Here is a 144,179-nt window from a genome sequence, read left to right as displayed (position 1 = left end):
TAGCCAGAGTAACCATAATACGCCACGTATTGCTTTAGATAGATGTTACCATAGCAATTTCTTTATGCACATTATGTAGAAGTCTACACTAAAGTAAACGAAGCCTATCCACATGCATGGATCCATCAATTTACCTTCAATATACTGGGTGCCGGTTTTGTGTTTTGTTCCGTGTTCTCCATGTCTGAGATGTTTCATACCAGCACCAACGTTATTCATCCAACACATCTTCATTTCCCATTAAGGTGAAGGGAGTTTCAGCAGAGGTTAAAAACCCTGCAGTGTTCTTTCCCCATTCAGAGTAAATAGAAGTCAACGGGCAATAATGGGATGACAAACCATATATTTTATTTGGGTGGCAGTCCATTTGCCCTGCGGGGATTTGCTGGTGTTATTTACTGTAGAGGATTCAAAATTCATCTTTATTGCCAGGAGTGACAGAGGTGTTTGTGTTACTGCCAAAATAAAAGGGGGAGTGGGGGTGTTCTCTGTGTGCGTAGGATTAAAAGGAGCAAAATAAAGAGTTTATGTGTGTGATCAGCTTGCATAGTCGCCGACTTTGAGTTAGTTAACAGAGCCGCAGAGCTTTATTTACACTCTAACATGGCAAAAATAGATTTCCTACTTGTGTAAGGCTTCATTACCCTATGGCAGCATTGTAATCCTGACAAAACACATTGGGAATCACTCATGAAAAAACTAAATAAAAAGGTCACACACTCTAATATTTCGTTGGACCGCCTTTGGCTTTGATTACAGCACTCATTCTCTGTGGCATTGTTTCGTTAAGCTTCTGCAATGTCACAAGATTTATTTCCATCCAGTGTTGAATTCATTTTTCACCAAGATCTTGTAATGATGATGGGAGAGTCTGACCACTGCACAAAGCCTTCTCCAGCACATCCCAAAGATTCTCAATGGGGTTAAGGTCTGGACTCTGTGGTGGACAATCCATGCGTGAAAATGATGTCTCATGCTCCCTGAACCACTCTTTCACAACTTGAGCCCGATGAATCCTGGCATTGTCATATTGGAATATGCCCGTGCCATCAGGGAAGAAAAAATCCATTGATGGAATAAGCTGGTCATTCAGTATATTCAGGTAGTCAGCTGATCTCATTCTTTGGGCACAAAATCGTGCTGAACTTAGACCTGAGCAACTGCAGCAACCCCAGATCGTAGCACTGCCCCCACAGGCTTGTACAGCAGACACTAGGCATGATGGGTTGGACAGTTCTTAACCCAGTTTTAGTAGTTTCTTCAATCTCCTTAGATGTTTTCTCTGCTTGATGCATGCCAAATGATTTGACCCTTCTCAAACAGACTAACATCTTTACCACGACCACAGGATGTGTCTTTCAACATGATTGTTTAAGAAATGAGAAGCTACTCATTGCATCAGTTGGTGTTAAATAACTTTTTGCTAGCTGAAAGATAATCACCCATGCAGTAATTATCCAATAGGAGGCTCGTACTTATTTGCTTAGTTAAATCCAGGTAGCGACTTTTTTTTGGCCAGGCAGTGTATTATACGTGTGCTGTGGCACGCATGCAGTGACGCAGACTACAAACAGACGGAGTAGCTCCCAGAACAAACTGAATTCAATTCCCATTGGGAGGTAAACAAACCCTCACCATCCTCTTTAACCCACCACTAGTGGTCAAGCTGCGCAGTCCTTGTGTATCCGGCAAACTGGAGGTTGTTTTAAGTATGATTTGATGTTTACTTGGATGAAGAGAAATGTAACTACAGCACTGACAGTCTGTGCTGCGTTGCAGGAGAAAGAGCATGCAAGGACTTTTTCTTCTTTACATCACTTCGCAACAAAATAACTGAACCATGAGGGGAAAGTACCACTAAAAGCTTTCAGTCAACTACAGGCAGCGAGTACATTTATAAAGCTTCATCCGCTGCAACTTTACTCATAACATCAACGGGTTTTCACTGCAGGACGAAAGTGATCTCTGTCTCTAACTGAATATCACACAGCAGCAGCAACGGGCATAAAAGAGGGTTTTTGAACACAGAGCCTCTAAAGACATGAACACAGAGAACAGGCTGAGCAGAGAGCCGTATCACAACAGTATCAGATTAAGGGTGTGAAAACCAGAGGTGATGGAAATGGGCTGAGGCTCTACGCAGCAATAGACAGTGGGTAGATATAAAGCCCAAGAGGCTGTCTGAGTGACCTGATGCACACAGTCCTGCTCAGAGTATGAGAAAACAATCAGTGGGGGGGGGGGGGGGGGGGGCTTATTCATAGTTCATAGTCAGTATAGTACCTCTAGTACATGCTATATTTAGAATGTTATCACAGCTTTACTTTGTTATTATGCAGCCTTTCTCAACAGGGAACCAGGGAACTGAAGCAGATATACACTGATTGGGCTGATTCGTTAGAGAATGGACATGGGCCTTCTGAGGGTGTCCTGAGGTGTCTGGTAACAGAATGTTGTTAGTGGGGGTCTTTGGGTCCTATGGGTTGAGGGGATTGCCCTCTGTGGATCAGGCTTGTTCCAGTGCATCCCACAGATACTTGATCAGTTTTTTTTAGATCTAGTGTATTTGGAGGCCAGGTCAACACCTTGAGCAGTTCTTCGTGTTTTCTGACTTGCTCCTCAACCATTTTTGTGTGTGTGTCTGTGTCAGGCTGCATCCTGCTGGGGATGGTTGCTGCCATCGCTATGGGGTGGGGGTGCCTGGTCTGGTCTAGGTGGGTGGTACATGTCTAAGTAACATCCACATGAATGCCAGGCCCAGATGTTTCCCAACAGAACATAAGATGGTCAGTTTTATTTACTTCTCCTGTCAGTGGTTTTAATGTTGTGGCTGATCAGTGTATATCTCTCTCTTTGAAGCTACCAGACTCCATTGACAAAAACTTTAATTTCTCCTTGCAAAACACACGAGTTGTTGGTCTAATTAAGTGCGAGTTCGAGGTTTCAACACATTCATCTGGATCCAAATTCACATGGTAACGCAAAGGCAGACAATATCAAACAGACTAAACAACCTTTATTGATTTTCTTTAGGCGAGCCACGATGCAGGTGGTTAAAATGTATTTATGCTTCTGACCCTGAACACAGCAGTTCATGGCTTGGCTTCTGTGAGTGTGCTAGCTGCCGTCTGGTCATAAATACATACATATCCCTAACGTTACCCCACAACCCCATTTCAAAGAATCCAAACTATCATTTTAATCCTAACTCTTGATCCTGGAATCAAAGACTTAGTGACGGGATTTTCAGCAGTAATCGAGTCTGGAGGCACATTAGCCGAGCAAAGTCCTCTGAGCGTCTAAAAGAGCTGCCAAATCCGCATCGAGCTGGACTCTAGACATGTTTTGGACCAGCCTACGATACCTCCCCACATCCACCAGAGGGCTCAGCCTTGCCCTACTCCTCTCCATGTCCCGTTGCCACACCTCTCTACACCTCTGGCGCCCCTCTACAGACCCTGGATCGGGAGAGTCCTCGATGTTCCCCTTCTTTGCCTCGTTTTCATCTTCTTTGCAGAGTAACAGTGATACACACTCTCTGATTGACAACACCTCTTTTTCCAAAGCTAAAGCAAATATTTGAGTTGCACCCTGTCCTCTTGTACCTCTGACAGGCAGGATGGAGCAGGATGCAGGGAGGTACTCCAACAGTGAGTTCAAGAACTGGAGCATCTGGACTTGGCTGCAAAGGAACAGTAGACACACATTTTGTTATTCCATTATGCTTTCTGCAATAAAAAAAAAGTTTCTTGAAGTCTTCATAGCATTTCTGTCGCTGTCAGCTGATTCATAACCACCGACCCAGATCAGAGTTGATTTGCCAGATTTATATTTTTAAGTGCTCCGCTCGCCAGAGAGTCCTAATCTATTTGATATTCAGCAGAATATCGTGCTGACATTAATCTTAGCCAACTTCAAAGCATTGTCAACTTTAAAACCATTAATACGAACTGAGCCGTGCCCACCTCTACATGTAGATATATACATTTTTTTTCCAAAATAAAACCGAACAATCCCCTTGCAGGAGTGTTTCAGCCAATATACTGAAAATGACAGATAACCGAAAGAAAAGGTCAAATATAATGTACCCAGTGAAGTATTTTCTAATAGGTCAGAGCAATTTTTTTCTGGTTAAATCACCATTTTCATTGTTCCACAATAAGATTGCAACCTTTCCGTGAATAAAACATGATGTACCTGGAATGGACAGACAGTTCTCCATGGAAAGGAGTTATCTGATGCCAACGCAGCAGCATGAGAGCAGATGGTCCCGCAGAATTTAATAGTAGATACCCAGGGCTCACTTCAATCTTCTCACAACCCTCTCTTTTCTGAATCCAGCCATTTATATCACCTAAGCTGTTATCTGGAGAGTCGATGTGGAAGACACGGCGATCCAGCACTGCCAACAGACTCAGGAAATCCTCTCTAGCCTCATCTGGGCGAAAAAAGAAGACCGTAATAAACATCCAAGTGTCAGGATTAAAACCTCACGTCAAGTCAAGGCTTTTGTGATTTTTACCTGTTTTGAGTTGCGGGTTTTTTAGCAGCTGCGTTTGGAAATCACTATGAATGTCTAAGGCGACTTGACCGCAGTGCAGGACGACCGGTGTTTGGTTGCTCACAAGGCCAAAAGCATCTGGTCTCTGGACGTAATGGAGCATGACATGGCACTTGACACAGCCAGAGTTCAGGAGAAGTGCCAGCTTGGTCACCGCAGTCACAGCCAGTCTGCATGTGTTGAGATCATTGATTGCGCTGGCGTTGTGCTGCTTGCTTCTTTTGGCTATGGGCTCCAGGAAGGTGGAGGCAGATGAGGAGGAGGAGGAGGAGGAGGATGGCGAGGGGCAGGGCACAGGGAGCAAGAACACTTGGCTCTGGGTCTGGATGACTGCAGGCGTTGAGCTCTGGCCTGCCTCTGTCAGGATGGATAAGCTCACACTGCTCACAGGTCTGGAACAAAAATAACACATCACTAACAATCAGATATCACATAGATGGTGGAAAATCTGACTGGAAATGTGATACGAAACTCCAGACTGTGTGTGCGTGCGTTTTAATAGGTATACTTGTGAATGCCGGCACACTGATTAACGCCCAATATTTCCAGGTGGCAATGTTTCATCAGTTGTACATGTGAACCAATCAAAATAGAAACGCATGATGCAGTCATCCCAGAAGTTTTTTTTTTTTTTTTTTATCTCGCCATGTTCTCAAATGAAAAAGCAAGAACAGGTAGATGGAGGAATCTGATATCTTCTTGTTCCCATAAAAGGAGCTTGAAGAGTTATTAAAAACTTGTTGCCATGGTGACCACCTAGTCACCCTGTGTCTGCCTTGAAGTTGGTGGGGGCAATCAAAGAGGCAAAAAAAATAAAAAGAGATTCCTTTAAAAGAAAGCCTCGTTGATTTAATCATGTGTTTTCTGTGATCTACTCAACGTGATCTATCAGCTGCAGCGAACGGCAGATACATCTAATCAGGGCGGATGGTCCGACAGCTGGACAGCAGTACTTCTCACTTGATTAAAATATGGAGTGCCGCATTAATAATTCCTGTTTCTTTACCATGCACACATGGTCCCACTCAACCGTATGAACTCATTATGTGTCACAAGACGTTGCGCAACGAGCATTTTAGAAGAATCCCTGCTAAATGTTTGGATATTTTCATGTTAGGTGGGCCGTGTTCAGCCACACACAACAAAAAGTAAATAATATTTACAAAGAGCCGTCGGTATTTGGTATCACTCCCACAACCACTCGGTCCTCGGTGACGCGATGCCACAGCTTGTCAATTTGAGGTCTGGAAGACACTGCTGGCACGACTTGCATCTTGTCATCCGAGGCCTCATCCTTTGACTCATCATCATCATCATCATCATCACAGTCCCACAGAGCAATAAGGCCTTCCTAGACAGAAAGTGCAAAGACTATAATCAGCCGCGACAGGTGTGTGACAGCAATAGCAGTTTATGTCAGACATTTCAGTTTGAACAGCCGTTTAGGCGCAAACGGAGTGGGCTTTTAAAACGTTATTTAAAATCACGCTGCTGAATTGTACTGGTGGGAGTTTATTGTATTCAAGTTTCTAATTGAATATAACACGTTCCAGTGTAGAGATGTCTCAAATGGTATTGGGAGACTGGTATTGGGGCCAACTGAGGCATTTTTAAAAAGATTAACTGTTTTAAATTAAAAGGAATATCTAGGAATTGCTTGGAGGATGGCATTTTTTGTCTTAATGCATTGCAGAGCTACTTAATACAGTTAAGATCAGAAAAGCCTTTATGAATAACCGGAGGGAGGAAATTTAGTTTATTTACAAAACATGCAAAAAATGTAAATAAAGAAAAAACGAATTGGGACTCGGATCAGCCAATACACTCTTAAAGAGTGAGAAAAAAATGGGGTCACCACTATGACATATGCTAACAGCTAACATCCAGATTATAAATACAGAATCTCTTGTACTAATTTTACATCTTGTATGGTTATTACCACATCCTAAACTTGTCTCAGCGCTACAGGCAAGAAAAATAAGCTTATAAAATAGTTGCTGATTCCCAGGCCAGTAAAGAAACAGAACATCAAGTTTCTTTATGCCATCACTGTAAATGCGTGTTTCCCCCACATGAACCGTACCTGCTCATGCCGGGTGAGAACGGTCTCTCTTTCCGAGACCACGTCGGTGAGGGCTTGCACCGACTGCCGTAAAACTCTGTCCTTCACTCTCACTTCTCGCTGAAGCTCTTGAACCACGGTCAGTCCGCTCTAAATTACAAATCACGTTTGATTGACAGCACATATTATAAAATGAACACATGTTGAGAGACAGAAATCAAGTTGAGATCTCACAAAAACACCATCAGGTCACTGAGTACGTAGAATAATATGACTGGACGGTAGTTTAAATCGAATGATAATTGCAATACATACCAGTTTGTATATACATCACAACATGGCACATAAATGCAGAACCGTAAATTGATGTTGCAATCTATTTTATGTCTACTTCTTACACATTGCATCTAATACAACTCTTCTTGCCAGTTAATTGGCTACACTAGGGAATATGAATTAATTTGTTCAAAACAACCGAGAGAGCTGTTTTCATTTTGGAGGCTGTGGTTTGTCGTACTATTAGCGACCTTGTGGATACTGTCTACAAACCCACATTTCTATTTTTAAATATTTATATGGAATTGCTCCACATACTCGGCGTCTATTATTCAAATTTGTTCTATTTCGTACACAACTTGCGATGTGAAGGTTTACTGAACTCCTCCGATGCTGCCATGCCTTTTTAAATTTCCTTTATGAGCAACCAAAGGTACGTCTTATCTTGACATAATGATTGACAAGTCCTCCATCATAAGGTGAGGTATTTACACCCAGTACTGTTATAAAATCTCACCTGTAGTCTGGATTCTAAAGCTTGAACAGTGAGGAGATAGTTCTCCGGTGGAGGAGGGGGTATCGTTGGTGCTTCGTTGTCCCGGCCACGCTGAAACATGTATTTTCAATTAGCCACTGTGCTGCTCGTTATGAATGGAATTTGAAGCAACTCTCAAATACCAGTTAAAAATAAATAAATAAATGTGCCTTACAGAACATGAAATACCACAGAGGTCGGTTAGGAGGAATCTTTCCAGAGGCTGCTCTGCTGCACCTCGATCCTTAAATACCAGCAGCATCTGGTCTGTTCCACATGCCAGGAAGTCATCCACATGGACGGAGCTGACACCTGACCAGAGGGAGGCTATCTGGAGAAGAGTGTTTAGCATTTAAAAAACAATGAGAGTGTATCTATAAAAAAAAAATAAAGAATCCACCGATAATGAGATCATAGTTTCACATACCTGAAATGTTTCCTTCCACACAGCGCAAACATGCCCCTGGCGAGAGGATATGACAAACAGGTGTCCATTTCTTCCTGTGTAAACCACCTGAATACTCTCAGGTTGCTCAAAGGGTAGTTGGCATATGTCTTTTACTACACCGTTCTCAAAATAAACAAGTTGCTGGTTAGAAGTTGCTGCAGCCACGGCACATTTAAGCACGCCGTCTGCTCTGTCGGCCGAGAGAACCAAGATGCACTCTGTGATGCTTAAATAGGGATGGGGTAAAATCATGGCACCATCGAACATGTCTCCGTCCTCGACAAAATACCCAAGTGTTTTGGACTTGAAGCATATTTCTTTGGTGTTTTGCAGCCCCAGAACAAATGCCTGTCTTTTATGGAAGGGGAGTTCTCCAACAACACAGTGGGACAGCTGGGTGGCTACCTGTCTAACCCCTCCTGCCTGCACAGATGTGTAAAAGACACTTTGTTCATGAGTCCACAGCACTGTGGGTCCCTGCAGGATGTCCACATTCTCTTTAATTTCATAGGGCAGTTTAAAGTCAAGGCAGATCTCAAGTCTGTTTGAGCTGCTCAGTGAGAGGAGACTGTACTTGAAGCTTTTTCCTTTCTCACTCTTCTTTGTCAGCAGGACACACGGTGCTGTGACCCTCTTCTGGACGTGCACGGCACATTTACATTTCACAATGTCCACGCGGGTTGATCGTTTCGTGCCGATGACAGCGGCTCCGTCTGCTGCATTCACGAACCCGCTGTCCTCCCGTTCAAATGAGAGCCTGCGGAACAGTAGCTCGGTTGTGTCGGTGTCGTTCGCGTTTGAAGCCCGTTCGCAGTTAAACAAGATTATATTTCCACACAGCGAAAGCCGGTGGGGATTTTGACGCAAATCTTCCGAGAACAATCTCTCCATTATGTGGTAGAAAGTCTCTGGGTTGCTTCCAGGTTCGACTGCTCCTTATTTACGTCTTAAGCAAACGGTATTGCAAATTAGTAGAGTACCGCGTGCATGTCACAAGTGTTAAAGTGTATATAAATACAGACAATTGCTAAATTTACTTGTGTTCAGCGTGTCATACCGACCAAACTGTAAACACTCGGAGTAGCGCGCCAAAGGAAACTGAACGCTTCCTGTCAGCCCCGGTGCATTGTGGGTGAAGATTGGTAAACAACAGTGAGTTGACGAGATTAAGCTAAAGCGTGCGGTCAGCCGGCTCTGTGTTTAAACGAGTCCACTGTGTGGATGATTAGGCGACTGCTTTTTGTCGGGTGTCTTGAACACAGTTGAACACTTCCTGCAACTCGCTCAAACGAACAGCAAAGCCGGAGAGGTGGGGCCAGTGGTCACGACCGGAGCCAAAATGGCAACGAGTGAGCGTCAGCTTCACACACCGCACTGATTCATCCGCGCGACATCAGCTAGCTAACTAGCTGCAGTCTGAACACGGAACTGCCACAGACCCGGGCACAGCTGAATATGGCTGAAGTTGATCCACACGAAGGGGAGCAGGTAACGACCGCTTTTAACACATTTGTTGTCCGAGCTGTTCTTACAGTTAATACCAAAAAAAAAACGTATCTAACATGAACTTTGTTTTTGACAGGACCTCGAAAAGAAAATTGAGGAGACAAGGCAGAGATTCAACAATGAGTTGCTCCAAGGTAACACAAGCTGCGGATATTAACTCCCTACAAGGCACCTGCTCTCGGGCTAACTTTTTTTTTGTGTTGCTGTCAACATATTTACATATTTAAATATGAAAGTTAAGCGTCCACTAGTTGCTGTCACTTTCCTTCATGTTGGCAGCATGTTGACCTCAATGCTCAGATAAGCTTCAACAGTTGTTAACATTAGCTGCCACAAGTAGCAGCAGTTTTGATCAATAGAGAGTGGCCTTGATCAGTGCTCATTATGGGCAGTGTGGGTTTAAACATGAAAGCCATCGTGGTGGAAAGTGAAACCTTGACCCTTCTGAGTGTCATGTGATTGAGTTTCTATTATGTTTTTGTGCTTGTAGGTTCAACAGAGAAGTATGACTCCAGGGATGTGGAAAGGCTCCAAAAAGAAGATGCCCTGGTGGAGGCATATCTGACGTGGAGGGTTTACGTGGTTGACGATGCCTTGAAAATGATCGACGAGAGTCTCCAGTGGAGAAAAGAATTTGGCGTGAATGGTAAGACGTCGTGGCATAGTTTTAACATCTCATCTGTGCAACTGTGGATCAGTTTTAATACCGTGCTGGTACTGTTGCAAATCACGCTGCGCCTCTTTTTAATTAAATGCCAATCTCCTCTTGTCCAAATAAACGAGTCCCGAATTAGAAGTAAGGTTAGGAATCGGACCGCTCTCGTGCCATTTTGTTTGTAGTGGCGAAATTAAATCCACACCAGTCAAACTACTGAAGTTCAGTATCAAGCCCTGCCTAAAAGAAGTGGCATGGCGTGTTTACATTGTCATGTTGAGACGTTTCCAAGCTTGCAGCACAGATCGGTGTTTGTCTTTGTGCGCGCTTGGGATGAATCCAAACAGAGTTGTCATTGTGCGTTAAACACCCATATTTCCATACATAGGCTAACCCTGAGAACAAACCCCATTGTTTCTTCTGAGAGTTTCTCAGAATTGTTGTTTGTTGTTCCCGAATCCAGTAAATTGAATTTGTCAAACTGTTGTCTTTTGGGAAACTTAATTTATTAGAGTAATTATCCACAGGGTGTCATATGACTTTGTCCGTGTGCTGTCAGTTCTTTATTTCAATCTTTTGAAGAGGGCTGATGACAAGAGTGCTTCTTTCTCTCCCTCTTTATGGCCCCCTTTAGGGAAACTGGGGTTCCACACGGTTGAACTTTCAGTAGCATGATAACTGAGAGACTTCCTCCTGGTTAACCGACCTTGAACACACTTCAAATTTTTTCTGATTTGGTTTGGTTATGAGACTCACAGAAAGAAAAAAAAAATCATCTAAAATTTATATTGTGTGTTTCAAAACATGGCAATAAAAGATTCAAGTAACCTCTAGACTTTCCCTTCAATGTCATGTTGTGTGTAGTTTTGAACGCTTTGAATGAGAACAAAAAAACACTAACCGCTGCAATCTGTTCCTTCCTGTGTGTTTCAGATATTCAAGAGAGCACGATTCCCAAATGGATGTTCGAGACTGGCGCCGTCTTCCTCCATGGCTATGACAAAGAGGGCAACAAGCTCTGTACGCACACATTCTGTTAAACTACCAACTACGTGCAGGGAATTTTAATGTTATACACTTTTAAGGCAGCCTTTGTGATTTGTCTTTTCCGTTAAAAAGGTGTAAAAATGTTGATATCTCATAAAAACACCATCATCAGCTCATTGATTATGTATCACACACCATAACCAAAAAATAAATAAATTCTGTTTCCTGTTTTTAGTCTGGTTTAAGGTAAAGCTACACCTCAAGGATGCAAAGACGATCATGGACAAGAAGAAGTATGTCGCTTTCTGGTTGGAGCGCTATGCGAAGAAAGAACCCGGGATGCCGCTCACTGTTGTGTTTGATATGGCCGAATCCGGCCTCAGCAACATAGTAAGTCCTTTGTAATTTTACGACTGAGCTCTTTTTGAATTTGTGTCCGTAATCTGAAGTCTTATTTTTTTCTGAACTCATGTTGCGTTTTCTTGGGTTGGACTGACTGTGGCTGCAGTGCTGTCGAGCATCCTCGCGTTTATCGTCGTCTGAGCTGTGTTCTCGCAGGGACTGATGCTCTTCGCTGGTTTTACACTTTGGAGATTAAAGTAACCTTTAAATCCTGATGGTCAATTCGAGTGGGCTGTCTAATCCTTAGACTCGCTGTGTTGTTAGCTCGTCGACGCGGCCGGCGTATTCCATTGGCTCGGCTCCTTTCTGAAGAAATTGCTCAATTAAATGCAAAACACTTACACGAGCAAGGCAAAAAGAATAAATAGATTTTCAACTCGAATGTAAAATGAGTAGATTATAGGATCAGTTGGTAAAGCAGCCTTATCGAGGCCTGTTGAACCACAGTGTGAGCCAGAGCAAGGTTAGCCCATATGATCTCATTAAGGTTTGGGAGTGAGTCTCCTGCATAGCAATGAGGCTTCTAGCCAATTATGGAGCCTGGCTGGGGTATAAGGGCTGCTTCTATTGACATATCGGCTTTTTGTCTGATGATTTTCAGTTAACGTAAACCTGTACGGTGAACATTTATCAGGAAATTACTTCAAGCGTAGAAGAAAATTTCACCCAGCTATGTTAGATTCACAATATTAATGTTATATATCGTATCCAAGATGCTTCAGTCAGAAGCCCTTTATTATATGTGTAGAGAAAATGCAACCATTTGCTCTTTCCCTACTTAGATTGTCTTGATAAATGCAAGTGCAAGATGGATAATTGTCTACGTTTGCGAATTTTTCACACAAAAATAAATAAAAATGTCACGTATCTCACAGAATTAGCGGAATAACATCCTCAAGACTTTTCTCAGACAGAACGTCGGAGAGATTGTGCCGGGGATCATTAAGAGGAGCCTGTAATGAATTTTCATTTAATGTTAAGTGGGTCACTTCAGATCTAGAGGCGGTTTGGAGAGAACAAACATTCTCCCCAGTGAAAATTGTTTGTTAAAGCATACTTTGTACTTGAAGCCTTTTATGAGATTCTGCTTTCTAAATCACTGTGTTTTTTTTTTTTTTTTTTTCTTCCCCCCCCTTTTCAATTTGTGTTTCAGGACATGGACTTTGTCAAGTACATTATTAACTGCTTCAAAGTGTATTATCCAAAGTTTTTATGTAAGTAACAAAAGTTCTTGTAAAAGCATGAATGATAACGATCCACATTCACATGCTATTCTTACACCTCTAACCTGCTGTTCTTTTTCTCTCATTCCAGCCAAAATGATCATAGTGGAAATGCCTTGGATCATGAACGGTCAGTCTTACTATTTTTCTGGTTAATCAGTGACTTATATAATAATAATAATGATAAATATTGTGATTCTGACATCTCAAGCATAAAATATATGTCTTCTTTACAGCTGCGTGGAAGATCGTGAAGACGTGGTTGGGTCCAGAAGCAATCAGCAAGCTCAAGTTTGCATCCAAAAGTGAACTCCTGACTTACATAGGCCCAGAGTACCTGCCACCTCACATGGGTGGAACGGTAGGTTCTTATCTCTCCAATATAAGAAAAAAAAAAACACATTTCTCACCTGTTGGATTGTTAGACATGTTTAGATTATTATTAATTATACAATTCTGTTGTGTAATGATGTGAAATGATTCCTTTTAAAATGAGCATGCTAAGAACATACATATTATATTGTTCTGTGTCTTATTAATGACATTTGTATTGGCGAAACAAACCTAAATGCAGCTTTATGAGTAGTAAAACAATGAAAACAGCGCATCATCAGCTTCCACCTGTCCGTTTACCTTGGATGGAGAAATTGCGCTTCGCCGTTTCATGAATTAGCAATGATCAGCTTTATTATTTAACATTTTCCTCTCATTAAGTCCCTTAATTTAGAATGACAATGCATGCAATGTTTCAGACCCGTGCTCGCAGTGACATAAATTGTCTGGCTGTATTCCAGGACACGTTCAAGTATAGCTACCCGCCTCTTCCTGACGATGACTTCCAAACGCCCATCGGTGACAACGGACCTATTGTTAGCGAGGATGAGACGGAGAACAAAGAGGGTGAAGCGAAGGGCACAGCTGCCCTTGAGTCCAGCTTCAACTCTGATGTTGTGGCAAAGCCCAAAAAGGTACGGTTTATATCCAGTTGTTATTGAGTCGTGTAGGAAGGAGCTGATAAACACTTGGAACAAAACTGTTGTCATCCCTGGACTCAACCACAACAATAGACATGGCTTTGTGGGTTCTTTGGTCTGACTCTCTGTCTGAATACAGATGAGTTGTTGCTGATATTGATACTAACATAGTTAGTTAGTACGACTAATGTGCTAACAGCTGCTTTCACATATGCTAAGAGCTGAGCATGATTATTTTCTGATTCCAGCATTTCAGACTAGATATTATTGATATTCTTTCATTCTCTCTTTCTCTCTTTTTTTTCCCAAGTTGAGCGTGATTACAGCATGTCCAGCTTTCTGGCGAGTGCTCCTCTAACATGGTAGCCATAAAGCTCTGTGAAGGTGACTCTGTGAATCTGTTCGGCTGCTCTCGCATCGCAGAAACCACGCTGCGTCTCTCAGTTTCTCGCGTGGCCCGCCGAGGTTATCTGTTACTTAAACCCCTCCGCGCCGTAGCTGGATTCCTGTTCCCCAGCGGCACGCAGCATTATCGCTGAAACGCCCCGCGGGCCGAATATGCTGCGGTGTCGCCAAAGTCCACACTGGTTGCTGTCGGGAGCGCAGCTTATGTCACAGATTCTACTCGCTCCCCGCAAGAATATCCCCCACCTCATAATCTATTTAGCCTCCTTTCTAGCTGACTGCATGTGGAGAAAGCCTGCATGAAAATGGATGGGAGGGTATTTAGTGGGTCATTTCAGGAAGTTCTCAGTATCAGGACAGCCTGTTGAAGAAAAGTTGTCCCTTTACATTAAGGGGTGCATGTGTTTTTTTCCAGTTTGTTTGTTTGTTGTTGGTTTGTTAGTGTCGTGGCTGTTATTCACAGACGCTGATTTGCCGGAGAGCATAAACTATATTTTAGCCCGCTGCCTATAGGGAAAAAAACGTATCTGCTCAAGAGACCCAGCGTTGCTATGTCACCCAAAGCTACTCCCATGAGCCTCCTAAGCCGCACCGAGCAAACTGTGCTCCCATTGTTCATAAATACCACATCGGTTATGCACAACAGATTTAGATTTGCAAAACGGAGATATGCAAATCAGTCATTTGTTAGTCTGAACAGTAATCTGCTGGCACAAGGCTGAAGTTTGTTAATGCTCTTACCCCACTCTTACTGGCATGTTTTCGGCGAGAGTGGCATGAACTTGATCCCCGTAACACCAGAGCAAAGGAGTATATCTCCCTTTGACACCGTTTTTTGCTTTGGTTATTTTCCACAGCTGTATTATTGCAGGGACTACGGTGTTTGTTGAGGTGTCGGACTACATATCAAAACATTTGAATCAGCTCCGTGGGAAAGAGGAAGCTTTCAGGCTCCGCCAAATGAAAGTTACACAATCACTCTATGGTGACACAGACACAGAGGAGAAGTTACTGTATTTAATATAAAGACATGTCTGGATATACCTGCCAAATGGTCTTGTGAATATTAATGTTGCAGGTTTTTTTGAAACCCAACTCTGAAGGAAGAATTGTAATTGTAGTGATTAAAATGCACTTTAATGATGTTTCATGTAACTTCTAACATCAGATTAAGATCTCATACTTATTATAACTGCAGTCTGGAAATTTGAACTCCACTATATGTCCAGAAACATCTTCAGTTCAAGGCTTTGGCGTTGGCCGGTAGACAACCAGCTATATTGTAACTACCTATGAAACTACCTCAGTTGAAGCCCGTCTGAGCACATTCCTCAGTACTTGTGTAAAGCTTTCTGCTTGTAACCCATCATATCTTCCCGTCACCACCACCACCGTCCATCCTGACCTGAATTCTTCTGGCTTCCAGGAAGCTCTGTACCAACAACTCAGTGGCTTCGGGAAGCTAATTGCCTTTCTCTCTGTTTTGAAACAAGGGCTGGATGTGGTAAGACAGTGTAGGATCACAGCCACACAAGGATCTCAGAGTCCAGAAGATTTCTGCGGGCTGGAAAGGCAGGCGTGCTCGCGTGGCTCAAATTATCGCGAGCGCCTCACCTTCGCAGCCGACTGACATCATCGACAACCCCCCACCCCCCAGACACGTTCATCCCTTGACCTGTCCTGGACCCTTACATTTCAATTTGACCCTCTGTTTAAAAACCACGAAGTTTCTGACCTTGTTATCAAGGGATGCGGATTTAATAATGGAAGCTTTTCATTTGCACTGTGTCGTGTTGACGCTGAACTTGGCAGGACACTTATTTCACACTTTAATTAGCTCTGAGAGAAGGAGTAGCGCTGTCACTGCTGCTCATAACATTTGTACATTATTTGTGTCTTCTAACCTCGGATTAAAAAAATACTAAGATGATTACTGTTATATTACAGTAGGCGAGTTATTAACCTATAGCACTAAATCTGTAGTCGTGCCTCCTTCTGAAGGCAACTTTTTAACTGAAGCCACCTGTGCCTTGACCTCTAACACTATCTTTTACCAAGTCTGCGACTTCAGAGTGCTAATCAAGTAGACAATCATGTGTTGTGCCTTTTCATTATGTACTGTAAGATCCAAAAATACACTCCTCATTATGAGCATTTCAAGTCATTGCTAATTTCTTTGCCTTTACATTTCATATTTTACAAAATGAGTGGGAGGAATCATGAAGTTCTGTAATTTTAGATCTTTTTTTTTTCATGTGGTCTTTTATTTCTGTGTTCATGGTAACTGAAGTTGTTTTGTTGTTTTTTTTCGGACTGGTTCTGAAAATACATCACCAAAAGATTGTATGTTTAATTCTTAAACTGTTTAAGTCACTAAATTGTGTCTCAAAGTGTAATCTTGACATATGAGCATGTTTTACCTTTTTCTGCTCGCATCATTTCAAAATTGTGATAAGTTTGCGCTTTAAAATGACGAATAAATAGACATTTCATCAGCAACTGATAATCTCTTGATGTCTTCATTGTGGCAGTTGACATTAAGTTAAGATGACGTTTGTTGCTCATCGCGGCAAATTGCTCACTTCCCCTTTTGAGTCACAAATCGCATGCGGCGTCTGCTCACCTTTGCCCCTCCCGCTATTCCTCACCTGAGGAGGTCATTGACCCGTCTATTTTACACGCCACGTGCTGCCAGCGACACTGAAAGCATCCGTTTCCCAAACTGACCTACTTTATCCAAGATAGCTGACTTTAATGCTGTGGTTTCCCCTATTTCGTGTCAGCTGTTACTTGGACATGGTCTTGTGGTTTGTCTGTGGATAATTTGTGCCAAAGTGTATGCCTGTTTTGCTGAAGTCGGGGAGTCCGCGTATGCGTAATATCATGACCTCTATCTTTGTTAAAGTACTTTTCGTTCAAAGCTTTTTGTTTTTTATCTAAAAGTCATGAGTTTGTGGGTTGTTTTTGTTCCGCGTTTCCGTTTGGTTCCGGACATGCTGCTTGTTCTTGTGTGCTCCCTCTGGAGGCTACTGGGAACAAGGGTCGGGAGTCATCTCTGCTGAGAATAAAAAAAAAAACTTTCTATTTCAGTGACATAGCGTTTCACCATCATTTCATCATTTCAGGCTAATTTATTAATCAAGTCTTTCATTAACTGATAGCTTTCTCTGTGTTGAAGGGCAAGGGTCAAACGTTTTCATTTTCAGAAGAGGAACCAGATAAGGGTCGCGTCGCATCGGTATTCTCTGCGTGTGTTACTAATTAAGTGGTCTTTGTTGTTTCAGGTGAACTTTCTGGAAGACAGCTTGAGGTCAGAGGACAATGACAGAGGAGACACATGTGCCAGGACCAAAGGAGCCAGGAAGCCGGTGACCACCTTCAAGGGCCCCCTGCTAGATGTGAGGTAGGCCATGCGCGTCAAGCTCTTCACAGTTGTGTCCTGTGACCTTTCGCTCAGAGTTCATCGTTGCTGTGCTTCATGTTAGACGTTAGAGAAGTTGTTTCGACACTGAAATTTGTTTCCAAACCCTTTCTGATGCAATGTTTCTTAATTGGGGAGATACATCTCCTTTTTTTGGCTGCTTCACCCGTGCTACTGATATGGATTGTTGTTCTGTCTGTTGATGGACCACTGTGGTCCAAACTGTAACATCTAAGAATACTACTAAATGGATTGCATGGGACTTACCGGCCTTACAGATGGTTATGGTCTCCCAGAAGATGAATCGTAATGACTCGGCCTCAGGCTGACATTGTTGGCTTTTATTGGACTATTGGATAGTTGACTATGAGATTGCCATGAAATTTTGTACAGACATCCATGTTGCTTCAGCGTAAATTGTCCAAGTCATGACTGTTGGCTATCTAGGTTGCTTTCCCATTTGTGTTTGTAGTTCTGGGTTATTTCATGTTTTGTTTTGTTTTTTTACAAACAATGCCAGAGGAGTAGCCATGAAGCAATTCAGTCTGACGAGTAACTGGTGCTTTGGACAGCTTTGGCGCCAGCTGTTCCTGTTTCACTAGAGCTACTGACCCACATGGGGATATGATGTTCTAGTTCCTAGAGGCAGGTCATGCGCTTGTGTAGAAATATTATTTCTTGGAGGGGGTTACTACTGTGGAATTGCTCCGTCAGCCTCTTTCAAATGCACTTAATGAACTGCTAAATTGCGCTCAGTGGGACGCGTTCTCACCACGTTGCAGCGTAACCTTCCTCCTCTGACATGGGAATATCCCCGCGCTCACATGCTGGCATGCATGCCCGTTTCCATGGTTACCAAATTACCAAATTATTTGCTTAAATGAATACATTGATTGCTTTCTTTCACAATCACCAGATGGATTTTATAGCTGTTTAGCCAAAATCTCATATCTAACTTCTAATATCACGAAAAACCTGACTCACGCCAGAGTATGCTATGAACTAGCTTCAATCTGGTTGTTTGGTTTGCACAAGCAGCTTTCTCATCGGCTAATATAAAAGTGCATTAACTGGGAAAACAGACTAGACCTCCTTTAATCAAACCGAACAGGTTAGATGTAAAACAAAAGAAACACCCTAAAAACCTGCTCAACTGCAACAGAGGTTGTTTAGGCTGCGTCACAATTAGCTTGGCATCTTTCACTGAATTAACTGCATTACTTGGACAAACACACTGGATTTAGGTCAAATTGAACCAAACAAAAGGTGAGACGTGTCCTGCACTTGTACCCAACTGGGGCTGAACAAACCGGCTTCTTTGTACTGCAATTAGAGCTCAGTTGTGTTCGTGGGACCTGAACCAAGAGAGGTCAACTGGTCTTTAAAGGATTTACTGGTTTCATGCCCAGAACTGGGCCGTCCTCTGTTGTTCCCAGCGTGTCCGCCTATTCCGAAAGTTAGTTCAGAAGTTTTAATTTCTTATAATTGTACACTTAGCAGTTAAAAAGATTATGATCTTCATGGTGGTAAAATTCTTGTACATAATTTTCAGAATATTACTTTTAATCAGGTGCAACTAATAAATGTACACCTCAGAGCATAGACTGTATAAGTATGGACGGTTGAACTGCTCCTCAAAAGTGAAGCCAAAGCAAGTAGAGCTCCCCCTGGTGGCTGGCTGCAGTACAGGTCATAAGCTCCACCCCCTCCATGATAGCGGATGGGACTTGGGCCGAAGTAAAACACTAAAATACACATCAAATAATTTTCTTTCAATTATTGTTTCTGTCATTTTAGGTAGTTAATATAACATTGATGCATGAGTCAATTTTTTTTGGATAAGTTTCGTTTTAGTTTATTTGATGTTATGGAAACAGGATGTGACATAATGGCGATTACCAGTTGCAATGCCAGCTGCTCCGTACAGTGGTCCTGTGGGACCATGGGAGTTGTGAAAAAAAAAATAAAAAATTTTAAAATAAGTACAGTGTATAATTTAACATTTCCTTGTAACTGGTGGAGGCAGAGCAGTAGCGCAGTATTAATTAAACAAAAACACGAGTGAGTCTGCTGGAAGTGTGGTCTCCGCGTGTCTCCACTCTCGGACCGTACTGATCAGACTCTGGCTCCAAACTCGCAAGATGGCACTGCCCGTATCCCCTGGAAAATTGCATCAGATTGGCCAATGCAAGGAAGTGCCAACGCATTGTCCATATTTATATACAGTCTGTGCCTCGGAGTATGTGTATTGACGAGCCTCATGCATGATGAGATATCTTAATTGCCCTGTACATATTGGGGGGGAAAAAAATGTTGTTTTTCACATATTGATTCAAAGCCTAAAGTCATTATTGATGTGTTTGTACCTGTATATCCCAATTGATCGGGTCACACATGGGCAGGAAAAGGATGCCTCCAGTCAATTGTTCATTGAGCAGAAATGAGTTGGTGGTGTTAAATATTACCTGTGCCGCACTAATTAGTGAGAACCACCGGCTAATGATCAATTACCTTGAAGGACGGAGCTCTCCTTGCCTCTTACACATGTCGTTGAATACATCATGTATTTTAATTGAACCTTCCCTGAATTTCAAATGGATGCTGACTTCAGTGCATCACTTAATGATCTGGCCGTTTCTTGGGTAAATACGTAGCAGTGCTTTTACCTCATAGGGTGTGTGTGTGTGTGATATTATCCCGTGCTTTCATGAATAATATCAGTTGAGTTTTGTTTTTACAGGAAAGCATCTTTGATGTGAGGATTTTGACGGCTCTGGGCTATGAATTATAGTGATAAACAGATTTAAATGAGCCTTAAATGCAATTATGTGTCAAAGCTGCGGTAGCCTCAATTCGAGGCTGGGGGCTTTATAAGGGAGTAGGGGTCTTTGATCTAGCGTTTGCTAAAGGTTTCTAGAGCCCGAAGACTCACTGTGAGCTCAAGCGAGTGCCTGACTGTACAGCTGTTTTACTGGGGAAAAGAACGCACAAGGACATGAAAGAGGGGAGAAAAAAAAAAAAAGAAACAACGTCTATGAAACATAGCCAAGCTGCATCAATGAGAAGCTTTATACGTGCGGAGCAGATAAAGTAATCCTTTTTCTATTTTCTTCTTGGCAAAGTTTAAGTTCCCAGTGTGAAAATGGTTCCCTGTGCGCACCCTGGCCAAATTTAACAAATCACAAGTTAGTCTGTTGCAAACTTTGTTAGAAGAGAAATTGGGTGCTCATCAAAAACAACAAAGGAAGCAAATCGCCTCACGCTGCCTAGACTTTAAACGTTTGCTTTAGCTCTAGATTTCATTGCTCTGTGCTCACGTTACCTTAACTGAAGTCTCCTGCGTATCGCCAAACATTCACAGGGTCGTAGTGCGGTCTTATGTTAGGAAGCTAGTGGCCCGCAGCGCAGTAAATATCTAAATCTACCTTCAGATGTCAATTTTCATCCTTTTAAATTTTGGTGTGGTTGTTAAGCGCTACTGTAAAACCCAGCTGTCTTCTAAGCTGCAGTCCAAGTTTCCCCTTCACAAAGCTCAGCCTGCAAGCTGCTGACTTTCTTCCAAATTCTTCAATTTTGCAATAATAAAATACTTTTTAAATTACTGACGTTGAAGCAACTGACTTGGGAGAGACCTTTTTGCATAGGAGATTGTTCTCGAAGCCTTGTGGCGTGTTCTGGTGGTGACCAATAGAAATCCTGTTTTTGAAATTAAACTTGGCTAGATGCATTTTGGGTCGCCCGTACTTTTGTAGATTAAGCCCGAAGGCTTCAAAACTATGAATCAAACACAAACGGCATTATGCGGTTAAGTAAATGTGTCACCTGGAATGGGTTTCAGTTAACAGGTGTGTCTTGCAAGAGTGAATTTGCCTGGTATTGTGTGTATTGTACACTCTGTGAGTCCCATTCTTGCCAACACGGTGTGTCAGGAATATCTTACGGACGTTGCTTCAAAGTTAACGCAACACAAAACAAAAGAACTGATTACAAATTGGCAGCCAAAGGTTACTCTGACCTAAAAAAATAATATGTTTTTGGATGTAACTCAAGAATTCATGTGCTATTTATGGCACAATTTCACAAAACATTTATATCCAAAAAGGCTAAAAACAGTTTCTAAATCACTTAGTAGATTCAAATATACATTAATAAACTGCAGCCTGTCTCGTCTTTGACTAGGTTTCAGCTGCAACAAGACATTCATTTAATAACAAATCAGTTGTGTGATTTACAGTACCATAATGATTAGTTAACATACTTTATTTCATCCAAGGCTCAGGCATTCTTGTTCACACGTGTCTTGCCGAAGTCCAGGGAAGACTTCCAGTGTTTTGTTTGGTTTTGGGCGAGAGCAAGAACATGATCCGGAAACACGGGCCAGAGACCGGGAGTGGGAGTGTTGTTGTGCGTGGCTCCTTACCAAAGGTTATGAGAGAGAGCTCCGTTGTCTGCATCTTCTTCAAGAGTGCACTCCAATACACCCACGACGCTTACACTACTAACAGTATTGTACTTCAGGGAAGTCGTGATGTGTAGCATCAAAAGCTTCAAGTCCTGGGGTGATCCCAACACGCGGACTGCACAGCGCAGGAAATGTAGCGGCCCGGTCTGTTTTCATAAGATGCGTACGAGCGAAATGACAAAACGTGTTGTGAGGCAAATAGAAACCCTCAGCTGATTAATGCGTTTTTAAGACCTGAGCCTTCGGGTTTCTAACGTGGTTCCTGTTGCTCTCTTTCTGCCTCCCTGTTTAGCCCCTCGGAGGAGCTCAGCTTCGGTTCTGGTGAAACGGAGAGGAAATGCCTCATTATCTTGGGCAATGTGACCAAAAATCACGTGGCGTTCAAAGTGAGTCTGAAGACAGTCAAATGTGTGCTCTGATGTGATTAATTTAATATCCACAGTATGAGATGGCAGAAAAAATACCAGTATTACCAACATGGTCCAGTATTTACTGATTTCAGCGATTTGAAATATCGTCTAACATTTCATACATTCATTTTCCCTCTGCCGTCTCCACAGGTACGGACCACGGCACCTGAGAAGTACAGAGTGAAGCCCAGCAGCAGCTGCTGCGAACCAAGCGCTTCGGTAGAAATCGTCGTGTCTTTACACGGAGGTACTGCACTTAAGCGCCGCGCTCCACTCTCGGCAGATGTTTCCGAACGCTGCGCCTCAGAATAATCAAACGGTTCCGTCTATTACCATCCCAAAGTGCGGGCGGCCACTTTTCTTCGCCTGACATGCATATTTGAAGAGCGATAAAAGAATCATCCCCCCCCCCCCAAAAAAACAAACCCATCAGACGGCTGACAGTGCCGCGCGAGCTGAAACGTTTTGTGTCCTTGAAGCGCTGAAATGTCAGCCGTAGGTTATGATGTGCTGAAGATAGCGCGGAAGAATCACGCGCGGCCTATTTTGGGTTTGCATTTTCCCCCAGCTTTTATGCTGCGTCCCGACACGAACATATACCCCACTGTTTCTGCGGCTAAACCAAGTCAGGCGTGGTTGTTTGTCATTGATTTAAACAGCAATTTAAATTTATATTTTCACATTTACTGGTGAAAAATGGAGTCATTACCTTTTTTTAAATCTAAAATGTGAAGTTCTTTCCAGGACTTAATAGCAGCGACTTCTGTCCTAATTGCGATTCATTGCGTTGATCCCCTGGATGGTTTCGTGCAGGTTCCCAGGCTTCTCCGCAGGACAGGTTTCTGGTCATGGCCGCAGAGATGGACAACAACGGATCACAAGACCTTGCGCAGTTCTGGAAGGAAGTACCGAAAACCAAAATCATGGAACACAGGTGGGCGTCTGCGCGCCTCATTAAACGCGTAATGAAAGAATTAGTGCGCTCTTGGTAACGGCCTCTTGCTGCACAGTTCAGTTCTCATTAAGGCTGCACATTCCCCTCTCCAGGTACTCCCTGCTTATTAGGCTGTGTCTTTTCACAGATTGCACTGCCATGTCCTGGAGGGCTCCAAACCGCCGGTGTGCCCTCTCAGGGACAGCCCTGTGGAGACGGGGACCAACGGGCAGCAGGAAATAAACACATCGGTGAGTCCTGGTCGAAGAGGAGCCTTGAACTGGGCGCTACGTGTTATCCTTAAGTTGCAGGATGCGTGTTCATTCACAATCACAGTTATCCAGTTCGTACCATTGTTTTATTGACGGCTTAAGAGATAATTGGAAAAACAAACTAATATAGATTTTAATGATTTTCATTGGATACTCAAAATGAAAAACATTCACCCAGGATTTTTACTTACAAGTAATGACAGTAAGCTTCTAATATAACGATTGTTGGAGCAATCAATACAACTCTTGGGTGTGTTCGTTAGCTGTGGAGCCTAAACAGGGAGATTAGTTTAACCTAAGGACTCAAAACAGGTTCTGTCAATGTTAAAAGAAATATACTATTGTGTGTATTACACAATCAGAGTGTTTTTGAAGGGTGGTGAAATCCAGGCTAGCAGTTTCCCCTTGCTTCCAGCCTTTACGCTAAGCTAAACTAATTCTCTCCAAGCTCTAGCTACGGATAATTCACATGATCATTTGTCATTAGCCCGACATGTTTCCATTACACGCGCTGTAAGGGTGTTGGTGGATAAACCAGCTCGCTCAACCAGACCGGTCTTTCTCTCCCCAGCTCATGCGAGTGATGAACTACAGCCTGCGACTGGAGCAGAAGCTGAACACGTGTCTGTGGATGCAGAAGGTTCTGACCGGGCTGGTGTTGGTCCTCGTGGCGCTGAACCTGCTGTGTCTGTACCTGCTGGGTACGTCCCAGCGGCCGTCTTGACCTGCCGCCGCATCTTCCTCCCCGCGCCTGTCAGTCAGCCATGAACACACACACACACACACACACACACACACAGGGTTCCGGCAGGGCCGCTGTTGACCGCCTGAGGGACGGTCACTCTGCGCCCGCCACCACCCTCCCTTCCCACAGACCGCTGTGGCAGAGAGGAGCCGGGCTGACTTTTGAGGACGTGCGAGTCCTTGAGAAGGCAACACATGAAAGGAGATCGTACTCGTCTCTTTTCCAGCACTTTTCCAGACAGTTTTATTAGCGCGACATCAAATCAGTGATGTATTTTTTAAGACTGGTCATGAAAAAATAATTAATAATGTGTATTTATTGTCACAATATGTAGGAAAGAATAGTTATTTTTGTGAAAATATTGTATAATTTTTTTTTAATTATATGAATCTATACGATATGAAATAAACAATTTTTGTCAACTAATGTTATTGTGTTGAGAATTTAATGATTCTTGTAGTCGGGTCAGGCAAAGATAGAAGGAAACTTGTGTCACAAAAAATGTTAGTAGTCCTGCTCTGCATAAATATTCACACTCTTTAAGAAAAACCTCATTAGTGCAGAGGCACCTAATTGAAAACATCCCAACATACGACCTCACTAAACTTCTCCACCATCAGACCAAGGAGCCACATGAGATTCCCGTCTCCGCTATCTCCACCGTTTGTTTTAATTACCCCAACGCTGAACTAAACCAAATACGGAAGCAATTACTGGCGAGGACACGGCGCGACCCACTTGTAGTTTAGCGGGAAGCGCCGGTATCTATAACAAGATCCAGCTCGGAGCAATAGGGAGCGGTTTGCTTATTAGACGTGTGCACGGGAAGGGGTTTGCCTGGCATTAGCGCTCACGATTTGTTCACAGTAGGTGGTGGCTGCTCACATTTGAGGCACGATTAGAAGGATTTGTGCATTAATGACCAAACTAATCCTGCTTTGTTGATAAACACGGGGCCTTTTTGGGGTGCTGCGACATTCCTATAAGGCTGAAGTCGCTTTTATTCTGGTGGAAATGCTTCATATGGGGCCTTCTTCAAGGTAAAACCTCTCCATTAATATCAGTTTGTGGAAGGAAAGTTTTAATAAAACCCCGTGCACTGGATGTAAAACTTGTTTTTCACTCAAATCTTCTCAGAGAAAATGCATTTTGCACTATTTTGGTAGTGCCAATGCACTAAAAAAAAAAAAAAAAAAGGATGGGGGTTAATGGAGTGCCTGTCTCCAGAGAATAAAAGTAAAAGCTTTGGTATCACACATACGTGGGTTCATTTTGAGTGCATCTTAGTGCCGCGCAGTTCCTAACTGAACGCTGGAAATTGTTCGGAGAGACTGCACAGGGCAAAACAACATCACCATCAGAAAATGGCGCGATGACTGAAGTGGAAAAGTATCTAAGTGGTCACGTGATTCCCAGACAGGCTCGCCTCACCCGGTCGTCTAGATGTCGCCAATTACAGGCAGTGGATACTGTACGTCTTTCTTGGCAGCTGCAGAAGTCAGAAGCTCCCTCCGCGGTATTGATTTAACATTAAACAGCAGTTAAATCGAAGGCCGGTTCAGTGTGTGTGTGCCTGGCCCCGGGCGCCCGCGCAGTGTTTTGAGGGGGACGATGATTTAGTCCGCGTGGCATATTGGGACAGAGGGATCAATGGAAAGTTAATGAGTGCTGCATTTAACAAGGAGGGTGAGAGGGAGAGAGCAGGGGAACTGTTGCTTTTGCTGGCGTGGGGAGGAGGCTGGTGTCCACAGGTTAATCAGGACCACACGCTGCCTTTGTAATCGTCTATCTGGATGATCTGTTGAAATCAATGCTCATAATACACCGATCAGGCACAACATTATGACCACTGACAGGAGACGTACAGTTCTGCTGTGAAACTTTTGGACCTGGCATTCGTTCATGTGGATGTTGCTTAGACATATAGCACCCACCTAGACCAGAACAGGCACCCCCACCCCATAGCAATGACGCCACTTGACAAAAACGGTTTAGGAACAACTCAAAAAAACACGAAAAACAGCACAAGGTGTTGACCTGGCCTCCAAATTCACTAGATCCCAAACTGATCAATCATCTGTGGGATGCACTGATCCACAGAGGCCCCTCTCTTCAACCCATAGGACCCATAGGCCCCCACTAACAACATTCTGTTGCCAGACACCACAGGACACCCTCTGAAGGCCCATGTCCATTCTCTCGTGAGGCACAAGGGAGACCTACACAATATTAGGAAGGTGGTCATAATGTTACGCCTGATCAGTGCATGTAACCAGTATCCGTATTCCAGTTACAGCCCCACTGATTGGATGTATGAGGTCAGGGAGTCCTTAAAGCGTTTTACTCAGACACGGAGAACAATGATAATGATGATGATGAGCTCAGGACTTGCTCGCTCTTACTATTTGTGGGAACTGTGGGAATACAACTATTGAGAGAATCAGGAAGAACAGGAAGGTCTGCTTTGAATTTCGCGTGTCAGCTCGAGACGACGGATAAACGAATGGTTACCATGAAGTCGGCCGGCACATCGTAAACACTGGCTTTGCGCGACGAGGAGGCGGCTACGGCCTAAATAAAACATCCACGTTGTTTGGTCCTTTCATCAGAGTTCACAAATATTGTAGACTGTTGCTGCATCTTGGTCCCGGCACCCTCTGTCCTCCTCATGTTTTTCTAAGTGAAAGGGCACCGCGACAAAATTAGAAAGCCCACATCCTTCCTTTTTATGATTCACAAAGCCCCCGCTTCTCAGACAGATACGGGGAGGGAGTGAAACAGAATCCTTTGTAGGTGTAACTTAAAATATGTTCAAATATTGAATACACACAAGTGTCAATTTTTAATGCCACCATGTTTTGTCATCGTTTTTTCTGCATTCAGCTTGTGTTCATGGATTCTTTGATTTTGCAGTGAGTGAGTTTTACAAACACAGGTCAAATGTTCTTTTGTCTTAAACAGATTATTACACACTGTGCGCAAAGCCAGATAGGAATAATTGCAAGTGTGTATTTAATAAGGCACTGGTATTTTTACAAAAACAACACATTTGAAACCAAAAAGTAATAAAAAACTGGACAAAACAACAAAAAAAGCAGCTAAAACTATTGTGGCTTGAACGGAAAAGGAAATGCCATTAACACTGAAGTGAATCAAGACATTGCAGGTCAGTTGTGTGACTTAAATATGATAATCCCTTACAGTAAATAACATTTGTGTAATCTATCATTACATTAATGTGTGTAATCCATTTTTTTTCTTAAATTATATTAATAGGATTGAGATGATAAAAAGATTCAGTAGTGTCAATGCATAAACCGAACCTATCGGTCTATTACTCTCAATATAAAACAGGTGTATTTGTTTACAGGCCTGTCAGAAATGGGAGTCACATTTAAATATTTTCACAGATTATACAAGTCTGCCCCCTGTTGACCGAAAACTATACTGCACAGAATCTGAGGTTGAAAAGGTTGCATTAATAAATCTCCCCTCGGCTCTTATTTGTAGAGAAGATACTGTATCAGCTCTGAGGGGAAGTGAAGGTCACGTATCCCCCCCAGCCTCTGCTTGCCCACAGTTTTCCTGATGCACAGCCGGCACAGCTGCATTAGGGGAGACACTCCTAGGGAGAAGCGGGAGCCAGTGTTTGGATCATTAGCTTGTGGCACCGGTCCAATGTAAAGGCCTTGATAAAAAAAAAAACAAAAAAAAAGAATTCGCCCCCCAAAACAGTGAGGTCACTTGTTTAGTTTAGTTTGAATACCTCCCGCTCGTCTCAGCAGTCCTTCAGCCGGGCTGCCGGGAGGCGCCAGGTCCAGTGGCCGTCTGCCCTCCAAGTTCTTGAGGAGGCGGTCGGCCCCGTGGTCGAGCAGGACGGACACCAGCTCGGGGCTGGACAGACGGGCGGCGATGTGCAGGGGCGAGTCGCCGGACTCGCTCTTGTTCACGCAAGCACCTGAAGCAGAGGAGAGGCTGTGATTTAAAGCCTTGAGGAAATCAGTTTTGAGTGTTGATGCAGCTTTCTGTTGTACCGCAAAGGAAAATATTGCACATTTTATTTCACTACATACCAGTGCAAGCACATTATACATCATTACATGTACAAGTCTTACTAAAAAATGTCACTTTTCTCTCTGTGAGTGTCCTTCTTTTCTGTTTTTTCTGGGTACCGTGTGTCCCTCTACCCGACAGGCCTCAGGGTCGAGGTTTTCTTCCTGTTAAAAGGAAGTTTTTCTTTGCCATCACCACCACGGTGCTTGCTCTTGTGGTCTTGGGCTTGGGGTAACTGTGAAGCATCTTGAGATGTTTTTTTTTTTCTACTACATAAATAAAATTGGGCAGCTATGTAACCATCAAGAAGTTGTCTGATCAGTCCCAGATTCATTCTTCACCATGAGAACTGCCCTCAACATGCAGCCAGAGGAACAAGAGACTGCGGTATCTTCATTTACAAGAAGGACAAGGAGTCCTGCAGCAGATTCTGCACCTCCCAAGAGACACTGAAGTTCTTCAAGAAATGCTTGAAACATCCAGCTGGCATGGTACTTTGAAAAACGATGTGCAGATGTTAAAGGGGAACTACTATTTTTTACATCCTGGACCTTATTTCTGGCATAAAATACGAGCATTTACTCACCCACATAACTTTTGTGCAATTTGCAGTTGTTCGGGAGATAATTAGATCAGCGTATATCCATATCGTGGGAGTAACTGGGGCACCGAAATGCAGCCTCTAAATAACACATTATCTGCTGTGAAATTAATTTCACCAATATTTTGTTATCGTACGCTAGTGCTATTCCCCGTTGAATCCAGAGTTACCTGTTATCATCATCCGGGGTCTGTAGATTGACCTGCATTGACCCCGGAAGATGTCTTCTGACCTGGATGATGTCGTATTTGAGCGTCACGCGCACCCGCGTCGGTCAGCTTGTTTACCTGTAATTTGCTACTGCTATTTTTTTGCAACATGGCTGAATATTTTTCTGATTCTGAGGTTGTGGACGAACCGTGGCACTAGTGTACGATAACAAAATATTGGTGAAATGAACGAGTTTCGTAGCAGATAATGCGTTATTTATGGCTGCGTTTCGGTGCCCCAGTCACTCCCACTATATGGATATACACTGATCTAAATATCTCCCGACTGACTACAAATGACAAAAAAGTTATATGGGTGAGTAAACGATCGTATTTTATGCCAGAAATGTAAAAAACAGTAGTTCCCCTTTAAGTCGTTATGTGAAATACTGGCTCGATTCAGTTCAGTTAACTTTGCATGAAGGCGACTTAAACAGTTGTTAATAGAAATCAAAATTCTTTAGTGACTAAAACTTTTGCGCTGTATTTTAAATCCTTTACCTATATTACCCACAATGCCGTGCTGTGCTCTAACATAGGCCTGAGCTGCTGATAAAATTTGTGACGAGCTCCTTTAAGCACATTTTGCTAATTATTCTTTTGTGTGCTTGTACTTACATGACTATACAACATGGTGGTGTCACAAAGAACACAGTTGTCCCGACTTTTCAGTAGCGGCTCTTTAATCTGTCTGATGTTTATCACTCTATATAATTTAGAGAACTTATTCTAAAGCTTCAACCTAAAAGGCCAAGTGAGAAGCTTCCTCACCAAGCTGAAGCAGTTTTCTCACAGTGCTTAGATGCTGGTTGGAGCAGGCAACGTGGAGAGGGGCTCCTAATCCGTCGATATGTTGATCCACGTCTGCACCGTGCTGAACGAGAGGTTCGATGCACTCAGGGTGACCTGAGGAGAGGCGCGATAATCATCACAATGAGGACTGATGAGCGGGATCCACTGTTTGGCGTCGGAGGCAATTGCTTTCGGTTTAGTTTACAATCGAAGCAAATTTTTCTACATTTCCCCGAGGTGTAGTGCGTGCATATGCTGCGGAATGTGACCTCTGACCTTTGGCTGCCGCCTTGTGGATTGGAGAGCTGTTCCGGCTGGTCCCCAGGGAAGCGGCTCCGTGTTCAAGAAGCAGAGATACACAAGTCACGTGGCCCCGGGCACAGGCTTCTGTCAAGGCGGTCTGTCCATCCACGGTTGAACTGTTCACCTGACACGAGGAAGTGTATTTTCTGACACAGTCCAGTGAGAAATCTCAACACATGTGGTTCAAATGAGAGTTATAATAAGAGACAAAAGTGATTCTATTTTATTGATGATATGGATGGATAACTGTTGATTGGCCATGAAACCTGCAGTGCACGGTGTTGGGTTCACAAGCCGGACTTTACGCCTGAAGATTTCTGTTCGTTAATGAGTTATTGTGCATGCACACGCACGCCTGCTAGCGTGTGTTAATCTCTTACTAAAATGCAACGTCAGTAAGTTACTAATAGCTGATGTGGCTGTTAAGGGCGGGGACTGAGAATTTCAAGAGACTTTAAAGTTAAATTCACTCAATGAATCGCAATTAGAGGAGAACGTCTTACTCACATTGGCCCCGTTTTCCACGAGGAGTTTGGCACAAGCCGTGTGGCCCTGTGTGCACGCTCCATGGAGGGGAGACACCTTATCCAGAGTGCTCAGATTTACACGTACACCCTGTGAGCAAAGAGTCAGTCAAATAATACAGACGCACATTAGGATCTTGGAAAATGAAATGGCTCATCTCTTTACTTATTTACTAAAAGTCAATTAAAATGTGACCTACAGAACTCCATGCAACTTCACCTGAGCAATGAGCCTCTGCAGAGTGAGGACCCGTCCATTGAAAGCTGCATCATGAATCGGAGACCAGTCTGATTCAACATCTTAGTGCAGACATAAACAACAGTCACTTGACTTCCTGGCTGTTGAACTTTCACATGTTCTAAATATGCATTACAGTCAGTTTAAAGCACTAAATAAGCTCCAGCTGCAGTTACAGCTACTACTCACCACTCATCAGAGGGTTTGACAAAAAAACAGCTCCACTCTGACTTGCAGTGGCGCGCTGAGCCTCTTTGTGTCCAGCAGACATAGTGATCACAGTGTCGTCCCAAAAGCCGCCAGCTGTTCGTCTGCCCTCACGTTGCTTTGCAGCAGAGGCCGGAGTGAGTCCGAGCGGCGGTCAGAAATATGCTTGGTCCTCATCTGTTTTCAGTTTTCAGATGCTGTTGCCGTGATGTCACTTCCTCTAATACAAAGCGTTTGCCAATGCAGGAAGCAGGCTGGTTGAGTGCAGCGGTTGGGTTCTCAGCCAATGGAGGTGCAGAGAGAGAGAGAGAGAGAGAGAGGGGGAGAGAGGGGCCTGTTGGGCAGGTTTGTGTTTTGTGTGTAATCTGACACTGTGCATCCACACCCATCCCCTCCAGCAGGAGGGCTGGGCGGTGCTGGGGGAAGGTATTTGGATTGAATGGAAGGAAGTGAATTCATGGTCATGTGTAAAGTTGTGGCCCGCTGTAAACGCACCATGCGGTCCCCAAAGACTTACAGACCTACATTTAAGTAACGCCTCTCAACATTTTTACTGTACATCAGTGACAGAATTTACATGGTAGCCACGGCAACAATGTCACATTTCACTTCCAGAAATTTAAGATATATTGGGATCATGTTTTAACGCTATAATTTTGGATTTTTGTTTGAATGGAACTGCAGTTTTCATTTTTCAACAGTTGGTAATCACATTGAAATATCACAAATCCTTAAGATCATTGTTTTCTGAATCCCATATAGTCAAAACTGACTTTAAGTAATCCCGTGGATTGCTGGTACTAGGCAGATAATCCACCTGTTTTGCAGAACATGCAAAATGGAGACTGGTGGCCTAATGATCGGAGATCTCATCCTTCCATCCTGGAGTTATGGCTTCAGTTTAATTCAGTTCAGTTTTATTTGTGTAGCATCAATAACGATCCGAACTGTCTTAAGATGCTTTACAGAAGGAGACCCCTAGACTAGAGCATGCACTGAGGTGACGATACCAAGTACTAAAACAACTCTTTGAAAGGAAGAAACCTTCAGTGGAACCCATCTCTTACGGGGGGGGGGGGGGGGGGGGGGGGGCCATGTGCTTAAGGCCAGTTAGGTAAGAGACAGCGAAAAAAGTGACACACAGGCAGACCAGGAAGATAAATTCATATATATACACCTATGTAAACAAGAACCTGTTCTGCTTCAGTGTCCAGTCCCTGCCATCTCTAGCGACGAACTAGCGTGACCTCTGACCTCACTCAAAGAAACAACTTCTAATCTGTGTGTAATCTACGTGACCAAACACAATACAGTTATTTGTTATGGTAGTAGGTGAGTAATTTACATAGCTGTTCACATATGTTCCGCAACAGCAGCATCTACTCCATCAGCATCAATCACATCACCCACAGACCAGCAGAGGGCAGTGACGGAGAGCAGATGTTTAAAACAAGTCGATAGTCCAACTGCGTTCCTCAGGGACTTGTTAATCTCAGGCAGCAGGCTACAAGCTCGCCGTACAATTGACTTTGTGCCTTGTCAGGGAAGGTGCGTATGGATTAGAATGCCATTGTACAAACTGCATGAATGCCCTCTCTGTAGTGCTGAATAATGAAGGCCCTTGATGCTTTGTTTCCCCCAAATAAATCTGCTTCAAATGTCTGCCAGTTCCCTCAGATCTCAGGCCAAGAGAGCAGATCCAGCGGCTGCCATGACCTCTCCCATATCTGGGCTTAGTGAACGTCTGCTGCATAACATGCAAGGCTCGGCTAAGCCGCAGAGAGCAAGCAAAGAGCAAGCAAAGAGCAGCGGACGGCATTATTTTTTCATCGTTGAGTGTAGGAGTGAAATGAGCCTAATTACGTCCATGGTTTGTGCGAGGCATTTTAACTCATCGCGGTGCAGATCAGACACTTTAATTAATACCTTAAAGAAAAGTGAACACAGAAATTGCCTGCCACTGTCTGTACAAACCGGTACCATGCTGTTAAACACTTGCTGCTGCATATCTTCTTTTCATCTTTACATTTCTAGTTTGTTCTGCTTGGTTTGGTGACACCTGTGTTTACCGGTTCAAGTCCAGGAGTCTGGTTTAAATGTTTATCAGTCACTGGGTCCAGGAAATGATGCTTGAGTCTGTTTTAGATTAGATTAGATTAGATTAGATTCAACTTTATTGTCATTACACATGTACATGTACAGAGCAACGAAATGCAGTTTAGCATCTAACCAGAAGTGCAATAGGCAGTAAGTGCACGTGGCATAAATATTATGGTAAATAAGTATGGTACAGCATATGGACAATATTTACAGATTAGAACCTATGTACAGATGAGACCATATATACAGGTTAATGATCAAGATATACATAACGATTGTTACTCTGTTATAAATAAAACAGACAAGACTTGTGCATCCTTTACCTGCTGCAACGATCATACGAACAAAAATATGCCAAAAATAGCCAATATGAATGCATGCAGTGTTTCTAGTGAATCCTTTGCATGCCATTTGGATCCAGTGCAGCATTAACAGAACTAACTAATACGTTTTAAATGAATTTCTTATTTTACATTCAGTGTGTGTAGCAGAAAAAAGAAATCCATCCATGAACTGAATCAAAATCTTAATTAAGTAAACAAAACGGTCCACTTGTCACTATTTTAGGCTGTTACCCAGACCCATGGCGTCTTTATTCTTTTATCACGCAAACAGAAAGTCATAAATAGTGTTAGGTGAGGAGAATCATCAGGAAGCACTTATCACAGGTCAGCAATATGTGGTCGATTTCTATATGTCTTCCTAGGCGTCATCTAGTGACTCACATCACCTCAGGAGGCTCATTTTGAAGAGGTAGTTTCTCTGAAGTGGGGTTGTATGAGGTACTAACCAACAGACAGCGTATTTAATACAGTACGTGGTTGTCAGCGCGCTCTCTGTTTGGAGAAGCAGACAGGAGTGCCGGCGTGAAAGCCGAGCAATGAACTGCTTTAAATCCACCAGACTCCACTGACAGATACAGTCCTTGAAGAATACAGGTGGAGCAGGAGGGTGAAACCCACTTTGCCGCTGACCCTGTCCACGTCAGCTTAATGCCTGGCTTCAGCGCCAGCGCTCCCGTCTGCTTCTCCAAACTGGACGTGTGCCGACCACCAGCTACGGTGACTACGCTGAATGTGGACCACCTCAGTACAACCCCACCTCAAAGAAACCAAACCTATCCCTTTCATATCGGAGCAACGCAAGATTGCAAGCAGGCAGATTGAGGCTAATGTGACGGATGGGCGAACCTTCCGCCTTTGACAAGACTACTTATTAGTTCACAGACTGAGTTGTATCTTTAAGCAGTGGAAGAATCCTCTGGCTAGAAAACCTGGAATTAAATGTGCTGTCTGTGATTTCTCCTGGGTGACTATGTCTGGATTCATACAATGTTTAAAACAGGTTGAACTCTGGAAAAAAAAGTGGCTTGAGCACATACTGTATAGTTATACACCAATCTGGCATAACATTATGACCACCTTCCTAATATTGTATAGGTCTCCCTTGTGACTCCAAAACAGTTGTGGCTCATCAGAGAATGGACATGGGCCTTCTGAGGGTGTCCTGTGGTGTCTGGAAACAGAATGTTGTCAGTGGGGGGCCTTTGGGTCCTATGGGTTGAGGGGAGGGGCCTCTGTGGATCATCCCACGGATACTTGATCAGTTTGGGATCTAGTGAATTTGGAGGCCAGGTCAACACCTTGTGCTGTTTGTCATATTTTTTGAGTTGTACCTAAACTGTTTTTGTGTGTGTGTACCTGTGTCTAACTGCATCCTGCTGGGGATGGCTGCTGCCATCAAGGAGTGTTGTTGCTATGAGGTGGGGGTGCCTGGTCTGGTCTAGCTGGGTGGTACATGTCTCAGTACCATCCACAAGAATGAATGCCAGGTCCAAAAGTTTCCCAGCAGAACATTGTATTGTCACAAGATGGTCGATTTTATTTACTTCTCCCGTCAGTGGTCATAATGTTGTGACTGATCGGTGTAATCTGATTTATTTTGAATTCATTGCAAGCCTTTATTCATTAGTATCTCATGGCTGTATTATATTATGTGTTTTCTGTTTTACTAATGTGCAGCCAAACCCTATTTAGAGATAAATATTGAAATTAATTGGTTTATTAATTGATATCTTCCATATTCATTGAGTTGCGTAACTCATTAATTGCTTATATTAGTTTGAATTATCACGGATTTGCAGGCTTCACCTGAGGTTTCAGAGTTTTTGGTTAGTAAATAAAGTGTAATTAGCCCAATTAGAATAAATTAGAATTTCTCTCCTGTTTGTTAATCAACCTAAATAAAATATAGAGTGGCTCGCTAAACTCTCCTAACAACAGGCCTTTGTCGGCTTCTTGTATTGTGCGCCTCAAGTTAAGCTACAACTGCAGGGATTAAACAGAAGCACATGATGATTCAACCCCGTGATTTCTCAGAGAGCTGGGTCATTTCCTCTCTTTTTCTTTTCTTTTTCTTCTTCCTCCTGACACCGTAGCCCAATTCTTTCCTTCTCTCTCCCTCTCCCCCTCTCTCTCTATCTCCCTCTCGGTCCCTCTGTTTTGTTTTTTTTTCTCCCGAGGAAGTCCGCGATGGCTTCCCCACGGCTGGAGACCTTCTGCTGCCCGAACCGAGACGCGGCGACGGAGTTCGTGGTGACCTTCCAGCCCGTCCTGTTCGGCGCCCTGAGCCTGGGGAGCGCGGGGCTGAGCCTCCTCTTCGCCATCATCCAGATCCTGCCAAAACGCAAGGGATACAGGAGGCTGGGGCAGTATCCTCTGCCGAGGCCCGCGTCCTCCTCTCGGATATTGTTCATCGTCAGTATCTGTGACATACTGGGATGTGCAGGTAAAGAAGAAGAAACCGCATGGTGTTGACCTACTTTTTTTTTTATGTTTTTTTTAACCGTGCCAGTTACTTTTCTCAGCGTGGTGTTGCCTTCTGGATACAATTACGCACGCGAAAATCTTTATTTTAACCCCTTTGTTGCGCTGCGCACAGTTTGTGTGCAGCCTTAAAACATAAAGTACGGACAAACGCAAAAAAAAAGCAAAGGTTTTGTTTGTTCCAACGTGGCTCAAGCTGCGTTTAATTCAAACCCAAAGAATTAATCACGATCCTCTCATGTGAGTGGTAAAATGACTCATAACTGAAAAATCTTTGGCTGTCCCAGCTTGACGTGAACGCAGCGTCATTCTCTAATGAAGCAGTTACACACGTGCTACAGAAAAGAAGAAGAAGAAAAAGTGTGTAGATTACTCTCAGATTTGTTGAGCCATGGGAACCAATCTGACATTTGAATTGTTCCTTCATGGCTTGGCTCCTGCTCTCGCTGAAAAGAGGTGGGGGGCACATGGAGTCATGGGTTGGTGTGTACTCAGTGCCCAGTGAGTTTCATTCACCTCAGACTAACAGCTTGAAACAGCCGAACAGCGTGTAGCCTGCATGGCATAAAGATTCTGGGAGAGCTTCCATATTTCCACTCCGCAGAGGAGCTGGAGATTGTCCTGGAGGAAATGGAAACTCCCTTATAAAACACACCTGCTGGAAGTTCATATTTCCATGATGTAAAGCTATTGTTAAATATATAATTACCTAAAGCGCTTAGTAATAAAAGCTGTGGAAAAAAGTGCTTTTTTTTTTTTTTTTTTAAATGAAATCCAGACGGATTACACGTCTCCTGCTCGTGCTTATCCCTCTTCCAGTCGTGTCTAAGTGAAATGATCAGTTTTATTTTCCCTCTTCCAGGTATTATCGTGAGATCATCCGTGTGGCTGGGCCTGCCCAACGTCATAGAAGGCATCTCGGTGGCCAACAACACCGACGTGTGGCCAGAGGTCTACTGCGTCAGCAGTGCAGTATGTACAGTCTGATGCTCTCCAGAACATTGAGCCTCCCGCCGCTACGTTCCACCTTTTCTTGTGAGCCGGTGCTAATCATGCAAAAGCACATCACGTCCCAGGCCTTGCGCTTGACAGATGACGAGAAAGTGACCGTAGTGGTGGGGGAGAGAAAAAAAAAAACCCAAATACTTTGTTGTGTTTTCTTGTAGATCATGCACGACCACACAACATCCTCATTTCACGCGCAGAGCTGGTGATTTGGTTTAATTCGGTCCCAGCATGCGTGTGCACGGCCGGCACAGACGGGAGATCTGGCCCGACAAACGAGGCACAATTACTCCCGATTACGGGCTGTGCAGTCAGCGGGCTGTGCTGAATCGTTTTTCCTTTTGTGTTGCAGATGTGGATCCAGCTGTTTTTCAGCGCCTCTTTTTGGTGGTCGTTTTGCTACGCCGTCGACGTCTTCCTCGTGGTGAAAACATCGGCAGGGATCAGGTTCTGTCAACATCGTCTTCTGTTCGCAGCTCATTATCACCTCAACATTACTTCCTCCTATAGAAAGAAAGAAACATGAAGCACTTTGGTTTCAGTGAAGGTGCACCGAGCGGTCCGATGATAAAAGGCAGAATTTAATTTGAGCTACTTGTGTTTTCCCTTCATAGTCAGTGCAATGTGTTGGTTTCTCTGCTCTCAAAGATAAATCGTCATCCTCAAGAGCTGCAGCGTGGGTGGTGAGCTCAGTCTCATGACTTGTTTCTTCCCCCCTCAGCACCATTGTCCTCTACCACATGATTACATGGGGTCTAGCTGTGCTGTTGTGTGTTGAAGGAGTGGCCATGCTCTACTACCCATCCATTTCCGAGTAAGACACTTTGTTGTTTCAGAGAGCTTGTCAGAAGATTAAACATTTCTTTAAATCACTAAATGCTGAATTTCCAGTGTAGACTTTCTAACTTCTCACGTTTTTCTCCTGTAGTTGCGAGCAGGGCCTCCAGCACGCCATCCCTCACTACGTCACCACGTACGCCCCGATGCTGCTCGTCCTCGTAGCCAACCCCGTCTTCTTCAACCGGACCATATCCGCAGGTCAGCTCCTCGCTCTCTCGGGTTTCCCCGATAAAATCGCTTGCCGGGAGAAATGACCAAACAACTGTCCCGTCTTTCCAACGCAGTGACGTCTTTACTGAAGGGGCGGCAAGGGATCTACACGGAAAATGAGAGACGGCTGGCCAACGACATAAAAATGCGCTTCTTTAAAATAATGCTGGTGTTCTTTATTTGGTATGTTGCCGTCTTTTTAATACGGGCGTGAATTCATGGGGAGTAGGTTCACATTTTGGGAAGTACGCATTGATTTATTGCAAGATTATGACCACTGACAAGTGAAGTGAATACCATTGACCATCTTGTGACTATTCAATGTTCTTCTGGGAAACTTTTGGACCTGGCATTCATGTGGATGTTACTTAGACATGTAGCACCCACCTAGACCAGACCAGGCACCCCCGCCCCATAGCAATGACACTCCTTGATGGCAGCAGCCATCCCCAGCAGGATGCAGCCTGACACAGACACAAAAACGGTTTAGGAACAACTCAAAAAAACACGAAAAACAGCACAAGGTGTTGACCTGGCCTCTAAATTCACTAGATCCCAAACTGATAAAGTGTCTGTGGGATGCACTGGAACAAGCCTGATCCAGAGAGGCCCCTCTCTTTAACCCATAGGACCCAAAGGCCCCCACTAACAACATCCATTCTCTGATGAGCCATAATTGTTTTGGAGGCACAAGAGAGACCTACACAATATTAGGAAGGTGGTCATAATGTTATGGCTGATCGGTGTATAGGATAGTATGAAATACAGCTTGTTTAACATAGGTTTTAATATTGCATGGGAACCATTGAAAGACAAAAGATAATACAACAGAATGTGTATGATGCAGCATTATGGCTGGGTCAAACATGTGAAACCACTGATCCGATTCTTTATGTAGGTGTCTATATGTTTCATATTTTCAGCTGTTGCAAAAAACTATTTGAATGCATCTTTTTAATTGACGTGCCGTTTTTTGCTGTGATGCTACAGCTGGGTTCCCAACATCATCAACGAGAGCCTCCTCTTCTACCTGGAGATGCAGACAGACATCAACGACGGCAGCTTGAGGAACATCAGGAACGCAGCTCTCATCACGTGGTTTATCATGGTGGGTTCAAAATAAAAACGTAGCCGTACGCGAGTCTCACCAGCGAGTAGCGCCTCTCTAAATGGTTACTCTCTCTTTCAGGGCATCCTGAACCCCATGCAGCCTTTCCTCAACACCCTGGCCTTTCACGGCTGGACGGGCTTCGACGTTGACCTCAGCCTGCAGCGGAGGAGGGAGCTGCCCTGGGACTCGGTTTCCACTTCGGTGCCCAACGCGGGCGGCCATAACCCCATCGTGGGCGCCACTCTGCTCTACCAGAGCCACGTCCAGGAGGCTCAGAAAAACATGATGGGAAACGGACAGAACCACTCCGACGCCATCAGTGTCCTCTCAGAAGGTAACTGGCCTTGCACTGATGGTAAAAGCTCACCAGTTTATCAGGGCTGGTGACTTATTGCTCATCAGCATCACATGTATGGACTTCCTCTTCTTAATACTTCCGTTTGGATGATGAATGTATAATGAAATTAGCTATGGAGGCAAAAATCTAGAGACACTGACCAAGACTTTATTTTTATTCCGGTGTCGTAGCTGACTCCTGCTGGAGATAATAATGAAATACTCTGGAGCGTTATGTCTGTTTCGTTCTGTGCTGGAGTCACAGATTTTCTTTATGTAATTATAAAACCATCGCTGCTAGCATTCTGAATTCATCCTCAGTCGACAGGAGACGTGCTCGTCCGCCGTGTAATTTCATCCCGAGTGCAAATCGGGTGCCACCGTCGCACAGATCCTTATTTACAGATAACGAGATGTTGAGCAGATGAAAACTGTTAAATATTCCGATGAACCACACACACACACACACACTAACACTAATGCAGTCTAATACAGTCATCCTCTGAAATTTGCCGTTGAATACTGGGGCAAAAATTCAGAATCCCTTTGCAACATCCTTCAAGTCGTGCAGATCTGTTGCATTAGACTGCATCAGTTTTAGTTTTATGTGCATCATGAACGCATGAAAATGGTATTTATTCCGTCATCCGAGTGACAAGTGATTTTTGTAAATGCTTTTGTTGTTTTGTGCACCACGTCAGTCATGTACAAAGTGCAAGTCGCTGTTTTGTATCACCCCGACCAGTCTTTAGAAATAAAGTGAATCTTTTAAAGGATTTTATGTTTTTCCGTTCATTTACAGTTTTTTTTTTTGGGGTCAAGTTTGGGAAATTTAGGCATGAAACACACAAACAGGATATATATGATTACAAGGATGTGTTATATACTAGAGGGCTCTCTCTTATCAGTCTGATGAGGTGGCATGTGCAGTAATCTTCCCCTTATTTTGTCTTGCTAGGTTCAGAGTCTAGTACAGTTGAAATCCACATTTCCAGCGAGCTACGAGACTATGAGGATGTAGACGCTGACGGAGAATCCTTGGAGAACTCTGTGAGGCACTAGCTGGGCTCGTCTACGAAGCGCCTCCCTCCGCTTCGCCGCAGGACTTTGTTCTTTGTAGTCACTTTTGTTTTAGATTGTCTTAGCCTTTAGATTGTCCTGTGGAGATATTAGAAACCGGCCGTGAGATTTCACTAGCTGGTGTCACAGAGTAATAAGCGTAATTCCAAATTCCAAGACTTTTTTTTTTTTTTTTACATTTCTTTGAGCGTTTCTACATCTACAGACGCATAAACTGTACAGCGAGGCCCAAAGCTACGGTCTCCTGTAGCAGCCAGCAGAACAAACATGACATTTTCTTATTAGTATCTCACAGGCTGACATTTAAAGAGGGCTTTAAGTGCTTGAGGAAACATTTCTTCTTGCAAATTCAGTGAATTGGATGCACTAGTTTTTATGATATGCACACTTAGCGTTAAGCCGCCAAGGCCCAACAACAGAATGTAATAAGCTAGTTAGTTTTGTTTCCTACTGTCCTTGTATTTTTTGCACACATCTGTTTTATTCTATATTAAATATCAAAAATATCTTGTAGTTTTGTTGGGGACACATTCTTTTTTGCAATATCCTGAGCCGTAAGAAGAAGAAGAACAAGACACACACACTTCAGGACATGTTTTCTGATATCAAAATAGAGTAATTTATTTGAGACACTGAATGACTTCAACGTTTTGTCTTGGAAACAGGTGACAGCGCCCTGGACCAGGGCGCAAGAGAGATAGTAGCTGTCACAGCACTTATTCCATACTGGGCTCCTTTAGCATGCCAAGATTGGCCAGCGACCCACAGCCCAATTCTCAGTCTGACACAGACGATAATGGCTCTCAGAAAATTAAAAAAAAAAAAGTCCATTGAAACACCCACTAGCATCCAATTGTGACATTAAAAAGAGAGAGAAAAATAAAACATTGGATCTTCACTTTCAGCAAAATCTGAACGTTCGTCGAACCCACCAATACAAAAAAGTGCACTTCATGTCGCTCCCGCAGAAATTGACTGAAAGTGAAAGAGACCAAGAAGAAAAAAAGAAAAAACAAAGGCAAAAAAAAAATAAAAAAATCAACACGGTGGCAGGTTAAGATTGAAGATACGTTAGATCCCAGTAAGCAGAAACAGGCGAACATAACTGCACACTTTTCATACCCAGCCCACAACACAGGCATTTCACATCTGACCAAACCTGAGCAGCTGGCAACATTAAAACCAATCCATTTATTTTATTTTTAGCAACAGCAGGACTTTCGCACGAACTCCACCCTCTGGTCAAAATGTGATATATACTTTCAGTAGACTGATCGGAGGAAAAGTGCCAAAGAGGAACCATGGTAATGCTAATCGAGCTGTAGTAACTTTCCTCGCTTAGGACTGCAGGACACTCTTACAGGTAGGGGGGTTGTTGGTTTTGTGTTCCACATATAAAACTAATTTAAAGCAGCACGACCAAGCAGGAGATTGGTGACTGCCAACTCCCATATTGGTGACAAGATAATTCCCTGAAGGTAATGAGGTGCAAATTTCCTCCATGGCTTTCAGTGATCAATAGAGGAAAGCGAGGCTTCTCATCTGTCATTTATGACTGAAAAAAAAAAAAAAACAACAAAAAAAAAAAAAAAAAAACAGGTTGATGCAATGAACATGATCGGCCGAGTTTAGAAAGTCTATTAGAAGAAGCTGATGAGACGTGCACTTCTTTTAATAAGTGGTCTTGCGTTAACAGCAAAGATCTAGCCATTAAAGAGCCCCTACAGGATGGCAATAAAGTGTACTGTATATAAACATATATACACAGTATATAAGTCTGTGTAGTAATCTAATTTACATATCTTTACATTCTTTAAATTTACATCCAAAAAAAAGGGAGAAAATTCTCTTTGTAAACCACACGTTTCACATCATGTCCACAAAATTTTCTAATCCCGTGTGAGTTGAGCGGGTCATTCTGGGAGGCTGAGACCATTTCTTGGCAGGTTTTTCCTTTTTAAATGACCCGATGTTATAAAACGAGCTGAGAACTACCTCGTTGCGGCACATTCCAAAGTCCATCTGTGCAGAATGGACAACAAGAAGCAGCAAGAAGTACTCTTGAAACAAACTAGTCTCCACTGAGGAGACATTAAGTCCCCAGTCAGCCGAGGACAGCAGTGCTTCCGTGTTGATGCTACTTTCATCGTGTTGCCAGTTGTTTCTTTTGGACGTGAAGTAACATTTCCTCAGAGGAACTCTAAATCTGCCACCTTTCTTCCACAATTTGCTGCCTCTCTCAGCCATACACCTGTGTCTCATTAACACTCCTCTCTTTATATAACTCGCCTCGTCTTTGTGTTTCCACCCTTACAACCTGATAACAGCTGGACCGGTGGCCTGCGTGGATCACAGCACTTCCTCATTAGAAACCTTATAATACGTGGATGCACCCAGGGAGTTGTGTCCAGTCTCGGGGATCTCTCAGCCAGCCTCCGCCGCGTCTCAAATCGGCGCATCGTAAAACACACATCAACAAACTGTAAGGTGCACTGAATTCAGTTGGTGTCCGAGCTGCTGCAGTCATCTGGTTTTACTCCTGTGAGGGGTTTGTTTCAGTTCACCTTTACAGCCCTTCTTGAGCAATGAGAGCGTGTTTGCCGACGTCAGAAGAAGGCAATTTCTGCACATTCCAGGATTCATCATCATCGAAGTCTCAAGTCAGCTATTTTCTGAGATCAAGAACACATACCTAGACGGTAAAGACAGGCAGCATTAGTGATATATTTCAAGCAACACGTCTGTAGTTCTACTTACAACTCTACAAGTACCAAATTAAAGAACTGAAATGCAGTAGGCATGGCTTACCGAGCCATCTGATGCGCTGGCACCAACTTTGTCCCCCGTGCTGTTCCAGCACACCTCGAAAATCCCACCAGTGCCCCTGTAGCTGTGCACCAAGGCTCCGGTCTGAAAACAGCAGCACAAACAAAAACAATAAATAATAACTCCACGCTCCAGTTTTACTCTGCTGTGCGGTGCTGGAAAATATCCCCGTCCGACTCTTACCGTGGTGTTCCAAATGTGCACACACTTATCAAAGGAGCCGCTGGCTAAGTGTTTGCCGTCGGGGCTGAAGGCCACGCTGTAGACGGGTTCCTGGTGCTTGGTCAGCGTGTGAATGCAAACCCCTCGCTCGACATCCCACAGTCGCACCGTCGAGTCAAAAGACGCGCTGTGAGGGGAAAACACAGAAAGAAAATCAGATCACCAAAGCTTCCTAATCGTGTAATCATATTCTTTTATTTACATTAATTTATGATGCAGTGAATGAAGCCTGACGGAAAGGGAAACAACACACTTTTAGAAGATACCAGTTGTCATTATTTGTGTTTTATATATATATATATATATATATCTCATCCAAAGCAATGAAGCATGAAACATCTACATATTTAATCTGAATATTTAATTACGGTTTCTCCAAGGTGAAAAATCAAAGGTTACACTTTAACACCATGTAAGAAATATGTGTGAGTATCTGTAACCCTTGTGATAAAAAAAAAAAATGGTTGAGGCTGATTTCAATTAGCACGTTTTTCTTCACCAAAGTATAAATAGACAGGGCTGAAAGCGTTCTCAATGTTGCATATAAAAACTAGCTCAAACTGATATTGAGACATGGAGGAAGCATTCGTGCTCTAAATAAGTTAATCGCGTATTGTTCATCTGTGGGATTAATTTTCAATGTGGTTTACTGGCAAGTCCTGTGGCATTTGAACTAGAAAGCTTACACATGCATGCACGTCTGGGTCAGGGAGCAGGGAGCAGGGCAGTGGGCCACTGAAAATTACACACACACACTGGGATTTGGCCTGGAACACAGTTTCCTCTGAATGTCAGGTTATGTCTTTTCAACATGCTCACGTATAGACGCATGTGCAGTGTTGTGGGTGGTCACCCTGTACGGTTCAGAATGTGAGCTACGTGTAAGCACTTTCCTACCTGGCGAGCATGATGTTGGAGTTGGGGTTATTTGTGCTTGGGCCCGTGGGGCTCCACTTGATAGTGTAGATTTCTTTACTGTGAGCCTGGAGGTCATGGACACAGGTTTCCTGCTTCATACTCCAAATCTGTGAGAAAGAAACAGCAATAGCAAAATATGAGTGAATACAAATCACCACTTTTTAATTGTTTTCTTTAATCTTTCATGCTGAGTACAAGTCTTACCTTTAAGGTCATGTCATCTGAGCAGGAGGCAAGCAGCATACCTGATGGATCCCACTTAATGGCATTAACTTCATTCTGCAAAACACAATGCTCATTAGCATGACTGTCAAGGGAGCGGTATTGTGTGAGACGAGGTCAGAGAGAGAGGAAAAAAAAAAAAGTGGAAAAGCTGCTTACCGTGTGGCCCTGGAAGGTCTTGAGGGGGCGGTCGCTGCCAAGGCGACATACGTGGATGCACATGTCTGTGCTGCAGGAGGCAAATGTGGTGTTGTTCTGCCAGTCGACATCCAGTGCTGGGGCTGTGGAATATTTTAATGCACATGTCCACAATCATTAGGAGAGAGGTTGTGAGCACACAATACAAACACAACCAAGCAAGAAACTTGCATTTTCCAGTGTATTTATTATCTACAATGAACTCACTTTACCTGAGTGAAAGGGGAACTGCTGCTTGGCTTCTCCTGTGTGCGCATCCCAAATGATTGTCGTCTGGAAAATGAAATTGCATTTCAACACACGAGTGCAACATTTCTCCAGAAATCAGTATACAGAATGTCATATTATAATGCTGCAGTCCCTAGCTGACTTGATATGTGCATTTTTAACTTTTAATTTCATGCCTCATTATAAGAATGCCTCGTGAGACTTGGGACAATTTCTCTCTTTTTGTGAACCACACTCATCCCAATCCCCGTCGCTAACGGCCCGGATGCACCAAACTGACACCAAATATATACCAGCAACAAAGGCCCGCTGTAATGTTGCCTCAAGTCGCCTGTGTCTGCACCAAAAATTTGCACTTGAACACAACGCAAAGACTACAGCCAATGGTCAGCTAAGCATGCGTTCTGCACCTGACCGAGAAAATAATTCTCCATACCAGCAGGTGGCAGCAGTCTGCATTTGTCATTCAAAAGGGGAAAACTGCTAATTGAGAGGCTTGAAAGAGCTACAAACCATTGAATATTAAAAAAAAACCAATGAGAATTGGTTGTGTCCAATTAGAAGTTAGCTTTTTTTTGTTTTTTAAAACGTTTGTACTACTACTCAATAGGTTGAATAGCGAGATCTGATTTAACATGTTGGTGAAAAGGCTGCTGACAGGCGTCCAGCTAGAGGCATTGGTGCATTGATGCTCACCAGCTATCGGACACCGGCAAATAGTGCGTCATGGTATTTAAAAAGGGCTTGGGGCAAGTGCCACCAAAACAGACAGGGATAAAATAAAAATACCAGTGTGTCGAACATACACCGCACTGCTTATTATTGGGACGAGATATACAGCATGTTCCAAAACAACAGTCCAGGACAAAATAAAAATATCTGCAGTTATTGTGTCTGTAGCACAAAAATAAAGCAGCATTTTGAAATCAATTTTGCTTTGCTCCCTAGATTAATAAAGTTGTGTTTAGTTTGATGTGATTATAAGCCACAATAAGTGCTACGATTTATTAAAAGCCAAAATAAATATTTGAGAAAATATGTGAGACGTGACACCAGGGGAATTCTACACTGCAGATTCGCCCTATTGGCTGGAAATCAAAAAAACATAAGAGATGTAAATAAAACATCAAGAGATTACTACTGACAGACACAAATCGGTGTTTGGGGATCTTTATGAAGTACCTTATCTACGCCAGCGCTGAGAATACTGTTTCCCTTCTTGTTCCACTTGAGTGCAAATATGGGCCCTTTGTGCTGCCCCAAGGTGCTTGCCAGATTCCCTAATGGATAAGAGTCATATCAGTTGTTAGACAAGAGCCCAAAACTGTCACAGAGGTTGTATTTTTTTTCAATAACAATGCCATAAATCTAATGTGTGGAATGTGCAGAAACAACGATGAAGGACATACCATCCTTTGTCCATATTCTTGCAAATCCATCATACGAGCCCGTTGCCAGGAGAGTCCCGTCGCTCTGTTGGATGGAAAGATAGAAGAACTGTTACTTGACTGACTTCAGCTGAACGGACTGTAAATGATGGATGATCTCAAACCTACATTCCAGTCCAGTGAGGTGACGTCTTTGTTGCTCGGGACGTCCTGGCCACCTTCTCGGATACAGTGGCGCAGCACCAGCTGGGTGGAGTTGGAATTATTATTCTCATTCAGGTTCCAGATCCTGGCAGTGGAGTCCCCCGAGCTGAGCAAAACACCAACGCGGCAGGGGGAGGTCAAAAAAAATTGCTGGAATATAAGCTGTCAGCGATGCTTCTTATGAAGCCATATATCTTACAAACACTCGCCGCAGTGTGCATTCAATATAGTATGACTCATCCAGAATGAATTCAGACCTCTTTCAGCACTGACAAGAGACTCACCCAGAGGCCAACAGATCACTGACAGGGTTCCAGGCACAGATGAACACTTCGGACTCGTGGCCTCGGAGCACTGTGGCTTTATTGGCGGGTATCTCAACATCTACATCCACATCCATGGGCTCACTGTGATTATCTGAAACGGAAGAGGGCACAGGTACATATTTATATACATCTCAACACACATTGGCTGCACTTGTCAGAAAGCTGAGCAGCAGTAAAAATAGAGCCCCAATTAATCTACCACTAATTAATTGTAGATAAATGTCACTTAGAAATAACAAAGAAAATCAATGTTACTGCTGTTACATGCCAGTGTTATTATTTACAAACCCATTTGGAGTGAACACAATTATACACAGCATAATTAAAATCGATGAATAATCTAGCTTTGCGAGTATGTGAGTGCTTTTGGATCCCTCTTAAAATACTCCCTGTAACCTCTAACTCACACCCAGCTCTTCCTGTTGTCATCCACACCTTCGAATTAAATTCCTAGGGGATATGCTGACACAAACATCCTCTCCTCTTCCCCTGGTCTAGAGCTACACCTGATCTACAGCTCTCCGGTTTCGCTCAGAACAGAAGCTAATCAACAACTACAATTATCACGCTCTGTGAAAACCCTGAAGGTTGTTTGTGTTTCTCTGCATGAATAAAAGAAACTGATGTGAATTCTTGTTCCTGTTATTATTATTTATTACTAAATATGTCAGCTGGTTATTTGATAAGTGACAAATCCCCATTCAGGAGATTCAACTTACTCATGATGTGAGTACCGTTCTCCTCTCCGTTGACAGTGGCTTCTCCATTCTTTGGTGCATTCGACTGGTTTCCAGAAGTTGACGCCGCCATGGTACAGGCGGTCTGCTGCTGTTGGGCTAGCTTGTCACGGAAGGCCTGCTGCCGCGTCTGCACCACATCTGGCATCACCGCATCGATTAGCGACAGCGACTCAATCGGTCGACCGTCGAAGACTGTGCCATCCTGCCATCGCAAAAGCAGTCGATAACAATCATCAGCCGATGCAGTTTTTAATTAGCAACGTTTACCCAATTACGGAGGTGAAGAGTGTTTCCTAATTGGCTTCTACAAACATACTTCAATGCTTCTTCCAGTACAAAGATGGCTACAATAAGAAAAAGCATTTGGAGTTACCCTGGCGTGTCGACATTGAGATCCAAGTCTGTCTTTGTATCGTTAAGCAACAGACAAGACATCTGTGGGAGTCAGTAACAGCATGTCCCTACCCTCACCTCATTAATGCTGATTTCTGCCTCCACATACTGAAGCCCTTTCTGCAGGATGGAGATGAGGGCTGCAGGGGGCACTAGTGTTCCATTGATGTTAGACTGGCTGATGTGGCTCTCGATGCCAAAGGTGAATGCTGAGTGGGAGAAACCTGAAAACAAAACCCCATTCAGATTCATTAAAAAGAGAGAACGGCAAGTACAAGACACGTACAAACAAAACAAAAAATATGCTCAAAGGAAAGTCGTGTCTGATCCAAACAAAGCTGGCCGTAATTAAATACAACAACCAAATGGAATGACAGTGTGAGTGTATAATAAGGCAATGCCAATGTTGACCTCAGAGTCCTAGTAGATTGGACTCTGCCAGATGGGTTCAGAAGTAGTCTCATTAAAAAGGTAATAAACCAACTCCTAAGGATCCAGATGCCAAGAATGAATAGCATCTCAGGAGCAGGACAATATTCTGTGCAAGGTGTTCACATTCCAGTGGGGGGGAAGGGCTGTTTATTAAATGTCATGGCATATGTGAGCACAGTTATCAACCCTCTGCAATACTAAACAAAAAAAAAAAGTTGCAATAAATCAGGACCAGATTTGTGTATTTTCAGCATGAACAGTTTCTGCGAGACAAACCTGATTCTTGGAGGTATCTGTAGACCAAGAAGTTCACTTCGTCACTGGTAATACTCATCTTAGCCCAATGAAAGGGAGGAGGTAAGTTGGAAGGCTGGGCTCACTCCTAAAAATGAAAAAATGGCAGCCAAGGTTAACATTTCTCTCCATGCTCCACCGTTGACATTAATAAAGGTGTATTTTATTGACTGGCATGGCATTCAGCAAATGATATTTGTATCCGGTTCTAACAAATATGTGCAGTGTCATGTACAGACACACAAACTCACTCGCTCTCTCTCACACACACACACAGGAAAGTCCTGACTTCCAGCTTTGTTTAACTCATGCTCAGTCTGGTCTTGCCCAGTGCTGCATGATTCCTTCCTCTCATGAAGTCAGCGGTTGAGTTACTTACCCTTTAAATCCACATTTAGCACTAAATTTAAGTATTTAAAGACTCAGTTGTCTGGTGTAATGGGAGTGTCTGTATCCATTTGGCTTTCACTATAAACTGATTGGTGCTTCCCCGTGGTGACAGGGCCAACTCTACAAGGAAAGAGCCCTGACAAGGCAGCAAGGATATTAAATGCTAGCCTCTACTGCCTGTCTAGTGAATTACAAACCCAAGCAAGAGGCTAATTAATCTTAGCAGCCAGCCTAACCTTGCCTTCTGAGTTATGTTCAACAAATAGAGGTGTTTAACAGTGCTTATGTTAACATTTCAATTGAGGTTGTCTGGAAACTGGAGGGAGCTGGAGAAACAGAAATGCAATTACGTTTTTAATCACATCAAGTTTTTGTCCTCAGGCTGATGAATGCTGCAAGTATACCGTAGCATTTAGTTTCCCACACATATGCTATATGAGAGTAGGGTAAATGGAGCTGGAATAGCTGTGTATATACACAGCTACAAACATAAAGTAAACACACAAATGTACAGTACACACAGCAAGAAGGAGAACGTCTATAAGAAGACAACAAAGCAAATGAAAAATGAGTCATATTTATAACCACTTCCTGCTCTCCCACTGGGAGGTAAGGCGACAGTCATCTTGCTGAGAATACAAAGAGAAATAAAGGGGTGGTGTCAGGTATGAATCCTGCACGGCTGTCCAACTTTCATACGAAACGCTGTCTAGGCCCACTCAAGATTCCCTTTGGTAGCATAGCAACAAGAGAAATCGAGCAAAATAGAGAATGGTGTTGTCCCAATTACCAGCGGGCATACAGCCAGACGGGTTGAACATGTTACTCAACATGAATTATTCACTCTTTCACCTTGGTATATTCTTTCAAATGGTGTCTACCTTTATTGCACCACGGCAGGCATGCTAAGGGCTGGAATTATAACTCCCTTGTAAGAGGTGCAGCCAGTTTCTTTTACATTTCTCAACACAAACAGAGGTATTGTTGAGTAACACCCAGAATGTAGTCACCGTCTGTCACAGAAATTTTACAAAACCTGAATAGTCATTCTTCTCACCGTGTCACAGATCCGTTTTATCTCAAGTCGGCACAAAAACAAAACAACAAAAAAGTAAAAGCTCCTTTCTCCCGAAGACAAAACAACACCAGGCTTGTCTACCTTAGCCATCGTAACATGTTTTGACCACAGTCAGCGTGTTTCTCTTTAGTTAATTAGCTTACATATGGGACTAGGAAGGGCTGGCCACATCAAAGCAAGGCAGCCACTGCTCCCAGGGCTGCTACAGCTACATACCAAACAACTGGAAACGTAATTAACAGGAGGCCTGGAGGGGCTCAGGTCCCATCAGTGTGGGGCAGCAGCAATAATCCCTCTATCAGATGGGCCCGTGATGCCACCATCCATTACACAACTCCCAGGGCATTCAAGTCTCCCTTGACCAAACAATGGGCCTTTCAGGATATCAGACAATGTGCTAACCTCTGCAATGGCTCTAAGGTTTATCCACTGAAGTGATAAGTGGAGTCAAAGTCTAAAGAGATGATTCCTTCTCGCGCTGCAGCCTCCAAAATGACCACACACACCAATAGAATGACTCCAGCTTAAACAAAAAGTGTAAAAATCTTAAGGTAGAAAGTGGGACTTATTGCAGGCTAACTCAAATGCAACAGAAATCCAGATGCCAAGACGACATGGGTAAGCATCGCAGCAAGATGCAAATAAAATCCTCCCAAGCTCCACACAACTAATTAAAAGGGCTTAGGTTGCTATAGCAATATGAATCAAGTCACACATTGTGAAAGAGAAAACTACAGTCATTAGCGTGTAATATGCTTCAACCACATATGACTACAACTCACATATTCAAAGCAGCTTCACTGCATTCAACCCAACAAGATACCAACTGAACGTGCGCTGAATACTATCAGTGTATCTATGGAATCTATTTTATATTTGGCAGGCACCAAGTTAAGTCAGTTTTATTCGTATTTGGCATCACTCAGTGTTAATTTAAGACAAGCTTCTTAGAACTTGGAGCTCCTTACACTGGAGCAGAAGAAAATTAATCAGCAACTAGATTTATAATAATAATAAAAAAAAATGTTTATGTTTTTAATTATTTGGTTCACAATGTCTATGCTAGCTAAGCCTAGTTCTGGCATTAGATTTGGCTACATTTGTCATAGCACTTATCGTAAAATTAGAGAATGTACATTAAAGTTGAATATCAAGGTTTCAGGGGATGTATTAAGTTTCACAAAATGTCAACAGTGGAGTCTTCTGCACAACATCAAGTTCAGTTAGTTTTTATCTCACTGTCTGTTTTTTGTATGCAGATATGGATGATATTCGCGTTGCATACTATTAAAGATCACACCAAATAAGTATCTCTTTTCGTAGTACTTCTGCTGCTGCAAATATTTTTCTTGGTATGACAAAATACTAAAATTAGTACCAGTGTTTGAACAAATACTATAAAAAAAAGACTTGGATATGACCAATGAAGTATTTTAAGAACAGATTTAGCCAAATTGTATCCAACAACAAAGCTAAAACAAGAGCAACTGGGCTTATTTAAGTTTTCACCACTCATTCAAGTGGCTTTTCAGTTCTGGGGTTTTTTTGATATACAATGACCTGGATAACTGAGTATCTTCACAGACATATAGTCAACTTGAAGTTGTAAATTCATTTATTAAACTACATTACAACCGAGTAAAAACAGACACAATGCCACACCCAATATTATGCATACTGGAACCATTGTGTAGTCACCGTCAAACCACAGTAACACTTTTCTTCACTGGACAGCCTTTATGAATTCATAATGGTGACACCATTACCAAAGACAAAGACATAACTGCAGAAAATAAAGACAAAAATTAGCCATTGATAAATAAAACATCTACTGGGTCAACGATGAGAATGCTGCTGGGAACATCAGGCTGATTAAGGTTAAGTGTAGGACATTTACTGCACTCTTGTGGCAGTTACTTAACAACGTAAACAACTCCACCAGCTCCACAAGGCAGCTGCCACACTTGCACCCAAGCGCATTATGGCCTAAGGCTGTGGTCAAAGCCAAATAATGAAAGGTCTTCACTCGGTAAAACCCTGGAAACCCAGATGAATTTCAACTGTCTTTTTGTACATCGCACAAATCAATACATTTCATTTTAAAGCAAATCTGTCTTCATACACTATGTAACAACTCACACAATTTCAACCCAAGGCATACAGTTGTGCAACTATGTGAACTATTTACTGTCAGTTCAAAGGGCGAAGCAGTACTGTAACTGAATGACTGTAGCGTATAAACTGACACAAGACTTCAGCTCTTGACAACATGCCAAATTTCACTACGTGCTTCATTAATTCAGGGCTTACTACTAATTTCAATTCATTGTAATGCTCCACGTGAACGTGCAAATAGTTATGATCAATCTGCCCATGAATCAAAACAGCTATCTAAGAGCAGTTTGTGCCGTATCATATAACAGGAACCCTAACCAAATATTTTAGTCTCTCAATCATTCTGAAAGCCTTAATATAAATAGGTATGAGCGTCATAACTCGCTTCAGAGAAAAACCAGACTTTCTTGGTAAAAGTGGCATGGATGGGGGGTTGAAATTGTGACACGAAAGTAGAGACGCTCTGAAAGAAAAAACAAAGAATTGGGAACTGAAATTTATCAGAAATTATGTAATGTCACAGATGGCCACCCTGAACCACGGCTCACTCTCTTTCTCTCTCTCAAAAAAAAAAAAAAAAAAATGTTGCTTTTTAATGAATAAACTGAAAATGCATCAAGCCATTCATGCTGTTGCAGTGATGTAAGCACTCAGTTCAGGTTCACGACCGTTACGGTGATGCAGGAGAAGGTGCAAATGGACTTTGAACAGCAAGTGTTGTGCAACCTTCTGTACGTGTAGCAGAAGAATAACTGATGGGAAAACGGTTTTAGATACACTCGTGGGGAAAAGTCACCAACATTTTTAAGTAAGGTGTTATTTTTATTTATTCTTTTTTTTTTTTTTTTTTTTATATAATCAGGCGGAATGGTGACTGTATACTTGCAAGTCTTTCAGTTGTGCTTTATAGGACTTTGGCAAAGAATATTGCATAAGTTCTGGGGAAAATTAGTTAATTACAAACGTAGTTTTTACCTTCAATACTAATGTAATCAAACAATAACAGACACCAGTCATTGTTTTACTAAATTCACAGTTGAGACATTTTGGATTTTAAACATTCGTGTAAGTGAAAGTTACTGAAAACTGGTCAAACTGATTCTTATTTAGTCATAATATATTTGAATTTACTGTGTTAAAAAAATGTAGCACACTAGGAAGGGAAGAGTAAACCAGCCTGGAAGTCCTCTTTCCCCCAAAGATTTTCACTGAAGCTAATGTACAGTGAAGGAGAATTTAGCCTAATCTAATCTGTCTGTCTTTAAATAGATCCCAAAGACACAACACTGATACCATCTTAACTGAAACAGAAGAAAAGAAATCATTTGACCTTTGCTTAGCCTAGTTAAAACAACCATGCCACTGCAAATAACTCCTTGCACTGAAAACTGAACTGAAAGGGGCTCGTGTAAAATCATCCGTCCTTCACAAAAATCAAATCAAATGCTTTCTGAACATGAATGTTTGAATGTAAAAATAATAGAGCAAAGAGAAACACACATCCAGTCATTTCCTACACATGCCGGTCTGAAAAGAATGATGTTAAAAACCTGCATACCACGGACCCCATTTTCTCCTGAACAGTCACCTCCTGACAGATGTGCAAACAAGACCTGGAAACAGCAGCCATTTTCTCTTGAACTGCTCTGCTGAGTAAAACCCGCCTTTGAAGCTTCTGGTTGGGCTGCAGTCTTGTGGGGGGAGGGGAGTGAGTGAAAGAGAGTGGAGGAGGGGAATCAAAGACGGCGGATGGTGGAAGGGGAGCGGGGTGATAAATAATGATCCCCACACAGGTAATCACAACAACCATTTGTGCATTGTCCTTTGCCTCCCTCAGTGAGTCACTAAGTGACAGCTAATGTAGGTCGGCAAATGGTGGGGGATGGTAGCCTTCAGTCTCTAGGGGAAACACTTCTCCCACGCTTCCTATGGGCGGCAATACTTTCAATTTTTACTAGGGTTGGCCGACTGTGTGCCAAGTGAGACAACAGTCTGCAGGTTTTTCATTCCACCCAAAGACTCCACCCACAGATTAAGACGCCTTTAGAGGAGAATAACTCAGACATAAAATCACCTACTGAGGAAATCAGTTGGAATGAAAACCCACAGGCTGTCGGCTCTCATGGCACATGATTGGCCAGCCCTATAGCCAGGCCGAGCCTACTGGGTGTTTCAACAGTTAACAATGGAAAAGGTCATCAAGGTAACATAGCGTGGAAATCTAGTGCTACTGCAGCTTCTGAAATCATGCCCTGATCCCATTATCCTCATACATATTTCAATTAGCCAAATCTTTGATATACCCCTTCATAGACTAGACAACAATATGAGTGTGGGGTGCATATGTTCGCCAGCAATACAGATTTACAAGTGCACAGCCACTAACAAGTATGCCTTTCATTTGTTTTCCCTGGGAAATGAGCGGGGGGAGGTGACAGTATGCAAGGATCACGGAAGGTTTCATCATGATCGTTTCCAATTGGGAGTGCCGGGACCTAAGATCCACCCTGAACTCGTTAACATCAGATAAATATGACAACTCCCACTTGCCTACTAGTGCCATTTAATATTCTCCAGAGAAGACAAAGGATAGCAGCAGTCAAGTATTGTTCAAAGGAGGGAACTCCTGGGCTTTCCCCTGTTGATGTGGTTAATACATCACATGCATTAAATGAACAAAAAAAATATATATATATGTATGATTTATATTAATGAGTATCTGATTTAAAAAGAGGAAACCAGCAGATGAGAACAGAGTAAAATAGAGAGACAAAATGAGTGATTTCTACTTCTAGCTTTCTCCTATCCAATACAGATCATCCTGTATCTAACTCACAACAAAATGATTTAGGGTTGTGAGCCTTTTAAGCTTAAAAACGTAAAGGAACAAGGAGAGTAATGCTTGTGACAACATGTTCACACCAATCCGTATTCTTGCAGTGTGTGATGTTTTTTTTATCTCAACACCAGGTAATCTCAATAACAGGTGCTACAGCTTGGAATACAATGGTTATTTTGGCAGGGACAGATGCCACAGTACAACCAATAATCGCCAGCCTTGGTTAAAACATATATATATTGTCCTTCCGTCTACAAGTAAAAGGCAGCTGAGCAGTAAGAAGGTTATTGTATGTCAACACTTGGTCTATTTTTTTTGCCTTTATCTGGTTTCTCCAAATAACCTTGTTTCGCATATGGATGTAAGCACACGGAGAACCAGTCGCTGTGGGGCATGCATGTGTATAGGGCTGTGTGGGGGTGGTTGGCAAATAAGTACTTTGTGTGGAGGAGATCGTGGGACACAGAAGGCTTTATTGATGCCAAGGGCAACACGTGTGTGTGTGTGTGTGTATATATATATATATATGAAATAAAATCTCCATTTTTATTAATGCGACGTCAAAAGATAAGACAGAAAAACAGACTCCCAGACATTCTGCATGCCATATGTAACAAGCCTTCATTTGACACTACGACCTTGCACTCATTTCAGTGAATATATGATTAAAAATTAGTGCAAGATGGTGTATTGCTCCATTTTAACCGTGAACGAACAACAACACATTCTCCGTCAAACAAACGCATTCCCTATACAACAAAGAGAAATATGTAAATATGTCGTATTTTCAAATCTAGGCCAGTGCATGCCAACTATATGTAGCCTGGCAAGATAAAGAACCACAAGTTCCTGTGCATTGCTTCTGAAATTGAGAGTAAATGACTCGTACACTTGATCAAAAACAACTGCATGAATAATGGAGAGAACATTGAGCTGTGTTGACGTACTGTAAATGCAGCTATACTGTGCAACTGACAGGAACTGAAAGTATTACATCTTTGTGGAAATGTACAGTGTGTCTTAACATGCTTTTAAATAAGCATCGATTCACTCTGGAAATTTTTTTTGCCATTTTATTTGATTGAATAAACATATATTTCTACATTTATTCAACAGTGAGATAGAACTGAGTGTCCTTGATACAGTAATGGCCAACACAAAGGCCTCAGCCAGGCATTTCTTTTTTTCATCAAGATGAGGATTGCACAAATAAGCTATAAACACTGAGACACACCAGTGTGCGCAATACAAGTGTTGCTATGGTGACCAGAAGATCTTGCTTCTCTGTCAACAGCTGCTCATGCCACCCTAAATACCCTCCACTCTCCTTGAGCTTTCCTTCCATCTGACATCAGGGTCAAACAAACAAGGCAGAGAAGTGCGCCGAAATGCTGATCTTCCTCCTCAGCTATTCGTTAGCGGTTTCTTTACCAGGCATTTACACAGCACAACCCTAATACTACACACCACACATTTCCCTTCGTAGAGTGGGAGTAAGCTGCAGAGCAGTGATGAGTAACTGACTGCTCATATGGAATGAAACTAATCTGCATGCCTATATGGATGTAGATCGCGGCCGACGGTGTACGCCAACTCCATTGTTTACAATACTTTCAGCACCTCCTTCCACACATGCAACAAAATATATGTATTGCAGCTGAGGACAGAGTGGTACAGAGCCAGGCAGCGTCTTCAATTTAAGTTGCCAGCCGGTGTGAGAAATACATTGCTGGAACGTTAAACAATAAATCTATCGCCTATAACTTACTACTGTCCCTGACAACCGGCAAGTCGCTCACAGATATTCTTACTCCCATTTCAGCCCCTCATAGTATATCATGAATGAATACACACAGTTAAAGGCGATTATAGGATACCATTACCGCATTTTAATTACGTACATTTACATCTTCTGCCTCGTGTCTTTACTTTATACCAAACTATAGAAGTATTCGCCGCTGAAAGGGCCCGTCTGTGATGCAACACTGACTAGTTTCACACTACATGAAGTAGGAAATTACCCAACTATGCCCCACCAATCATGAAACTTTCACTCTCATTTCGCAGATGGTCGTTTCGTTTCCAGAGCAGTGTGCTCAAAGGTGCAATTCACAATTTTCCTCAAGACAACATGCTCCACTGTGTAGAGAAGGGCATAGTGCACAGTGATTTAGATTTCAGACCAGTGCACTCGCTTGTAGTCTTCCCATCAAAATTTGTATTTGAACACGACATGCAATATGATACCATTTCCGCCGTAACCTTTATATCTCTTATCTTGGAATGCCACTATTTTTGTTGGCAAATAATGAGAGCTGGCATTTGTTGTTGTAGCAATGCTCCCCACATAACAGTCACAAAGGCTAGCCATGATATTTAGGCCAATGTAGCAATAGCTCATATGAGTGAGCTGCGTCCTTCTAAGAGCTATTACACTATGTTTTGCCTTCCATTGAGGACTACGCTAGACAGGAATAGTACAAATTCCATGTCTGTGAATTATTTACACCATCATCCACTATACGTCACGTCACGTAGTCTGTGTCTGGGCCTATAAGCTGAACTTGAACACAACACAAGGACGACAGCCAATGCTTCAATTAGTTCATAGGCTAAAAAAAAAAAGTCATAAAGAGAGGGACTTACAGTTGGTTTACAGTTAATTCAGTCTGGATGATGTGAAACCAATCACATGAACAACAATAACTCTGCATTCATTGTATATACCCACTGTACAAACTCCTGGATCATTGTATATATCTGCTCTTATCCAATTTTTTTTATTTTTATGTGTACAGATTGAGATTTATTTTTTGCGCTTATTTAAGTTCTGTGTGTTTTTGTACAAGAGAGCAAAAGTTACCAGAGTCAAATTCCTTGTATGTGCACACATACTTGGCCAATAAAGCTGATTCTGATTCCGATAATCATACTGTTGTGAAAAACATTGTGTATTTGAATGTTCAGATTAGGTTAAATGAGAAAAGCTTTCTGTGTGCAGTTTGAACTACGTCATTTTGCTCACTTCTGGTTTCCTTCTTGTTAACTTAAATCAGAGTGACCTTTCTCATCGTCTCATTTCACCATAGATTGCGTGAGCTGAAAAACCAGCGTCAGGTGTTTGACTAGTACCTATGGTGTGAGACACCAATGGCTTAACACCAGAAAAGAACCAACAGGCTTGGTGTGTCACAACCCCAAATGATATATCAGGTTTACAGAGTTGCTAAGTGGGATAAACTATATTGCTGCGCTGCAGTTGTGAAAGTCTAATCATTGTCATTGTTGGCACAGACAGCAGGAGCATGTTCACAGCTTGCACGGGCATAAAACTCTTCAATCATCAATATCTAGGAATTTGATGAAGTCAAAAACGTATACCAGGTATAAAAAAAAAAAAAAAAAGTATTACAAGAAGCTGATTCACAATTTTGCTTAAAAACCCGCAATCCTAAAAACAGCCGACACGAGCTAAAGCTTACGCAAACGCAATTACGCAAATTTGTATTACAGTAATACTTTCAGGGGCTGTTCTTTGTACAGTTTTTGTGGGTTGTGTGTTTGAAAAGTACATACATTTCTTCACACTTCCTTCACTGCCACACAGAACACAAGATAAGCTCACATGGCTGACTCAGGATGAGGTGAAAAGATTAAGACCAAGTGAGGACACAATATAACCTTAAGTAAAGACGTTTTTCACTCTGGCACGCATGTGCTTGCGCAACTTCCTGAACAGTCATCCTCCACCAGCATCAGTACATCTTCCTTCTGAAAAAAACTATTTAAAAACTCTTGGCAGACACATTTAAAAGATGGCAACAGAGATTATGATTTATTCATTTATTTTGGCCTTATTTGTCAGTTTTAAGAAACTGAGTTATCCGTGTGTACTGAACTTTGGTAAAAAGATATTTTCGTCTAATGACTGAACGTAACCTAACCCAGACCAGCGTGCTACAGTGAATGTTTTTATTAAAAATAAATGTAAAGTAAACAGAAGCATTCACATTAGAAATAGTATCAGACACAACAGAGTGAGGAACTGAAAAGCTGCACAACACTGAAATAGTTGAATGTTTAACACACCCTAAAAAGCATGTGGATTTGTCCCACTTGTTTTAGATTTAAAAACACACAAGAAGAGAATCGAGACCCCACAGATACTAGCTCTCACAATGATAAACAGCGCCGCCCTAATTCCTAAATATATCCAAATAAATAACTATAGCCTCCTACTAGCCAGTACTTGTATGGGCGTTATTTCAGAGTAACCACGAGTCTGCCAGTTGGCTGGTAGCGCATGAACAGAGAATGGCTCACCTCCCCCCATGGCCTATCATAAATAAATACTGCTACAGAAATATTTGGACAGCCCGATAGAGAGATCTGCTGCTCCACAAGGCTGACATGGGCTTTCTCAGGGACTTCCTTGGCCTACTTATGAGGAGGGATGCATTTCTGATTTGAACAGTCTAACACAATGTACCATGGATTTGCTCTTACTACTCTGTGCCTCCGGTCTCAGTGGCTAGTTTGAATAGTCAATATTAAAGCAAAACAAGAATGATGACATCCCATTATATGAATGAATTAGGATGCTTTATATATTTTAGGCCATCATCTTTTTTTATTTGAAAACTGAGACGACACACAGTAGAGATTCCTCTCAATTTCACGCACCAGAATCAGAGAGACAATAACCTTTGTCCTAACAATATTATTTAGTTATGCCATCTGAGGACTCAGTACAATGGTAACTGTTGCCATGGCCTGAAACCCCAGATCAAAAGAAAGACAATAAAATCAGCTAAGAAGGGAAACGTAAAATCATTCAAAGTCAATGAAAAACAGCAAAAACCGACACATTTTTACAAACACAAATTTCAGCTTCCCGGGTTTGCAATGAGATATAGTAAGAACTTGTGATGGCAACAAAAAAAATAGGAATCAATAAACGTAAAATGTCTAAAACAAACTCCTATTGTTCTTTTAGTAGGCAGGCACTAAACCTGTTTTAGTAATGACCGTAATTAGGGTTCACGTGGAGTGCACAGATCTGGTAACAAAACACAAGCCATTTTGGTGAACCAATGTCCAAAGATATATGAAAATAGGATCAATTTAAGGCCGATAATATATACGATTATCAAACTTGTGTTCAGTGTAACCCTCTATTCTGCTTTACTTAGTTAAACTCTATAGATGACTTAGAATTAGAGCTGAACAATTAATCAGAGACACCGAGCTGCAATTTTGGGATAAAATGGGTCACATACATACATTATAAATAAAGCATTGTGTTGCTACACAGATGCCCCGGCCTACAAATTCTGTTTTCAAGAGACAAAGTGTGCTGCTTTGGTATCCGCTACAGCAAATATCCCACCATCATTTTTATGTTAGAAAAAGAAACGCAAACATTCCCACTAAGATTGTGTCTCATACAGCAATGTCTGCCAAATTAATCCCAACGAGACAATGAAAACCAAACTGCCATCCCAACATGGTGATCTTAAGCACATTTTACGACAGAAGACACTTTACAGTTTAAAATACGCATTGTGAAAGTGCAAATGACCGTTCACGCGCAGGAATCCATCTTGCGAGGCTTCAGGCTATGTGATTGTGGTCGGACAATAACCCTAAACCCAACCCACAATCAGTGTCCTATGAAAAACTAAGGGCACGTTTTAGGTGTGATGACAGTCCATGGTGGTGAGAACGAGAACAGACTGTTAGTTCACCAACAACAGTGGCAGAAAGGTGTGCAAACATCCCTTACAAACATGGCAAGAAAGGTCTACGAACATGCTAAGCACATGGCTAGCTACACTGACTGCTTGCTGGCTTGGGAGGCTCCTCGATCAGCAATCTACCTCATAAGGTTCAATTATAAGATTAGTTTAAGTTAGCTCACAAAAGATGATCCATCCAATCGCCCGCCAAGAATTTTTTTTTAATGCTTTCTCTTTTGCAGATACTTTCCACGGACAACTACTCACATGGTTCTAACAAAACATCTGGCGTTTCAGGTTACATTCCTTGTAGTCCACAAGCGATGTGAAAGTAGATAAAGGTAAAGTTGTTTATGGAGTGCATAATAAAGCGTACAGCAAAATTGCGAAGACAACTTAAGTTACCCATTAACATACAATGTATAAAGCAGATTGTTAGTGTATGTTGAGTGAGTAGACTCGTATGTTTTACGGCTGTGTCCTTTAAAAGTGACAGCCCATTACATAATCATGGGTCATGATACAATTTCAGGGAAATGGACTATTCTAGAATTGCTGCTGAACCCATACACACTTGATACACAAATCCAGCGGCATCTCTATGATGATGACATTAGTGAAGAGGAGTAGGTGTCATCCAGCTTATGGCCTATAACTCATTTCCGAAAAACCCCAGAAGGCGGCCAGAGCAACAGAAATATCAAGTTCAGTCAGAGTCTTCTCTCCAATTAAACTTATTTATTTACACTGGATTTCCATAGCTAAACGGCGCTGACATACTTGGTGAGCAAACAACTACAACCCGCCAGTTCAGTAAAGAAAATGGGGGCATTTCTTTGGCAATAATTATTTGGGCCAGCGAAGTAGAACCAGGTTAAGGCAGCATTCAAATGGCAGCATTGTTTTAGCTTCCACTGTCATCTGAATCCCCCTCGTGCCTTAATAGACATAATAAACACTTTGATTCTCGGAGACCAGGCGAGACATCTTAATTGTGGCTGTGCATGCTGGATCCCATTACTCCGCAAACTACAGAGAGCAGCCGGGGAAATGGAAACAAGAAGCATTTATAGGTCACAGGATTTCTCAATCTCTCCTGCGCCTGTCATGTGGACATGGCCCATCACCATTTACCAACTGAATATGCTTTCTCATAATGCATACCTGCGCTTTAAGAGAGGAAAAAGTCAGTAGCTTAACATTGTAGTTATACAGTAACATGAACTGTCCCTCGAAACTGGTGGCAGTGTCTAGTACAGTCTTCCCCTCCCCCCACACATGCGCTTCCTAAGTCTGCATGGCAATATAAATATGTATCATTCATATTTAAGCTTGAATAAAATGACTGAAAGTGCAGCTTAGTGTTTCGTCGTGCTATTGGGGGCGAAGTGTGCGATTTACTGGCCAAAATGTGGCCTCTGAAAAAGTTATTGCATTCAGCGGAGAAGTCCAGAGCTCAGCTACACAACGTGACTACTATGAGAAAATAAAAACACACTATTAGAAAAGTGGCTCTGTTTTAGATAAGTAAGAGCGAAAGAGAGGGGGGGGGGGGGATTAAAAGCAGGAATTTAAACACACGTGCGGAGTCAATGGGTGACTAAGCGGCGTACCGGCAACCTCCTAATCACCAATTTCTCAAAGTCATTATCGTGTTCGCATAAAACCCCACAAATAAACAAACAAACAAACAAGCGAGCAGCCTGAATGCAGTGCAGTCCCCCCCCCAAGCATGCCATTCGACCTTCACTCCACAGCCTTACCTTCTTTTCTTTTCTTTTCTTTTTTTTTTTTTATTGTGAGAGTGAACTCGTGGTGTCCGCCGCCGCCACCTCTTCCTCTTCCACAAGGAGAGCCTCCAACTTCAGCAAGCTAGCAGCGACTTTCCTCCCATTTTGATTATCGTCATATTTCAAGTTCCGACCGCGGGTGTGTGTGCGTGCGAGCGAGCGAGCGAGCGTGTGAGTGTGTGTATGTGTGAGTCACTGTCGGCTAATGCGCCGCGCTAACAAAGCAGACGCGCTCTCACAACTGGTGGCGGTAAAAGTTGGAATTAAAAAAAAAAAAAAAAAAAGAAGCCCGAGTTTGTGCGGCAGAGGCTGCAGGCTACTCTCTCTGTGTGTGTGTGTGTGTGTGTGTGTGGAGTTTCGCCGTTCACTGAGAGCGGGGACGTAAAGAGTCGGCGAGCGGCAGCGGTAGAGAGACGTAGACAGAGAATGGGAGGGAGAGAGAGCGAGGGAGAGATAGAGAGAGAGAGAGAGGAGGCGGGGGTGAAGACTAACTGACCTTAAACCTGAATATTGAAAACACCACCAATAATCATAGTTAACTAATTATCCCAGTGTCCTAATTAGCTGAATTAGAAGCTAAAATGTCAGTTGGTGAAATGCTACTCGCATACATAAAGACCAACTGCCACCACCGCATACCTACTGTATGTTTTGTACCCACCAAAAAAGAGCGCAACGCGTTTCTTTGAACAATTAATTATTAAAAAAAAAAAAAAATAAAAATATGAAAAATATTATCGCTGTGATATACTTTAGTTAAAGCCCAAGTGTGCTGAGACTACAGTAGTAGCGTGTTGCCTCTCCGGCCTCTGAGCTGGTTCCCCTCCCCCACACTCCAGCTCTTTTTCGCCTGCCTGGTCACACAGCGGTTGATTAATTCTCCTTTCGCCTTGCTCAGTCATTCAGATTTGGAAAGTAAATAACAAGTTGACATCAGTGTGACACATTCCTTTGGTTACCGTAAACGCGGTCGTAGTTGCGCACCGCAAATTTGAGTGATAGTCACAAATGCCCGGTTTTTTTTTTTTTTGTTGTTGTTGTTGTTTTGTTTTGTTTTTGTGCTGTATGCTAGTTTAAAGGTATGAATATGAGCATGTAATGTTGAACACCAAAAACTTATTTTTTTTGAATTGGTGGGGAAATTACACCTTAGATGCAAGTGATAAGGAAAGATAGAGCTAATGAATGAGGGGTAAATGAGGTCATGTCTTTTGTTCCTTAAAGGAAGGGAAGGACGCATTTATTGATTCTTGTTTTAAAATTGTCCATTGTTATGTGCAATTTTACATTCAAACATCTGCTTTGGAGTCTTTGCTTTGGTGTGAAAAATAAAACTGAATTGTTAGGAAATGACAGCTCAGATGCAAATGTAAGGAGGGACACAGCTAATGAATGAGGGGTGAATGAGGTCATGTCTTTTGTCCCTTTTTTCTGAAAATGTAGGAGAGCGAGGAAGGATTCATTCATTCATTCATCTTCTCCAAAGGAAGATGTGCAATTTTACAGGCAAACATCTGCTCTGGAGCCTTGGTTTTTGTGTTGGGTTTAAAAAAAATTTAAACTGAAAAACGTCATATTATCAACGCATCACACACATTACCATCACTGTCTTTCGGTTTCACCAAAGGAGATAAAGTTTATTAAAAAATGTGGTAAGATCTCTGAAGTCAAGTCTTTTTAGATTGTAAAGATTTCTTGTGCAAGTATCATCATCTATCAGCTGATAGATTCTGCCTGTGGGCAAAAGAGCTCCCTTTTACATAAACTCGAGGCCACAGTTATATGGCCAGTTATATACCTAAATATTCTTCTGGCTGTTCTGTCGATACAGTTTCGCATGCGCATGACTAAAACACTGTGTGTGGTAGTGATGATATCAAGCAGAAGTAGTCCTTCATACACTGTGCACCCTTGGTTCTGTCCTGCTATCTATAAGTAATCCACTCACTCACAAGGGACAGAGCCAGTCTTTCCACTGTTTGGCCAGTTGATTTATGGTCAAATGCAAAAAGCTCCTGGGCCACTCAGCCAAAACACAGACAGCCAATACCACTACATAATCCTATATCTTGGGTGCCTTGACCTTCTCAATGGGGAGTGACACGAACACTATTTCACCAGATATGAGTTATCACCTATGCACCAATGTCTCTCCTCTGTCTGTGGTAGTTCAAGCTGTTTCATTCCTACTGACAATATAAATCTTTCAAAAGTGCATCATTTACTTTGAATGATTATTGTTGAATCAATCATATAGTTATTTTTAGAGGTGCTTTAGTATTTGGTGTGTTAGTATTCATGGTCTCAGGAGGATGTGCATATAACTGACCAAAAACAAACGAACGTGCCTGCGTTCGGTGTGATGAAAGAATATGTCAGTCAGTGCAACAGTGTGGCTCACTGATGTGCTTTTAATATTTGGGCAGCAATGAGGGTCTATGGCATAGAAAAACAAGCTATATTTGGCAAAAACCAGTGTTGTATTTTGTCACTATGTAAGTGCCCCGCGTGTTTTTTACCCATTGTAAGTTATTATCCTCGTTTTTGGACTACGCTCATCACAGTAGGCGGTTACATTTTCAGCATGCTAGCTTCCTATTAGACTCAGAATGAGAGACACAGTTCACATGCAGATGTCAGTCAGTCGGTATCTGATGTGCAGCTGTAGCAGGATGATATGCTGCAAAGAGAGTCCTGTTAAACTACTCAAGCAATCCACAGAAGCAGATAAGATAAATGTGTTTATAAGATCAATTCATCAGTCTGCCAAATAACAGTTTCAGTGCGCTTTCTTGCCAGTAAGTTAGTAAATTTCAGTAAAGAAACGAGGATTTAGCTTTCTCCTTTTCAGCAAGTGAGAAAGCTGAGTCTTTTTTCTTTAGTACTGCCTTGTAAATTTCCATGAGATGATGTAAATATTTTTGAGTAGTACTATTCCCTGCGCAGCACATTAAAGATTATTTGCTGTGATGTGGTACTCTGTGGGAGTTGCAGTTTCACAGTGGTTGAATTGCAAGATACACATCCTGAATAGGATGCTGAATAATATTTTACTTCAGAAGTCAAATGGAAGAAATACGCTGAAATTCAACACTGTTTGTAACACAATCAGGTGTTTATCTTACCCTGTAATCATGCTTTGCATCTACAACTTTTAAAGAAATTTGCAGTGTTTGCAGTAAGTAATTGGTGGAGTGACTTGCGGCGTCAAACTGCGAGGTAGCAAATAATAAATAGTTGAACAGCAGTTATGTGCTTCCTTTAAAGAATGTCTTGGAAGTGTTGCTGTCCATCAAACACGGTGAAACTGTGTAAGCAAACCTCTGACAAAAACATTTACACGTATTTCATAGTGTTGTGTTTCCATTTGAGTTATCTATAGCATTTAAGCCTTCAGCTATGTGGAGTTTACTAAATGAAATTATGACACAGCTGATTCACTGTTAAACTTTCCATCCCTCAAGAGTAAATCCCCAAGATGCCTGAATTCCTTCACCTAATACGGCCGCTCCACCTCACCTCCGCTGAACATTCCTATCCTTTCTCAAAAAACAACCGTCCAATGGATTTTTAGACGAGCTGATCCTCATACCAGTGCTGTCACACTCTGCTGCAAACTGCCTGAGGTTACCATCTGGGGAAGCCAGAAGGACAACATCGTCTGCAAACACTGGAGCTGTACTGAAGAATTTCTGTGCAGCTTTGTAGTGAGCACCCCCACAAATATCCCTACCCATGCCTATATTTACTGTATCCAGTCCTAAAATTGGTTCACTCTTCTTTTTACATTAGCCTTTAAAACCACTGGAACGGCATTTGACAGGCACGTCTTCACCTTGTGCTATGTGAGCCTTGCCTACTTTCTCTCAGCCGCATGAGCGCTCAAACACTCCCTCAAATCCCTCCACGCTGCCTTGTTGCACTTCTATTACATGACATATGGTAGGAGCGCTTCCTGCCATGGAGCTGGGGCTGACCTCCTAACAAAGAACAGGTTCAATCTGCCTCCCCTCCCCCAAGCCGGGAAGCTGATGAGGGTCACATGACCTTTCTAGACAGCACTGAGGAGCAATGGTAATATGTACGGGTGGGGGAAGGGTGCAGCCAGTCACACGACTCTTGTTGTGTCGTTATTAGGCCGGGGAAGCGTGGGGAAAGCTCAGTCTGCAGCAGGGGACTATCCAGTCGAGTATCTATTTCTCATTGTGCCCTGGTGTCCACTGATATATATTGGATTTACTTCCCTAAACCCTGCTGCTTTATTTGCACCACAAAGAGAATCAGAGCCAGTCCGGAATCAGTCTTTGTGATTTTTGTATTTGTGCTGCATGCCTATATGCACATACAAGCTTGTGGCTTCAGAGCAAGCCTTGCATATGTGAGTACATTGTACAACACCTCCCCCACTATCTTCCTCCCCTCCCCCTCTGTCTCATCGACTACACCAGCTAGAGAGGCAGACGGCTTTCTGTGCTACACTGTTATGTCATAGCCTACAGACCTATTTTTCAGACAAAGCAAAAGACACTACAGGAACACACGCCTCTATTTTCAGCCGCAGATGATTTGATTTCACATAAGCAAAGACGCATAGTCAAAGTGGAGCTCCAGTGCCCTGTGAGCTGCCACAAACATGCTCTTTGTGCTGTACAACACGCTCGCTCACTGAATTGTGATCCTTTCATCGAGAGCATATGTTTAAAAAAAACAAAAAAAACAACAACATTTATGTTACTTCAGGAATTCCTACCCCCGCCATAATCAAATTCCTCTGGCAGGCCAGGGGGAGGCAGAGAAGGCGGGAAAAGCAGACAGATGTCAGAGATTCAAGGGTCGAGGACAGAGGTCAAGGGTTGGTGACCTGGCTGACCAACTGACTCGCCTTTCCTTTCCTCCCCCTCCCGCACAATGGCAGTCAATGACTTTACAATGCTTTCTTCTTACAGTGGCATAAATCTCTTGGTAGCCGTGGTTTGCTCAAATGATACAGCTGTGCCCTTCAGCTTCACTGCAGTTTTACTCTTACACATCACAATCCAAATAAAGCCTAGCAAACTATTCAGAACGATAAAAGATTGGGTTCTTCCTTTTGGAAAAATACTTTGGTTTTCCGCCAAAAGCTAGATGAGATACCACTCTCAGGACTCTATGGAACTATGCTGCTTAGTGTAGCACTGAAAACAAGGGCACCAGCTAGCCTCGACATGTCCAGACATAACTTCAGTTTGATTTGTTTTCATTTTGCTAGAAATTATAAGGAAACAAAATGTTCTTACTATGATTACACAAAACGTGTGTGTCGTTTCCCCCAGACTAGCAAGCAACAGCAACACTACAACAGCAAACCCCCTCAAATCCTTAAAGTGGATATGAAGCAGTGAATTTATTATTTATAGAATTTACTAAATGAGTTCATCTTTCTATCAACTACTATATACTAAATATATAAAAATGTAATCATATAGAGCCCATCTTGCCACACTATGATCTATGACGTCATGTGTCCACTCAGCGCAAACAGTTAACCCCATGACATAGTTGATGATATCACCCCAGAATGGCCGCCCACTGGCTGGCTAGCTAGCTAGCTAGAAATTTCCAAATATAATTTGATCAAATCTGTTGTTATAAAAATTTTTATCCAATAAAGTTTACTCTACCAGTACCAAAACATACACATTTCACGTCAGCTTTAAAAGTGGCCGCATTCCACCAACACGTAGGCCTACAGCAAACTAACTGTATCAAGGCTTTATGCCAAGCTAAAGCCAAGTGTCTTGTGGTTCAAGAAAACATACATGTGAGGGTGATGTCAATCGTCTCGTGTAATAGGCAGTTTAGACTTCTGCATCAATTTGACGCTGTAGCTATGGCGACAGCACAGACCGTACTCAGACCCTAGCGCCGTGGCTGATGTGCACCTCCCCAGAAATGTAACTACCGCAAGAGCTGTGATTTGTCCACTTGGTAGTAGTGTGTTTCCACTACAGTGTGTCCGGCTGCTTCTCCATCTCTGCAAATTGAAAATTGATTGTTTTGGATCAATAAAGATGGAACACATCGTGGGAAGGTTAACCGGGGAGGTTCGGAGATACAAACATTTGTATGACTCATCTTTGGTGAAATTTCGGCGAAAGTTTCAGTTGCTGTTGTGGAAAGTGAAGCAGGAAGTGGAAAAAAAAGAAATAATAACCCAACTGACAGAAAAGACACAGAGCCGACTAGTGCTCGGGTGGCGTTGTTACAGTGCGAGACAGACTGACGAGTGCATAACTATAAATGGCTGGCACCGGTGTTGGCCACATGCGTAGATTACGTCGTCTATGTCTTCGCAGTAGCTTAAATGAGCCTTAACCCTCTGCTCTTACTTACTAAATCCAGACTTCTTTTTCTCTTGGTTATATTAACTGCAATGGACCACGCAAGGCTCATATCAAAAGATGGTTATTATTATTCCACCGATTATTAAGTTTTACCTTATGATATTATGATTTCTGTTTATTAAATCTTCGAAGTTAGTGTTTATAGGCCTATATAACATCCTATAGAAACCAGGCTGTTGTGCTTTGTTCAAAATATAGCTTACAGTGTACAATCTGAGAGCATTTTAAACAATGCCTATTGTCTAATTTGTTCTCAGGAGAATCTCTCTGGAGCTGTGCTCACCCTGTGATGCTGTATTGTCACCTTAGAAGCTTGGTGATTGGCCGGATGGATGTTAGGTGTGTATTACTGGCTTCAGCCTCCCACTTTGTCATAGCAACGTAATGATGTCTAGAGAGCCACTGTTTGGTGAGACACCCAGTACAGTACTGTGACATGTCACGCTGTATAATTACTCTCCTGACCTGCAGGTTTGGGAGATGACGGCTGAATACAGCTATCACAGTTGTTTTTTTTTTGTTTTGTTCCCTCTGGAAGTAAACGATGAGCAGAACGACGAAGCACAGAGATTTACATGTTGGCTGAGGACGATGAGAGCGTATAGCAACCGGGAAAGAGTTATCAAACCTGATAAGAGCTCATTCATTAGGAGATGACAGGCACCTCATGAACTGATATGTAAAATTAAAACGACAGGGTCAGAGAGTACATTGTCATTTGTTAACATTTCCCTGCCAAATGAGGTTACAAAACCCTGATAAGCCCCGCTACACTACGTAATAGCTGTGCATGCATGCATGTGTGTAAAAACACTTGAGTGCGTGAACGCGTGCGTGCGAGAGACACAGAGAAAGAGAGAATACATTGAGTTTCAAAATGTGTTCTATTTTCCTTCATATCTGATAATTGTTTTCCTCAGACAAGGGAACAAAAATCCCCCCTGATAAATTCTCCACTGTTGGATATTAAGGCTGGATCATCTCCTGGAAAATACTGAGAGAAAAAACAAAAGAGAGAGAGAGAGAGAGAGAGAGAGAGAGAAAGGGAGGAAGGGAGGGGGAGCAGGGTCTCAAAGCGCTTGTCTGGCCCCGAAACTTCTCTGTGGACACATTGCCATCTAGTGTTACAAAAACGGTACAATACCCAGTCGTACAAAAGGTGAGACGGTCCACACTTGGAGAGCATGGGTTTAAATAATTTGCTGTTTCATGTCTCTGTTCTTCTGTCCTCTATTCAAAGTCTATTCATTAGATCCAGCCCGAAAACAAACACCGGCCCATTTGGTGCCGTTATGATCACCCGGCCTGCTAATAGCCACCGAGGGATACTCAGCTGTCAGTCAACCATCACTGTCTCAGCTGAGACCAGAATGTAACTTTAGCTCCGAGTGGGTGGTTTGTATGTGAATAACAGCTTGTACCAGACTGTCATCCCCCTCGATTGCACAAAGCTGCATTGTTTAGGGATGTGGTGGAAGGGGGAAAATATTTCATGCAAGCTTGTATTTAGAGGTCCTCCATGCCAAGTAGATTTTTCCAACCTCATACACAAGACAAATATTTTCACAAGGGAATGAATAGACTTGGAATTATGAATAGACAAAAGGGTAGCTGTGCAACTTAAGGGTGGCTTTTTATCAGTGAGATTGAAATTAAAAAACATTTTCCGCATATATTTTATTAGATTCAAGACAGTAGGTAACAGTTTACTGTACAGTGTCAGCAGCAATGTATGGATTCTACCCCCCTAAAATCCAAATTGCGAAGGAAAGTGTTAATCGATATTGGCTGCTTTCTCATTGGGAAGAAATGCATGCAACACTTCTTTAAAATATCAGTACTCAGTGGGGAGATGCGATGCTTTCAGTTCAAATTAACTTGCCTCAGTTACCTCAAATAAAGTGACACATGACAGCCCCCGAATCAATCTACAGAGACGTGCTATTACATGTTAAGTGACTTGTTAAAATAAAAAGAAAAACTACGGCTCGATAACCAAATGAGTTGGTAAAATGGATTCTGTATTTCTTTTGGTCTTGCTTGACTTGGCACGTGATGAGCTGTTTAATCAACGGATATCTGAGTACTGCCTTTCAGTTTTAGGTTTCTGACGCTGCTGATGATTATCTGTAGAGGAATGAAGTCATTGTGTTGGGTTGCTCTTGCAGGTAGACATCGCTCTTTAATAATACATATCTTTATTAGCTTTATTGGCTGCTAATTTGCCTGAAGATGTTTTCTCAGGATTAGACATTTCATTTGTCATGATTTATAGGTTTAACAGGTGCGGCCGAGATAGTACTGAAGATACAGACTCATAGCTTTGACTGTCCTTTATTTATGAGCGTTGACTTGATATGATCTAATGTGGCATAGCCGTAAATATCTATTTGTTCTTCTGAGCATGCCGTGTGTTCTCATGATTAACTTCTAGAAGCCGAGGGAGTGCTTAAATTCACAGGTACGCATGACAAAACAAATACAAATGGGTGCAAACATCTTCAACATTACTTCTGCTTCACGCTGAAATCCCACCTGAGTCTGAACTAATCTCCTTCCCCTTTGTTTTGCCGGCGTTCACCACAAAAGCTGGTGGTCTCCTCTGTTCCGAGTGGCCCCTCATCAAAGGCGAGAACAATGACTCCACCTGCACCTCGGAGCATCAAAGATGCACTGGCGTTTGATCGCCGCGCACCTCCTTCGTCGGGAGTATGCAGGCTGAAAACTGATACTGCTGTGTTATCTTTTGAGAAGGGATCTGTGAGATCATGTGGCAGAAACCTTCTTCCTTTTTTTTTTTTTTTTGTTGTTGTTGTTTTTTTACCAGCTTTGGGGCCCTCGCCACACCAGCACATCTAGTCCTCTGTCAGAAAATATGAAGAGGGGAGCAAAGACGCTACCAAGGGTGATTCTTGAGAGAATCGCATGTGGACTAAAAATATTCTTTCAGCTAGTAGCTTGCAGAGCTGGGGTGTATTGATTGGCTCTCTACCGCTGATATTGCTGATGTTATTTTCTTTGAAAGGACAGATTTGCCCTGAAGGGTATAACACACGGATGAGAGAAATCTTTCATTTAAGGCACTGGCAGATGACTTGAAATGAGAATTTTTAAAAAGCAGATGGTTCGAGTTGAGTTTTATCCTTCAAACCAAGCATGACTTCATAACAACCGTGTTCACCTTGTATCACATTGAATGTTATATTTTATTGACTCATCCAGGCCTATTTATAGAGGTAAACGCACGTTGTTAATGGAGACTCATTGGAAACATAGGTGTGTGATTTGACGCCGCGTGATATGGTGAAATCCGGTCGGACAACCGCGCCGTGCTTTAGATTTACCTCACAGCCTGAGCTCACAGTTGGAAGAGGCTTTTCCCGTCCAGTGGAAGGCATGGCGTCAGAGAGTGTCCCACGGGCTGCAGGAGACATCAGGACCGCACACAGACATAGAGCTTCCTCTGCCGCGCGCTATAAACCCCCCCCTCGCCACACATGGCTGTAATAAGCCAACAAATTAAACCATTATAGTGTTTTTAAGGTACACAGACATCCGCGTTTAAACGTTTTAAGACTGGCAAGGGATCTCTCGCCCCAAGTAACGTTGTATGACCGAGACCACCAGGGAAATGAAGGGCACGTCCGTCTTATCATTACAGAGCTGTGAGGTGATTTGTATGATACGAAGACGTGTTTTTAAGAGAGGCCCGTGCTCTCAAACCTCTGCTCTGCTTAGTTTCACCGAACAGTTTTTGTTTTTATCATTCCAAAGGGAATCTGTGTCTGATGGGTTTTTTTTTTTTTTTTTTAGCTGGATTTCATCTTTGCTAGAGACATTTTCTGCTATTTAGGATGTGTTAATAGGGGTATTGCAGAGGAGAGGTCAAATTATTGGCACAACCCGTGACCGGCCCGAGGCAAGACGGTGACTTAAGCCAAACCTAATGATGGTGTGCGAGTGCGCGCTCGCTCCCACTCTGCGTACGGTTTAAGAGCAGCACCTATAAAACTTCATTATGCTGCTGCTGTAATGGGGTTCAGGAAAGTACTCCAGGAGCTGACAAAAGCAGGAGTGTCTTGTAAACCCTTGGGGGAACTTTCTAATTAAACACTCACTCCTTAACTCCAATAAATAGCAGGGATTTCGAGCTTTTCCTACATGTCATATTTTCTCCATACCTTGGGCAACGGAACGATGCCAGAAGCTGGGAGTCCATCTTGAGGAATTTAGCCGGGGATGGTTTTAATAGTTTTCCATGTAGAAATTGTTTTTCCAAGCTACTGTGAAAATGGGGAGGTGAAGGGGAAAGGGCTTCCCTGGGATGTTGGCAAACATCTCCAAGGCCATATGTGAGAGTTTGATGCTACGCCACGTTTCAGATGAGTTCTGTCATCAGTAGATGGCAGCAGGTCTAACCCTTCTGCCTACGCTAACATTAACAGGTGTGTATACTGGTTATTCTATCAGAGGATCCAGCTGGTACACAGCCAAGGATGATTGAATAACTGCATTTGAAGGAATCAAATAAACAAATTAATATTTCAGTTTGTTTTACTTGTCACTGGGAGCGAACGTGTCAGAATTATGGAGTATTTCTTCCCTGGCTCTGGAGGTAGCTTGTTTAACGTTTGGAAAAATAACCCGAAAGATGTCAATCAAAGCTGTCTCAGCTTGGCCTTGAGAATTTAAACTCATAACAGAAAGCCTGTGTTTCAGACCGGAGGTTAGAGATTGATGAGTGTCAAATCGGGCCTTACGGGGAATGTAGAAGTAGCGTACTGGGGAATAAAAAGTCAGGATGTCTTGTCCCTTTTCGCTTCAGTTTTGACAATCGGTCCTTTAATCTGTCTCTTCTCAGTGCCCAAAAATGGATGGATGGATGCAGTACTACATTAACTGTCTTAATTATTATACTATATATATATGAACTACAGTCATGCACCACATCCCTCCATTGTGTCTGTCATAATGTTCAATTTACACTGACACATAGTAAGAAAGATGGTAATTCAAATGTATGATCATTTTCCAGAGGATGTAGATTGTGGCCCTGTTAAACTGTATTGCATTAAAAGCAAAAGTGTTTCCGTTTTCTAGCCTTGCCCGCTTACTAATATGGGGTTGCCAAAATAATAGAAACATCCGGCAGTAGCACTACGAACCACAGTCAGAGCAAAACGGAAACACAGTTGAATCAACAGTTATTTTGAACACACGCTGAACACCATGATCTTCACGAAACTTTGTGTCACATTAGAACGCATTTGTCTACCTAATGAACTGGCAAGTGAGTGTATACCGATCAGACTTAACACTATGACCACCTTGCTAATATTGTGTAGGTCTCCCTTACGCTTTCAAAACAGTTGTGACTCATCAGAGAACGGACATGGGCCTTCTGAAGGTGTCCTGTGGTGTTTGGTAACAGAATGCTGTCAGTGGGGTGCCTTTGGGTCCTATGGGTTGAGAGGAGGGGCCTCTGTGGATCAGGCTTGTTCCAGTGCATCCTACAGATACTTGATCACTTTGGGATCTAGTGAATTTGGATGTTTTTTTTTTAGTTGTTCCTAAACCGTTTTTGTGTGTGTGTGCCTGCGTCAGGCTGCATCCTGCTGGGGATGGCTGCTGCCATCAAGGAGTGTCATTGCTATGGGGTGGGGGGTGCCTGGTCTGGTCTAGGTGGGTGGCACACGTCTAAGTAACATCCAAAGTTTCCCAGCAGAACACCGCATTGCCACAAGATAATATTTACTTCTCCTGTCAGTGGTTTTAATGTTGTGGCTGATCGTTGTATACAGCGCACGAGTGTGTGTATATAGAGATGGATCTAAGTGCTCAGAGATAAAAACACAGTGTCTAGCCGTGCACTGCTGCACTGAGCCAGAGTAGATTAAAATACAGTGGGTATAATATTGTATATGTTTCCATTTGCGCACATTTTCATATTACACGTTCTTATTGTAAACCACGTTTTCCACAAAGACCATTCTGTCCCTCTCGCCTGTGCTCCTGCTCCCTGATCTGATTTGAGTGCTGTCCAGGAACCGTGCAGCAGTCTACCTGCTTCGACGCTCCCCGCGCCCGTCACTCACCGCGGCGCCCTCCAATCGCAGCGCTCGCCAGCCCGTGACTCCTCCCCGGTGTATAATTGAAGTTTCTTTAGTTTCTTTCCGCGGAGCCTGCGCGCAGTGTTGTCCGACCCGCGGTGGGATTAAATACACAACGGCGGGGACGATGTTTTCCAGGAGCCTGAGCGTGTGCGTGACCCTGTGCTTGTGGATTACGGCGTTAACGAGCCCCGGGAGCGCGTCCGCGAGGAAGCAGGACGACTCTTTCTTCACTGCCAGCATTTACCGAGCGAGATGCGCCTCGAGATGCCTCAGCCTGCACATCACTCGCATCTCCGCTTTCTTCAAGAACTCCCAGGTACGAGCATGTGGTCACTGAAGGTCCCCCCCGCAGGGAAAAATCGGGGGGGAAACAGATCCCCGCGTTGCGTTCACTGGTCGATGCTCCCCACGTTTAGTCAAACCTGCTCCTCCTGAGCCCCATTGTGAGGAGACAGCAGCAGCAGCAGCAGCAGGTCACTTAATGGTGCAGCAGACTTCATTTAGTTTGGCTTCAAGAAATGTCACTGGCTAAGACGCAATCAGTTGCAGGGATCTCAATTTGCTTCGGAGTTGCAGCATCTGGTTGCCTGCACGTGTGTACTGGGACGCTTTAAACCGTTTCAAGCCTAATTATCACATATCAGGACTTGTGAGACTGAGGCATGATGAATGCCTCTCAATTGAGCCAGTTTCCATTCATTACTTGCTAATGATTTGAATAGGAGACATCCCCTGCTTTCAATGCAAATGTGATAGCCGCTGTTGTAGTCTGCAACTTTTCTGTTAATACAGAGAATTAGTGTTGTGATGCAGCCTCTGTAAAATAGCTGTGTGTGTGTGTGTGTGTGTGTGTGTGTGTGCGCTTTGGATGATTTGGTGTCAGAAGTTGTTTTCCACCCTCCACTGGACGCACTGTCCTCCCCTCAAGACTCCAGAGAAAAGAGCCGGGGCCACTGATCCCTCTTCCCCTCTCGCTCCCTTCCACCGGCTATCTGTCTGGTGGTGGTGGCTTGCCTTTTATGCTCGCCTCATTTGCATTTGCAAGGCTTGTCCTCCTCAAGGTGCCTTAATGAATCCCTAATTGTCAGGAAACACCGGTGGGGCAAGGTGAATCTGTAATCGGGGCTAATGAATCAGCAGAGCGTCCCCCCGCTTGTTTCTGTCTCGCCCATTAATTTCACGTTGAAAGCACTCATTGATCCAGTGTGCTAGTGCGGGTCCGTGGGACACAGACCTGCTGCGGTTAATTCCAGCAGTTTTATTAAGGGGTAATATACAACCGGGGCTGGAGGATGAATACACTTTAGCTGCAGCGAATATCCTGTTGGGGTGGAAAACGAGCTGTTTCTTAAAGTGCAACTTGGCGAGCGGTGTCTGGGATTTATTTTGAGCCGGTTCCAAGAGTGTGTTGCAGCCCAGGCTTGCGAAGTTGGGGAATTAAATTAGTCACCAGCTAGGAAGTCAAATAACTGATGGAGTCTCACCTCTAATGAGCAGCTAATAGTCAATATAATTGACTGCAGAGCCTGAGAGTCTGAGACGAGCCCTCAGCGAGGGGAAAACGAGAGGGAGGTATTTGTCTGAAGAGAGGGGGCATTTTTGTGGTTGCCGATAAGCAAGGTTGCTTGAGCAAGCTTGCACGTCTAAGAATAGGCGGCAATTGTTGATAGTGTGCGAGGACTTGTCTTATGCGCAGCCCCTTTCATCATGTGAGGATGGGGGGTCTGGTCAGCTGCAAAAACATATGGCTCCCCCTCCTCCTCCTCCTCCTCCTCCTCCTTCCCCCTCCACTGCCCTCTACCCCCTGGCCCTGCCAATAAATGCCAGCATCACACCTCGCGGGCTTGCACAGGATACGCACCACCGGAGGCTACCGGCGCTGCTCCTGCCGAGGTCACCTTCCTGCTAAACGCCGGCGCCCAATTTGCGCTAAACGTGATAAGCTCTAATGCGATGTTGCCACAACAGCGTAGCACGCTCAGTCAGCACAAACCCACAGGTGGATCTGCTTCCCTCCGCCGCCAGATCCTATTACCGGCAGGCAGCGGCTCGGCAGGCAGCTCCACTCCAGTGATTGAGACGACAGACCTCTTAATTCAGCGCGGACATCCTTCAGGGGTCATTTAATACTCGATAGGGAAACCAAGACACACAACACTTTCCACCTTAATGGAAATGAAACGCCTCAGCTGTATGTCAAAGCGGACACTTTCGCCTAACGTTTCTCAATATTTCACAATATCCAGTAATCTGTACGGGCTGCTTACTTATTTTGGTTGCGGTACAGGAGGCAGTTTGTCTCTCTTAACACGTTTTGCAGCTGAAATCTAAAACACTCTTGGTGAGGTTTAATTTGATCATTCTGCGAACGCTGGAATGGCACTTGGAGAGTTTGGATGTTATTACAGATGTCACGGACACCCACGCGTCTTTTCCCTTTTTATGTGGCTGCATCAGAATCCGAATCAGAGGCTTTTGTTTTAATTTGCCACAGTTTCGAATTAGCGTGAAATGGAAACAAGTGTGGAGTTGGGAAACCCATGGGTAGTCCGTTGGTTGTCAGATTTATAGCAACTCCGGATTTATTGATGTAATAGTATTTCCAAATGCAGATTTATTGACATTTTACTCCACTTTTGGGGAACTTGTCACCCCAGTACAATAGACAGAGGGGAACACCCAGCCATAAATATTAGCCTCGGACACTTTAAAATATTAAGAGCGAGCTGGGAGCCCTGTGCAATAATGTATTCTGAAAGCATCAGGCTCGTAGTGGATTATTTATGTGGGGGACACGTGAAGCCAAAAACAAGGTGTGTCCATGAGGTCTTGTTATTACACTGAAAGCAATAAAAATCCAACATTTTAAATTCAGTCATTCATTTCTAATGTGTAGTAAAGGCTAAGCATCTCGCCTGAGAGATTTGTGTTTGAAGCGGCGGGAAGGGAAAACATTGGAAAGTAGTTTTTCCGTGTCCCCCCGTTCTCGCCTTTGATACCGAATAACCTGCGGTTGGGATCGGACCTCGGCCGGTGCTCGTCTCGTGCGTGCGCGCGCGGAGTTTTTCATTAGTGAAGACAGCGGATGAATAGGGGTCTATGTAGCTTGGCCTCACCTCTCTGTAAACGCTTTTAAAACCATGACAGTCCCTGTCTGTAAATCTCGGCCCGCGGCGCTGCTACACCCTGAGCTACCTCACTTGACAAATAGCCCTCATTCCTAAGTGGAGACAACTTTACACCGGCGTTGTTTGAGATCCCTGAAACACCCTTTTATGTTAACGTTGGATAGCGCGCCGTGCACATTAGCTCACTTTCAGAGCGCCTGTCAAATAATTCATATAGAGTGAATAATTGATGGGCCGAGTGACCACAGCCCTCACGCCCGCTCAAGTCGAAGCCTAAATCTTGAGGCTTTTTTATTTTAGTGCCGCATTTGTGCCCTTAAGCAGGAGTTATTTTGGTGTTGCCTAAAGACCCCTGTGCTGTCAAAGGAGACACAGAGACACCAGTCTGTCCTTTGAAGTCCCGTCTCCTATTAACTCGGTCAGACGTGTACAAGGTCTCGCAGACCAGCGGCGTTTTTTCCACTTGTGGAAATGCTGGAAAGCACACAGGCGGGATTAAAAGCAATTTAAGAACGTGCCATCTGAGTAAACCGAGCTGATCTGTTTAATCCAAAATCAAAGGCACAAAGGAAACAAAGATTTCCATTTTCAAAAGGTGGAATGGTATCCTCGAAGATAAAAGCTTTTTTTTTTTGTTCGTGTTTCTCTCGGTTGTCTAGACAATGCAACACGCCCCTGGCCACCTGCTCCGACTTCTCAGCTGACAACGGGCGTAATGTATCTGCGTGATAAATGCCCTGTTTACATGACTCCTCTAGTCACGACACCGTCGCCGACAAAGCAGAGTTCACCTCATTTGTAGACCACTGTCTGGCCTCCTCTCCTCGACCCCAGTCACACAGGAGGATATCTGGAAAGAATTCATTCACTTGAGTCCTTGACAGTCCTCAGCACTGCATAATGTTCAGGCTGCCGAGGAATGCCACGGTGAGTCAGAGGGATGGAGTCCTGACCTATAATTATTCCCCGTTGGTCCTTGAAATGGTTGGGGTCAGGCCTGGACAGCTGGGGCAACATCCTGCTGAGCTTCTCTGCTACAGGGATGCTGTCACACAGCAAAATTAGCTCCTCTCGCGGATGTGGCCCTGTCTCTGCTGATGGATGGGCAAAGAAAGGTGTCAAAAACAGGATTGATGATTTAGGACGCGGTCTAGAGCCGTGACAATCTGTATAAATTACCCGGAGGCATCGCCTGCCAGTGCAAATGTCAAAGTTTTATTTATAAGTGGTCTCCAGCAGGGTTTGGCTTTGTGGGATTGATCGGGTTGAAGATGTTTGTAGTTGGCAAACTCCGCGAGGATTTTAATCACACGACGCGGGACGAAATGATCCATCAGCGAGGAGGAAGTCGTATTTTTTAATAATAAATGTTTGGCCACAAGGGTGGAAGGTGTTCTATGTCACACACAAAAACAAATAAAACCTGCAGATGCACAATAAACCCTTCAGCCAAATGAGTTCTCATTTCCTCTACCGTTAGCAAGTCTCCTTAGCGCTCAAGCTCATATATTTTGTTCCTTATCTTCCGTTTTTTTTTTTTGTGTGTGTGGAAGAGATTCTCTGAAGACACGACCATCCAACCACGGATTCCTTTGAAGCCGTTCGACCATTATCCTTGACACTAAAAGCGCAGCACTTACTGGTACTGGATGTCAAATTAAACCCTTTAATGATAACTTCTCTCCCAGTGTCTCATGGGAAATTTCTTCTGGATTACATTGCGGGGAAAGACTTTGAACTTGACATTGAACTTAAGCAGACCTTTTGCCTGGAGACCCCTGAAGTTTGGCTGCATCTCACCTCTTGGTTGTTTTTTTTTATGTTTTTACAGGGGGAGCACAGGGAGCATCCAAAACTTAAGCCCCAGGTCATTAACTAGAACGAATTCCATTAGTGTAACTCTAAACTCAAAGCCTCCATTGAGACTGTTTGCTTTTGATTACTTGTCACTTTTTCAGAAGTCTGGAAAAGGATAAAATTGATAGTTTTCCTGCAAGAATGAATCACATTATTGTGTTTAATGTGACGGGTGTTGCTTTTGGAGATGAACCCACTCAACATTGCAGTTCCCCTACAACTGTTAAGCTTCTCCGGCCTATTTATTTTATTTTAAGTCCTTTCTTGCGACTTCATTAGTGAATATTATGCTTACTTTAGGTTCATTAAGCGTCCAAAAACTCAACTCCAAATGAAGGCTTCGCATCTGTGGATGTGGAAATAAGCAGCTGTGTCATCAGCGTAATGTTGCATTTAATGCTTGGTTATTGTGCCTGGAAGTGGGCACAAAAAACAGCCTTTTCAAATTTCAAACACTGACCTAAAGGCCCCTCGCTCTGACAAACGACGCGTTAAAACATTTAGTCTCTTTTGTGGCGGCAAACTGATCATTTATTCCAAAGCTCCAGCCGTGCACTTGCTATCCAAGCACAATTATGTTCGCAGAGAATACTTTTTCATCCTAATGGAACACGGGAAATGACCACTCACACACGCCATTTACCCCCACCGGTCCTTCGCTTGATAATCCTCCGTATTTACACTTTGAGGGCTTTATAAATACACAGCACTATTAGGAGCAAATGTTTGCCTTGTCGGAGTGCAGAAGGTGGCACTTCCACAGCAATTAGAGGAAATTGGCAGTATCTGCAGTCTACACAGGAGTGCTGACATCAGTTCCTGCCTGAGTGACCTCGGGGACGTCTGTTGCGAGATCAAACAAGTCCTCAGAAGAGCTGAGGTCGCCGTGCTCTGCTGAAACTGACCAGAGGTTCGCCCTAGCCTTGGTACCGTGACCCCCACCTTCCTGCTCGAGTTGTTTGCACTCGGCACGCACAGGCTGACTCAAAGGCAGTCTTTCAAATTTCCCTACTGTTGGCATTATTCTTAATCAAAAAGGCAGTGACGCAGTGCTGTAGGTCATATTTATTTGATGAATTGATGAATGTATTTTCAACAGGATGTCTGGTGACTGATGGTGTTTTTTTTTTTTTTTTCCTTCTTCTTCTTCTTCTCTTTCACAGAATAATGGATCCTTGGTTTGGTGCCAGAATCACAAGCAGTGCTCCAAGGTAGTGTGGTTTCATTTCTTTCACGAGTGATGTGCATGCTACATACATGCCTCATTATCAGGGTAATACAACATAAAGTGTACGAGTCACGACAGGACCGGTTTCGTCTTGTCGGCAGGAATCACGAACTGTTGACATAGCCTCTCGTGAGAAAAACCCTTTTCTTTTCAGCCGGCGCTTACTCGGATTGCCTCTGCTTTCATTGACACTCATTTGCTCTTGTAATCGGAATACGCTTAAATAAGACCTGAGGACGTTTAATGCCCGCCGATTTACGAAAAGCAGAGTGTGACATGTTTTTGCCTCTCCGTTGTCACTCGGAATCTCAGTCGGGTGCATTATGGTGAGCCTCCCGCAGGGCTTGTTTGTGTGTTGTGCCCTGTCCCAAAGAAGGTTGATACAAAGCTGGTGTTGACAGCTCCTCTGAAAAGATAGTGCTGACATATTCTATCAGGCTCCCGGAGCTGTTGACAAGGCCCTCTGAGATGTGCTATATAGACTGCAGACATAGAGCACTATGGAGCTGGAATAAGAAGGAGGATGCGCTAGCCGAGCTCTCGTCTCCCGGCGCACACGGCGAAACCAGGATTTAGATTTGTGTGCAACTCAACAGGAATACTCAAACAGGGCAAAGTACCTATTTCTGGGGTTTTACTTCATGCTACTGTAAAGATGATGACAAATTAGATTTAGTCTTTATGACCTTAATCAGCTTTTCCTAAGTCCACAGATTTGATTGTACTATATTGTAGTGGAACGCACACAGAGACACGGTTGCACAACTGAAAACTCATTTAAATATATCTATGCTATCTTAACTCGGCGCCAAATGCGGCCTTCATATTAATCACAATCAGGGTCTGGTGTCGACTGCCTCGTGAAATCACCCTTTGTCTTTGATTATTAAATTCCTTTTGTGAATTTCAAATGGCTTCCAAAGACAATTTGCATTCGCCCTGGATACGGCAGAGCTATTGTGCTCTGTGCTTTCCTATAGGTGATTTCTCTTAAACTTGGTATTTAGCAGCGCACGCCTGAGTTATATGTTTAAACGCGGCGCGGTAATTTAAGAAGCTCAAGGAACTGCACTTGATGCTGCTCGAGTCAAGAAGGGCAAGCCTGCTTCTTCTTCTTCTTCTTTTTTTTTTTAACCTTAATATTGTGAAAGTTGTTTCTCTCCTTTCCACTATGATAGCCAACATCAGCTCCTGGCACCAGCCGTTCCCCAGTCATTCGGCAGGGTTTCATGTTTGAAAAAGGCTTTTGTTGGCTGCGAGTCTCGGGACACCATACTGTTTTCATAATCAACCAGCTAACATTGCAGAATCTGCGCAAACGTCCTGAAACCCTTTAACGGACTTCTTGTTCTCCCTTTCATAACAAGCACGTCAGTAAGCACGTCTTTATCCCACGTGTTGGCTGTAAATGCGCGAGGCCGGATTTGATGTAAGCCCTTAAAAATAACGATACGCTTGCTGTCGAACAGCTGTGAAGCTCTGCTGCTTTGGCGTCCCAGTTTCAAGGGCTCTTTTCGAATCTGATTCGTTTAATTGTATCCCGGGTTTTTGGTTTAGCCGTGCAGGATGCAGGGCCAGCGCGCGGTGCTTCAGCTTAATTTGCAGCGGGAGGTCAATATTTTGGTAGCAAACATCACCACGCTTCACACCGCCATCAATGGCTCGAGTGCACACTCGGGGCCCGTGTGCGGTGTGTGTGAAAACACAGAGCTATTGTGGCCACTCTAACAATTGTATCAAATGGGACCATGCTGTACAGTGGTTCCCTGTGAATAGCTCTACAGCCGCTGATTAGCCTCTTCACTTCATGAACAGCACACAGTCAAACAGAGAGACAAAGGCAGTGGCTCCGGGGGGAGTGCGTTAGGGCAGAAGGCCTGTCCACCCAAGAGCTCTGTCAAAGAGCCACTGAGAGCTCCCTGCCTGTGAAGGAAATGCGAGGAAGGGCTGCCTAATAGTTCGGACAAAGATGCGGTGACCCCGTCCATCTGTCCACATTTTAGGAAATCAAGGCCTCCCGTTTCCATTTGCGACGAGAAAGTCATCCCAGTCGCCTCGCATGCGGCGTCCAGAGTCGGCCCTACTCCCGATTGTCCCCATTGTCATGGTAATTAACCTGCTTGCCCTTCTCTCCAAAGCAGAGCGAGGTGGCATTTGAAGAGCCGGGGAGTCATTATCATGCCGTAAGACCGGACCAGGAGAAAAACTCCATTCAGCGGGGAGACGCCAGGAAAGCAGACAGCAGGCGTTTCTATGAGCTATTGTCATTGTGTCTCCCTACTGTTAGCGCTCCCCACTTGAGAAGTTTGGATGTGTTTGGATGGAAGTTTTAAAAACTCCAGGGTGTTCTCCTTTTCTGCCGGGGCAAAGAAAATAGATTTTTTGTGTGTGTGTGTGTGTGTGTGTGTTTGTGTGTGTGCTTGGGAGACTGGTGTGCAGAAGCAGCCAAGAAGCTTTCCACATTCAGAGCGTAGCTGATATTAGCTGGGTTCGCTTTCCCCATGGGTGCGATCCAGACTCCACATCAAATGCTAGGATTGACTTAAGGCGGCTAAATGCAGGTCTGCAACAAAGTGGTGCGCTTCATTACTCGAACTTCTCCCGGGGAGGGTTGAGGAGAAAGGACATGAGCATTATGCCTGGGTAAGTTGGCCTGTGGTGAGTCAAAGGAAAGTGCCCATCTCCTTTAATTCCTGAGGCAGAATGTGTAATATTTTTCTTCCAAGCAAACTAAATGTTAAAAAAAAACCTCTGCTCTTTTTCCTCTACTCAGAATGATAACTCAATGATTTAGATTGAGTGGTGTTGAAGCTGAAGAGAATGACAGTTTGCAGGATAGCACCTTTTAAGAGGAGATGTTGACCTAGTCAGCCGTGGCCCTGCTTTTACTTACCAAGCATTTCCTAAGGGAAAAGCTTTCAAACGGCAACATTGTCTGGTCCCCATTCGACGGCAACGAGTCGTGCACGTCTCTCTCGGACGTCTCGCGCGTCCCAGGTGGCTCCTTTGAGCGCTCTTTTCTATCCGTCGCACACTAAGCTGCAAATTCCAGCACAAGAATAAGAAGTGTTTACTCTTTTGGATTACGTCGCGGCCTTCGTCCTCGCGCGTCGGAAGCTTTGGAGCGGTTTTCTTGAATAACAATCGCTGGAATGCTACTATGTCACATTCAAAAGTGTCTTTCAAAGCACACTGTCAACCCCCCCCTCCCTCTCTCTCTCCGACCCACACATTTTCTCACGCCAAAAATAAAATGGTCAAACTTCCCCGTCATTTGTTCTTTTATTTTTTCTTCTGGGTCAGTTGAACCTATAAAATTAATTCAAAAGCGCCACCTTAGTCCCCAAAACAAATACTTTGGAGAAGGGTCACTTTCTCTTGAAGCTTTGAGAGCGTGCCAGTGCAGTTTGCAAGTCTTTTGTGTGGTCATCTTTTCTTCGTTTGGGGGGGTTAGGTAGTATATTTTGGACTGAAAAGATGTGATAAAGCGGGTGCTGGTCGGTAGTTTTACAGCTGGGCATGGCTGGGATTATTAGGTGCTTAGACAGACTTCAAAGCACCTTTTGGTCATGTTGAGGCCAGACATTCATTGCACCTCCCCGTGTTAGTCACATTACCAGCACCAACACCTCAAAGCAAGCGAGGCCAGAAATCAATCAGTCGGGTTGGCTGTGTCTGGATTGCCTGGCAGTGTGGGCGTAAGGAGAGTGTAAAATTTTAGGAACAGCCCGAGCCAGACTTAATTTAAATTCCAATTTCATGTCTGTGTATGTGACACGAGTGGTGAATTTTGAGTTGGCGGCGGAGAGCATGCACAGAGGCAGAACTGTTTCTCCGAAGCTGTTTCTTTTTGCACTTTATCTACTTCGAGGCAGCGTGTGTGTTTGTGTGTGTGTGGGTGGCAGAGGAGTGTGAAGCAAGGCTGGTCAGTCCCAGCAGGAAGGACCTGATCTGGACATGGTTGTTAAGTTTCATTGGTTGACGGGGAGGGGGGGTGAGTGAGTGGGGGGGGGTTGCTTCATTGGCTGCTATCTGTGGAGCTCATTATTCACATGGTGGGTGGCAGGGAATGAAAACCCCCACTGCAAAAAAAAAAAGAAACTAAACAAAAAAAAAACAACTAAAGACGTGGCCACAGGAGAGGAGAGGAACCGAAGAGGCTGTGGAAGTGCAGTTTAGGCTTCTTCAGCACTTAAAGCTCGGGTCTAAAGCTCCTCTTTTGCAAGGCCGTCTGTTCAGTGTCTGGGTGACGTGCACTCCAGGAAATCCTCCTTGAAGAAACGCACCTGTGCTTTTCTAACCCCCCGGCAGAGCGCAGCTAGCCCTTTTAGACGGCGGCTATTTATTTTTTAAAGATAATCAACCTTTCACAGATAGCCCCATCTCCTCCGTTCTCCCCGTCAGGAGGGATTTCGTTCTCTTGAAGGATTAATGCAATCAAAGCCGCTGTGAAATCCTCTTGTAGCAATAACCACCAGTCACACTGAGACAATCCGCTGTCATCTGAGTGCTTATTCTCAATCTGAGGATGTATTGGCTGAATAACGCCGGCTGCAACGTACACGTATCGCATTACCTTTGCCACCGTTTCCCCTTCAAAAGCTCACGTGCCCGGGGGGCATTCACTTCTGCGGCTTTCCTCGTCGGCGTCAGCCGTGTTTTGTCAACAAACCGATCGTGCCAGCAGTCGCATCGGCGAAAGGAAGATTAGAATGTAAGAATCTTATGGCTGATGTGCCCGGCAGATCCCGGCTTATCAATTTATTCCGGCTACCAGACTGTCAAAGCTGCTGCATCTCTCGGATAAATCCCAGAGATTGTGTGACAGTTTCGGGACGGCCGCAGAACCCGGAATGTATGTCAAACACTGCGTGATCAACGGCTCTCTTAACCTTTGACTCGACAAGAGGAGTCATTTATACTCCAGAGTTCCTGACTGAACACGCATCAAAGTGCTTCGGGTTCCTTTTGTTTGCCTTCCGCGGCTATATAAATCCAAACGTCTTTATACAACACACGCACAGGTGTGCCCTCGCTTTGTGAAGTGCCGTGTTTTGAAACGGATAAAAGAAAATTCAGTCATCACCTCAAGCAAACAGAACACATTACGTCTCGTTTTAGCGCCGCACGTCATTATTGTTATTCCTCGGCGTGGATGTGTTGTAGCTCTGAAAGGACGCTGATAGGGATGGCTGGTGTGAAGAGCCGTTAGTGGACCCTGGAGGGGGGGCAAGTAGGATTAGTGAATTCCAAGTGTTTTTGAAACTCAAATAAACAAGCGGAGATAGTGTTGGAATGTGACTGCGGCGTGGGATTAGCACGGCTTTCCTCCCCATCAACGGCGTGTTTGTGTTAAACATGTTTTCGCCCTACATTGGAGCTGAAGCGCCAGGTCTCATTTGATCTGAGACGAAGGAGGAGGAGGTGGGTGGGTGGGGGGATTGAGGCAGCTTGAGTGGTCACCGCAGGGCCCGACCCAGAAGAGCCGACATCCTTTATCTTGTTTACTATCGCCTCAGTCTGCGATGACTGATGTTGCCATGGCAGAAATGCATTTTTCATCCCCTGCGTGGAAAATACGAGTTCATTATTGTGGCTGTAAATCAGCCGTATGGACAGATCTATGCATCTGTTACCATAACATTATTCAGCGTGATGGCGTGGGTGTAAATACAGTAAATCACACGGCGGCGGGCAGATCTGACGTGGCTTTCAGGGAGCAGTGGAGAGGGTTTGACTTTCCCATGCCGCGTCACCGTGGAAGGCCCCGTCGGCCCCTTTATCACCGATCTGACCCCACGTGATGGATACATCCTGTTGAGTCTAATTGTCATGAAATGTAAACCGAGCCCAGAGGTGGGTGATAACCGAGGCTCTCGTTACGGCCGCTGTAATTTTGACTCTTGTCACTGCCGAGCATAACAACGTGAGACGGCAGAGGACCTGTAAGAGAGAAGGAGTCCTTGGCCTGAGTGTCTGGGTGAAACTTCAGAGTCATTAAGTATTAAGCGAACTGCTATTGCATTCCGCAGCAGACAAAGCACAATTCCGGGCTAAGCTGTGTGGGCTTCTTGCTCATAAATAAGGCAGGCACCTCTGATTGTGGGGTAAATGTATAATTCATGCATTGCCCCTCCTGCTCCTCCTCTTTTCCTTCTCACTTTCTGCCAAGCTATTCCTTTTCAGCTCTTTGTTGTCTGCGCCCTCAACTGCATTTAAATTAATAATTAAAGTGATGCTCGAAGAATGTCTGTGACACCACCTGCTAGCTTACTCACCGTCTCTGACAAACACAGAAGAAAGCCTCGAAACCTATACGTTTCCCCCTATTCCCCTCCCGCTGGAGATGGAAATCTACTGTGTTTTTGTTGGTTGTAAAGATGAAGGAGTTATGACTCCGGGAACTCTCTCAGCCCGTGTCGCTCTCAGGGCTTGGAAAATATGTTTAAAGCAATCATTCTTAGTTAGCTATCATAACTTTATCTTGTGTGACTTATAATTAGGTAATGATGTTGATGTGTTGCTGTAATGATGCCAAGTGGCAAGCCCTGGGGATGAGAAATGAAGCCTAGGTGAAAGCAGCAAAAACTGCAGTTGAAAAAAAAAGTTTTTCCATTAATGACAACTGTAGATGGGGTAAAGGCTTAATGTTATGCATAATTAAGGGTGGGCCCGCTTTGAGTGGCCTCACAGGTTGCTAGCTGTTTGCCTTGGTGTCACCACCCCAACTCAGCTACGCTCAAGTTCCACTCCTTTGCCCGTTTTCAAATTGAGTAAAGGGGGCGTACATGCAGGAAGAGACTGGCAGATATGCGTCGAGAAGAAAACACGGGATCTACATTGCATTCGGTGACCGATAGGTAGGTGGAGCGGTACCAAGTTGAACTGATCTCAACGAGAGTGACTGATGCAGCTGACCGACACATGATGCAAACAGTTCCTCAAACGCTTGCAGCAAGGACCACGACTTTGGTTCGCATCCACCGGTTCGCCATGCTGACGGCGGGCGTGGAGCTTCGTCGACAGTATTTTCTTTTCAAATAGAGAGCGGTGAAACTCCGTGCAGTCCATGATTTAAGTTTATGTTCTGCTTGTTTAACTATGAAACATTTATGGTGGGAAATATACAAAGGCGGTTACCTCGGCAACCAGAGCCTTGAATGTCCACTAGTGAACAGTTGTCAGCTACTAAGGGATGGGCGATGAGTGAATTGCTTTTCATGTGGACGAGGCTTTAAGCAGAGCGAGGCGCTACAGAAGCTTTAAAGCCTCGCTTCAGAAATCCTGTGGGCGACGCCGCTGAGGGTTTTGGATGAATATGAATGAATGAATAATTCACATGATAATTTTTAGATGTTTATTTATTAGCAGGAATGACAACAAACACAATGATAAATGGTATGTCTCAGGTGCTGCTGGTTGTCACCTGCAGACATCTTGTCCTTCCCTCAAACCAGCTACAGATAAGATGAGGTTTCATTTCATCTGATGCCAGCTTTCCATATGGCGTGGATGCACTGTTGGGATGATTCAGGAGAGGAGACAGCTGCCAATTTGCTCCACTCATATCTGTAATACCTGTTTTCCACATCTACCTCCAAGAATTCGTGGAAGAAATGGAGCACAGCAGCACCAGCGCTGTTTATGTGCTTCCTTTCCCGACTACAAAAATCCTCCACTGACACTATGGGCCCTGTGGGTTTCCTGTTTGCAGAGGCTTATGTAATTGCCGAATTAAACACCCCACAGCCACTGCTGCGGTACAGTTTTATCTGTTTCTCCTTGAAATAACAGACCAAAACTTCACAATCAATATCAAAGACTCCATTTCTCTGTGCGCAGCTTTTATTCTGATGCTGTTGCTCGTGAAACATCAGCGCAGACTGATTACAACCATTTCGGCGCCAATTACTGAGTTAAATTCCCACCTGTCTTCCCTTACCGGAAAGTTGTCTCGGTAAGCAAATGCACGCACACGGGGAAAAACAGCTCTTGTGTGAGCCTGCCGAGCGGAGTAGAGTTGCAGGCTCACACCTCAAGTCATTTATACCGTTAATCTTTTTGATCTACGTGATACACCCACTGTCTGCCGGATACACACCTGCGCTTTACGGCGGGGCAGAAATTAAATCCACGATATCTCATGGACTAAAAGGTCACGCTAGGTTGAGGAAATGGCGTGTCTAGACTTTCTAACAGCTCGGGACGAGGATATCTTCTTCCTGATTTACTCGCTGTATTTTTACAGCGCTTTGAAACTTAATGGCACGTCGGAGACATATTGGACGGCCTTACCAGCATATGATTTTACACTCAATCAGATCTCAGCCCCAGCACCTGATGAAATATGTTTCGGCCTAGTTAACCTGTAATGAGAGTCTCGCTGGGCGCCACCTGTAAGGCAGCTGTGAAGAGTTTAGGCATGCCACAATATTTGTTTGGTCCATAAAATGGATTCTGGATTGAAATCAAGCTGACTTTTAATTCGGGCAAGGCAGCTCGGAAGGAGGGCCCGTGCCATGAATGGGAATGAGGGAGAAAACACTGAAACCATAAAAAGTAATGGTGCTCATTGTGGATTTACTCTGAGAACCAAGGGTTAGAGTAGAGAGGGAAGGGGTAACGCACACGAACAGAGAGTGGAGGCGCTTTCAATGTCAAGCGGATACGTTTTGAGATATTTATTCGCGGAACGTTTGGCAGTGCTTTTCACATTGTGGGAAAAAATGTTAGTCATCCTCATAGAAACTCCACAATGTCCTCTTTGAATTCAACACTGCCGCAGTTCGTAAAGAAATTGTGTTGGCTGCGTGCAGTTGTATAGAACGATGATGGACTCCCTTTATAAACGGAGTTGAATTAATCAAATAATCTGATCTGTAGGTCAGCATCGGATCAGTCGGCAGCAATTTTGAATAGAATTGCAATAACCGAATGGCCGAAAACATTCGACCTCTTCATCATCTCGCATGTGAAGGTTCGCCATTCTTCTTTGTATTTTATAGTCAACTAAATGCCTCTGGTTTGAATTTTACAATCAATTTGAACCCCGTCTAACGATTACGATCATCGCTGGCTCTGATGCGACCATTTCCGCTAAATAGAAAAAATAATAAATGCACAAACTCGTTGCTACCCAACGCTCTGTGTTTGAGCGGCAATTAGCGTACACTGCTTTCTGCGGCGTTGCAGTTGGAGGCTTCAAAGGTTGTGAAACCCTACTGGTGGAATCATCAGCGAGAGATGAGCGGCTGGGCATTTGATAAAATGTCGGCGTTAAATGAGGCGTGATTAGTTACTTGCTGCGAGCCACCGGGCTACGGCTGATTGCTCTGGTCCACCCTTCAACCATTTTGACCAAATTAGTCTTTTTTTAATGCGTTTCAGAGTTTACCGTTTGATGCCAAGACTGTAAACACCAGACTCTAAAATGTCTCTTGAGGTTCTTGCTTTCTTCCACAATCTACCACACTATTAACATAGTTCATTAAACGTACTTGCGCAATTGTGTGCTACCGACACATACTTACATTGTGCTGGTTTGTAGGCTAAGAAAACACACACACACACACCAAAAAAAATTATCACAGAAGAAAATGGCCCAGGCTCCAGAAACATGGCCTCATAACATTGCTGGCAAGCGAAAGCGCGCTGGCCGTGTTTGTGAAAGATATATCACATGATAAAAAGCTAATTCTTTGTCTGCGGTGCAGCGTGGGTCTGGAGTTTTCAAATTTATCTACTTTGGAGAGGGTTTTTGGAAAACATCAATACGAGCGCGGCCAAAACAAAGAGAAAAGGCGAGTTTTAAAATGTATCTGGATTTGAGTGGACATGAAAGAGAGAGAAAAAGCGCGGGGGTGGTTGGAGAAGGTAGGAGAAATTGGGGAAGTCGAACGGAGACGACAGCCAAATAAAAGTGAAATAGGGTGAGAAGTAAGTGTGGAGAGAGCGGAGATGGGTCGATAGATGTGGAGAGCTGCTGGAATTATTGAGCCCGGTCATCGGGAGTGTGAAAAGCGCCGGGGCAGCAGAAAGTAGCCATAACTCAGCGAGATTGGAGGCGAGATTTACAGTGTGCGTGATCAACAGCACGGATTCCTCCACGGCTCTCGGTGGAGTTGCTTCAAAGCCGTGGCTTTGTCCCAAGGGGTCAGCGAAGGCACCTTGTGAAAACTCATTGACACCTCTTGATTATCTGTGCCTGGATCGATATGTCTCCCAGATGTCGTCTCTAAACTTTTGGGATTGCGCCGAGAAAACATACCGGGCTCCATATTTGAGCAGATTGTGTAAAGGGAAAGCACAGGTACCAGTTTTGTGTCTGCTCGATTTCATTTACAAAACAACAGAATCAGTCATAGCCGCCGCCGCCGCCGCACGCACCTCTGTGTGACTGCACTAATGTGTTCAGGCGATATGGGAAAATGCCATCTGCATCAGTTTGAATTATGGCCCGACTTTTATTTTGTATACACGGTGTATTTTTAAGCCCGGGGCAGCTTTCACTGGTAGCAGCTCATGCTTCATTAACTAAAACCAAACACTTGTGTGACATTTTATATATGCACTATTTTCACAGTTTGTTATTCCAGTCAGTCACTCGGGGCAGTAAGCATTTTTACGAGGGGTGGAGATAACCACGCTGCGATGGAGAAAGGCAGTTCTGTGAACGGCAACCGACCCCACCCCCTCCAGTTTCTCTCCCTCCCCTCTGCCCCCCCCACATCGTCCCAGGCATGAAAAAGTGAAGATGGGGCTGTGGCGTTGGCTGCCATTCAGCCCGACTCTCTCATCGGCCCCACAGAAAGCCTTTCAGGGTCCCCCAGAGTAACAACTGCTGCGTTTTATTACAGCGTGAAATGGGGAGTGAAAGAGCGCCATGGATGTTCCTACTTAACCATGCAGAATGTGTCACCATTGGGTTAGGAAGATAAGAGGACAAAGGGGAAATCAGCCGCTCAAATGCTTTTGTCACCGCCGCCGCTCTTGTTTACATCTCGGAGAAAAGCGCTTGTGCTCTTTTTTTGGGGTGAAATTTGTCCTGAAGTATGTTAACATCACAGAGGATAATTACATGCATTCCTTAGGGATCTTTTGGAGTACTGCGGGACGTAGACGCCGCAACCCACGCACGTAACCTACGCCGGTGCAAGCCATTTATACTTGTACGCTTGTTAGTCTGGCTCGCTGTGTAAAAACACCACCCAAACACTAGTTGGCGCTTTTTTTGCAAGTGGGTTAGATTTTTGTTTCTACTTCCTGCTTCACTTTCAACAATGGCGACTGAAACTTTTGCAGAAAGTTCGCAGAAAGACAATGCATACAAACGTTTGCATCTCCGAACCTCCCCAGTTAACCTTTCCTCAATGCTTTATTGATCCGAAACAATCAGTTTGAAAACTGCGGAGATGCAGAAGCAGTTGGCGGAAATATGATAACACCAAGCGGATCAATCGCGGCTCTTGCAGTTACATTTCTGGGGTGGTGCACGTCAGTTGCGGCGCTAGGGTTTTACGTAGGGTTACTTTTTGCGTCAACTTCACGCAGAAGTCTAAACCGCCTATTATGCTTCTCAAGCAGATGGCAGCTGCATTGCCAGCCTTAGAACTTTGCTTGAGACAGACAGACATTGACATCTTCTCAAGTGCCATGGTGCATCTTCCCAGATTACTTCTCAAACGCTAGATATGTGTGCTAATGCTAAACACAGCAGATATTTCCCAATGCAGTCCCTTGAATATGGTGGCAGCGCATATTTGTGCTTAATACGCACATGCAGGAGGAAGTTTGAGGAAGTGATTTAGCAGTTTTCTTTTTGGTTTTGTCGTAATTAACATTTAATGGCAGGATCTTTAAACACATAAAAAGCAGAAGTGCACGTTTCAGGAACACGAGGTTGTGTGTCTGGATGGAGCAGAGGTGGCACACCCCGAATAAAAAAAAAAAAAAAAAAAAAGTTGCACAAGAGCTCCTAGAAAATATGCAATGGCTCCGTCCCAAGCATATTTTCGACGGCATCGGCGACATGGTTTAGACTGAGAACCCGAACTGTGTAAATAAGAATCGGGAATCTTGATTGATGAGAGCACCTTTGTAATTATATCCAGCCGTCCTTATTTGCTTTGGCAAGACATCTGTCGTCGGCCCTCCTCATCCCTACTTCAATGTCAGGTTGTGGGTGTGGCTGGGGGGAAACGCTGACAGATTGTCAGTTTTCAGCACACCTGCAGGGAAGTCTCCGCCTCGACACACACGCTTATCTTTTTTTTTTTTTTTTTGGATGTAATTTACAATATATCCACTCCTTAAGGAAAAAAACAAAACACCGTCCTGGCAAATTTATAAAGTTCCTTGTGTAATTCAACGGTTTTTGTTACTTGGGAACTTTTGCCCTGAAGAGGGGAGAAAAAAAAACTGAGGGTGAGACAACACTGAATACACAGCCAGCATTCTGATCTGTGTTGCAATATCTTCGGTACGCAATGTGCTGTGTTAATTCATGCTGCTTGGCACACAGGCCCGAGCATCTTGAGGTAACGACGATTCTATTCTCACTTGTATAGTTGTGACTGTGGTGAACCAGAAAAGGATTCATCCTCATGAAAAGCCAGAGGAATGCATTGAGTCCGTGCACACACACAATCTTTCAATGAGTAAAATGAGCTTGATCCCCGGGCTTATGGTGTGTATGTTCAGTGATTTGTAGAAGGGATTTGGGGGCTTTAACATGTGCGTCTACTGGCAGAGTGTCCTTTAGACGCTGGTGCGGCGCGCAGTTATTGCCTCAACACCTCATTGTTCCAGTGTGGTGCTTGTATGAGCCAGGGATGCTGAGGTTGCTGCTGCTGCTGCTGAGCCGCAGGCTCCGCTCCCAGAGGACGCGATTGAGAACAGAATTAATGATATAAGGTCACCGTATTATTAATAGCAGATGATTTTTAAGCTGCACGGCCTGATTCATAACTTGGCCAGAGCAGTTGAGCTCGTATGTCATCTTAAATCTCCGAGGTGTTACAGTGGTTACACCTGATCAGCTCTGTAGAAACCACATTAGTTTCTTTTGGAGCTCCCTGCTGTCATAATCCTCCGAGGTGTCCGTTTGTTCCTCTTGGCACTTTTTTGTATTGCCGGGGTGATATCTATATTACTGTGAAGTAATTAAGAAAATATCTTCGCCGTCCAAACGTTCTCCGTTCTCCGCAGCCGGCCGTTTAACACTCAGCGCACTGTCCGCGCAGGGTTTCGTCGGCCGCCTCGGTCAGTGCCGGGCGAGGCGAAGCCCCCCGACGCAGGCGCGAGGGTGTAATCGACTGCTGGCGGACTTGTGCATGGGCCTGATTGCAGCACGTTCCTTCAGAAGCGAGGTTTATGTTTCATCATGCGCCCGTCCACCGCACTCCATAAAAAGCAAATAAACTTTTCACTGGCAATGGCATAATAATGACAGAGCTGGCTAATGAGCGAATTAAAGGGTAATAAATACAACTCTGGCAGCCTGACCGAGATGTGAAATTTCTTACATCAGCTAGCGTCTCTTGCAGTCTCCTCAGTAGGTTCCCCCGTTTACCCATTCCTCTGTACTCTACCTTACATAATTCTGTTTCAAAGAGTCTCTTTTTCAAAAGTGAACCTCCGCTGATGGCAGGTCTTCGTATCATGTCTCCCCCCTCCCACTAACCGACGTATTGGACCGTCCTGGATGAGGAATGCAGAAGAATGTGTTGAAAATTTACAACCTTAGCGCTGTAGCCGGCGAAGGAGTCTAAATTAAATCGAGTTGAATGAGTGACTTTGGCAGGTCGTCGGTTGGTGCGGTTTGGGCTGCTCCCAGTGCAGTACAGAAGCACCCTGGCAGTGTTTTGACTGAGCCCGCTCTCCTCTTTCACACCAGCTCTCGGCGGCCAGCAGCAGGAGCGCACAAGACCCTATCTCCTCTCTCGGTCCCAATCCGAGCACATTCCCTTCCGTGCAGCGGGATCCGCCAGATTCCGTTGGACGTGCGTGGGCCTTTTGCGTTACATTACATTCGCTTTTATTGAGTTTGATTCGTTCGGGGTGAGCTGTTGTATATAAAGCGAGGGGAGCTTGGCGTGATTGGTAAACTTTCATTTTAAATTTTATCATCCCATTATGTTTGGCAAAAATAACTTCGAGCTGCTGAGGTTTTACTTTTATCCCGCGCCGGTTCCAAGCGTTCACTAAATTCGTTCCACGTGTTAAAAAAAAAAAAAAAAAAGGCAATCCCAAGAACATTAAACTAAGTGTATCATTTATTAAACGCTCTCTGTTCGGGATGGTGACGAGAAGGGAGTTTAGTGCCAGGGCCGGAGTGTATCAAGCCCAGACAAGAGCAGGAGAAGTGGCAGGATGAGAATAAGGCTGAGGCAGTAGGAGGCGAGTATTGTTAAGGCGTGAAGAGAGAATCTGTCAGGGCCTACACCAAGCACGACCCAAGTATTTTTCTGCAGACGGCATGTGCGCGTCTCCCTGCAACAGGCAACCCCCTCGCCCCATGTTTGCTTTTGTAGACGACAAAATGTTTAACGCTGGGCGTCCGAAACAAAAAGGGGCGTGGCCGGCAGTTGAGGTAGGGGAAGTGCCTGAGTGAGATGCCTGTCAGGCGGCCAGCGCACGAGGCACCATCTCCTCAGCAGCGCCTCTTTGATGTGGCTGCTTCTTTGAAGAACTGACACCCTTCTCCCTTTTCACAGTGCCTGGAGCCCTGCAAGGAATCCTGGGACCTGAAGGAAAACCAGTGCCAAGATTTATGTGAGGTATGTCACTACCGCAAATGCTGTGGTTACCTCAGATTGGAGCTTTTCAGACCCAGTGGGAAAATTCAGTAAGGGGGAAAGTTTGAAAGGAGTGTGAAGTAACTCTTTCTGCGCGGTAACGGCGGCCTCCGCGAGCCTGAATCAGAGCTGTTTAATGTACTCGCCGCTCCACTGAGTCATGAGCTGAAATGTAAACAGCACAATCACTGCCTGTTTGTAGCCAGGCAGGTTGGTCTTAAAAAAAAACGTAATCTGACATATATTTTTCCTCTCCTTCTATCCCTTTCTTCTTCTTCAGCCCCTCTTTCCCAAGAAGCACTACGAGTGTCTTACAAGCTGTGAGTTCTTAAAGTCCATAGAGGGATTGAAGCAAGGCGACTGCCCTGCCCCGGAGAAGGCCAGCGGCTTCGCGGCGGCCTGCGTGGAGAGCTGCGAGGAGGATGGAGAGTGTTCGGCTGTCAAAAAGTGCTGCTCCAACGGCTGCGGCCACACCTGCCAGCTGCCCAAGAATCTCTACAAAGGTAATGGCCAAAGGCAAATAAACTTGCATCACGTTCTGTTGCGTCACTCTGCAGCAGCAAATTGCTAAGTTGTAACTTGTAAAGGTTCAGTCCTGGTTGACTTGGCGACAGCCCGGTCTTGAGGTTTAATAAATACAAGAGCAAGAGCCCTCCTTGAGCAGATATTTTGTCAGAAGTACAACAGAAAGCGGCGTATCAGTTTACAGTGCAAACACGCAGTATTTTTTCTCAACTTGATTTTCATCATGCACATGGCACAAGTAGTTTTCCATCCTCGGCGGGTCACATTAAAAAAGTGTTACCTTGCAGAGGAATTGGAGGTACATAGACTGTTGGCTGCTCCTTTTTGTTCTATTACTGTAATAATTCTAAAGTGCCTGCAGTTTTGTTATTTGTGTTTTTAGATTCGTTTTTGATCAGTAATACTATTGTGTCGTCAAAAATGTCTTCAACATTCTTATATTACCGTTTTGATTAGGGATGCACCGAAATTTTTCGGCCGAAAATTTATCGCCGAAACAACACGGCCGAAACGGGATGTTGTGATGATACAAGCAACAACCGCAGCAATTTTCAGCCGAAAATGGCCGAAAAGTGCATTTTCGGTTTTCAGCCGAAAATTTTCGGTCCATCCCTAGTTTTGATTTCAGCTTAGAGTAAATCTAATGAAGTGCTGATTGTGTCCAGATATATTTATGCGTTTCCTGTAAGAACAGAGCTGGGGAGGCCGACGCCCCTTCCCAGAAAATTCCACTGTGCTCTGATTGGATGCAAAATTAGTAAACGCCCCCCAGTGCAGGATGAGTCACCAGCATTTCTTTTAAACAGTTTTCCTGGAAATGATGGGAAAACTCTAAAATATCTACAAAACTACTTACTTTGTCAGTGTTGGGCCATGCCAATGCCCAACAGTATATTAACATTGAGTTTCATATTTTTATATCACGAACGTCATCATTTTGCTTTATTAAATTTAAGCTCTTGGCTTTATAAGCAGTCTTTTGAATCGGCTTGTTCCAGCTCCTCCTTGAAAGTAAATCCTGTTTACGCTGAATAAATTGCTAATACCAATGTTTTGCTTCACCATTTAATCCAATTTTGGTGAATATGTTTTTTTTTTTGGCATACTTTTATGTGTATCTTCTTAAACTGTGGTCAGACCTTCATCTAAGTTCATTAACTAAAATGAGAAATCAAGTTTGTTATGTTGCTACAAAGCAATAAAAACAAATTGCAAGATAAAATAGTCTGGAAGAAAAATCTGACTTTATTATATTAAAAACATGATTTATTAGTTGGAGGAAGCCAGGCTGATATGCATAGTGTCTAAACAGACTGTGTTGTTGTCCCTATACATTTCTCTTTATTTAGTAATTGCTCAGCACTGTTTCCAAGAGGAGCCAGATCACAGTAACATGGTTCATCGGATGAATCATCGCCAATATAAATGCTATTTCATATTGACTCCAATGCAAACGTCATGTTTTTAATGTGATTAATCGCTGCAGCTCGCGCGTTTTTTTAATAATTCGCATTCATTCGAAATCCCAGTGACGCAAACGCAGATTATCTTCAGTTTCTGACAACTTGCTCGCAACCATAAATCTTTATTTCATCTCTTTGCATTGTACCTCGCCCACACGTCCCTCATGCTGCCTCTGCCGTAAATTGGAATATATCTTCAGTATTGAATTTGCAGGATAAGCTTGAGGGTTTCACAGTCACAGATGTACCCAGGAATCTTTGCCCCAGTAAAATTGTTTAATAGAGCTGCCCAAGGCGGCTGGATGCTCTGAGGGCGCTGAGTCGTTATGTGAGAGAACCACGGGGCCTCTGAACTTGGAGATGGGAGCTGGAACCGCATTATATACACTGTCAGCGCACAATCTCTGGCAGCCCGAGGCCATAACAAAGTTGAGGAGATGTTGAAGTGAGAGCAGTGGAAGATGAGTCTAAATCAGGCTTTGAACTGCTGCTGCACACACTGTAGCTGCGTATGCTTTGAATCACACTGCAGTATGTCTTAGCATGTGCGTACTGTATTTGGTGGTGAGCCTCAAGAGCATGTGATTTGTGAGTTTGAGCACACAGAACAGCATGCAAGTATTTATATTTGATTTGGGGGGAGAAAAAAAAACCCGAGGGACTTCACGGTGGATGTCATGCTCAGAAGGTGTACAGCACGTTAACCGGGGAAAGAGATGAAAGCAGGCGTGACCTTGAAAATTTCAATACAGGGACCCAGTCAATGGAAACCATTCACCGCGTTGTGAGACCTTCGAATCAGGCGGCCTCCCCGCTGATTTAGTCCAAACAACTGAGCTCACGGCGGGTCGCGAGTCAGCGCTGCACTTACGCCGAATTACGTCTGAGCGTTTTGCTGAAAGTCCGGATGGAATTCCTGTCCCGGTCCTCAGTGTTAAAGGTCTAATTAGATGCTCATGGTTTGAAGAGCGTAATTGTTTCTGTGTGTGCGCAAGTGCGTATGCAGCCCTCGCCATGATGAGCCATGATGCTGGAAGCCATTAGCAAACACAAGCGGTAAGAAATGGAGCGTTTCCCCCACTGAGATCACTCTCAGATGTGTGTGTGTGTCGGTGTGTGTTCAGGTTAAGGTTCCCCAGCTCTTGTGTATGTCCCCGACAGGAAAAAAATGTCAGGATCCCTGAGACACTGGACCCCCACCGAGCTTTTGATGCGTAACAAAGTTTCTTCTGTTCTTTACATCAGTAGCATCAACCGCTGTTCTGCAATGTTGTCTCAAAGTTTAAAGTGTGCTTATTTATTAGTCTCTTCTACTTCTCTAGAAGAAGTAGCGCCACATGTGACGCAAGCCAACTTGTTTGCTTTTTTTTTTCAGATCAAAAGACATTTCACAACACAATGTGGAAAAAAAATGTGGATGTCCACATTAAATAAATACTACAGAGAGACACGTTCACACTGTCGCAACAAGTCGGCGAGTCAATCAAGTCCACGGGCCATCCTCGGGTTTACTGTAAGTCGCTGCGCTACAAGCAGCGTTTTCCCCAGCCCCTGTAATTAGAGGAGTCATTATGACAGTATGTGCGTGAGTATTGAGAATTATATTCCTGCAGTGTAATTGTTGGCGTGATCAAGACATGAATGAACGACGTGCTCTTGATCGCGCTTCAGCGGCGGTTGCATCATGGTTTGGAGTAAGCGTGTGGCCATTGAAAAACGGAATGCTGCGTGATTTGTTTTGGACCAAACCGGACCCAAAAGTTATCTTTGGAAAGGGAAAGCTGAGAGAAAGCGTACTCGTTGTCCTCCCACACGTTGCGGAAGAGAGAGAGGGAGAGAGAGAGAGAGGGGGGTGGTGTGTGTGTGAGTGGTTGTGTTTCGGCGTGCGTGTGTGGTTTGTGCTTCGCAGGAGTGCTTGTGTGACTTTGTGGGGAGATGAGCTAAGGCGGAGGGAGCAGAGGAACGCTGCGGTTACCTTGGTGTTGATTATTGCGCAGGGAACGTGACACGTTTGTCCGTGCGCGCGCACACACACAAACACAAACACACGCGCTCTGCTGTAGAGCTGTGAAACCACAGCACAATGACCCCCAGCTGTTAGTATGCAGAAAGCTGTTATCGGTGCGACAAAGCAAAGTACTGACTCCATATGCATGCGGCTCAAGGACCCTCCTCCATCTTCCTGGATTTCATGTGCATCAATCAATCTCTTACACTCCCTGTATGAAGACTGAATGGAGATATAAGTAGATCAAATGCTCTGCATGCAGAATTCTGTCTTGATTATGCTGTTTACCGTCATGCTGCGCCGTAGCCTTGAGCGCGCGGCGGTGCTGTTTATAAATGCGAAGCAGCAGCGCGCCGTTCAGCAGCAATAGAGGTCCGGCATAATGGTCTGAAGTGCTAGGTGATTTATTGAGAACTGTGGGATGTGTTCAGCCTTCTCCTGTACTTCCAAACTTGCTTTTCCAATCTCCATCTCATTATCACTGTGCCCGGCGCTCAATCAACAACTCACTACGTCTCCGCCGCAATAAATTTTGCCTGAGAGAGTCAGTCTGACTTGGCTGAGTGTTTGGCCCAGTCCCGCACTTAATAAATCTCTAATTTATTGCACATGGCCACATCGACGTCGCGCGGACGGCTGAATGTGAAGTTCAATGATGCAAATTGACTTCGCGTACACGGGTGCATGTTTGTGCTGGAACATCTTGCGTCTCTGAGTGAGAAAGGGAGAGAAGTCGCATGCATCCCTTCTCGCATACCTGCGTGCAAACTACGTGTATCGCCACGAAGAAGAGCAGCCACTAAAACACTCTGGCCTTGAAATATCACAATCTGTCACAGTGGAAAGATGATGCTGCTGACCCACAGCATGTATTAAATCTATTGCAATGAGGTCATGTCTCATTTTCAAATCTGCATCTGCCCAACTGTGATGGTGTCGTCCATCTTTCCAACTTGCAGCGCTTTAGCCCACGGGAGGAAAACATCAGGTTTCACATTGAATCACACCTACAGCGTTCCACACAGTGGTGATATTAACTCATGCTATCAACATGCTTGCTTGTGTTTTCAGGAGTCCCCCTGAAGCCAAGGAAAGAGCTGGTGTTCCTGGAGCAGCCGTCAGGTCAGCTGGAGATCCGCTGGTCCTCCAAGTTCAACATCTCCGTGGAGCCGGCCCTCTACGTGGTGCAGCGCCGCTGGAACTACGGCATCCATCCCAGTGAGGATGACGCCACGGAGTGGCAGACAGTTGCACAGGTACAAGCTAAGCGTCATGCATGCAGAACATAGGCAAATGTTTTTGAGATATTTTTGAAAGCGCTTGTCTTTTGATCTAATTAATCTTGCTGTGCAGGGTTATTCTTTTGATCAGACTGCTGTTAAAATTAAATTCACATGTCCCAGCGTGCCACATGCTACAGCTGTGAAATTGCTAGCGCTGCGCTGACAGACTGTTGCACACGGTTGCACATTCCTCGCAGTCGCAGTGTCTTTGAAAGTTTGGCAAAGAGAAAACACGCAGATGACTGATGTGGCAGCAAGCTCACATGGGGCTGTGACCCTGCGTAAACCCTGACCCCCGTGGTTTGCTTTCCCTCCCATCTGTCCCTCAGACTGCAGAGGAGCGCATCCAACTGGCTGACATCAGAGCCAGCAGATGGTACCAGTTCAGAGTTGCGGCAGTCAACGTCCACGGGACCCGCGGCTTCACTGCACCCAGCAAACACTTCCGCTCTTCCAGAGGTCTGTGTGTGTAACGGACATATGCATGTGTGTGTGTGTGTGTGTGTGTGTGTGTGTGTGTGGCCTTGCTGCATGTGTAAGTTCCTGTTTGACACTCACTGCTCTCCATTTGCTATGGTCAAGACCTTGGAACAGGTGGAAACCTTTGGGAAAGGGCTTAAAGACTTGACTTGACTTCTTATAGGAACATGAATAAACATGTTTGTGGGGTGAATGCTCCCTTTGTGCGTCAGCCAGGCTAAGTTTATCATGACTCAACGGTATATTTTGTTATTTTAATAGATTATGTTTGCGTTCAGCTCCACTTTTCTCTGTTCAACCATTGCTCCATTAAGCGGCAAATTGATTATGACCGAAGCTTAACCGCTACAGACAGACATACATTTATCACATTTGACTAATGGAGCTCACAACGCTTGGATGTGTTTATTTAAAACTGGATTTAAGTGCGAAACCGTTGGATTCTACCTTGTTAACCTGAACTCTAAATAATTGAGTCCCCTCCACAGTTTCCACGCATTTGCTCAGCGAGCTAAATGAAATTCATGCCGATGCCAAGCCGACTGCGAGTAATGAGGAGGGACCGGGTGCGCACAACATTTATTTTCTGCGCTGCAATAAGATCCTCTTCAAAGCAGGGCTTTCCCCTCTTTACAGTCACATAAAATGTAATACGTCTAAATTAGTCAGGATACAGCAGTTTTCAAATGAATGCAAGTGTTGTCTTGCTTCCAAGGCGCGGTGACGTAACGCAGCCCCATTTCAGATCTTTGCCGCAGATTAGTGAACAAACTCTGATGGAATCCGGCTCGACTACTGCGCTCCCTTAATAGCCGCGTTGTGCTGCAGGTGGCATTTGTTACAGTTATGGGCCGTTGTTTTGCGGTTCCCAGGGATTACAGGTCCGCAGTCTAGATTGTATCGGATTCATGTCAGATACCGTGTTTTTGTTTGGCATGTAGAGGCGAAGCCGCGCGCACACTTGTTACGCCTTGAGCAGCATATGTAGATCTAGATCATGTGAAACTGCGTCTGCATTATGAAGATCGCTTGGCTTTACTCGGTGCACAACAGATCAACTTACAGCACATTAAATATTATTTTTTTTTATTCTTTCGCATACATACATAAAGGCTTTTACTGATGGAGTGCCAGCAAATGTCATCACCGTGTTCTGCCAAATACTGGAATTAATACCGAACACAAGATATATTCTCGTGTTTGGCGGTGTGTTGACCTGACGCGTCAATCCTTCGTCATACATTTATTCCCCAGAGCATTCTGGATGGCTGTCAGATGGAGCCAGACACCAGGTGGGAAAATGATTCTGCTGCAGGGATGGAAAGCGATCTCCAATCAGGCCAATCAGTGCCAGAACGTTGATAGATTGATGAGAGCTGTCATGGGTTTGATGAACTCCCGGCCGTTCTCTCGTGCCATTGTTATTTGTGCAGCGCAGCCGTGTCATCTGAATGCAATTTTGCCGTAGTACACTTTGTAAGGGCAATTTGTAAAAACCTGACTGCTTATTTATCTTGCGCGGCCGGCATCAGCTGGTATGGCGAACCGATGTGTCCGGATTAAATGCGTTTCAGGTGGGAGGGGGCAGGAGAGCCAGAAGGGCTGTGGCGTGCATCATTTTCTCATTAGAGAGCCGTTGCCTCTGGTGCGGCCCCTGGCACGCGGACCCGCCTGTCCCGCTGCACCAGGCTGACATCAGCAGCCGACAGCAGGCCGGGTCGCGGCGCATGTGGATGGGTTCAGAGCCGGCTCCTCTCCGAACACGCACACAAACGCTAGTTAGAGCGCAGGAATGTTGAGTGTGGAGCCAAAGTGGACAGCATGTGTTTGTTAACCCTCGACCTGCGCTCGCCGTCCTGCCCAACGCTGTCATGGACATGACATGGCACCTGTCATAACATCTCATGGCAGATTGTCAATGAAGGACTAATTACACAGTGTCATACTTGTCCCGCTGCTCCACTGCAATGCAGACTGCAGTGCTGAAAGGTGTCCTGCCTTGTAATATGTTCTACCTTAAAGGGAAATTACTGTTTTTCACAACCTGGACCTTATTTCTGGCATAAAATACGATCGTTTACTCACCCATATAACTTTGGTGTCATTTGGAGTCGTTCGGCAGCTATTTAGATCCGCGTATATTCATATAGTGGAAGTGAATGGGGCACCGAAACGCAGCCTCTAAATAACGCATTATCTGCCGCGAAACTCGTTTATTTCACCAATATTTTGTTATGATACACCAGTGCTATTGCCCGTTTAGTCCAGAGTTACCTGTGCGGGGTGCACGCGGCGCTCAGAGATGATATCATCCAGGTCAGAGGTTAGTAGGTCAATCTACAGACCCCGGATGAGGCTGCGTTTCGGTGCCCCAGTCACTCCCACTATATGGATATATACGCGGATCTAAATATGTTCCGAACGACTTCAAATGACACCAAAGTTATATGGGTGAGTAAACAATCGTGTTTTATGACAGAAATAAGGTCCAGTTTGTAAAAAAATGCTAATTCCCCTTTAAAACTGAAGAAAAACATCGTGGCCTAAGGTTTGTCACATACAGGAAAACAGAGGCCTCCTTTGTCTCCTTCCATAAATCTCCACAGATGCATAAAAATCAGTACTGACAGTGTTGTTTCCTGTTGTCTTCAGATCCGTCCGCCCCTCCCAGACCGACCAGTCTGCGTGTCACCAACGTGACGCTGGGTGACGAAGGCCTGGTGACGGCTCGTCTCAACTGGACCTTGCCAGAGGAGCCCGACATTCCCATACATCACTACAAAGTGTTCTGGAGCTGGACCGTGCCCTCCAAGTCCATGGTGCCGTCCAAGAAGAAACGGAGAAAGACCACCAATGGGGTAATCGTCATCTCTTATTCCTCTCTTTCCTTTATCCACGCTCTGAGACTGCAAGGTCTCTTCCAAGGCTTTTCTTTTCAGCATCTTTTCGCCCAGTTTCAACACATCTTTATCAGCATCGACGCAGGAAAACCAAGATAAACACGGAACAGGGGATCAGTCAAACACAGATTGATACAATAAGCTCTTCATTGTTTTAATTCCTTGTACTGATGAAAGAACACTTAAACACAGTTAAGTGTGATGGATAGCCCTGTTTATAGCGATTAATCATGATTTCAAGGTCTGTGTTTCTTAAGTATCTCAGCTTGTATTGTTGTTAGCATTTTTCGCTCGGTATCTTGAAGCTTTCCTTCATTTTCAGCGTTTGATTGCATAATTGAGTTATTTCTTAAACGTGGTATGATTTTTTTTTTTTTTTTGCAGTTTTATTTCTGACACAGATTCCAGGAGCTTGAAAATCCAGTGTTTGCTCAACTGTGCTCACAATTATATTTCATAGCTCAAAGCATCCAAGAAACATTCTCTAATAATGACATACATGTCATAAAGTGCCTCTGATTCCTTTTATTAATGCCCTTGTTACTCCTTGGATTAGCTGATTGCCTACTGGAGGCTTCCCAACTATTTGCCCCGGCCAGAAAGAAGAGGTTTTATGGGTTTTTTCTGGGATGTCACAGACAAAAGCCTCACTTTCACATACAGATTAGCTAAAACAAGCAGCGATTACACTATTTTGACAGTATTATAAAAGTTTTATATGCTTTTACATAAAAAGCAAGTATAAATTGAACTGGCCTTATAAATAAATCATATCACCAGATCTCGGAGTGTCCTCAAAAATCAGACTTGTTTGCGCATAACTGAATAAATTTGGTATTTATACATTTTCTTGGGCTGTTTCCAAAGTATTTTCAGTAACGTGTGACCTGATAGCACATCACTGTGTCTCAGTAACTGCGAAGAGCATTTCATTAGAGGCTCGGGAGAAAGACAGATTGTCTAGACGGTCCACGCACACCTCCACGGTGTCTTCTCCTGAATACATTTTTGGAACGCGTAGCAGATGTGGCACGGAGAAGACAGAGGTGGGAGACACAAGACACCTATTGACACATGTACTACTGGTTTCCACTTTGGCACCTCGGGGCTTTGAAAGCAGCCTGCTGGTGGAGGAATGTCAAAACAACGCACAGTCAATAACAAGAACTCATCAAGTTCACGCTGATGGTGGAATGCTGGAAGTCAAACACAGTGAAGAAGCCCTGGGAGGCTCTGATAACATGGCTCTCTTGCGAGGCCCCGAAGGCTATCTCCTCGCCACGATCCCTTCCTCTGCTCCACATGTGTTCTTAATAAGAAGGGTTTTCCCACAGGCCTTGGCGTTGGCTGGGGCCGAGTCGAGTTGGAGCTCTCGACTGGTGCAGTGACAGGGCCTTTGAGCGGAGGCTCAAGTGACACTGCGGTTACATGCAAATGCCAACTTCCAAGTGTTTTCTCTTGTCACAGGCTCAGAGCTGGGTGGATCTGGAGGGGCTGCAACAAAACAGCAGCTACACTGTGGAGCTGCAGGCTGTCACATACTGGGGGCAGGTGCGCCTGAAGAGCTCCAAGGCCTCCCTCCACTTCAGTACCGCCCAGAATAACGAATCAGGTAAACATTATATGCTTTGTTTGTTGTTTTAAGCATCAATAGCAGCATTCTGTAAGGATGCCAAGGTTGGTCCATGGATATTTTCACAGATACAGCTCACCCTGTTGACTTGCAATTTTGGTTTATAACCCAATCTCTGCCAAACACCATTAAATACCCTCATTTGTGCATGTTCTTGCATTCCCGCACATGTTAGTATTATTGTTAGCATGACGGGATGCTGACATTAGCATTTGGCTCAACGTGCCAGAGCTTCACATAGCTGCTAGCGTTGTTTCCATTTTGTCTTGTAACATTATATTTCGCGTACAATGACAGGAGCCCACTTACCCTACATTCAATTTAGAGTCCCATGCGGGGTCATGCACCAGCCAAAATCAAACATGCATGGAGCTGCGGCGTTCTGATTGCAGATCCATATGGAACTGCCTCGACCAGCCTAGCAGAATCCAATTTTCTTTTCTTTTGCTTTGCTTTTTAAACAATTTACCCAAATTACAGAGAGTCTTCGGGCAAACAATGATTTGAAATGCAAAGAGCAGTAAAGGCCAAGGTACGCTCGCAGAACATCTGCATTCATTCGAAGCACATAACAAGCCCCGGTGCTGCGAGTGCGTGCTCGCTTTGTGCACGTGCGGCTCTAGAGGGAATTGAACCTCTAACTTTGGCAGCGTCAGTAACGCGTGCGCCCGGCGACTTACGGCGCATTCGCCCATAAAGAGCGCGTTGTTCTTCGCTTAGTGCGCCGCTGTGATCTTTATAAAGAAATAACTGTGTGTTTCCGTGCTGGAGGATTTCCCACGGCACGGCCACTGTCACGTCTTAGCAACAGCAGCGAACATATTCTGCCTTCTCTTCCCAGCGAAATCACTGCTCAAGTCAAAGAAGGAGGAGATATCGCCTCTTGGCTCGACCCTATCCAAACGTCCTTCTGGCCCTCTGGAGGTAGGCACGCCCTTCTACCAGGATGGCCAGCTGCAGGTCCGTGTCTACTGGAAGAACAGAGGAGGTAGGCACTCTACTTTGCTGATTTATAGCTTTGTTAGAATCTAATTATCACTCCATTATGCCCATCAATCACTCTGACTCACGTACGCCATAATAAAACGTTATGACTGATTCTTACTCACTCAAACAATGGAGGACTCCTTTTATAAATGCGGTATCATATGGTGTAAATGAAACAAATGTGTCTCTGTGAGCGCTGGGTAATGTGAGCGCCGGGCAAATTGGTGTAAACCTGCACATGGTAGAGCTGGTAGAGCGGAGCCACCGTTTAGCAAAGAACAATAAACACACGGGGCCGGAGCCGTGCGATGGGATTTATTGACAGCTGCGTTTAATAGATCTTCGCACTCGGATTAGCGGTGAAGCAGTCCATTTTGTTTTACAAGACCTGATGTCATAGGGAGCAGACGTGGTGGTGGTGGATTGCACCACTTGCAAGGGGTTAAAGCCTGAAGGAATGCCTGTCCCAGCGGCGTCCATTCCCCAAACCTTCTGTTAATACCGGAGTGAAAATATGGAAACCTTGAAAGCCATGCTCTCAGGGTAACCTGTCAAGTCCCATTCACTGGTCTATGTTATGTTACTAATATATGTCATCGCCCAAGCCAAACTCCACATCTTAGAGTCAAGAATGCAAACCCTGGCTGTAGCGGAGGCCTGGTGAGACACCAAGTGCTGAATCAGAAAGCGAGAGAGGGGGAGATGGAGCGGGTCCAGAGCTGTTAGCAAGTTTGGCGCGGCCTCAGATAGCTGAGTGATGCTGACGGGGATCAAGCATGGCTGGGGGATTACAGTGTTGCAGAATCCTGGTCCAGCTTCTTTTTCTGCGTCTTGTTTTGTGGTCCTGCTCTGTAGTGTGTGTGCCACTGCTACTCATTAGTCTGAGGGATGACCCCGGCTTTGGCTCTGACAACCTGCGCTCCACTACTGTAAACATACAGGCATACAGTACAGATGGCCCGGAGAGCTGGAGGCTCCGGACATCTGGTTTGTGTGACGGAGAAAGGGACAGGTTAACCGAACCGTGATTAAACACTCACTCATTGTCTGCGTGATCCAAAGCAGCCCGGCCTCTGGGATGTCTCCGGCAGACGAAAGAGAATCGCACTGTACACCAGCTCAGATAATATATCGCCGTCTGACTAACACCCAGACAATAGGCAGCAGTCCGGCGGCGGCGGCGGCGGGACTTCTGAGGCTCGCTTCCAGCCGCGATTTATCAAACGCTGCCGAGCTTCTGTTTTCTACCTGATTTCCATGTCCCATTCCTTGTTTTACATACCACTTCCCCCTCTACGTCAGACCCGGCTAAGCATATCTTGTTTATTATTATTTTTTTTTTCCCAATTTCCCGGTTCCCCTGTAATTCCTCTCTTCTGCTTCCAAAGAGCTCAGGGGCTCAGGGGCTTCAAGTGCCAGATCTGTGTCTAAGCCTTCAAAGGACCCCTTTTATCTCCCCACTACAAGCCAGGCCCCCGCCAAAGAGTGAACATAGCACAACTCAATTATTAATCGCAGAAATATTTCACACCACCAAGCAGCGTGGTTGAATGAATAATAAATCTCGTAACGCAAAGATGAGGAGCGATGACCAGATAAGCTGATGAGTTTGTGAGGAAGCCCCCGCTGCGTTACAGTAATGAAGGAAATGTTGCTGTAAGAGAGAGGTTAAATGTCTTAAATGTCTGGTCCACGAGATGAGCCTCGAGCAGACAAAGGATTTTGGGAACGAGAAGATTATGATTGATGCGATTATGCAAAGATAAAGAAAGAAGCACTTTCAAGTTTCCAGAGACATATGTTGTCACGTGCAGTAAAAAAATGGAAAGTAGTGATATCAGATCCCAGATAAGGAATGTAGTAATCTGTGAGATACCGATCGGTTAATCATTTCAGCTTGTCTTTTAATATCAGATTAATGCTCGGTGGGCACAATGCAGCGGCGACTAAGTAAATGTTGCGCAAATGCTGTACTTGGTTTCGAAGACACAGTGACATGAATATGCATTTCACTTTTTCCACACAGAGTTTCCATGTGTATCGTATGTGGAAAAATTGAACAGCCAGCCTTAATTTAGATTAACTGTTAACCTGATCTCCAAGCAGAGCTGCAGCCACTTGTTACTCTTGAACTAATTCACTGCGATTTTTTTTACCCCTGACAAGTTAAATCAATTATTTTGCCTAATAATATGAGTGACTGACGAGCATCCCAGTGTGCCTGATTTTAATAATAACACTCCCTTGCTTTTACCTAAATTAGATTTTGACATGTCCTTGTAATGGGGCGTGTGTTTACTCGTGCGTAAAGAAGTGAAAGATCTGAATACTGAGTGGTTTTCCTGTAGCGTAACATCACTCTCCTCATTCTTCCCTTGCTACAGACCCCACTATGAGTCGCTACCACGTCCAGTGGATGCCGGAGTACTGCAGCCACAACGAGACCAGGGGACCGGAGAAATCCGTCACGCAGGTGAGTGAGCTTCCATCATCCGCTACACACACACACACACACAACTCCCGGCCCACGGAGCGCCCCCGCTAAGACCCGCGACTCGATCAGCAGCTCTGGGCTACGCTATGCAAAGCACGCGCCTAACCTTTTGTCTGACGCTTAGAAAGGACAACTCCGCTAAAGAAAACAGCTCCGCAGAGTGAACCCAAAGCCCTGTTGTGTTGGATTTGCACTGGGCAAATCACTGGGCTGTTGTTTTGAATATTATGAGTCAGTCATGTGGTCAGGCATGCGGTGTGTTGGCCAATAAAACGCATTTACTCAAACAATGTTTCCCGGAACGGGGGAACATTCACCTCCAGCGGCCCCAGCCTTGCTACTGCATGAGGCTTTGTTTTAGGATGCAGTAGTGTCGCTGTAGGAAAGTCTGAGATTTGTGTGTGTGTGGGGGGGGTTGTTAACCGTTTGAGCTCAGGCTGATGCAGGATGGCATAGGCCTGGCAATCAACACATTCTTTGGGAACCGGCACTCCGGTTGCTAGGGAATATACATCCATTTTCTATAGATCATCAGGAAGTTTTCCAGGCTTGCGCTTTTATGTGAGCACAGCGCCTCATTCACTTTTAATCAAAGCTGTTTCATATCAGAGGGAATATATGTACACACCCTTTCCCAAGGGACTGCCTATTAATGCAGGGCCTCTTTATTACTGCAAGGTCTAAATCCACTAGTCAGCTGGATTTTTTGTTTTCTCAAAGAGAGACGAGAAAAGCCTTTTTTGTTAAGATCAATAGATGATTAAAGTTAGGAATGAGTGTGAAGTGCAAGACTGCTGCACCGAATTCATTAACATGGATTTATGGGCCATGCTCGTTGCAATATAGACATTAATCCTCTTTGGTTGCTGCTTTTTATTGAAGTGCCTGTGTTTTTGTTACATTTGGAAGCAATGAAGAAATCATTTATATTGCAGTTTGAATAGAGGGATAGTGGCCTAACCCCTAACATGTGAGTGTTCAAAGCGGTCCTGTAATACGGGGGCATGTTTCCGAAGGCCCGAGCGGGAATGTGATCTGCCCCAGTGCCGTGTATTTAATTATATCTGTAGCTCCATGGGACCTGACCCGGGTGACACGTCAAAGTCATCAGGGCTGAATAATGTGTTTCTCCGCTCAGGAGAACTACATCAACCTCCCGGGTCTGCTGTTCTCCTGCAAGTACAAAGTCACCGTTCACATGCTGAAGTCCAAGAGGCGCTCCAAGGACGAGAGTACCACCTTCCTCACCCCGTCCTGCGCCACCATCCGGAGCAAGACTCACAAACACATCCCCTGCCCCGGGGAGGGAGGTGAGCAGACACCAAAAGGGCATTTTGCAATCGATTTGAATTAGCGCTGACACAGTAATTAGACACTGAAGCATATTTATAATTATGATGATGATGAACAAAATCTATACAGGGTGAAGAGAGAGGTTCAATATTCTGGATGATATTCTTGCAACCGGTGTTGATTCCAGGAAATCAGTACGTTCAGCTTAGAAATAGCGGTTTCTCCTTGTTTTTGGCTTTCTGCTATGCTATGCTATGCTATGCTAACAGCCCTAGCTACACAGTTAGAGCATAGACATGATCGAATGTCTGTGAAGGTTCTCAGTCATCCAGGTCGTGGTGTAGCCAAAAAACGTTTGAGCCTTTCTTAAACGTTTTTTTGGATACAGCCACGATCAATGTTCTTATTTGCCTCTCTGCAAGACAGTGAATAAGCACTTTTCCAAAAAATATTAACGCCATCTGTCTCCTCACAGCTCCAGGGCTTCCAAAGGTTTTGGCTAAGCCAGAGAACCTGACGGCTTCCTTCTCCATCAATGACGGCAACATCACCGGCAACTTCCTGTGGCGCGTCTCTAGGATGGCTCCCCACCTGAGAATCACTGGCTTCCAGGTCACCTGGGCTGAGATCACCACCGAAAGCCGGCAAAACAGCCTGCCCAACAGCATCATCTCCCAGTCCCAGATCCTGCCTCCCGTAAGTCTATTCTCACCAAAACAGGATTGAGTTTTTTAGTTCTGACTTAGAGCCGTACGCCAAAGGCTGATTTTGAGTGCTCGTATGTCTTCGTCTGCCACAGGGGGCTGCAGTTTGTCATTGGCAGTAAAAATATTATCCTGTGCAGCAGGAATAGAATTTTTATCATCTGCTTTTCAATTTGCCGCAGCTGTCAGAGGTGGCGGTGATTTGACGATAACACGGTTGCGGCCTCTTTGCATGAATCTTGTGATAAGCAGCGGCGCGCAGACAGACACGGGGATAGATCTGAGGAAGTGTTGTGTCCTGCTGGAAGTTCTCCTCCTCTACCTTTTCATCTGCCTCTGCGTCTTCCTCTTTCATCCTCTGTGAGAGCTCTGAAAAAAGCTGCTCTTTGACATAATCTGCTCCATCAACAACACGTTCCGCCTATCTGCACCTCCCAGCCTCTGGAGCTCGTCTATAAATAAAACCGCCCACCGCACACACTTTATCAAGCTGGCAGCGAAAAAGAGAAACAGCCTGCCTTATGAAAACAAAGTCTTTGTTTTTGTCTGTGGCTTGTGCAAAGACAGCTATACTCCCCTGTTTAACAGCCCGTTCAAATTAAAGTCCTGTCACATCCAAAGGCGAGCCTGTTGTATATCAGCTGATTGCATGTCGTCTGCTGCTCTCCTCCCTCTCTTGGCAGGATCATAACTTGCTTGTAGTGTCCAACCTGCGGCCGTCCACTTACTACAGACTGGAGGTGCAGGTCATAACAACTGGAGGCGAAGGTCCTGCCACTGTCAAGACCTTCCAGACCCCAAACATCTTACCAGTCATACAACACCGTAAGTACTGAGCCCCAACATGTTGTTGCATCAACTTATGTGACTTTTACTGATGTATTTATTAGGGAGGCACTGAAAAGTTTGGGCCGAAAACCGAAAATTCGAACACTTTCGGGCCATTTTCGGCCGAAAATTGCGGCGGTTGTTGCTTGCGTGTGTTGTTTCGGCGATAAAAGTCCGAAAATATTCCCCCGAAAAAAACCGGTGGGGCATTTTTGCCAAAACAACACGGCCGAAACAGGATGTTGTGATGATGCAGGCAACAACCGCAGCAATTTTCGACCGAAAATGGCCAAAAAGTGCATTTCGGTTTTCGGCCGAAATTTTTCGGTGCATCCCTAGTATTTATTTGCTTTCTGGTCAGGGATAAGAACATTAAACAGTCTAACATTTCGAGCTTCCTAGAGAATCCCAATGTGTCAAACTGATGAAAAGCAATGGATTGCAGTCAGTTAGAAGTTATGAACCCACCACAGAGCTTTAACTACATTTTGACGAGTCTGGCATTTGGTTGTCGCCATCTTGCTTTTTTTTGCAGCCAGAAGTGGGAGGAGATGGCTAGGTCCGGTATTGGGTAAGCCCAATAGCGCTGATTTACCAGTACTGGTACAGCACTTGATATTAATTCCTTAATTTTTCAACCAGGTTACAAACAACCTCAGTTGTGAATATGCAGACTTTATATGTGAGGGAGAAGACGTCAGGGTCAGGAGGATTGTAATCTGAGTAGTATTGACCATTTAAGTTTGAATAAGGTTTGGTTGCAAGCGTGGAGAGCGTGGAGAGCATAAGAGGCAGAGCGACCTGCCATAACCTGTCAGAGGTCAAGCTAACGCGTCGCATTTTCTAGCGAATACCTTAAACAAGCACTGCTAAGTGAAACAATCTGTCACAGTCCTACTTAAGTCCAACTCCAGCCTCCAGTAAACAATAACCGGATCACAGAACAGGAAGTGTTTTCCCGGACATCCTTTATCTGTTAGGTGGACACCTGCCGGCTTACCGCTGGTCTAATAAAGTCGTTCCATCTACTACTAGTGTTGCTGGAGTCACGACCTTTCGACACCCGCTGTCCAGAAACACTGGCCATTGTCCTCAGAGGCGAAGTCATCCGATGATAGATGATGGGTTCACAAGCTAGTGAACGCAGTAGAGTTCTCTGCAGCTAAAGAGTCTGTATAAGCTATATAAAGATGTTGAAATGGGATACAAAGATTTCCAGATGTCACTTCAGGATCTAGACAGTTAAATATGTGCATTAGCAACGTGAATTATGAAAATGTCACTAAAAGTCAAATCCGAAACGGTGTCTGACAGGCCTTTGAATATGTGTGTTTTCAAGGACCCAGACTCCGGCAGCACCACTCTCATCACCAGAAGCCGTCAGTAGAGAGACACTGAGTTTGCAAGTCGAGGCAAACCCGATGGGGAGAAGTACCAGTGGCTCTCTGTTCCTGTCTGTCAGGGAAGGAATGTTTGGAACCAAACAGAAACTCAGTGCACCAGACCATGAACTGATCCCCCCCACCTCGCTCATGAAATATGGGTCTATCTCCTCCAGGCTCCACAACACGCCAGCTATTCCTTCGTAACCCCTCTCTCTCTCCCTCTCTCTCTCCTCTGACTCTCATGTCACCAGACAGGTTTGCCTGTACAGTGAAATTTATACTGCAAGGTTTTCACATCGTGCGTTGGTTAGTGCGCAGCTCCCCAACTCATCCCAGACTCATAAGGAAATTCCAAGAACCCACAAATTTGCTGTGATCCAGCTGTCGTTGTGCACAACTAAAAGACCACCGATTGGATTTGGTTAATACATGGTTGAAAGCAGCAGAATTACTTTGGGAGCTGATTCTGAAGACGGTTGAACGCGGTTGGCGGGGAAATGGCCGAACCGTAAAACAAGTGTTTATTCGTGAAGAAAGAAAAGTAGAAATTCATCTATTTATTTTGAGTTACCCTTTAAAGAGGCGCTTAGGCATACAGTCAGTACTGATGGATAATGTAACTAAAGTCATTGTTGTCTAACCCAAAATATTTCACGTAGTATGTTGCATGTAGTACATTTGATTTTAGAACTGTAAATGAATTACTTGCTTCAAATTGAAGGCTCGTAATGGTTTTGCATGGCAGCCGTTAGCATTCTGTTGGCATGAAATAACGTCTGTGTTACCTCTTTTCGATATGTTAGCAATATTTCATTAACAGATTAACAAAGAATTATATTGGAAGTAATATGTAATGTTTATTAATGAAATTATAACTTGTGTGGAAATGATGAATTGTACATGTTCTTGGCTGTAGAAATATTTGTCGTGGCACAGTCAGTGAATGTCTATATTTATTTATGTGTGTATTACAAAGTTTGGTTTGGATGTGCGTGAATGTGTATGTTTTTGTGCGTTTTAGTCTCCCAATTTTTTGAACCGGCAAAAAATCTTGTAAAGACATTTTGTAAAAATGGAATTGTAAATACAGTCTTATGTTACATGTTATTTTTCCATGGTAGAAACTGTACAAACTGCTAAGTAATAAAATAATCCTTAACCTGTGGCCTTTTGCTGTTTGTTTAATTGAAGCCGCTGCAAGGAGTAAATACACCCGCTTTTCCTTCCCGATGCTCAGCTATTTGGCAATTACAGTTGCTTATTTTGGCTGTAAAATCCATCATGGCAGACTTTGCGTACAGCGCGTTCACTGATCGGTCCAGGACCCCGAGACACGTGCTCTGCAAGTCCAAATAAACAGGTCATCTAGCTCCGCAGCCTGAGTGGATTTACCATCGCTGAGGTTGGGCACCCGTCAACGTAATGCTCTGCTTCTCAGAGCACTTTTGTGTTTGAGAAGCGTTGAATGCCTCGTCTGCTCAGCAGCCTTTCAGCCTCGTAAAATGAAAAGTGGAGATGTTTACAAGAAAATAAAGCCGGGAGTGACTCGGTGTGAGTATAACGCGTGGTATATGTGTGGATTTTTTTTTTTTGCGTTAAAACCTCAAGCAGCGTTACTTCTGACCGTCGGATGAAAGCCCTTTCAGCACATATTTAGTCACCCTGAATGCAGCATATAGTCTTTAGAGGTCTTGCTTTTTAGTGTGCCATACAGTTTTGTGCATGATGTTAAATGTCTGCAAAGTTCACACCAAAGGAAGTTGCGCAGCCCCACAGAAAATGCTGTCCTTGAATTGCTTAAAACAGTCCAGCTGTATCTACAGTTACCGTTTACACCACCATGAAACATATTTTCGTAATGTCCACTTAATGACTGACCAAAAAAAAAAAGTGTCTGATCATTAAGAGTAGGCTGGGATTTTTGGGTTTTAGCAAAATTTTTACCCCTGTGCTGAACAGACACCTTAGATTCACAGAAGCTCCATCTCCAACTATATAGTGCACCTTCACCAGAAACCTAACTGCACGTCTCGGCTGCAACAACTGATCTAGTCTGAAATGCATTTCCTCACTCCCCGTCTCTCAGTGGCTGGAGAAGCACAGAAAATTCACCCGGCCTCTGCCTCCTTCACACTTTCCACTCTGACAACTTCTCTCTTTTTTGCATGAGCCGCTCAGTTCCAGTTGCCATTGTTTTAAAGCATACAGAGAAAATCAACAGTTGGCTTGCGGCTAGTGCTTTAGTGGCATAATTACAGAACAATACCAACACAAAAGCCACATAAGCATAAATCCTTGCAACGGCGTAGGCATAAATTTAACTTTAAAGTGACAGGAGGTAAAGCAGAGCATTTCAGATGGAGCATGATTAAAGACGCTGGAACAATGATGAGTATGAGAAAAAATGATGAACGCGTGTAAACCTATTTTAACAGGTTAAATAAATTAAATAAATCGCGTCGCATTGCACCATTAAACGTCAGTATGTTTACCACTAGGAAGTTCAGTCACTTGTTAATGAGGTATTTGCTGTTGTCAGAAGTGAATAGCCATGCTAATTGCTTCCTCCTCTGCAAGGTCATCAAAACATTCAAACCGCTGCATCTGCTCTGTCTGCGCTCCACATCCAAACCTGACATTTAGTTTTTTCTTTTTTAAAAGGCAACTTCTCTTCGCATTTGCTTCCTAACTCCGCGCTGCAGTTTATCTGTCAGTGAAGAGATTTAAATCCTGTCAGCAGAGATTCCGAAAATCCACAGTTTTGCCCAACATTTTATTAAATGCAGAACAATTAGACGCACTTTTATATTTCAACATATATAACGACTCTGGAAATGTAAAGGATCGAGAAATATATCCTTATGGAAAGAAGTAGGACCTGAGTGATGTTTTTATTCAGGCAGCATTTTGTACTACATGGCTAATCCGTGTCTATTCACAAATGTGAGCATGTGAGATCTAAATTCAGAAATCATACACTGAAGCCGAGGACACACTACAAGATTTTCTTTTGCCAGATTTTACCCCCAATTGCCAGTTGGGCAAAGTCAGCACCAGTCTGCACTAGTTGGGGACGGTCGCCCAGGCGTAGTTGGCACAAAAATCTGTTAGTGTGTGAGGGGGTAAAGATGCAAATCTGCAAGTGTGTGGGGGGGAAAAGACCCGCCTCAGTCACACACAATCGGGTGGTGTATACTGATTACTGACCCAACCGTAAATGTGTGTTGTCAACAGGCAATCAAAAAGAGGAAGATGACAGGAAGAAGCGGAAATGTCCAAGCAATGATGGCGAACAAAGTGAACCTGGACCATAGACATAGAGTAGAGATTAAAGGGGAACTACTGTTTTTTACAACCTGGACCTTATCACTGGCATAAAATACGATCGTTTACTCATCCACATAACTTTTGTGTAATTTGTACTCGTTTGGGAGATATTTACATCAACATATATCCATATAGTGGGAGTGACTGGGGCACCGAAACGCAGCATCTAGATAACGCATTATCTGCTGCGAAACTCGTTCATTTCACCAATATTTTGTTATGATACGCTAGTGCCACTCCCTGTTAAGTCCGGAGTTACCTGTTATCATCATCCAGGGTCTGTAGATTGACCTACAGACTCCAGATGATGTCTTCTGACCTGGATGATGTCATCTCTGAGCGCCGCGTGCCCCCGCAATGGTCGGCTTGTTTACCTGTAATTTGTTACTGCTATGTTTCGTCGCAAATTACAGGTATACAAGTCGACCGTTGCGGGTAGGTCAATCTACAGACCCTGGATAATGATATCGGTGAAATGAACGAGTTTCGCGGCAGATAATGTGTTATTTAGAAGCTGCGTTTCGGTGCCCCAGTCACTCCCACTATATGGATATACGCTGATGTAAATATCTGCCGAATTAATACAAATTACACAATAGTATATGGGTGAGTAAACGATTGTATTTTATGCCAGAAATAAGGTCCAGGTTGTAAAAAACAGAAGTTCCCCTTTCATGGAGTTGTGGCAGGAGCACTAGTGTCTATTTAAAGTTGGTTGCACTGTGTACAACTGTCGCCTTCACAAGAGTTTGCTGCGTTCGGTTGACTTTAATTGGTTTGATAAATCATGTAGTCTGTGATCCCTCATTAGGCCCAGTTGTTAAGTGTGTGATCTCCAGTCCTTCAGTTGTCATACAAAAATTTCTACTGATGCCAGTCTGTTAGTGTGTACTCCTAGACTTTTCACAATCTGTAAAGACTCAAAGTTGCGTAATTACACACATACACCACATAACAATACAATACAATACACACGCACATGTTTGTATTGTTTGCATATTTGCGTGCTTGTTTTTATAAGTGCATGTTTGTGAAGCGATGATGCCGCCCAGATGTTTAAATCCCTGGTGGACGTCTGTTCTCATCAGTTTCTCACAATTTATTCCAAGCCCTTGTGTATCGCGCACTCGGCCTCTTCAGACAGTCAATGCCTCGCCGCTCGCTTCTCGGGGACGTTGTTTATGTACAGTTCTATTATGTCACAGGAGATTAGTTCCTTGGTCCTGTGCACACTAATCCCTCTCCCTTTTCTAGGAGCCGGGCCAATGTTTAGCGAAGGCTCCTTTTCTCCGTGAGCCAGCCCTGCCCCTCTCCCTTTCAGGTTGTCACAGTCCCCCTCTACACACAAAAAATACCACGGCCCTCAAGTGTGAAAACCTCAAAACAAAGGGGCCTCCAGCCTCCTTTGAGGCATGCTGCAAGACGTCCAAGTCTCCGTGGACATAAAAAGAAAGGGAAAAAATGCAACAACTAAATAATAGGCTAGTCGTCAGTACAAAAAGCTTTGTCTCTGATGGTACAAGGCCAGTGAGGGCTTATACACTTTGCATGACATTAAGTCCCTATTGTGAAAGTCAGGCAGGGGGGATATTGCTTTCAAATTTAAACACATATTTCTGAGAACAATATTATTCACTTGGCTCTTTGAATAATCCCAGTCAGTCAAATATTTGCCCATCTTCTGGTTGACATTAGAGCTTATTTTATTAGGATTGAGACTAACACAGAGAGTCCTTTCATGGGGAGCACAAAGATAGGCTGTTTGTCCCGTACATTTCCTCTGACCTCCTGGAACCCGTTCTGCAGATTACCATTGCAATGAGGCGTGCATCACTATTTATCAATCTAAGCTACTTTTATGGGACGTCCTGCGCAACTTGATGGAGCAACTGTAACATTATTCCTTAAGGGACGGGTGGGGTGAGGGGGTCGGGATTTGGGTTCCGATGATAGGTACAATCCTCCGCCGGACTTTGAAGTACGAGGAGAAAAATGAAATGGATGGACTTTACTTTCCCTTTTGAGATGACACTCATCGTAACCTGAACGATTTGAAAGCTCCAAATTTCACTCTCATGTGAGTTTCAGGTCAGTGAGATCATCGAGCGGAGCCAGGCGTTTCGCTCCAGATTGCTACCACATGGACTCCTGCGCTGGTGCTCCTTCGATATATGATGATATGGAATATATTGTCTGTGAGATTGATGAAAAATAACTAGCGTGTTTTCCCCCCTCCATTAGGAGAAGCAATGTTGCTTTAATGCAGCGCTATGGTGAGAAATCTGACCTTGCCCCGGGCAGTGGCATGTTTCTGGTTAGGCTCTGGTGAGTGGGACCAGGCAGGGGACACATGAAAGGATCTCTCTGTCAGGCCGCAAAGATGTTCGGTCTAAGTATAATGAAGACCAGAACACATGGACAGACCTGAGAACATGCGTGCCACACATCATATCAGCACCAGAGCTACAACGCCGCTGACAAGCACACGATTCCTCGCCATGCTCTCTAAAGGCTTACAAAGTGAAAAGCTTGACTAGCACGCTGTGATTAAAAAGCAGAATTACCAGGGCGCTGAAGTGAAACCGTTGCCACATCTAAGTAGAGATAATACTTTTGTTTTCATTGCTTTTTTTTTTTTTTTTTTTTTTTTTTTATTGTAGCAACAATTTCCTTGCCTCCTTACGCCCGCGCGGCTCCACGGGGGGAGCTTGATTTCCTAGATTGAGTGCATGGAAAAGGTTTCATTGGTGTGTGTTTTGGACGGAAAGTGCCAATCCGGGGTTGTACAAAGTGCAACACGCTGAGCTGTTATCACGCCATAATGTCGTTCCAAACAAATAAAGTTACCAGCTTATAAGTTACACATGTGCAGGCGAATGTTGTCCAATGACTCCATTAACTCCAATCTCATAATGTTCGTTGACAGAGATGCTGATTTAGCTTCATGGTAATTTTTGTAGTAGAGGCATTGGACGACTGCTGAGTGACTGTGGTGTGAGAGGCAAAATATTTCATCACCTCTTTGTAAGTGTATCAGCGCTGTCATATAAAGTGCAAGTGAAAGCCACATTGCTTATTAGGTTATTAACTTCGTTCTGCAGGTAAAACAACAAACTCACGGCGTGCAAAATTATTAATAATGCAGAATGTTGTTTTTGCACTAAGGGTAGACACTGTAGATAAAAAAAAAAAAAAGTTTCTTCATTTTCAGATTTTGTGCTGTTTTGCTTCCATAGCTTGCCAAAATAAGTCTATATTACATGTTTACTTTGTTTACTGAACATTTGATAGGATCGTGCAAAAATGTGCACATTTAAACTTAACATTTCAGAAAACTATTCAGCAATTAGTCCATTGGATGAATTTCATTTCATCTGTTAGTGCAAAGATTTTTAAAAAATCCCCACTTCAGCGGCACTTACACGCATCAAATTGTCCGGTTCTGAAGATTTTTATATGAGGAGTTCTTCATATATCATTCATAGCCTGAATTATTCAAAATGCATTCCTAAAAACCTGGTGAAATTAGATTTTTTTCTGGTGGTTTACAGGTACCCAAAATCCCCAGATTAAAAGCCATAGATTCTTGTACGTCAACGAAATGACATAAGAATTTTGAACCTGGCTTTTTCTAACGCTCAGTTTTCTTTCATGTGGATGCATCCAATCGAGCTAACAGTCACGTGGATACTAACATATTTCAACATAACATGTCAAAAACGTGCAATACAAAAACCCGTCCTCTCGATGTGAGTGTTTTACTGGTGATTCACAAGCCACATTCAGTTGCTAAGATTACACGACTCATATTTTTCTATAACAATGTTCAGTACTGTATTTTACAGCCTGATCACACTAGCGTACAAGATCAATATTACAATGCAGCAATACAATAATGGCAACTGCTGACTCAGAATTGACCCCGGATTCAACACTTTTCTGAAATCGATCCTTATTAAACTAAGGGTCTCGGTTCTTTCTCGGAGTTTGGGTCAAAGGTACACAAGAGGTTCCGACGTGTTTGTGTTTACAAAGAAAACGTCACCAGAGGAATCATTATCTGCATTCCCTCTTCCCAAACCAAACATCCTTCTCCACAGGCCTTACAAAGTGAAGAGATCAGGCCGGAGAGAACCATCCAGCTGGGTAATAGCTGTTTATAATCCCCTCTGATTAGTGTTAATCCCCTTAATGCTCCTTCCTGAGAATAAACACATGTTGACCTGAGTGACCCTCTCCTAATTAATGAAGTTAGGAAGTTTGGTATACCATCATCTATTCACGGTGGCCAACGCGGGAGGTTGCGCTAAAGCAAATGTTGCCCTAAACGATATACTTAAAGGTAATAACTCAAAATATAACAGCTGACACTTTTAAATTGGGATCACAGGCTGGTGTCGGCTTTTCATAATACAACGCACCCCCAGGCGTGACTAGCAACCAGGGTGAAACTTTCCGTCTTGTGTTCTGCTCTCCTGTGAAGTCTTTGTGCAAGGGGTTGCTTTGCCGGGCCTCAAAGGCGAGGCAAAGTTCACAGGTCAGCTGTACCCGGGAGGACGGACGGCAGCGCGGGGGCAGGACCCAGGCTTGGGGACAAGGAAGGGGTCAGGGGTTGAGTTCAGATGGAATCCACGCAGAGGATGTTGAAACAGATATTGTCAGGGGAGAGCGGGCCTTCCTCCACTTTTACTGCCGAGCCCAAGACCAGACACATCTCCGAGCTCCGAGCGCTAATTCAAAGGTGTTAATAAGACTCTACATCCAAAGCATTCGTTACAGTGAAAGAGGAAATTATGACAAGCTTAATTTGATGTGTAAACACTACGCTTCATCGCCTCTGCTTCCTAAGAATCTCAAAATAAACATGCGTGACAGGAGCAGGAGAAGTGAAAAATGTTAACCTGGAAAACCTGTCAAGATTTTGCTCTCTGTCTCGATCATTTCAGACGTCTTCTCTCACCGCAAGCAAGGACGACGTCATTAAAGTGCACAAACCCAAAATAATAAGTGTTTTTGTGCCGGTTAAAATAAAGTAAGATGGTACCGATAAAAAACAGTGGGTTTCCAAAAAAAAAAACTCCATTTAGTAAATCCATTTGTTGTCCTGAGAAAATCATAAATGAGGCATGAGCTGAGAGGGGGGGAGCATGAAATTGATTTCAGTGTAAAAGAACAGCTTTTATATCTGCAACCCCTGGCCAAGGAGGCTAAAGCTTTTACAGCCCCTGCAAACACAGAACATCAGCAGACTCCGCGGATAAATTAACACCGAGATAGTCCGGCTTTCTCGGTTTCATTTTGAATAAAGATGTTGGTTAATACAGTAGAAAAAAAAAAAATGCAAACGCATGGCTCAGCAAACCACAGTGTTTACATAATGAACGTGCAGTTTTTCATCCTATATGTGTGTGTGTGATCCAAGGCTAAGAGCTCATTTCCACCCCCGATGATCACAGGCGCTATTGATTGTAACGCTGACGAGCAGGCTAGTCCTGCCCCCCGGCGTTCATAGGAATCTGGACATGTTTAAAGTTCTAACTTTCATGTTTTTTCATGCTGGTATGAAGCTGAATGCTGATGTTGCGGGCAGCTGGCTCTGGTTAAGAGAACATGATGTCAAACAGAGGGCCTGGCTGGTGAAAGTCAACCGCTCTCAGCTCTCTGCTCGTCTTTTTGGCGAACGGCAGCCACACCGAGAGCTGGTGGACCTCGAGACACTGGCTTTGGTCGTTAGAGTTTTTAAATTAAGCAAAAAAATAATAAAACCTCGGCCCTCTCATATTTAAATATTTCATAGTCAGAACCTCAGACGGTTCTGACTATGAAATATTTAAACAGGAGAGAAATAAATGCAGAAACTTTAATCATTAATTTGCATTCCTCAGAGTTTCTATCATGATTTCCAAAGACTAATAGATCACATAAGTTTCATTTTGTTAGTCTCATTAGTACCACAGCATACTTTATGAGTGGTTTTTAAATGTTCTGGGTAATTGCTTGATAAATTCTAAATAATTTATTAATACTCTATAAATCAACATTTTTTTAGGATGTTTAATTGGTTTTTTAGATCCTTTTTTTTTGGCTGAATAACCATTTATTAATAACATTCTTTCTTCCTATTAAGTCATGAAGTTATTGATGAATAGCCCTGCCATGAAACTTTCAAATAAAACATCATGTTTGCCCAAACATTGGCCTAAAAAATGAAGAAAGAATTCATAAATAATACTCTTAGCTACAGCTTGTGAAACCTTTACAAATGCAACCTCATTAAGAAAGCATGCACGGTGCAGGCAGCATCCAAATACGTCCATTACTTCAATTTATGACTCAGTGATGGCCGACCATTTCCTGTGGCTCAGCGTGCTTGGAAGCACAGCCTGGTCCTGTTTGTCTCGGAGGGCTGAGCACAGACAGCGATGAAAGGCTCAGGTTGATGTATCTTGCCTTCGTATCTCATCGCATCTCATGGTATCTCATCACCCAATTAATTAGCATATTAAAGCAGATATTTGCAGATTTTAGGTGCAAATGTGCCGGGATAACGGCCTTCAACCTGTGGATGTAGATTAGAAAACAGAGCCGATCATAAATCCCTTGTCCGAATGCACCGTTGCAAGTGTGCTTTCTCAAGCCTGTTTGCAGCATAAACAGTTCCGTTTGCGTTGAGGTGTTGAGTGGAGCCAAGATTTAGGTGAGCCGAGGGAATCCCGTGATTCAGTGTCAGGACAGGCTACACTGTACCCGCGCAGCCTGTAACACATTTATGACACTCGAGAGGAGCTAAAAAACATATGGTACAGATGTTAGGAAGATTTTCGCGGCACAGCTTAACAAGGGATGATCTCTCTTTTTCCACGCTTTGATGGCGAGTGGCCGTTAACCACGTTCCACCTTTGGGATAAATGACATTATCAGCTACTTATCTGATACTTTTCTAGGACAATCTGCTTTTCATCACTCATGAATGAACAGTAGAGCATATTTTCCCAAGCTTCCTCCCTGACCCTTACACCGATGACTGTAGCAACATAGATATATGTATATATATGAATTGCTTCATGTTAAGTGATTGTACTAAATTAACTCTGACTTGGGAAACTCACACCGACACATTTAGCTAACCACCTCAAGGTAAACGATTCCTGAAAAACCACGAGGGGACGAAAAGTTTGAACCACAGCTGACACGGTGTGAACACAGTTGGGCCGCCTCGATAGTTCGTGCAACATTCATACGTGCTAAAGAAAACTAACATTTCCCTTCTTTCATTTCATGAATAATTTACTGCCGCGTATAATTTGTGCCACGTTTACCACCATTCTCTCATCTCCCTTGTGATTATGCGATGTTGCCAAAGATCTCACTGAACCCAATTCGTCTCAGCGCTCATCTCTTCTCATATCCACGGCCCTTTAAAGCAAAGCTCCAAAGACAATGAAATACTGTGCTGATCTGATTGAAAACAGGCTTCGCGATGTGAAACTAGCAATTTCTCAGACTTATGTCATTCCGTTTTTAAAATAGACCGTTTGAAACATCACAGTAATTTGATTAAAATGGATTGACAGCCCGGTGAGTTACTGTCAGTGCGCCAGTGGGAAAAGAGTGTTTCTGATTTCTCCCGAGGAGAATCCTTCACCTCCCCAGCAGTTCTTTCAATATAAGGGCAACGCCTTTCATCTGCTCCTCCGAGCGAGGCTCTTAATGCGTTGCAGACTCTTTGCAGCTCTGACGATCTTTTGCCATCATCTTTTTAGTGGGTTTGTGCAGAGCATTTCAATTAATCTTCTGTGAAAGCAAACTTGATTTGAAACAAACTCAACGTAATGTTTGATAATGAATAGGCTCATACGCATGTGCACCAAAATAATACAGCTAGATGATAAAGAAAGAGCAGAATATTAGCCTGGCGGATTAAATAATGAATGCTTCATACCAAGCTTTGATCATTATAATTGATGACAGGCTTAAAATTATAAAGCAGGTGTTAAAAGACATATGAAAAGAATGAATGAATGAATGAACATTATGTTTTTAAGTAGCCTGTAGATGAAACGCCACCTTTGCTACCTGTGACAGAGAAATCCATCATTAGCCAAACATAACCTCAGGAATACTTGGTCACTTTCTTGCTAAGAGTCGGAGGAGAAGATTAATGCCACTCTCATGTTTGTGTGATAAATATGAACACACAAAGACTACAAAATGGGACTCTCAATGATTAGAGGAAGTTTGGCCCTCGCCAAGAAAAACTGGAGTAACGTGACGCGCCAGATGGCTTGTTACACAGAGCCATCTGAGAAGTTGTCCTTGGAAACTGTTTGGAAAAGGGCAGGGGGAAAAATATACTTGGCAGGTGATTGGAGTAACCATCTGTCAATCACTGTCGGGTTAACTTCCACCAGTCGAATCAACGAACCACGTCACGAGAGCGCAAACACACACACACAAAAAAAGCTGCAGTCTGATGGTGTGTTTGGTGGAAAAGCAACTGGCAACAAGTCATTTTTTATTTTTTTTGCAATCTGTCTCTATGAATGTTGCCGTCAAATAGAAACTCTTCTGCTCGTGGTTGCAAATGGGAAGTCGAGGACACGAAACACTTGGCGTTCCAGTGGTAACATCAGGCCTGAGTCGTGAGAACACAGGAAATGCAAAGACACAAAGAGAGGATGAGACCGCTGGGAATATCAACATTGTCATTGTACATTTACAAAGAAAACTCTTTATAATTACAATTAAATGACAATAAATTACCTTATCAACCAATGCCACCTTTTCTCAAAACCTCTGCAACACGTCACAGCTAATGCTCTTTGACCTTACCGTAGATTTCATATGGAACACGGTAAACACACCACATTTGAAGGTAGTAGACGCTACAAACTGATGCCCAGCACGTGTTCTGGTTTAAAAGTAGAAGAAAAACTCATCATTAGCCCAGTGCTATTTAACCCTACACTTTTTTAGTGCATCATCAATGAATGCATTTTGGCAGAAGGCGGGAGGTACTGCCGGATTACCAGGTGCGTAATGTGCATATTTGAAGACGACATAACAGTGTCAGCAAGCTCTAGAGCAACACTTTGACCCCAGTGTTGTGAACATAGCGTGGTCAGCGTAGCTAGTTAGCATCTGGGTAGAAGATTCTTTGCTGTCTGTTTTAAAAAGCTTGCTTGCTTTTGTCACTGAAAAGTGTCGTTGCACCTAAAACTCACCAGCAGCTGCCAGCAGTTCCTCACAGGACGCTGTTTGGTACTTCGCATGAACATGACGCCGTGGACACCGCAGATCTACGGCATCATCCCAGACCCTATGCAGACGCTAATGCCGTTGCCTGACGTGCAGCTCCCTAGAAATGTAACTACGCATCACGGCGAAGCAGGAAGTACAATGTAAAGCAGGAAGTAGAATGTAAAGCAGGAAGTAGAAAGTGAAGCAGGAAGACTAGCAAAAACAACTCACCGCCAACTAACGTTTGGGTGGCGCTTTCACAGAGCGTGTCAGACTGACAAGCGCACAAGTATAAATGGCTCACACCGGTGTAGGCTACGTGCGTAGCTTACGGCGTCTATGTCCCAGAGAGGTATAAACCACACTTGAGACATGTGTTTAGTCACAAGTGCATAGACGTATGCCCACGTGTCCCATTCCCACCTGTTCTGCCATATAGTTCTGCACAGTTCTTGCTCTTAATCAACTCAATCAGCTTACAGAGAGTTAAAATTCTTCACGTATTCTTTTCTGACTGCTAGCCGCTCCCCCCGTTAGCAATTCTTACGCTACACCAAGCTTCATATTTCATCTGTCTCCTGCTTCATATTTCACCGGCCGGCATCAGAAGGGTTTTGATCGTCTCAGCTATGCTTTTCGACAGGAGAGCGAGCAGACATATTTCTCAAAACATCAAACTATTCTTTTAATCAGTGGACTACGTTTAATTAATTCAATGCCGGCCGGCTGGTCATTTCACTGCTCTGTGCATGGTTTTCTCATGTTAATCAAACTAAATCAACCGTTTGCTGAGGGGGGGAAAATTCTCTGATCTTTGATTAACCCAATTAGTATGACCAAATCAAGAACAGGAAGCAACAATATGTAACAATAATAAAAAGCAAACATTATATTAACTAACCACTCTAGTGGCTGCTGTAAAATCCCTCTAGCAGTCCTCTGGCCTCATTGCACGATCTGTCTTTCGTAGCCGACCGGCGCTGGCTGCCAAGAATAGCACTCTGGCTGATGTGCCTGGCTCTTGTTAACAGAGGATAGGTTTGTGTCAAGCACAGCTTCACTGCAGGCTGAGCCGGTTGTTGTTGTGGTTGAAAAAGATCGCGGGACTATTGTGCAATCGCTCACTGACAGAGATGTCGGGACTGCTATAAATGACACACCTCCAATCAACTGATCCTCTGCCAGCGTGAGTCATCTCTTTCTCATGGCGGAGGCCCGATAGAACGCCTTTGAACAGGTGTCCAAAGCTGTTGTTCTTTCTCTCTCATCACTCTTTTCTCGTCATCTTTTTTTTTTTTTTCTCACTGTTTGTGCATTTGATTCCTTCTCGGTCCACCCCTCCCATCCGCGCACACACCCACACACTGTTTTGCACTTTTCAAATAAAAAGAGAAATACTGTCAGCCTCTGGCATTTATCATGGGTGAAATGTGTCCAGAAAGAGAGCGTGCCTTTGAATTTGAGCCTGTTCGGCATACTTGAGTTAAATTCAGACTGGGTACAATTTTTTCGCAAGAGAAGTGAGTATTATATTCCATTACTGAGATTACTCTTCTGTATTCTGATCCTTTTTCACGGGACTAAAACTTTCTTCTAAGTGTAGTGTCACTGAATAAGCATCTAGTGACACTACCCTCTTGAAGGTCTGCCAAACACTGAGGGGCTGTTTTTAATTGACTGATTGACCACCTGGTTGGAATCTTCTCTGACATTGCCACGGGCGAAATTTCTTCCCATCAGAAGCTGTTGTCGGTTTAACATCTCAGATCTGATGCCAGTAATTGAAGAGATAGGGTTTTTTGATTGATGTTTGGAGGAAGTCTCTTTCCTATTTAAATATTCATGCGTCTGTAGCCTGGAGGGGTGAGACAGGAATCCAAAGCAAACCTGTGCAACAACAATAGCTGCTCAGAGTTCCTCCTGTCTGCTTCTCATTACAGTAAATACACTTTCAGAGCTACCATCTTCCTCTGCATTCCTGCTCCCTGCTCCACCTAACGGAGGGTCTCTGGCCTCTGAAGACAGGACAGGTCATTATTCCGACACGTAAATATCACCAGAGAGGCATGAATAACACTGGATTTTATTGAATTTTACATGACGCCTCGCTTTCTAATTCTTTTACAGATTGAAAGTGACAATAATACATCGTTTGAAACACGTAGCTCTTGTTAAAGGTGTTGCCTTTGGCACCGTGTCTCCTCGTGGTCTCTGATTCCCAGTAAATCATTCACAACGCGTCGGTCCCCGCTACAACGCAGATTGCAGCGGACTCTACGGTCTGCGCTACCGTGCCAAAGAAATATCCCCAACCACGGAGCAAGTGCAAGAAAGCAGCAACACCCGTGATCGAGTACGAGGATTGGAACAAGTCCCCGCTTTTATAACGCAGGAGGAATGTCAAGTGGCCATTATTTTAGCCTGCATTAGCATGTGGTGACATCCAAATGCTTTGGAAGCCCTTTTGAAAAGATAAATTTCAAACTGAAGCAGATCAAGGCGAGGAATGATTTTGAAAAATAGATCAAACGGTAATGTCCAGCAGGTGTCCTGTGAAATAAGGGCCCTTAACACCAAATCTTTTCATCCCAAGCTACCTCGGATCAGCAAGAAATGACAAACTTCACCCTTGCGCTCAAAAACAACCATCTTGAAGACGTTAATCATTAAATGCTGCGAAAGCTGCCAACAAACTAAGATTTTCCGAGGAAGCACGTCCTGACCCGAGTAAGGAAGATGCCTCATTAGTTCCGTAAAATCCCAACGCATTGTCAGGTGTGGGATCCTGGACGCCTTGAGCATTTTAATTGCTTGTATGACCTGGGTCTCTCTTACACACGTGTAAAAACCCCACCACAGCCTTACAAGATGTTGAGTTCAAAAAAAAAAAGCTTGCTGGAAATATAACCAGCTACTTGTAAGCCAACAACTACAGACACAATGTGGGAGAGAAGCCCTCGTTGGGAAAACAAAGGGCTATGAATTGTCTACAGAAGTGTTTTCTGCATGGAATATCTCCTTTCTTTCCACAAGCACATTTCATTCGAGGATTTAATTAAGCGAGTGTGAGAGTTTGTTTGAGGAGTAGTGGGAAGCAGCGGAATAATAAAAGCTCTGTTACAGAGCCAGGAGTCAAACAGCATGCTACTAAATAAACGTCTCACATTTCTGTCATCTCAATTCTTCGTGTCTTTTTAGCCATTGTGCGTGGTTCGTCTGCACATTTAAATTGATGAAGTCTGAAGATAGGTGGCCAGCACATTCCTAGACTGACCATGGAAATAAAAGATCCAAACGTACAATGAAAGAATTACGTATTTTGAGTCGATTCATTCATTTTCCGAGAGAAGTAATTTTCCTGAAAATTACAAAAATCCCTGAAAACCTGTTTACATAACTTCTGTGTAGTTGTCCATATGATAAGTAAACTCTGTGAAATATGACAGTTGATTCCGAGCAGCAGCTTTGAAGTGAGAGACAAAGTGGTAATATCCCCGGGGTCCTATTTAGTATTTGGGAAAATAAACATTTGCCAAGCCCAGTCTTGTGTGACTTACTCTGCACATACAGGTCTGGCAAAAGCTAGCGCCAGTAGTGTTTCAACAGTATAATTAAAGTGGTTATTCAGGAGATGAGTTGCTCTTTGAGCAGCAATGATGATTTCATTATTCAGTTTTGTTGACTCCAGAGAGCGCTGATCTCGCAGCAGACACCGTAGAGACGATGCTACGGCGCAGCTAGCGATGCGGAGAGACATGAATACTTAAAAAAGACATCATAATCTGATGGGTGCATTTTTTTCCCCTTCTGTCAATGTTTTTCTTTAATTTCGTTAATAGCAAACAGAAACCCCTTTTCATTTTTCTTGTTATATTCAAAGCACAAATTGTTACGTTTCCATATTTGAGAATATGAAGGTTGATTTTTAGCTAATATAATCCCCAGAAGATCCATTTAATAGCTGTTCTGGAGATTTCAATCATATATTATTCTCACTGGCAGATGGCGATGTCATGGATCTGCAGCTGTGCAAATTTCTATTTTTCCCACTAGAATATAGTTTAAATCAGAGGTGTGTGTGTGTGTGCGTGTGTGTCTATGGAGGAGTAATCAGAAAAATGCACGGTAAAACAGATTACATTTTGTTTGACTTGGGTGGGAAGCCTCAGATTTTATCGCTTAATGCAGCCATTTGAAATGAAGAAGACAAAGTAAGACATAGTTCCCTTTCAGGGTTGACTTGTCAAGGCTTATCTGCGCCTTTCTAATGACAAACTCGCTTCTTGGCTTTTATTCAGAGGTCCCTTCCAAGAGAGGGAAAATAAAGAAAAGAAATTCTTATAACTGAGCGCATATTTTTTATTTTTTTTAATCCTTTTCCAAAGCCCACACTTCGCCCGCTTATTATATCCCTGCTATATGTCCTGATTTATTACATCTTCAAGTTTCACAATCTGGGGACAAATTGGTCTCCTCAAAAATGCATGAACATGGCTGCGAAGCCTCATATTAGATGAAAATGCATTCCTGATGTTGCAACATGAGAGAATGCGGGCACGATCGTGTCACTGCGGATTAAAGGAGATGCCATGTTTTATGGCCTCCAATACTGTTACTAATTTTGGGACACTTGATATGGTGCGTTCCATTAGAGGGAGACACAAGCGCCGAAACCCACAGTGCTGTTTCTCCCTCAGCCCAGTTGCTAGGCTCAAGGTGACAGAGACACATGGCCCGCAGGGTGAACAGGATACGCATCTCCCCTAACAAGAGGAACAAAAGCATTGTGAGACGGAACAGGCCGTCATGGCAAAACACTCATAAAGAGGCATGAACTGGCAAGTCCTCGATCTCCACATCTTGAGAAATAATCACTCCCTTCTGGATGTGTTTATGAGGGCAGAGGGGTCTGTGCTATGACGCCTGTACTATATTCAGAGGAAGAAGGGTACAACGCAGCTGATCTGAGCCTTGCAGGAAGACATGCCTGGTGTGACATTGTGCTTTAGATGCATTTTTTTTTTTTGCATCGATTCAGTAACAGAGTTCCGTGCATTTGTAATTCATCCGATCTGAATGCAAATTTAATGTGGCAAGTCCCCGACAAGATGATCTCTCTATATATATACCGCACAGAAAGACAACACAGTGTTTCACTTTACAGCTTTGGTTGTCTACATGTGCTTCGGATCATGTACTGTATAGGCACATGTTAACTTTTGCAAAAGACAGAAAAATCATTTATTTTAACACAAACTTATACAAGGTTTGCAGTAAAACCAATATTTGTCCCTTGACGCAGAGTTATGGTAAAACGCAAGGAAAGAGAGAGAAGAGAGTTGGAGTCCAGCTCCTCTGCGACTCCAACAGAATCCAGTGAAAAGCTCTTTCTGATTCAAATGAATGGAGCCTCGGCCGGGGCCAGGGAGTCTGGACATCGAGCAGCATGCATTCGCCTCTCACACACGTGTTTTTGTGAGAGACCCAGGCGTGGGTTCAGAAACTGGGGAAGACACAGTACGGGGCACATTTGTAAAGTGAGTAAAAATGTGATCTTGAAGCCTCGAATTAATGAGGGACTAATTAGGTGTACATTATTAGCTACGTTGCCATTTTGCTGCTATCTGTGTTAATTTTGGATCTCTTTGAGGTTGTTTTGTATTTCTTGTTTTTCTTCTCCTTTCGCTCGTTTCTCATTCTTTGTGGCCGTTCGGTTGACTTTCCATTGAGAACGTTTATGCTTCATGAGTGTCATAACACTTCATGAGGCACCCACGGAACAAACATTTCTGAGAGTAATTGCTCGCTGGACTCGTTGAGGTTCTTGTTGGTTTTCTTGAAGTATAGATGAGTGGCGAAACACAACAAGTCCACTTGTCCTTGTTTCAACTTTCTTTTTAGAACATACCATGACCTGGATGACTGAGAACTTTTGTGGACATATCCATTGGTCAGCTCCCCCCAAAAACGACATACACTGCCTGGCCAAAAAAAAAAAGGTCGCCATCTGGATTTAACTGAGTAAATAGGTACAAGCATCCTATTGGATAATTACTGCATGGGTGATTATCTTTCAGCTGGCAACAAGTTATTTAACCCCAACTGATGCAATGAGTAGCTTCTCATTTCTTAAACAACCGTGTTGAAAGACACATCCCATGGTCGTGGGAATGATGTTAGTCTGTTTGAGAAAGGTCAAATCATTGGCATGCATCAAGATTGAAGAAACTACTAAAATTGTGTTAAGAACTGTCCAACGCATTATTAAAAACTGGAAGGATAGTGGGGAACCATCGTCTTTGAAGATGAAATGTGGTCGGAAAAAAATCCAGATTGACGTGATTGGTGATCACTTAATCGTTTGGTGAAATCAAATCGAAGAAAAACAACAGTAGAAGTCAGGGCTATATTTAATAGTGAAAGTAAGAACATTTCCACACGTACAATGTGAATGGAACTCAAGGGATTGGGACTGAACAGCTGTGTAACCTTAAGAAAACCACTAATCAGTGAGGCTAACCCAAAAAAAGGCTTCAATTTGCTTACTGAGCATAAAGATTGGACTCTGGAGCAATGGAAGAAGGTCATGTGGTCTGATGAGTCCAGATTTACTCTGTTCCAGAGTGATGGGGGCATCAGGGTAAGAAGAGAGGCAGGTGAAGTGATGCACCCGTCATGCCTAGTGTCTACTGTACAAGTGCTATGATCTGGGGTTGCTGCAGTTGCTCAGGTCTAGGTTCAGCAACATTATGTGTCCGAAGAATGAGATCAGCTGACTACCTGAATATACTGAATGACCAGCTTATTCCATCAATGGATTTTTTCTTCCCTGATGGCACGGGCATATTCCAAGATGACAATGTCAGGATTCATGGGGCTCAGATTGTGAAAGAGTGGTTCAGGGAGCATGAGACATCATTTTCATGATTGGCCACCACAGAGTCCAGACCTTAACCCCATTGAGAATCTTAGGGATGTGCTGGAGAAGACTTTGCACAGTGGTCAGACTCTCCCATCATCAATACAAGATCTTGGTGAACAATTAATGCACACTGGATGGAACTAAATCTGGTGACATTGCAGAGGCTTATTGAAACAATACCACAGTGAATGCGTGCTTTTTTTAATGTAGTTTACAGAGCTGCACTCAAGTGTTTGACTAATAATCATACACTTATGTCACCAAATACCCCTCTTGTGATGCTTAACTACCTACCATAGAGTAGCCAAAGATCCATGTTGTGTTATTCTCATTTCCTGATCCGAATCAGGCATAACATTATGACCTAATATTGTGTAGGTCTCCCTTGTGCCTCCAAAACAGTGGTGACTCATCAGAGAATGGACATGGGCCTTCTGAGGGTGTCCTGTGGTGTCTGTTAACAGAATGTTGTTAGTGGGAGCCTTTGGCTTTGGGTCCTATGGGTTGAGGGGAGGGGCCTCTGTGGATCATCCCAACAGATCAGTTTGGGATCTAGGGAATTTGGAGGCAAGGTCAACACCTTGTGCAGTTTTTCATGTTTTTTTTTAGTTGTTCCTAAACCATTTTTGTGTGTGCCTGTGTCAGGCTGCATCATGCTGGGGATGGCTGCTGCCATCAAGGAGTGTCATTGCTATGGGGTGGGGGTGCCTGGTCTGGTCTAGGTGGGTGTTACAAGTCTAAGTAACATCCACATGAATGCCAGATCCAAAAGTTTCGCAGCAGAACACTGAATTGTCACAAGATGGTCGATGTTATTTACTTCTCCTATCAGTGGTTTTAATGTTGTGGGTGATCGGTGTATATTAGCTATACAGAGGCCTGATCAGAAATCCATCCATGACTCTAATAAAAACTGACTGCCTATTACCTTCTGGCAGCAGAGAAGCAGGGGAAGCCAATCAGGTTCCGAGAAGAGCTTGTGTCGTCCCCTCCGGCACCAATCGAGCGAGAGAAAGCACGACAACACACAGTCGAAGGACGGGAGTAAAACCACAGTCTGTTGACTTTGCATCGGAATTATGTGAAACCATAACATATTGAAAGACAAGAGGGAAGCTGAAAAACACGTCAGCGGGCATGAGGTATGTCATGTGAGCGGCAGACTGTTTACAAGTTACCACAGGATTAGGATATGGTGGATTTATGCCCCGCTGGAGGTTCAAATAATTCCTTGTCAGATCCACGTATATATATATATATATATATATATATATATATATATATGTTGTTTTGTCCACCCTTTCTAAAGCTGTCCTTTCAAGCTGATGGATATGGTGAGAGCACATGACATGCAGAGGATTTTCTACTCCCTTTTATGATTGCTGTGGCATTGTTTTCCGTCTAAGCTTCCTGAGCCTCTGAGGACGACTAAGGGAGGCCAGGCATGTGTTTATTTGTCAGGAGCCCATTTGCAACGGATCCATATTCCATAACAAAAGCAAACCATCAAAGTGTTTATCTTAATTATTACATCCTAGTCAGGGCAGCATTTATGAATAATGTTAAGATGAGAAAATAAGCTTGAAGGAACAAAAAGGAACTTAAGGATTTAGTGACACGTGATACAGGAGCAGAATACGAATTAGCATCCATTTAGCTGGTTCACATAATACCCAGCGTGCCTGGTTTGTCCATACCCGCACTGTTTGTGGGAATTTCGGCGACTGTCCGCGATGATGGTGATTGCTTTTTTATTTTTCTTCCTCTCAGACGTGCGTTCGGGTGAGGAGGACCCCTCCGAGAATTCGATCAGAGGAGCTGCATCAGCCTTGTTCTAGACGGAGAGGGCTTTATGTGTCTCCGCGAGCTTGTTAAAAAGCAAAGGAGAATGTCAAGGAAAGGAACACGTGGATATACCATTCCCAAAGGAACCGCCAAGACTTTAAGAGACGAATGTGCTCCATTTCCTCCCCCCCTTGAATGGCTTTTGCTATCAATATATTTTATTAAATTTGAAAAGTTCACTAACAATCTGTGCCAGTGACCTGAAATGTCATAAAATTTTCCTGGAACACAACTCGGAAGTGAAATAAAAGCGTGTTTGTTATTGCTGGTTTCCGAGTCCGTGCTATTGTTCAAAGGTGTCATTGACTCGGCTACAGTTGAACGGGCACCAAACAAAAGTTAAGATTATGATTTATTTCCTACATGTGACCTTAGTAGGGTATTAAGAGGCTGTTGCAAATAGATCTGACGCTTTAGTCAAAGCTGCTCGGGCGTAGCAGCAGCCCAGTTACTGAATAGAAACTGAGGCAGGAGGCCACAGTATGTACTGTAATGGAATTCAGGTTACGACCTATTTTTGTTCGGATTCACCTTTGTTAGCATGCCATGTCTGCAACGGTTCCTGTGCTGACATTTACTAGGCCCATGATAGATGTGAATAGCAGTTGGAGGCTTCATCTTCTCACAAGCAGGGTGCTGAGAAAGACCTAATGTTAGTCTGACCAGAGTCTACACCAACCACAGAGCATCCACGTTGTGAACCTGGTGACACAGCATCCGGCCCTTCGATCTCCAGCCGCCTTGTATAACCACGGGAGTACTTCCTCTAATTAGTTTCCTCATTTATCAGTCAGACCTCTCGCCGCATGCCGACGACGTACGGCGATCCCGAAACCACGAGCTCCCCTTTGATATGGAAACAACACAATGCATCACCTTGGCCACTTCCCATCACGCCCGTCAGCTCGGCACAGGCGAACGACATTGATCGTAATTGTGAGCCGTGTGAAGGTGTTCCCTCGAGTTACTTCGGATTTGACTCTAATCCAGATCTAAAGGCGTGATCACAAACAGGCAGGACGTTTCACGAGAACGTCTCTGGATCTCATTTAAAGCCAGCGTCCCGGACCTTGCCGTGAGGTGTGGATGGGAAACGAGAGACAACGTTTTGCGGCCGCGGCCCGAGAGTAGATCCATCAGGGCCGACCGTGCTTTCTCTCCAAAACCTCCCTGGGCTCAGATGAGGGCTTTAACCTTGAGGGCAAGGCGGTGGTGAACATATGCGAGTAATTTGTATAGAATAAATAACAGGATGATCTTGTGACAGTCAGAGCTGCCGCTGTGGGCTTTATTATTGGCTTAGAAGAGACGGCCCTCTGGAGAGAGCAGTGTCAAGCTTCTTGCTGTCACTAGGGTGATCTGGCTCTGCCTGTACCAGCTTTCAATCCTCATTATAACCTCAGTGCTTAGTAAGGGGAGTTTTACACTTTCCTAATTGAAAACAGGTCGTAGCATATTAATGCAGGCATAGTTATAATTGTTATAAATATTTAGACCCACTAGCTGTAGCTGCATTCAGCTCGCCAACTGAACTTTGTGACATAAAGGTCAACGGATTGCAAAGAAAGAAAAAAACCACCACCCAAGTTTTATTTGTTGAGTTGAATTACAGGAACAATGGGATCCAGAGGCCCTTCACTGTACAGAGGTTCAAACCTGGGTGTGAAAATACTCGCACAGTTTAATGTGACTTTAAATTCACACGCCATTACATGTGAAGGGTGGGGAACTATTTGGGAAATGTCTAATAGCGTGCGAGTAACGGATCAGTGGAAACAAACAGCTTTACGCCTTTTTTTTTTCCTTCCTGCTGTCGTTCCACGGAGATATCTAAGCTCCACGGAAAAAAAAAGAAAATCTCCCGCAGAAAGATAAACTTTTAACAGCAGATCCATCATTCTCGTCACCACGGCGGATCACCGTGCCAGCGCAGGTACAGATTATGGATCGGCTCATTTCCTGTATATGAGGCAAAGAACAGATGGATTGCACATTAAAAAAAAAAAAAAAAAAAAAAAAAGACTCCAAACCTGCCAGTGGCCATTTATAAAAGCTAAAAAAAAAAAGTGGGATGGAGGCGACATTCCTTCAAGAAAGGGGAAAGATTTAAAATGACATGATTTCCCAAAGGCCTCGGTAACCAAATCACAGTTGGACAGAAAACTTAGAGTGAAATATAACCATCTTGCGTTTGTGAGATTTGTTCTGTATCTGGATTCAGAACATTTGAGATGAATGAGGGGTCTGCGTAATAAAACCTCAAGGCAGCTCAGGATTGAGATTCTCATTGCGTAGGGTGGCTAAGGAGGATCAACAAATTACATATTGGGTAACTCAGTTATGTGCGCAATAATGGATGCATGCTCAGTGCAGCCCACATGCTGAATATTGATATAGATGTAATCCTTGCTGGGACTTTACCCTGGCTCCGTTTTTGGAAGAAAAACAGCACCTGATGCTTTATAGAGATTAATAACAACCTTGGTCGCACAGCACATTTACATTAGATGGATGAGAGCACGACATTTTACCAGACATCTGTTCACATCTAATCTCAGACAGTTGGAACCGAAGCTCGCTTGGAGGACCAAATAAAGCCATGAACTGTTGCTAACACTGCACAGTGACTCGTGGTGGACTGTCATCCAAAAATACCACATAAAACCAAATCAGTCTTATAAAGCCCTGCTGTCCCCGCGGCTTCGAGCGGGGCCTTCGGAGCTTATAAAGGGGATACCAAACTCCCTTTAAGAGACTTTGCGGCCTCGGGGGTTACGGTAACAGCTAATTGTTTTGCTTATGTTCTGAAGATATTCGCGGTGAGCTCATGAATCAAGCATGTAGCTTATGCATCAAGCCACATCCCCTCATTCTCCTCATGCAGCACGCAGCCTGTGATTTATAGCTGGACAGTGGCCTGCAGAGGTGTTGGATTCAATGAAATACAAGGGGGAACATCTGGAAACCCTATTAGCTCCGAATCGCAGCTTGGGCCACTTTGATAGCGATGGCCGATGCGAGCCTGGAATTGACACGCCGGTGCACACTGAGGGACCCTGTGTCTTTCTCATCAAACAGACATGTGTGAGGCGAGGTTGTCCGTATTTTAAGTAGCTCAGTATTAATGGTCCTACTTAAAGCGCCAGGTGAGCTAACAAGAGCCTTAAATGAGCCTCTTCCATGTGTCCCTAATGTCTCCCAGATGTAGAGCACTTGAGTCCCCGTTGGCGTCCTTGGTCGGAGGCAAGAGGCGCTTTTAATCTGAAAAACGAAAAGGCCTTGATAGGATAAAGCATCCATTCCGAGGCTGCGTGACACGGCCAGCGCTGCACAAGTCATTCTAGTCAAGGATAATTGGGTAAGAAAGAGCATCGGCGGGGAGTGTCTGAACAAGGTAGTACCCCTGCCTCCACTCATCTCAGCCCCGTAATAAGAGCGCAGGGAGGTGTGTTGAAACACAACCCCGTCACTATTCATCCTCACCCCCTTGATGCAACAATGACTAGCATGCAGTCTGCTTTTCATTTAAGGGAATTACCTTTGGGAGGCCAGCAGACGTCTCCCGAGCTTCTCTGTGTGTGTTCCTCTCATCCCTGCAGAGCTTGTCTCATTAACATAGGTTCGGTTCAGCGTAGCCTCATCTCTGTCCTGCTGCAGTCTGCAGCCTGCTGCATGGAAGCTCAAAATAATGACTCAAGCACATTACAGAGTCCCCGTACATGGTCCCCAGCTACAGCGCCGCTCCCCAGGTCGCTGCAGCTCGGAGCTCGAGCCTCCCCTAACGAGTTGACTGTGATGTTGAGGCCACTTAAGAAGGAGGGCGAGAGAATGAAAGAGCCAGGAGAGAGCTGGGTGTTGTGTGAAAGGAGCAGCACTAGCTTGGTCTAATTTATGACTTTCATGAGCGATTTTGTGACAGTGTGTGTAGCTTACCTAATGAGGCTTTTGACAGGGTACATAACTTCTTATTACTTTTCAATCTAAAGCATAACTTGTTGTTCTTGCTTCGGTTTGGAGTGGAGCAGCTATTACTCTCTTCCTCTGTAAAATGGGTTTTACAGCCACTGAAAAGGCCTAATTATTCAATCATCAGTAGGGTGGCTACTTCCTTCAGAGCACTTATGAGTTCAGGCGTCATCTCACCGGGGTGTGGCTCATATCATTTACATTTCATTAAAGCATGCTGTGAGACATCATTGATTTTTCTAGTAAACCAGGAGTTTCCATGATTCAAGCTCATGGGTGGGGGGGAGTGGTAGACGTGTCACCCATCAGGAGCTGTCAGAAGCTGTCAGAGGACAGGATCCAGACCCTTGGCCAGGAGAGGCCTGGCCAGCCAGCTGTCACCTCGCTGACACTGGCTGAGACCATCCATCTGGCCGAGAGAGGCCCACCACGGGTGGAGAGAAGCTCGCCAGATCCCAGACGGCATGCACATGAAGGCAGGAATGCGCACACGCGAGCAGACGCAGGAACAAACATTTCTGCGCATACAATGACATACGTGCACTCCTCTTGCGCTCGCATGCACGTGTGGACCCGTACGACGGGGCATGCCAGGGCTATTTTGAGTAATCGCCAGAACAATCTGCGGCGCTGTCCACATGAATCACTCCCTCACGGACAGATCCGGGAAGCAGAAGTGACACGCCGCCATCAAGCTGAACAGACACAAATAAACAATTATAACATTTGGCTGCAACGCTCGCTTTCACATACAGTAACACTCTGTCTCACAGAATGAGCTTTAACAGCGGGGGATTTTATTTTTTTTCCATGCACCTATGCATCATTATGGAGTACATAAAAAAGTCTTCTGCTGGCAATAACATTTGAATTAGTGGCAAGCTTCCTCTGCTCCAAATTTAGACATGCGACTGCAGTAGATCTATCTCTCCTTGTTAGGTTTTGCTGCAATTTTTATTGCTGTGATATCCATGTGAAGTAAAACAACATCCCTGCACATCGGCTGAGTGTGGAACACTTCTACCCTGGCACATTTGAATAAGAGGGGGCATTGTAGTTGCCAGACATATGGAGAGCATTTGGAGATATTCAGACTCCACAGCGACCACAACAGACACAGACAGAGTGTTGTACATCGTTTTGGGGTAAATCTCCTCTAATCGCAACTTTAATCGTCCCCCAAAATAAAATTAAGAGAATAATTGCATATTATTCTTAAACTATTTCAAATATTTATTCATAGAATAATAAAATATACTATGACTCAGTATATTCATGTTTTGACGGAACAACATGTAGCTGATGATCACCAATAGCATTTATAAATGCAGCATTTCAAACCAATCATCCAAGACACCATTTTAACACCAGGCCAATCTTTAGTTTGCACCTTCTGCTCATTTTTAGGCACACATTTAAATTCCAAGCCATCGTGCAGTGTCATCAGCGTGGCACACAATCAGCCCCAGATAGGTTCTGCAGCATAACAACGCCGCCGAACGGAAAGGGAGAGTCATAAATATCTATTTTCAGACGCAGAAAGAACAATGAGTGCTGCTTCAGATGACAGGGCCTCCGCGGAGCCCTGATCCGAACATCATGGAGTCTGTCTGGCATCACACGAAGTCAGCGGAGAACAAGCGACAAGTTTTCAAACGGGCTTTGAGCAACCCACCTGTAAAGGCGTCCTCAGAGCAAATATGGATTTGATTGTTTGACGTTGAATCAAAACCATCCGTGGCCTCATTTTATTGAAAGCCATCTTAACACTTAGCACTTTAATTCTAGATTTTACCACCATAGCAGGCACAAAGAAATAAGAAGGAACCTTTAACAGAACCCAGCTCATATGGGGGGACCCATCTGCTTTAGACTGGCTGAAAGCTTAGTGGGTATACTGTGTGCTCATACAAAACACTCAAGAGTACACAAGAGTACAGAGGCATGACACTAAATCAGTGACAATATGTATCAGGGGTGGCTGTGACTCAGTAGGTAGAGCGGGTTGCCACATACCGAAGAGTCCTTGAGTGCCAATAGGTAGGCATAACATTATGACCACCTTCCTAATATTGTGTAGGTCTCCCTTGTGCCTCCAAAACAGTTGTGACTCATCAGAGAATGGACATGGGCCTTCTAAGGGTGTCCTGTGTTGTCTGGTAACAGGATGCTGTTAGTGGGGGCCTTTGGGTTCTATGGGGTCGGTGGATCAGGCTTGTTTCTTTGCATCCCACAGATGCTTGAACAGTTTGGGATCTGGGGAATTTGGAGGCCAGGTCAACACCTTGTGCTGTTTTTTTGAGTTGTTCTTAATGCGTTTTGTGTGTGTGCCTGTGTCAGACAGCATCCTGCTGGGGGTGGCTGCTGCCATCAAAGTCATTGCTATGTGGTGGGGGGTGCCTGGTCCGGTCCAGGTGGGTGGTACATGTCTAAGTAACATCCAGTTTCCCAGCAGAACATTGAATCATCACAAGATGTTCAATGTTAGTTACTTCTCCTGTCAGTGGTTTTAATGTTGTGGCTGATCTGTGTGTATGACAAATTAGTTGGTTGGCATGATGCGCAAATATGTGATGTATCATTAGCAGGTCGGATGATGTAGTCACTGATTGTGGGGCAGGTTGTTGGGGCCAGGACCACAGATGAGAAAGACGGAGCTCCTCTAATCAGAGATGTTCTTAAGCACAATACTGTACTCACAGCGGCAGTTCAACAGTTTAAAAGGTTTTGAATGAATCCCAGAATGTAATTAATTAACTGCTGAGGACAATTATCCTTTGTGTGGTGATTTAGTGGCAAAAAGCCTCCTGCCTTCTCTATTTGTGTGAAAAAAATAATGGTATGTAGAAACAAGTGCACTGCCAGACTGGTAATAACTGCCTAGAGCTACGGCCCCAACACATTGTTTATTCCAATTTTTAACAGGTTATTAATGATTGCAGTGAAGTTAATTATATTTAAACATTATTTGTACTAAAACAAAAGGGCATCTCGGTACACTTAATTGCAGCATGTGTTATTCTAGTGAAGTCATTACAATTAAGAGATGTTAGGGAACAGTGTAAATGCAAACACAGAGCAGAGTCAAGAAGGCAAAGACACACAGAGGAGACTGAGATCAATGATAATGTGATCTAATGACACTGTTGAGCGAGCTGTTCCCCTCCGGTGGTCTCGCCATCGAACCAACTCAGAGCTGAAGACGGTGAATTTAGTTTGGCTCGGCTTTAATCTTCCCATCAGACAACACGAAGCAGGCGGTGCGCTTGCGAGTGTTTTTCCATTTTTGCCACGAGAGAATTGTGTCAGGTTTTGCAAGTGCACAAACACGGATACGTCAGCGGGGCACGCTGACAGGCAGCTTGTTCAAATAAAGGGCTGACAAAAGCTCAGAGCGGAGCAGCTCGAGAAAAAGTTTTCACAGAGACGCATGACAACAGAAAACAAAAACAAAGCGCTTCTCAGAAAAACTGTCCGTCTGTGGTGCTGAAAGGACGCATTTCAAATTGTTCAAAAGGGGCCCTGCATGCTTTTTCGACTCTAAAGCTAATTAAAAATGGTTACACATGTAGCTTAGAAATTTTTTTCCTGCGAAAAATCAGAGTACTCAACAGCGTGGGTGGAGATACTTTTTGACAAATGGTGTCATGTGTTGCTGGTTGTTTGAAACAAAAGACCAGATGATGATAAGTGGTGCTCATTACAAGGGAACACCGTATGTAAATCAAAGCGCAAATGTGTCATCCATCTGTGTTTTTCCTCTAGTTTAATAGATGCCCGTCGTCTGCGGGACCTCCATTTATTTGAAAAGGAAAACATACTTACGGTCACAATGCTAACATGCTGTTATTTAGGAGGTATAATACGTCATTGTGACATTGCATTTTAGCATGTTAGCAACATTGCTAATTGAACAGAAAGAATAGCTGAGGATGGGAATGTGACTAGTTGGTATAAGTGCTGTTTCTCACATTTGAACAGCAGTTTTGAATGTCAAACATACACCGATCAGGCATAACATTATGACCACCTTCCTAATTTTGTGTAGGTCTCACTTGTGCCTGTGAGAGGAGGGGCCTCTGTGGGTCAGGCTTGTTCCAGTGCATCCCACGGATACTGTGTAGGGAATTTGGAGGCCAGGTCAACACCTTGTGCTGTTTTTCATGTTTTTTGACTTGTCCCTAAACTGTTTTTGTGTGTGTGTCCTGCTGGGGATGGCTGCTGCCATCAAGGAGAGTCATTGCTATGGGGTGGGGGTGCCTGGTCTGGTCTAGGTGGGTGGTACATGTCTAAGTAACATCCACATGAATGCCAGGTCCAAAAGTTTTCCAGCAGAATA

General features: G+C 43.9%; 6 protein-coding genes across 6 annotated transcripts; 3 read left to right on the top strand and 3 right to left on the bottom strand.

Moving 5' to 3' along the window:
* Positions 1-2,999: 2,999 nt before the first annotated feature.
* Positions 3,000-8,773, bottom strand: fancb (FA complementation group B; the record flags this gene model as incomplete). Its single annotated transcript, XM_084545487.1, has 8 exons — positions 3,000-3,682; positions 4,198-4,438; positions 4,523-4,953; positions 5,725-5,912; positions 6,645-6,773; positions 7,417-7,506; positions 7,610-7,765; positions 7,862-8,773. 8 exons carry the CDS (start codon positions 8,771-8,773, stop codon positions 3,274-3,276), a joined length of 2,556 nt encoding a protein of 851 aa, XP_084401613.1. The 3' UTR covers positions 3,000-3,273.
* Positions 8,774-9,241: 468 nt separating this feature from the next.
* Positions 9,242-24,704, top strand: mospd2 (motile sperm domain containing 2). Its single transcript, XM_084545488.1, has 15 exons — positions 9,242-9,370; positions 9,465-9,522; positions 9,879-10,034; positions 10,977-11,063; positions 11,266-11,420; positions 12,586-12,646; positions 12,747-12,785; positions 12,892-13,016; positions 13,450-13,623; positions 17,319-17,437; positions 22,210-22,303; positions 22,478-22,574; positions 23,141-23,261; positions 23,410-23,512; positions 24,105-24,704. The coding sequence occupies exons 1-15, from the start codon at positions 9,338-9,340 to the stop codon at positions 24,255-24,257; spliced, it is 1,575 nt and encodes a 524-aa protein (XP_084401614.1). The 5' UTR covers positions 9,242-9,337; the 3' UTR covers positions 24,258-24,704.
* A 2,338-nt stretch (positions 24,705-27,042) lies between these two features.
* LOC311488542 (ankyrin repeat and SOCS box protein 9-like) lies at positions 27,043-31,552 on the bottom strand. The gene is made up of 7 exons (XM_084545306.1): positions 31,188-31,552; positions 30,981-31,060; positions 30,744-30,851; positions 30,210-30,360; positions 29,913-30,047; positions 28,045-28,236; positions 27,043-27,903 (listed from the first exon to the last, which is right to left on the bottom strand). Exons 1-7 carry the CDS (start codon positions 31,267-31,269, stop codon positions 27,779-27,781), a joined length of 873 nt encoding a protein of 290 aa, XP_084401432.1. The 5' UTR covers positions 31,270-31,552; the 3' UTR covers positions 27,043-27,778.
* Positions 31,553-35,649: 4,097 nt separating this feature from the next.
* On the top strand, positions 35,650-41,187 carry gpr143 (G protein-coupled receptor 143). Its single transcript, XM_084544117.1, has 9 exons — positions 35,650-36,092; positions 36,993-37,102; positions 37,488-37,582; positions 37,857-37,949; positions 38,064-38,173; positions 38,260-38,368; positions 39,176-39,293; positions 39,375-39,630; positions 40,591-41,187. The coding sequence occupies exons 1-9, from the start codon at positions 35,837-35,839 to the stop codon at positions 40,692-40,694; spliced, it is 1,251 nt and encodes a 416-aa protein (XP_084400243.1). The 5' UTR covers positions 35,650-35,836; the 3' UTR covers positions 40,695-41,187.
* Positions 41,188-41,884: 697 nt separating this feature from the next.
* Positions 41,885-63,835, bottom strand: tbl1x (transducin beta like 1 X-linked). Its single transcript, XM_084544874.1, has 15 exons — positions 63,027-63,835; positions 49,086-49,191; positions 48,456-48,601; positions 47,964-48,186; positions 47,203-47,335; positions 46,883-47,024; positions 46,736-46,799; positions 46,509-46,606; positions 45,311-45,371; positions 45,060-45,181; positions 44,883-44,957; positions 44,658-44,785; positions 43,722-43,887; positions 43,521-43,622; positions 41,885-43,404 (listed from the first exon to the last, which is right to left on the bottom strand). Exons 2-15 carry the CDS (start codon positions 49,141-49,143, stop codon positions 43,378-43,380), a joined length of 1,545 nt encoding a protein of 514 aa, XP_084401000.1. The 5' UTR covers positions 49,144-49,191; positions 63,027-63,835; the 3' UTR covers positions 41,885-43,377.
* Positions 63,836-75,635: 11,800 nt separating this feature from the next.
* Positions 75,636-115,705, top strand: anos1 (anosmin 1). The gene is made up of 14 exons (XM_084544589.1): positions 75,636-75,865; positions 81,698-81,745; positions 96,477-96,539; positions 96,838-97,060; positions 101,625-101,809; positions 102,166-102,295; positions 104,969-105,174; positions 106,684-106,828; positions 107,691-107,837; positions 110,221-110,309; positions 111,469-111,640; positions 112,099-112,319; positions 113,011-113,152; positions 114,495-115,705. The coding sequence occupies exons 1-14, from the start codon at positions 75,674-75,676 to the stop codon at positions 114,551-114,553; spliced, it is 2,022 nt and encodes a 673-aa protein (XP_084400715.1). The 5' UTR covers positions 75,636-75,673; the 3' UTR covers positions 114,554-115,705.
* The last annotated feature ends 28,474 nt before the right edge of the window (positions 115,706-144,179 follow it).

Source organism: Chelon labrosus, assembly GCF_963514085.1.
Source record: "Chelon labrosus genome assembly, chromosome: 5".
NCBI classification, from domain to species: Eukaryota; Metazoa; Chordata; class Actinopteri; order Mugiliformes; family Mugilidae; genus Chelon; species Chelon labrosus.
Note: the sequence above shows the minus strand (reverse complement) of the source record. Positions and strands in the feature narration are given on the sequence as shown.

Bases quoted from the DNA above. Each gene is read 5' to 3' on its own strand.
- anos1 (XM_084544589.1), top strand. From the start codon at position 75,674: ATGTTTTCCAGGAGCCTGAGCGTGTGCGTGACCCTGTGCTTGTGGATT. The intron at 75,866-81,697 runs GTACGAGCATGT...TCTCTTTCACAG, and splicing joins CTTTCTTCAAGAACTCCCAG to AATAATGGATCCTTGGTTTG. The intron at 113,153-114,494 runs GTAAGTACTGAG...TGTGTTTTCAAG, and splicing joins CTTACCAGTCATACAACACC to GACCCAGACTCCGGCAGCAC.
- tbl1x (XM_084544874.1), bottom strand. From the start codon at position 49,143: ATGAGTATTACCAGTGACGAAGTGAACTTCTTGGTCTACAGATACCTC. The intron at 47,336-47,963 runs GTAAGTTGAATC...CTTCCGTTTCAG, and splicing joins GAACGGTACTCACATCATGA to ATAATCACAGTGAGCCCATG. The intron at 44,958-45,059 runs GTAAGCAGCTTT...TGTGTTTTGCAG, and splicing joins AGACCTTCCAGGGCCACACG to AATGAAGTTAATGCCATTAA.
- gpr143 (XM_084544117.1), top strand. From the start codon at position 35,837: ATGGCTTCCCCACGGCTGGAGACCTTCTGCTGCCCGAACCGAGACGCG. The intron at 37,103-37,487 runs GTATGTACAGTC...TTTGTGTTGCAG, and splicing joins TCTACTGCGTCAGCAGTGCA to ATGTGGATCCAGCTGTTTTT. The intron at 38,174-38,259 runs GTCAGCTCCTCG...TTTCCAACGCAG, and splicing joins CAACCGGACCATATCCGCAG to TGACGTCTTTACTGAAGGGG.
- LOC311488542 (XM_084545306.1), bottom strand. From the start codon at position 31,269: ATGTCTGCTGGACACAAAGAGGCTCAGCGCGCCACTGCAAGTCAGAGT. The intron at 30,361-30,743 runs GTGAGTAAGACG...TCCTCGTGTCAG, and splicing joins TCGTGGAAAACGGGGCCAAT to GTGAACAGTTCAACCGTGGA. The intron at 30,048-30,209 runs GTCAGAGGTCAC...GCCTCTCCTCAG, and splicing joins CCACAAGGCGGCAGCCAAAG to GTCACCCTGAGTGCATCGAA.
- mospd2 (XM_084545488.1), top strand. From the start codon at position 9,338: ATGGCTGAAGTTGATCCACACGAAGGGGAGCAG. The intron at 9,523-9,878 runs GTAACACAAGCT...TTGTGCTTGTAG, and splicing joins CAACAATGAGTTGCTCCAAG to GTTCAACAGAGAAGTATGAC. The intron at 22,575-23,140 runs GTACTGCACTTA...GGTTTCGTGCAG, and splicing joins CGTCGTGTCTTTACACGGAG to GTTCCCAGGCTTCTCCGCAG.